Below are 141,589 nucleotides of genomic sequence, written 5' to 3'. Positions count from 1 at the left end.
ACTGAAGAGTGCATGTTAGTTAAGAACTGAATAAAAACAAAGGAAAGCTGCTGCTTCAGAGCCAGAAACAGGATCCAACACCATCAGCGGCAAATTAAGAAAGCCTTACAAATGCTGTTTGTATTACGATGTTTGGAGTATCGAGACAATGCAAGGAACACCGTGATTACAGAGATCTGGCCCTTACATTGTTCGACAGCTCCCTCCCCCGAAGCGCTCCGCTGGCGTTTGGGCGGTCGTCCCCCCGTGCCGCGCTCGGTGCCGCTGCCAGGCAGGAGCGTACCACGGGGAGAGCAAAGGGTACAGGATTTGTGCACGAAGGCTTGCCCGAGGTAGGGAGGAAGAGCAGGGCGGAAGGGCTCAGCAGTGGGGATTGGATGAAGGCAGACTGACGCAATGCAGCCTCGAAGTAAACGAAAGACGAGGACAGCAAGCTCGGCAGGAGCCAGCAGCGTGTCCTGCCAGGAGGAAAGGAGCACCCGGAGCCTCGTCAGCAGGAGCCGAGCCAGTGGCTGAGGGCGGTGATTATCCCTCTGCTCAGCACATGCCAGACCACGACCAGAGTACGGCGCGCTCCCCGAGCCCCCGCCGGCTCAGGGCAGAACTGCAAAGATGCAGCCAGCCTCTTCGGTGGGGCGAGGCAGGAGGATGGAGGCGACGGACAGAAATTAAGAAGGAGAGGTTCTGACCTGGTGCAAGGAGCAACTTACTCGCCAAGATGGCTGTGCAGCAGCAGGGCAGGCTGGCACAGTGGCTGTGAGCTCCTGTCCCTGGAGGTTTCCCAGAACCACCTGGATAAAACCCCCGTCTGCCCGGGCTGACTGCACGCCGACCCCGCTCTGAGCGGGAGGCTGGACTAGGGACCTCTGAGGGCCCTTCCAGCCTGAATTCCCCGATTTGAACTCGTTTCCAAACTTACCAGGGTCAAACTGGCTGATTTTTTAAGCTCTGACGTTCAGACGTTCATGCAGCAATTAAAACGATGGCCCAATGCTTCATCTAGATGCTGGAGGCAAACGGAACAGAAAGTTAGATTACTTTTTTGTTAGATGATGTCTTCCTTTCGATACGGAATAAAACTTTTTCAGTCAAAACCATTCACATTGTGTCAGCCTGCTGCTTCAAGGGGCGGGAGGGGATTCCACACAGGAAGACCCAAATAACACGCAGTTATCGTTAGTGCACGCTCATGTTTATGAACTTGCTCACGAGCAAGCGAAAGGTAGATGTTTGCTTGCCATGTGGTCTTGCTTTTATCTTCAGTTTTCCTTATAAATATGTTCCTGTTTAAAAGACATGTGCAAGGGAATAAATCTTTGGGCCTGTAGCCTCTTTGAGCATAGGCAGCCCCAGTATTTCACTTGTAACAGAGAATTTTAGTGGAAGCTTTTTGATAAAAAGTTGGCAGCCTATCAGAGGACCAATTTGACCATGAGGTGTGAACAAAGATGTCAGACCGAGTGTCTAAACTTTTTACCTTTCCCTTTAATTATATTCTTTTAAATGATTATGAATGAAATATAAACTAGAACATGATTGCCTTTGGTGTGTATGATATTTTCAAATACTGACTCAATTAAAGAAGTCATTAAATTTTGCTTTTAGCATAATCCAGAGATTTGACTGCTTAACGAGGCACAAGGCAGACTAGCAGGAGTTTAAAGTAGTAAGAATTAAGAATGACCTAAAGAATGATTAGCTTTTAGCACAAAATCTGTAGGGATAAGAAGCTTGGACTGCTGTTTAACCTATTTGATTTAACTAGGACAAAAATGCCTGCTATATTTTAAAGTTGCCTTCTCTTTCAGGTGAGTGGCAGGCAGTCTAATACAGCAAAAGACAGGTTGGATATGAGGAAGGGTAGAGTTAAAATAAATAAATAAAATATATTAAGAGTCGATTAAAGGAAGGTAAGGGATAGAACACAGATGTGAATATCCCTTCCTAATATATTTCACTCTTAGTTGGGTTTGTCTTGCTTCCTTTAACTTTTGGGCTTTGATGTTTCAGGGTAGAAAGCAGACGCCTACTTTACCGAAGCTTTTGTGTTTGAGGCAGCGCTGACGCTTTGTCTAACAAGTGCTCAGGCAGGTTATAAATCTGTAACATTGCACTTCACCTTTTGTATCTTGCTTAATGACCTTTTAAAAATAAATGCAGAATAGCTGAAGGAAACAGTATCAGCGACGGAAAAGCTGACACGTACGCAACCTGAGCTCTGATTTTTCAGATCGCTCCAGTCTGTTGAACAAGACTTCTTTTTCTTGGCTCTGTGGTTACAAAAAAAGAGGAAGAAGGGGGACAAAGGAGTGTTTTCTTAGTTGGGTTCTCTGTCTTATAATTCAGCTGTAAACTGCTTACTGGGAAAATGCTGCACAGAGTTACCAGCCTGTGGAAAGAGGCTACAGCCATCCAAATATGAAAACAGACTCTTTGCACTAGTATCTGCTATCTTGTTTTCAGAATTTGGTGGAAAGCTGCTGTTTTCAGGGGTCTTGCAAGAGCCATTGGATATGGCATTGTTTGTTTCTCCTGCATAAAAATGATAATTTCAGATTCTCACCAGGCTCTTTTTCTGTTTCCCACAGTACTAAATTTAATGTACATAGCCTTACAATACATTAACTTATTTTGGTGATGATTGTAAAAGGTATTTTGGATTCATGTGTACAATAGTAAAACACTAACATTATTTTCTTTTGTTTATTTATTTTGCTTAAAATAAAAGATTACTCCAAAGGAAGGTATTTGAGGAAGAATACTTGCACAGAGAGGCCAGATTTATTTTGGCTGGCTGTTCTGACCTATCAGCTAGAGAACAACCTGCACAATTTATAGAGACCTTCAGCCTGCTTACAGTTGCCTTTACCACAATTACTTTTAAAGCAGAATACCTGTCCCAGCTGAACTGACTCATGCTGACAATCCCTTGCAACCTGTACCAAATATTTTACTGCTTAGATCCCCCAAATAATTGGAATACCAAAAATACGGTGTGTTATGAGCAGGTCACTTGTACTATTTGCAGTTTTTCCACATCCACAGTTGTACGCCCTGGCTCAGAGGGAATAGATTCCAAGTGAACCGGTTTTCAAGTGTCCTCACAGCCTTTATTTCTGCCAGGGTCTTTAAATGGTTGGTGTTACCTACTCTCACAGTTTAACTGAAAGCCTTGCGTGTTTTTCCTCAAAGCCACAGCACTCCAATAAATGTTATAAGGTCGGTCTGAAAAACGTATTAGGTACTTTAACTCGTCACAGCACATGATGCAATTGCTAGCAGGGTGGCTGTAAAGCTCTGCTCTTTGCTGCGTAGGAGTTCATACCCTTCGTATGCTACGCGGCCCTGTTAACTTCTAGGTGCTGTGCTGTAACCTTATGTGGGACTTCATTTCTTTTGTTAAGGCCCTAATTGACTTTTTATTTCAGGATATTAGTATTTTTGTCTAGTCTTTACAGTTATCTGCTGGAGAGACCCTCATGTGGCAGGTTATTCCCTGGCTGTGTGCTTCAATCTACCAGCTTTGGACTTTTGGCCTTTGCATAGATGATCCTGCCAGGGTTACAGATTGACACCATAAATCACTTTGATCTAATTTGTAAAAAACTTCCTGCTTTAACAAATAGTGTTCCAGATAGATTTGGGTTAAACTGGTGTTGATGCCTTGAGCCCAAATGTCTGACTCTGGAAACATGCACTATGGAGAGCAGCTTTCTAGAAAAGTGGTGGCCTGGGGGGAGCAGTGTCATTCGGTGTGATTTACAAAGCTGTCTTTGAATTCCTTGGTGTTCTGCTAGTCTCTGGTAGAGGTGCTAGGAACCCGCCTGCAGAGTCCAGTAGGCATTACCACATACCGACAGAAAACTCAAACTCCCATCACGATCATAAGTCTCGCTAGCTGTGAGTGTTTGGATTCCATGCCTTCCGCCCCAATGAAGATTGAAACTTAAATATGAACTAAAATAATTTCTAATGGAAATTGTTACAGATCAGTTAAAAAAAAATTGCTATTATAGTAGTTTGTGTAGAGGACACAGATTGGCTTGCTATTTATCTTCAACCTGTTGAAGAAAAATTTGATTTGGGTCAATTTTTGCCCCACTTCTCCAACTCCTTGTCCCAGAACGACTTGCAGAGAGCCAATGAACTGATAATTGATGAAACGCATTACTATATCATGACACGACATGCAGGAGCAGCAGGCTGGGTTTGTGAAATGCTGCTAGCATTCCGATTTACAATTTACATCTAGTACATGCTATTATAAAAAGCTTATTTATTTATATGAGTCTTTCCGCTATAGGTGAAGGTAGCTACCTACTCCTAAAACCTAGCCTTTCCTTCTTGTGTAGGATGTAGCAGTATATTACAATATCCTCCCTGTATCTTGTATCCCCTATAACTTGTATCCTTCTACATTTTAGAAATGTGCTTGCTGTTTCCTTTCATTTCATGTGTTACTACTTCCACTGATGTGTGTATATGTATGTGTGTGTGTGAATGCCTATATATAGGCACATACAGAAGTCTGGAGTCTTACGATTGTCTTCTGTCCATTTAATCTTGGTTCCTATAACTCCTCTAATCTGTCAGGAAAAGCATAATTCTGAGAGTCAAGGGTTGTATTACATCACTGGATAGCTCATATGAAAGACTGGTAATGATTGGTTTGGGTTTGTGGGTTTTTTTAAGAAGAGGGAAAAAAGGAACAAGGGGTGGGAGGAGAGGAAACTACTGTCCTTCCAGTATTAGAAATAATGTTACTGATCCTACTGATCTTAGAAGTCATCAATGACGATCAAATTCCTCTTAATAAGAACAAATGGCGCTGTTGATCGAGAACGTGCTGCAAGGAGCTGCTTATAGAAATTATTCAATGCAAATTCTAATGCAAGAGTGTTAAGAGCATTGGTATATGAGCACTGCCTTTTCTTAAATTCCCTTTCAGGTAGGTTCGAAGACAAGGAAAACAAACATACAAAACCCCCGGACCAGGCGCAGAACAGCAGACCGCTGCTGGCCAGGCTTTTACAGAGCGTGCAGTGCAGAATGCGTGGTCCAGTGCTGTGTTGAAAATGATCTGTTTGCCATGGGGTATCCTGGGGTAATTGAATGCTCTATAATGAGGGCGCAGGATGTGTTAATCATTCCGTTTCAACCTTCTTGACAGGAACTTGGCAGTAAGTTACAGCGAAGCAGGCACTGATACTTGCAGGTTTTATTACCCCTGCCCATGCGACCAGCAGATTTTATTATTGTACTGTTCTTCCTGATTTCCTAAATAGAGAAGCAAGTTATACTATCGCTTCTATAGGCTCTGCTGGGGGCAACTATTGCAAAATAACTCTTGTAAAGCAAACTTTTACTTTCTCATGTGTTGGGCTTTTTTTACCCTTATCTCAGTCTTGTCTTTTTTTTTTTTTTAAGCCTCTATTTAGTCTGTTCAGCCAGAAGGTTGAAAACTCTAGGCAGCTCTATCTTCTGGAACAGTCAAGACTTACTTAGCCACATATGTCTTAGTCAAAGGGGGGGAAATAAGCTACTGGAAGAGTTAATGACATTTTATATAGCTTACTGTGCGTGTTCGATTTCTTCTGTAAATGAATTTTAACTGCAAAAGGTGCTTCTGTGTCTGCTACTGGTGCACAGCCCTTTTATACACTTCCTATGTGAGTTGCCTCGTGTTAGCAAAACAAGCCACTTGGTTTCACCAAACTGCTGTCTCTTTCTCAAGGCTGAATCTGTTACTGAGGTCATTCGGGACTTAATGAGAAATGGTCAGGCGTGATTTTTCTTTTTAATAAGCTTTATATGAGGCATTTGTAAATCATGAACTGTGGATTGCCTGTTGTCCTACCAACTCTTCTCTGTCACAATCTCAAAACATTCCTATGGTTGCAGTAGAAATTGCACTGACTTTTTAAATGTATTTCCATGTAATCAGAATGTTTGTGTTTTATGAGCCTTACTAGCTGTTTTTTAAAATAAATCAATCTTGGTCCATAACATGTGTATTCATATCTGTGGGATCATAAACCTGAACTTCCCATTTATGCTCTGGCGCTGCAATATTAACAATCAGGACAATAGAAACCCGTTTCAGGTTTTTTTATAGGAATGACACGGGAGTCCTTTATGCAGTGCTTGATAAGACACCATGTTCTCTGCCAATCAAACTGTTGTAAAACCACTGAAGTAGATGGAGCTTTAGCAATTTTTCTCTTACAACCTGCTTTGTAGACTGCATCTGAGCTCTCTATACACAGGGACACCCCTTGGACTGGCACTGTCCCAACACCCAGTTCCTAAAATGTTTGAGCTATGACAATGATTTGGAGCACTGAAATTCTCTGAGGGCATGGGAATTAATGGTGAATCCTTCCTTTTACTGATATGTGTTTGGAACAAAGTGCTGCACAGAAAGCAGAGTAGCCACCAGTGGCAGTGAATCTCAGCTGAAGGGGCTGGAGGAAGACTTCAGCCCCTCGGTGGTTGACTTTGTGTCTTTATTCTGCTCTTTTAAGCAGCAGCTTTCCTTTACCTGAGGGAGCTTACTGTTTTTTCCCCATGATTATTCATAGGTTCAGCAGCGACTGTTGGGTCCCAGGACATAAAAAATTATGTTTTACTGCATGTAAGAAAGCATTTTGTGTAATGCTGAGAGTTCAATGTGCAACAAACTCAAATGATTCTAGGTTTTCAAAGTTACAGCATTCTTGATAGAAAATGACTATGATTTATTTAGGGCTTAATCTCAACATCAGCACAATCAGCAAAATGTAAAACTTCTGCCTTCCTTACTCTCTCATAAATTCTTCATAACCACACATATCTGGAAACTAATCGATCAAGATCTTTCTTCTACGTGCTGGGAACGAGTAGTCTTAGTAATGTGGGAAGTGAATGGGTGTTGACATTATGAAGGTAATTTCAGTTGATGGAAACCAATATATTTTGTGAGGTTCTCTTCATATAATAAAAAGAAAGGGCATGGAAAAGTTTAGCTAGGAGATAGATATAAGGAGGAGATGATAGATTATAAGAAAACAAAAACCATAGCTATTAAAATAGTTATATTTGGATTTTTGTAAATCAAAACCATGTTTGAGTGCTAGATGTCTAAATCATTTCAGAAGGTATTAATAGGTAAGAGATAATAAAAAAAAAAATTATTACAATCTTATACCTTTTATATCTTTAAATGCAAATTGCGTTCAACTGCAAGAAACGAAATAACGTCCCAAAGGCATTTCAATTAATTGCTGTAGTTAATTACACTCGTAATTTTACTTGTGTGACTAATTATAATCAGGTTTTATGGGTGTAAATGGATTTATTTCTGATACTAAAAGCCCCAAACAGCGGGTTATTTTTAGGAAACATACTTAAACTTCATAATGACAACTGCATGTTCCCCTTCTCGGCAGCTGGCTTGAATAGCGGTGTCTGTGCTCAGAGTTTGGAGGCCATCAAGGAGACAAACCCAGCCTGGCTGAGAAGGCCACCGCGGCCCTGCTGATACTGCTCTGTTGTCATGCTCCCAAATTCTTTGATCACTTTTTATCCCGTGATGGGTACCGGAGTCTGCATCGGTGTTGGCCTCCTCCAGCGGGGCCTGGAAACGCGCTGGAAACGCCGGCCCGCCGCCCCGCAGCCGCCGGTGCGGCTCTCGGCAGCAGGCTCCTCGGCCAGCCCGCAGCCACGCTGCTCTGGGGGGTTTTTTATTCACGTTTGCTGCCACGTCTCTGCCACCCCAAGCCCCGGGGCTACAATACCTGAAACGTGGTGGGGAAGGCAGCGCCGGGCTCTTTCCTCCTCCGAGGTGGGTCCCTGGCAGAAGCCCGCAGCAAGGGGGTGGCTGGGCTTGTCGTGCTCCCTGAGCCTGACCGAAGGGACCCTCAGAAGATGGCGGCCAGCAGCGGGAGGGTCTATGGGTGCCCAGCCCCTAGCCTGCCATCCCTGCGCCGCCAAGAGGGTCTTTTTCTCTTTTCTCCCTTTTTTTTCTTATTTGTCGCCCCTTTTTTCCTTTCAGTTCACTTTTTAAGTGGCAGGGCTGCCCTGCCCGGCGTTTGAACCCAGCTCTGGTGACAGCCCGTGCTGTAGCGCCCCCGCCCGCCATGCCGCCATGGCCACCTCAGAGGGACCGCAGCCCCAGCCCGGCTGCGCTGCTGCTGCCCACGGCCTGTGAACGGCAAAGCGGTGAGTCAGTCCTGTCTGCAAAGATTACAAACCACGAAATAACACTGCGAAAAACAAGGGACACAAAGACTTGCCAGGCTGAGCACTGCCCTAGGGTGTGGGGTGCCTCAGACAGGCATCCTGGGTGCCATGGCTGCTTCCTTATGGGTGCACCTCCTCGTGTTGAAACAAATGCTTTCTTAAGCAGCAAGGGAGAGACGCATTGTATGAGTGAGGTGGGGTTTAGATGCTTCTTGTGGAAGAATCCCACAGGGTTGCGGTCAGCCATGTCATCTGCTCTGTCTGTGGGGAGCGGCCTGTCGGGCTGGGCAACGTGGCCAGAGGCTACCGGTCTCGGTTTCCTCGTGTATTTCGTCAATGCATCTCAGCTAGAGTTAATTTGCTAGTTAATTAATTTACTAGTAAATCCTACATTATCTTTTTATTTTTAACTTATATATGATTTTGTCCTATATGAAGCTTTTTCCACAGCTGCCTCTGGCTGCAGAGAGCTACCATGATATTTTTCCTCTGTCACTGAAACTTCTCTAAATCCCTAATTGTTTGCAATGCTTATTGGAAGAAAATAATCGTGTCAACTTTCAACTCTGTTGAAAAGAGCCTCATGTCTCCAAGCATAATAATTTTTGTGGTGGAGTGTTATCTCCTGTGCAAGGTACAGCGACAGGCAATGGGCCTCCCTGTCTCTGGATCAGAGGTGCTTGACGTTACACCTGGTACTAACATATTTATCAGGCTTCAAAACCAGCCTGGGAAGCTAGGTAGGCTTTCTGTATCCTTTTTTGACTACGAAATGGAGGATATTTTACGTGGATTTGCTATATGACATCTGTTTAACAGGAAGGCTGTTGTCTGTGCCAGCAAATGCTGTCTTCCCTGTGAAATGCACTTCTGGATGGGCAATGGAGGAAAGGAAAAAGCAAAAAGCTTTGTCCTTTTCTCCAAGCAATCATGGAAAAATAATTCTGTGAAGAAAAGTGCATTTTGAGCTCGTGTTTGTCAGCGGGAGAAGCTGACCATACAATGAAGCTGGCAAGTTTGTTGAAATTCTTTGTGCATAATGTAAATATATTTCTTGTGAGTAATGGCTGGGTTTCCTTGTCTCTTTCTGCTTCCTGAGAAAATGTTTTGCTGAAAACATATTGTATTAGGATTTTTTTTTTTGCGCCTGCCCCTCCTGTTGTTCCCCCGCCGATTGCCAGATGATTGTGATAGGAGTGAAGCTGGGCCTGTGTTCATATGGCAGATCTGCTCCTTCACCTCTCAGACCTCTGAAGACTAGCACTCAAATCCAAAACTGGAAGAGGAATGCTTTTTGGATGCATTATACAACACTATGTAATCTCAGTTTGGTATATTTTTAGAAATGGGGAGGACCTACCAAAGTCTGGTGAGTCCCTAGTCGCTATTCAACCTTATGCTGAATGGACTTTAACGAGACAGCCACTACAGGTCAACCCTAAACCAAAACGCAAGCTCCTTCTGAAGGATAGCATTCTCATAAGCAAAGCTACATCCAAACTTTGATAATCTTCCAGAACGTTTTGGTCTTTGCACTCTTGAACATGGTCAGTTCATAGGTCTGGTTTTCTGCACTCCAAATGCAAGCCTACCTCTGACTTCATTCAGACTGACAAAGCTGTTGCTTGTCTTTTTTTGTTTTAAACCTGAAACATGCATCTCTAGTGAATTTTAGTTGCCAGTGTTGTTTCATTTTCTATTGTACTCCAGTTTTTAGTCACAGAAGCTAAGCGGTCTTCAACTCTGGCTCCGACATATGTGAAATGTATTAGCAAAGTTCTGTGTTAACTTTTCTGTACGTGGGAAAATACTGTTCTTTCTGGGTCTTTCTAAATATCTCTGTTCCTTCCCCCGCCCTTTCCTGTATTATCACAGCGTGGCTATTAGTTCTTCAGGAGTTACTGTCATTTCCCAATGTCTTCGCAATATAAGAAGTTTCATGCCAAATGTAGTGTCGACAAAATTATTGAAAATCAGTGCCTGAAGCTACCTGTGGCACAGCAAATTACTTTTCCATAACTATCTTCACAAAAGAAAACCGAATGTCCCACTTCAAGCCTTCCTGTCTTTTACTGTTTTTTAAATTGAATAGCTGTAGATTTGTATTGATTTATGGCATTAATACTAGTCCTGTAATTGTCACATCCTGCACCAGAACAGAATGTGTCTGCCTGGTTGCAAAGAGGTGCCTCCAACAAAGAACAAATTGAACTAGATCATTGACACCGATGCAGAATGTAGCATTTCCCTGTTCCTCATTGGCATAAAATTCATGTTCACTCAGTAAAAATGGTCATACATGTCTATTCAGATCTTATTCATGCTGAAGTTTGTGCAGAACCGTACTTACAGAGGACTAATCATCTTCTCAGCAGATTTTTTGTTCCTTCCTCTTAGTTATGTTTTAATAGATTTCACAGTAAACAAGATCCTCCCACATCATAACTAGTTGCTGTAAATGCTCCTCTCTATCAACATGGTAAACTGAGGCACAACCTAGTGAAAAGTTGCCCCCATGAATCACTAGCAATAAATGACAGTAGACCCAGATTCTCTGTAGTTTCTTCCAATCGTCCTTTAGAGATTTGCCTAAGAAATGGGAATCACTTCATGCATTTAGCAAACAATCTGAATGGAGAGGGCTGGCTGGGGTTTTATACATATTCCCAGCAGATGCATGGAGCTTGTTTAACGCAAAAGGCGTTATTTTCGGTGGGTGCATCCTGAGCAGTATTCATGTTGCTAGTCTTTAAAATAGGAGCTCCCAGTCCTACGGGACTTTTGTATGTGGTTGTGCTGTTTACCATGAAAGAGCAATATAACATGAGTCTTTCAGAATACTTCCATTTATTACATCTTGTAAAACAGCCTGAAAACAAAACATCTTTCCTCTTAATTTCATGATGCATTGTGTACTTGCGGGATGTTGAAGGATGTTATGGAAATAGATAACACAGAGATGTTCAACAGATGGGTAAGTAGGCAACTGTTTATCCCGGTTAACTAGCCAGCCAAATGTTTGTACAGAGGTGAAGTTACACTGGGTAAATCCATGGTGCCCTTTCCTTCATTGTAAGAAATCTGCCTGTCCTCTACCTGAGGGGCTGGGTTTGTGCACCAGCTCTGCTGAGCAAGGCGCCGTGCTCAAAGCCATTTTGCTATGTGCAGGTAATAACTAGATGACCCATGTGAGGTGGAATCTCCAGAAACCTGCTGACATCAGAAACTTCCCAGTGTACTGCAAATTCCCCCCTGCCAAATGCAAACCCAACCCTAAATGTCGTGAAGAAAATAGGGAAAAAAAGTCACATTCCTTTTCTGAATGAATGTTGTGTGGATTCCCCTTCAGCAAGGACAGAAGAAATAAAAACTCAAGGCAATGAAAATATAGGTCTCTGTTCAACTTTAATCTTTCATTTATGTTTGCTTCTCAAAAGTTTTTCGGCTAGCTAAAAACACAGTTAAAGTCTTAATCATTCCTCTAGACTTAAAAAGGTGAATTTGCTTTCCCATGTGGTCTTTTTAAGCTGATACTATTGATTGTTAAATATGAAAATAATTTTCCTCCCTGCTTTTTCTCCTTTGGTGAGCTGTGGTTGGTCTCACCGCCATGATTTTCCTGAAAATGGCCATATAGCTGTAGCATAAAGTCATCTCTGCAAACATTGCCCTAAAGCAAAAAATACAAGTCTGCTAATATGAAATCCTATTTTGGTGTGGCCAAAATCTAAAATTCTAAAAGAAGCTGTAACATGTTATATGGCATTAGACAAAGAAAATGGTTATGTCTGTCTTCAGAGAGAGAACTGGAATAATATAAGGAAATCCCATTTCCCAATATATTGAGCTTTTCTCAATAATTGGGTAAGACCTGAAGAAATCAGTTCAAATCACAATCTTCTTGGAAAAACTATGACTCTCAACCATATATGAATATTGCAGGTATGTTATTATTAAAGGGAAAAAACCCAAAGGAAATGTTGACACTGAAATGTTCAAACTGACATTTAAAATTTCTAAAATGTGATGGAAAGAGCCATTTCTCAAGCTGTGCCATTTTCTTAGGCAAATGAAAACTGTAAAGGATCATCAAAGTCTCATGCTTCAAATGCAGCCCTCCAAAGAGAGGGAATTTCCACAGATGTGCAACTGGTATATGTGGTTGAGCTTCCCTTTTTCTTTCTAGCACATCATATTGGCCATGGGCATCCCAGAGAAGATGCTGTACTAGGCTGAATAAATAGGCTTAATAGAGAAATCTGAAATCCAGAACCAGTAGATTAGATGAAAGGAACCCAGTATCCTTATCTAAAAATTAACTTCAGATATTCTGAAGGAAGAAGGGGGGGAAATTGCGTTAGTACAGATGAAATTTGTCACATATTCTTCACTCTATAGGATGACCCAGATGTTGCTCAATTGTGTGTCAGCATTTTTTCTTCGCTCTGTGTTGTACCTTCATGTAGGACAATGTAGGGATGATAAGAATTACTCCTCATGTTACTGTCTCCTGATTTACAGTGTTGAATGTAAACATATGCCCAACAAACCCTTCATAGGCACTTAAGAACAGATTCCTCTTAACAGTCCTCCATATAGCTTGTCACGTGTCCTTCCAGTGTCCTGGTGAAACTACAGGCTTGCAGATAATCCATCATAATGTTTTCTTTAAGTGTTGTTTTTTTTTTTTAATTTGAATCTTCATAGCTTTATCCTACAGTTCCTTTGAATTCTTGTGATTTAGTGCAATGAGTTTCATTTTATATAAGAGCAGCAACAGAAGTCCTCGGTTAGTGTCTGGAGGAGAACAAGGTTAAATTCTGTATTGAGATATGATTCATGAGTTGGTATTTAGGGAGAATACTTGATACAAAGAACCAGGAACAGCAACAAAAAAACCCCTCCAAAAAGCCCAGAATCTTGAATGAGGTGAGAAGTGTTCATTGGAAAAGAGAACTCAGGAAGTACGTAAGCATCAGGACCAATATTAAAACCTTAGCAGTAGGCAGGAGGATGCTGGCACTGGACCAGTACACCTTTCGCTCGTTCAGAAACTGAACAGGCCGGAAATTTTCAACCATGTAAGTTGAGTTCTTCCCATCAAAGTGGACTGTTGAAAACTGAGAAATCTGCAGACATCAAAGAAAAAAATAGATTGTTAAATCCTTTTTCTGTGGAACACTGGAGATTGTGATACTGTAAATCTGCAGTACCTCATTCTGGTTTTGAACTGTATGGATACATTAAACCTTGCAGGAAACAATGTGATGGAGGCTACTGCCAGAGGTCACCAACAGATGACTTCTTTTAGCCTTGGAAATCATGGGGACTTCCTTTTTGTGTGAGCCAAACGCTTTGTCCAGCTCAAGAACCTTATTACACCAGTCCTCTTGACGCACACAGTCCTGTCCTTGTCCATCACGTCACATTGACACAAAGTAAGAGGACTAGGATTTCTTTCTTTGCTTCAAATTGCTAACTGCTTGCAGCACGACGCTGGCCCAGAGCAAGCAGACGCTGACTCTCGTGTACTGTGCTATGCTGACTCGCGCGTGGCTGAGACTGCCCTGTGACTGAAGTGATTATGAGTACACGGCAGGTGAGGAAGTAAAACACAGATACTGGCTCTCGGCCAGGCTGTGCTGGCTAGTAGTACTGTTGAGAGTCCACCCCAGGACATCTGAGTTTTTGAATCGTGTACTCGGTCAGCTGAACGTTCTGCATTTGAGAGGCAGTCATGATTCAGTCCCCTGTTCCTCTCTGCAGGACAAAAATGTGTTGCTTGAAGCTGATAGACTCAAAGTTTGATTTTGAAGTATTCTGTTCTGGTATCCTAATACTTATGACAACAGCAGAAAAGCAGCGAAATTTGGGGGTGAGCAGATGACTGCAGGGGAAGTGCTGCTGATGAAGCGCTGAGCTAGCTGTTTACCTGGGGGGTTTTTTGGCTTTCTTTTCACATCGTCATTTCCCCTTCCTTCCCCTTTCCTGCCATTTTTTGAGACATGATTTAACTGGATCAAAATACTGGCACTAGGGACGACGTTGAGGCTAATGCCAAGCAAGTGTGTCATAGGAACAAAGCAGTGGAGCAGCTAACAAGTCTGTGTTAAGTTGTGTGAGCGAGCAGGCAGCTGAAGGGGCAAAATAACCGTAAGCAGGCTATCCCTCTGTGGCTTACCTGAGAAATACTGAGTTCAACTGGCTTCTCAAATACTGTCCAGATGACACCCTCATGGCAGTCAGGAGTGGTGAGGGAGCCCTCGTACCGATAGTACCTTCCAAGCTCTTCCTCAGGTGGGAGTAGAGAACTCAGTGGCAAAGGTTCCATCTGTGCTGTTTGCCCTAGAATATTCCCATGTGGAAAAATTGCTCGTAACAAGCATGGCTGCAGGTGTTGCTCACATCTGTCTTCAAATGCAGCTGCTGCTCGTGGCTATGTAAAGCCTCGTCCCCACGCACGCTTCCCACGCCGCCCGGGGCAGCCGCACTGCGCTGTCTGTGAAATCCCTGACTGCCAGCTGCGGGACCCCACAGAGCACAAGTCATACACACCTCCTGTGTTAACACTCTGTGTGTTTTTCTTCTCACTCCGCTTCCTCCTGCAGAAGCAGGAATACTCATTCTTGTTCTGGGGAGTTTCACCACTGCAAATATGGAGAACTATATTTTCTCCCACCTGCGATGCTCTGAGTGCTTGACAAACTAATCTCTATCTTTTGGCTTTGACTTTCAAGTAACCATCTCTACTACACTTAGAACAGGATTGGACTACTAATTACCTGGTAGTATATGTGCTTGAAATAGGTATATGTTACGTTTTGACCAGCACAAATGTCTTACCTTTGTATTTAATATTCTGTAATTCATTTATTAGAGTTGCATAGTTTTTATTTTCTTCTTCAACCTGAAATGAAAATATTTTGATTCCAAATCATGCATTTCTCAACAGCTGGTTGCTTTAAATTAATTGCGAATTAAACAGAAAAGAATCACAAGGCTAAAAGATAACAGCAAGCAGAACGTAGAAAAGGGTAAAGGAACTAAGTGCTGGCACTGAATGCCTGCAGAAGTTAGGGAGGCTTAGGTTCAGACTATGTAACATTAACACAATCGGTCACTCAGCCAAGCTGCTGGTAGATTTGAGATGGGCAATTAAAAATTTGCCTACATACCTTTATAAAGAATGCTAACACAGCCACACCATCAGCATTTTTCTTCGCTTCTGTTATATCCGAAACATCTTCTCTTATGTGGACAATGTGAAGCTGTAACACAACAGTCAAGGACAATTACGTGTTCATTTTCCTCCACAGTTGGTTGTTATAAGTGCAGCCTGGCTGCCTCTCTGCACTTATGCCGCAGTGGGGCCAGAGCTGCCCAGCTCGCAGGCTGGGACAGACGGCTCGAGGCCCTTGACCTGAGGCCGGCACTATGCAAAAAGTGGACTATAATTTGAAACTTCATTCATCAAAACCAGTCTCGTTCTATACATCTCCCCATGCGTATCAGAAGGTGAAGCGCGCTGTGGACTGCTGCAGCCCTCAATTTTCAGCCTGTGCAGTGGAACAGGCAGATTTTTACATCATAGTTTGAAATGGGGGTGGTTTCCTTCCGCCAACCCATGTGTATCAGCACTGGCGACTTGTCTTGCCTTGAAGAGAATATTTTTTTTCAGTTGCCTAGGTCGATTCATGGTTGCAGTCCCAGAAATTAATATATAAGCTGAATAAGCAGTGTGAGAGTGTAATCAGACTGTATAGACTTTGAAACGTTTATCCTCCCAAAAGGCTATATAACTCCAGATTTGTCCTCTGTCCTGTGCCTTTGCTATGCAAAACTAGTGTGTTTTCCTGCGTGTTCTCGTTAGCGAGCAACGTGGACTCGGTACTTTATTTCCACTGTTGGGGTTTCATAGGAGAACTAGCCAATAGTTTATGTGCAACAGTATCTTAAAAAAGCCAGAGTTCTTGAGTAAAAGCTATCCACAAACAGTCTCACCTACCTCCATGGCTTGTTTTTCTCCATCTATGCTGTGCTCTGACCCAGGAAGGTATTGCTGCACACCTTGGACTCCCCAGTGCAAATGAAATTCTATCGCCTTGTATTTTCTTCCCAGACCTCCTCCTCCAATTTTAGGGAATGTGCTTAACGTTACTTTAACTGGGGAAAACAATAAGTTGTTTTAAAAAAAAAAACAAAACAGACCATACATTATATAGTATGTGAGAGTAGACAGATGCATGCTCTTGAGATTCAAATTTATCCTAAAGTTCTGGCCTGGTTTTCCATACCTAGTGTTCCAGAAGTTCAACTCTGCAGAAGCTGAACGCTTACAAAATGCTAGCTGAGATTAATTTGAGATGAAAGGGAGAAATATCATAGCCCACTTCCCAGTAATACGCCACAGCATTTGGGCATCCTTCTATGGCACAGCACTTGGAGCTTCTGTTCCCATCTCTACCTAGGACTTGCTCTGTGAACTTGAATGACTTGTGTAGAGCCTCACTTGCTGGAGGGCTGAGCTACCCATTACGTCAGTTGAATAAATAATAATAAATAAAATAAATTTTATTATACTTGTTTCCCTTTCTAAAATGGAGGAAAAAGACAGAGCACTACTTTGGATCGTTCTGGGGCGAGGGTTTTATAGACTTCTATGGCATCCATTAGTAGAGCTTTTGGAGTATCATTGCTTAATTGCATTTTGAAGAAAACTGGGTAGTAGACTGTCTTTCCTTCATTGCACTGAAGGGATTTGTAGGGATTTGTTCACTGCCTTTATAACCTCAGGAGTCAGAGCTACTTATACCTTTCAGAAGATCCTATATTCCTTCACTTTTTGTCTAGGAGAACACCGTTTACCTGATCACAGTTTATTTGGTTTTTAAGCATCATTTTTATCTCCTATTGTCTGCACTGTAACAGAGTTTAAATATATTCTGTTTTAATTTAGCGTTGCAACTTAAGCATAAGCATCTAAGCCATTATACCTATTTAATGTGATGCTTGATCTGCTGCTAACAGCAAAATAAAATTTTCTTAGGAGATATTTTGCTAGCTACAAATCACCATCACTTTGTGTGCTTGAGACATTTGGGATATATTTTTAAAATTTACTTATTAAGACCTTTACACTAAGCACAGTACTTTTCTTTCCATAGGAAAGATTGTTTTGACCTGGATTGAAGCCCCAGAGATTTCATTTCTGTTCTGAATTCCAAATGAACTGGAAGCTTGCATGAGTCATTTAGTTACTTTGCTTTTTTATCTGTAAATGGATGAGTAACATATCTTTGTTGGCTTTTTTTGTTTGGATTGTAGGACCTTTGAGACACTGACCTTTGCTATCTGCCCATCATCGAACATAATGATAGTGTAATCTCATGTAGAGCTTCTAATTGCAGCTGTAATTTAAGCAATAACAGTTCCTGCATTGTACTCACTATAGCACAGGAATTGGTTGCCCTCAGAAGGAAGAAATTTTAAAAGCCCAGATTTAAAACCTAATCCTTTTGCATGGCTGGGAAAGATGAGTGTTCTGACCAATCCTTATAAATATTAATTGTTGTGTAAAAAATATTTCTATGCACCATGACTGTAATATGGAGATTCTAGAATATCATTCTGTAATGGGAAAGGCATTAATCCATATATTAGTGAAAAGTCAAAACATGTCTTTTTTTTGTAGTCAGTCAAAATACTGACGATTTAAACTAGAGTCTCTGTCTGTGAAAATCAACCCAGCTGTCTACCTTCCTACCTTTCCATTTTAAGTTAGGAAAATATTTGCTACTTGCAAATTTCCATTTTAGGGATTTGGCAGTTAAAACAATCCATCCATAGGACCTTAAGAACACTTATAGATAATTTCCAAAAAAAGGACAACAGATTTTTAAAGTTAAGGCAATTTAGCATAGCGTTGTTGAAGCATCGTTGTTAGTATTGCTTTTAGTGAAGGAAAGTGGAGGAAGTGAAACAGTGCTAAATTGCTATTCACTGATTCACTCACTGTTTACTGAATTGCTGTTCACTGATTCAGTGTTCACTGAATCAGTAAGTAGCTGATCAACAAGCTCACATTAGATTACTTCCGCGTGCAGAGAAAACAGGTTGAAATCTGAGAAGATTTCAGCTCATTATTTAAAGAACTAGTAAGATACACACACTGTGAGCCACTGATCGAATGACTTTCCCAGATTATGTTCTTTGCCAGCAGAATTATTCTTTGTGCAGAAGCAAAGGTCAGAAAGGGCAAGCCCAGATATGAAGGGTATAGGAGCATTCAGCAGAAATTATATACCTCTGCCAAAACTGTTATCCTAAACCCTTATACTCACCCAGCTGCTAGTCCTAGAGGTTGTTGTTTGAATTCCAGGTTCCCTAGACATCTCGAACTCTGTTTCTGCACATACTCAGAACCAATTTCTGCTGAGATGCTCAAGGACCGTGTCCAGAATCCAAAAACTAGGTAACTCCCACAAGGTTCCCAGAAAGCCTTGGTTCAGAAAGTGTTCTCAAAGTTTCGCTTCTGAAATATTGTGGTGCTATCTTATTTTTGCTTCCTTGCTTTTAAGTAGCGGTAGTGATGCCTAACACCTTGCCCAGGACATGGAAGAAGTGAATGGATGGTTCCAAAAGAAGGCATAAATAAATCCCATAATAACATATTTGGCAGTACTTGCCTGTATGTCCGTTATTTTCTATGTTCCATTTTGAAGACCCCTTCACATCATATCCTTCAAAATTCAGTGGCTTAAGGCTCTTGTCATAAATTACGTTTTTGGTGACAATATTGACAGGTGACTGTTTGTTTCCTTTGCAGGTGGCGTCTGTTAGATACCATTGTCGAGGACCTATTTAAGGATGAAGAAAATAATTTATTTATGTAGACTGCAAATCCTTTATAAAGCCAGACCACCCAACAGTCAATATATTCTCACTTGGGAAATTGGAGACATCTTTGAAGGAAAGGTCTTTGGATGTTGGAATTTAATAAGGAACTTCCTTAGTATGTAATTTTCTGTAGTTTTAAAAATACTAATACGTTTCAAAAATGTTCTGCTAAGCTTAACAGGAAAATATGCACATGCAAATGGCTGCGAAAAGAAAGTGAACTACCGCTGAGGTTGGCTGAGCTATAGAAACTTGGAAACTATAACAAAAACAAAAAAAAGTGGTGCTGGGAGTGGAATGCCCCTTCCTGCACTGTCAGTCCCAGGGAGGGCTGGGCAGGACGCGGGGATGAGCGAGGGAGCAGGCAGCCTAGGTGGATGCTGCTGGTAAAACAAAATGTGCAGCTGTAGGTAGACATTAGGATTTTTCATAACTGTCCTTAAGAATTTAAATAGTTGACTATATCCAACTTGCTGGGGTGATTACCTCTGCAGCACATTTAGAATTTTTTTTATATTTGTAGCATTATCCTGGGTTGAAACAAAACGAATAGTAAGCACAAACACCGGTATCTTCAAAATGCCCTCCTTTAGGTATCCTGTTTAGCACTTACATTTACATATAACATGCTCGTGCAGCATTAAATGCTGAGTTGTGTGAATTTTTGCATTATTCTATCAGGAGGCCCTTTGCAAAACAGAAGAGTCCAAACACTAATGTGATTGGAAAAATAAATTATTTAGCAGTACCTTCACAGTGTGGCTGTTCATACTTCTGTGACTGATAGCACCAGTGGCCTCTAACTGAAAAAAAAAAAAATTAAAAATCATATATTCAAAATTAGATGAATGAAAAGCTGTACAAATTGTCCCCCCAAAAAACAGATGTGAAATGGATTTGCAACCTTTGATCCTCAGAGAGTGATAACTGGACACACAGTTTTGACAATTTCTTGGTTTTGTCTGCCCAATTTTATTAGAATAAGATGTTTCATGTCTTAAATATATAAACAACAATGGCTGGTAAGAGGTGAGTGCTCCAGCTCTAAAGAAATCTTGCATTGCTAAAGATTTCTTAGTAGTATGGAGTACACATCCAGCAAGTCTAGCAGGGTTTTAACACCAAATAATTTGGAACAGAGTATAGAAATCCTGCAGTAGGCAGCTCTGTCCTCTCTCTAGATCACCTCCTCGTCCTTAATGAATCAGTTTACACCTATTAATACTCCCTCCAAAAACTGTGCTACCAGGAAGATTAGATCTCTGGATGGGTTGCAGTTCTAAATAATTTGGTTTTGAAACCTTGGCTTCAGCAACTTGAGGCAAAAGTTCCACATCTGAATATATGTAGTGTTAAAATAAATTTCCTTTTATCAGTTCTGTACTTGTCATCCTTTCATATACTTGTGGATGACACTTATGCAAGATGACTTATCTCACTCCATTCCAGGAACTATTTTAAAGATTACTTGATGCAATAAGGAATTTTAAGAAATTAAGGCTCTCATTTCCCGAAAGACATGAAGAATCATTACTCTAACTCAGCTGTGATCCCACACAGATGGTTGCAAAATTTTGTAACAGAACATCTTAATCTTACTTTTTCATTGTCAGAAGAAAGATGAAATTCAGGGGAAGAGAGCTGATTTAGCTTGAGGATGTGTTGATCTAGTCAGGAAAGTAAGGACTATTTTGTTTATCGCAGCACGCTTCAATGGCTGTTTATGACAGTTATAAAGATTAAATGGACTTTAACAGGAATACGTCTCTTTGGCTATTTAACTTTAATAACAATTCAAAACCTCTTATAATCATGATTAATACTATAGAGTCTTGTTTGCTTATGATTAGTAAATGATAGACATTTTAATGAATGGCTAATCAATTTTTAGGGATTATTATGGAGGAGTCCTGTCATTAGATTGCTAATTACCATAATTTGTGATCTTTTGTAACATCTGCTGGAAGGCTTATAACTGCTTTTAACAGCTTTATCTTCATATCAGTAGCATAGCAATACCATTCATCTATTAAGTATTTCGAAGAAGTTCTAATTAGAACCTTGATATAAAATGTGGCTAGCTAACAACAGAGGGAGACTTGGATGAGCTTGTGGCAATTAATATAATCTTGAAAAAATGGTACTGTTTTAGTTCATCTCTCAAAAAAATTAAATTTATGCTGAAAAGCATAAATAATGTTGACTCTCTGTCTAGTTCAGCAAAATGTTTAGTAATATTGAGAAGAAAAGTAAACAACATTGCTACGTTTGTATTGTAAGAACTGTAGTGATTTCTACATTGCTGTTCCATTAATACTTTGTAATTACAAAAAACATGGGTTTTGACAAGGTTTTATTTTTTGACATACTTCTAAACATACACAAAACTTAGCTTTGGGACCTGCCATTTCTAAAATTGATTGTATTTTTTCAGGCCTGTCTACACAAGACAGTGGCCAGACCTCCAGCCTCGCTGAGCGATTTCTCATCTCCACTGGGAAACAGCAGAACCAGAAGTTCCAAGCACAGAATGTCACCAAGTGCCTTAATCGATATTTTAATCAATAAATGCCTAGCAAATACCAGGTAAGCCAATCTTCACAATGCTTGCTTATGTTTCATATGTGTTAGTGTTTGCATGGGTAAATGACTGCAGACATATTTTTGGCAACTGCGCTGGCCCAGCGATCAGTATATGCTTCAACAATCGCTGCACCAGCACTCTGTGATTGGGAGTGGTCTGTCTTTGCAAGTTATATGTGAAATTCAGGAGAAAAAATGTTGCATGTTTTTCTGGACACAAATATTTAAAGATGGTAGCATCTATGCAGTGTGGAAGACTAGCTACCTGCAAAGATTTGGTCTCAAACTCTTTGGGATGTGAGTTAAACCAGAGAGGAAATTTGTCAGGTGAGAAATCAAGGTCAGTTGAGGTATTCCGGTCTGTTTACCATAAATTGTTGGAACAAGGTCTACTGTTCTGGGTTTGTATAGTGCCTTACACAATGGGAGTGTGATCATGACTTAGACATCAAAGCATTACAGTAATGCAAATCAAATTTTACGGTCAATGTAATTCATTATTAGGAGTAAGTAAGTGCAGCAAGTTCATTATTCATTGGGTGCGAGGCTGTAGAGGTTTTAGACTGCGACTATAGAACAACAACAATCAGGGACAACCACAGGAAACACTGAGGGAAGGTAAATATCACCAAATTATAGTGTGAGTGGTCCTGATACAGTGTCTCTGTACCAGAGGAGTGAAATGGAAGTGGGCTATGGAGCCTTTCATTGCTGAGTCTGAGCCCAACCCTTCTCAAACAAAGCAACCACTGACTTTTTACCAGCTAATAGGTGTTCGGCAGGTTCTCTCAAATAAGCTTGTGGGTTTCAATCACGTCTTAGTAGATTGACACGTGAGCACACTAAAAGTCTTTCAGCCTGCACATCAGGATGATGGGAAGAAAAAGTTTAAAAAATTAAAACAAAAAAAAAATCCAGCCCTCAGGTGGCTACTGCTGCCTTACATCAGCATTCATGAGTATTCTCCCCTTCATCTGTCAAGTGTGAGGTACACCAGGTAATGGGCATCTAATTCTTACAAGCTTTCTGCAAAATTCCTAATGTGTACAAACTAACAAACAATTAGTGTTTTTCTGTCAAGTACTTATCACAGTTGTGGTTTAGAAAGTTGGACGGTATCGGTGAAGTAGAACAGGATATAAATTCAGCAGTTCCTAAGAAAAGTGTCCTTAAAGCTGTTAAACCTTAAACAATGAGATAATTAAACATTGCAGAATGCTTGAGCAAACAATGAATTAATGTTTACTGTGAATTAGATTTTTTTTTTGTTTGACAGTAATGTAACATTGGAGAACAGGATCTTTTGTATAGCTACTGCTCAGGAGGAACCAAACTGCTGTACCCTGTGTGAGTTACAAGGAAAATTTGCAATTGGATGTTATTTGAGTCAGGTGTGATTCCTCCACATTTACAATGGTCCTTTTCCCCCCTGGGCTTTACAGTTTTATTTCTGAAGCAAGAAGGGAAGATACTTGTCACATCCAGTCAGTTGTCTGTGGTCTTGGGCATGATTATGCCCTAAGGTATGTTGTCTAGTCTAGTTTTAATTGTCTGAGCGGCTCCTGCCGCTTCCCTTAGGAGACTTTTCCACAGTCTATTAGCCTTCACTGTCAGGAAATGTTTCCTGTTTAATAGCTTACATTTTCCACTTGCTTATCTGCATCCCATCACTCCTAGAAATATCACTGAACCACCCTAAACAATTCTTTTCCCTCCCTGGTGTTTACAGCATTCAAATAGTTCCTTCATAATCTGTAATTCCTGTTCTTGCTTCATCCATCTTTTGTCCCATCGCTTGACCACGTGCCCTTTACCTTTCCAGCATTTCCGCTTCAAAGTTTTTTGTCTCTCTGAAGCCCCTTTCTTACAGGCGCTCAGCCCATAGCAGATCCCATCCTTCAGTCTTCTCACCTGGTTGCTCTTTCGAGCAAACCTCAGCTCCTCCATTTTCTTTCTTGTTGTTTATTTATTGCCCAGAAAAATGCAGCAGAAAGTGGGGGTTTTGGTGTTTTGGGTTTTTTTGTTTGTTTTCGTAGTTGAGGTGCTGAAACTATTGCTGTGATATGAGCTGCCCTGGAGGGTTTCAGAGCTTTCTCCCATACCTTGCTGGTACACATGAGTTAAGCCATGAGCATGCACACTTTGCTCAGGATAGTATTAGGTACTAGCCAGGATTTCCAAAAGCTCCTTGCCTAACTGGCATTAAATAGAGACATTTGCATTTTTGTCACCATTGGAAGTAATATAATTCAAGTGTACATATACATTCAGTATAGATATACACATGGGCTTAGAATTGCTATATTATCAAGTATATCTGGCTCTTATATTGTATTATGGATTCTTGATTTAATGGCAATGCACCATACCATAGGTGACACCTTGACTTCACTGAGTTTTAATTTAGAGTAGGGCTGAACTGGGCTGAAGGCCTCCTCTTCCTTCACAAAGTTCAAGACAGTTAAATTTAGGGAGTCTCTCTTGGCAAATAAGCAGTCCTACTTATCTCTGTTTCTTCCTTGTCAAATTTACAACTGGTTTCCTGACCAAAGCTGTTTCTTGGCACCAGAATAGCTGGAAAACAATACAATTACATATTGTTTTCATTTTATTGTAAATGTTTTCAATTGTTTTAGCTATCAAGCCTAGCTTGGAAACTTGAGGCAAAAAATTCCTTCAGCTGAGAACTCCCTCTTCTGTCCACTTACGCAGCTGGATGGAGGACAGTGCTTCGGGCTGGAAGCCAGAATGTTAGCAGCTTGCCAGTGTCCTATTGTGTGATCTAGGAAAAGACCCTTAAGCTCTTTGGACCGTGGTCAGATTGCCTAAATTCCATGAAAAGTTCCTAAATCTACTTTGTCCTACTTGTTCCCTGCATAGTGCCCTACTTGGACCTGCTGAGCTGCTGCTTGGAACCCCGTATCTCCTCTGACTCAGTGCCATGAGACAGGTGGTGTTCAGGCTAGCTGAAAATTGCCCGTTTAGTTTGTCCATCTGCACAAAAGAGTTACTAAAACAATTTTTTTCCTTCTGGATAAAGTGGTTGGAAATCATTAATTTTGTATGTTGATGGTTAGCTATTTTTATTAACTCTATTTAATCTCTTGAAGTGTGAAGGACCTTTATGCCACTAACAGCCTGAAGTACTGAGACAGTAAGAATATCCTCTGTTACTTTTTAGTTAAAATCCCTTCTCTCTCTTTCACTGAGTCCTTTGTCCCTTTAGATCTCGTCACCCTCTTTCAGCTGTGTCCTCGCTGACGATTCAGTGTTTTCTGAGACACAAGGCTGATAGTTCTCCCACTGCACTGCTGCTTTTCAGAAAGCCCAGGCTGCCCTGAATGCCACAGTTCTCATTACTGCTTTATTGTCCACCGGTTTCAAAGCCATCCTAAAACCTGTTGCAACTGCTGGCTTTGCAGCAGAGTGAAGGCTGGCCTTTTCCATGAAAATGGCAAAAGCTAGTTTTGCATGGGGTATATTTTTAGCTTTGGTTTGTGTTGGGCTCACTCTATTTTTAGCTTGCTTTGTGAAACTTATTATCTCTAGTACAAAAGACAAAGCAACTTAAAAGCAAGTGGAATCTAAGTCTGTCTTTCTAATTAATGAGATTGCTTGAACACAAACTGAGCATATATACATAAGTCTATTTATACATTCTTAAGTATTACACATCCTCAGGAAGTCCTGATCAACTACTTTGACAGGCAAAACCCGTTCCAAATGTGTACTTCTAGATTTGTGTATTTCTAACCATGTAAACACAAGTGTTTGTGATCATTCGTCTCTCTTCTACTCACTTTTACCTGCACATTTTCTTTTTCTTAATGATGTACATCTGTATGTATCTACATTCCAAGATATTATGGGGGGTTAGTCTTGAAAACAAGCTTTATTGTAGTAGTGAAGCATTACAAGTAACCACACTGATTTGAGCACAGTGTTTATAATTTGCACATGTATACATAAATCACACGCTCAATGAGGTCTTTGTCTGTAACACATATAATCTAAAGGAAAAATCTGAAGAGATTGGAGGAGTCTAGTTATGCCCTATAAACACTTGCAAACTACTCCCTTTGTGTCAGAGAGTGAAGAAAATGTTCTTAGCTGTGACCTGTGATACTGTTGTAGCTTCTGTCATATACACGTGTCCCCATAAATTTGCCATATCAAAGAAGGAAACTGGCCTTTAACAAAAAATGAGTATCCAGGGCTAAGGTGATTTGCTTCTGTGGGTACTTTGTTTTGCTTTGTTTACAACAGAGGCAGCATCAAATAAAATTCAGAAATACCTTATTTAGTATTTTAAAAATTTAATTCCAACAAATTAATTTGTGGCTTTACTGTCCTTTTGTAATCTTTTGCACTGGGTTTATGACAACTGATCTTGTGGTTAGAAATGTGACTAAAAATCTAATAACAGGCCATCAGATAGATTCTGCAACATAACAAAGCATCTGCTGCAATGCCACAAACAGGGGAAAAAAGCCTGTTTGCATGGAGTCAGACACCTAGCTGAAGAAGAGGACCTTGCAGTGAGTCTTCAAGAGAGGTTTGTGCTGGTTATTTGGACAGTTAAGAGAAAGGTCTTTCACAGCAGCACCTGCCTCTGAAAATGCTTTTCTGCTTCCAGTCTTCAAAATCTAAATGTAAGAGGTAGGAGAAACTGTAACTCTAGTTTTCTTAAGTATCACAGCGCACAACTTGCAGCATGTAAGGAATATTCCAATTCTTATGCTGATATCTTTTGCTATAGGAGAAAAGAGAGTAATTCTCACGCTGAAGTAATGTCACTTGTCACCTGCATGTTGCTCCTATGTATGGATTCTACCATGCTCCTTTCCTTCCCCCAGAGCTGAAGTGAAGAGCAGCAGGAAAGCACCCTGGCTTGGATGCTGGAGAAGGACGAGGTGATGCAGCATGTTGCAGTTCTGCTTGAGGTCAGCTAAACAGTGAGTTAATACAAATTGATGACAATGCAGTGTACTCACGCTGGTCAGGCTGATCCTTAAATGGAGCATTAATAATGTGATTGGGTCCACTGTGTACATGGAAAATTGCCCACTCATTGCATGTCACCAGAAATAGGCTGCAAACTAGTGAACAGTGATTTTTGAACTTGGAACTGTGATGCCCTTGGATGCATCAGCCTAGTAAAAAATCTGTCTGTTCAAGAACCTGGATGCCTATCGAGGCATTGCATAGATGTATGCTGCCTTAGGTGCAGCGTAGATAAAACAAAGCAGGATTCATCTCATCTGTGATATCAGTCATTCATCACTACATACTACATGCAATCACTCTTCAGCGGTTCGCAAGTCATGCATGGGGATGAGGGGCAGTTGCTGGATTCATATGTGATGGAGACAGCAGAGGTGATCTTATAACGCTTACATGTGTAATTCTTTAAGAGAAAGTCAGGATCTGCAGATGAGTGCAGATTACAGCAAGATTTGTCTGAACAGTACATTTTGTGGAATAACCTCACACATAGACTAATGTGAAGAGAATCAAGGCATTCCTGGTCTGACACAAATTTATCCATTTGTGCAATGCAGATATATCTGAATGGCACACCTGGCAGGCTACAACAATGTAATAAAGTAAAACCATTTCAAAGTTTATTCCATATATGACTCTAATACTGTCTTGCAGCTGCCTTTTGGAAGTCTTCCAGTAATACACAATGTTGTTTCTTTGCCTGTTGGGCTTGGTTCTCTGCCGCCCAAAATGAAACAGGTTGTTAGAGCTAACTGAAGAGCTGCTCTCTGGCTCCACTGCTTCATCTGCTGCTCTTCCACAAGTGCTTTTCTGTCTTTTGCTGAATTTTAGTGTCAAAAAGAGAGTGAGAATGGAATTGTTACAATGCCTTACAACTTTGTGCCTCTATCAGAAACTGTGGAAGGAAGTAAGTGTACTCTGAGATTACAGAATTTGCATCCTTAGATTCCTGCTCAAGCAGTCTGTGTCCATTCTTCTCTCAGCCATAAAACCCCTCCAACTGTAAGCCAAATATGACAATGAATACAACAGTGGCTGAACTTACCTAAAGCTACACCTCTGTTCACCATAACGGCCCCTCTTACAGAATTCATTTGCTAAAATTTAATTGCAGGATGTATGTTTGATGGGAAAGTTCATTAGTAAAATTTTTTCTGAGTTTCAAAGATATTAAGTACTAAGCACTGTTACTGGTCTAGCAGATGATAGAGCCAGAAGATTCTCTGCTGCCTGAAGCCTGCTTGTGCAGTTTTTGTAGCTACATAGAGAGGGGGGAGCAGAGCAGGATCAGCGGGAATCTCTTGCTCTCAGTGCACACTCAGCAACCTGACAAATGTGAGCTATTGTTTTTTCTTGCATACAGCGGATCTGACAATGATGGTATACACTGATATGTATGGATGACAGTAGGCAGACCCAGATTAAGCCTTTAAATCTATCCTGGCAGCCTGAATGATTGCAAAGAAGAAAGAAGGAAGTCCTAAGCAATATATCCTGCATAAAGATCATAACTGGAGATCAAAAGTGTCTGCACTGAGAGAGTCGAGGTAACTACTTTGAGATAATGTCAGTGATAGCTTGTCGGTTATATTTAATTACATGTTGGATGAGGTGGGTGGAGAGAGGGAAATTCAGGCAATCCATACCTCCTTAAGCACCTATGGATTATTGCCTAAAGCGGCTATGGTTTACTGCCTTTTCCATGTGTTTTAGGTCTTATATTGCAGTTATTATTCTTCCTTCTTAAACAACTGAAAATGTAACTTTTCATCCCAGAGTGTATCTAAGTGCACCAGCATCCCAATTTTGCCAATCCTAAAATGGATTTGAAATACAGCTATAAGTATGTGTGCAGTCTATGCCATTGGGAAATGGAAGAAGTTACAGCATCTTTTTTTATGCTGCTTATAGAGCTATCAAGTATTCTTTGTATTTGAACGGCCCTGAGGAAACGTTAGACTGAGAATTAATGCTCACAATGTCAGTGCCAGCATGGTTATGTAAATTTTATGTTTTTGAAAGTTAAAAGTATGTAAGTAGAAATACAGAAAATTAGAGGAATCATGCATCAATCTTTTGGAGCACTAGAGCATGGACTGTGGGAGAATGTCTTCTCATGGCTGAGTCCTGGTCTGTGACAAAAAGGTTAAAACATGCTGGGGTTCATTCCATTCCTCTTTAAATTATTTTTCAGTAACACATGGATCTTGCTGTTACCCCACTACAAAGCTTCTAGATAGACATATATTCTGGTCCTTTACTGCTGTTGTTCTCCGGATGGCACCAGACTGAAATTACTGTTAATAAAACCTCTCTCTCAAAGGGCTTGGAATTTTCCTGTTGGAACATTGCAGACATTTTGACTCTGTTCTGCCTGTCTAATAGCAATACCAGAGGGTCACTGATCTCTCAAAGGAATCAAGCAGCCATTTGAGGTGCATTAGTGCAACTATTAATGGAATATGCTAACTGAGATCCATATGTCAGTGGGTGCAAGGCTGGACAGAGATTCAAGGTAGCTGGTTTCTCTTCCTGGTGCTGGTTGATCTGCAGGTGGCTGCACCAATGTGCCTCGGTTTCCCTTTTGTAGAATGGAGATAATGAATCTTGCTTCTTTATAAAGCCCTGTAAGGACTATTAGTAATCATTTTAAAACATAGGTGCTATGATATTAAGACAGGTCAAGGCTGAAAGCAATTTGAAAGATTAGCCATCAGTCATATTGACTATTTAAGTGTGGTGAATTATGAGGCTGCCCAGATTAGAAAAGCAGTCCTGGTGGAGGTATGTTAAATGAGTTGATAAGTGAATATCACTCAAGCTAGTTCTGAAAAGTGGACAGATGATAGAAATTAAATCTTTATTTTTAAAAAAAGATACCTTCCAAATATAACAAAAAATAATTTAGGCTGATTCTCAAACATTTGGGTTTCTTGAAATGTTTAGCCTTTAATTTAGCATAATGTATCTTGTGAAGCTTCTACCTCAGGAAGAGGTTTGGAAAAGAAGGTAGGGGGGAGAGCAGGTTACTTGTGCATTAATGACTGTGTAGTTTGCCTCTACACTCAGGGAAGAAAGTGGAAATAATCACGGTTGGGAAAAGAAGCAACAAAAAATATTATATGCATTTCCTACCTTACTTCTGTCTGCTAAAGCACTAATCTAATAAAGCCCATAAGGGTTTTCTTAATAGTCTGGAGTACTGCTTTCAGCGCTGGGGCCCCCAGCATAAGAAGGACATGGACCTGTTGGAGTGAGTCCAGAGGAGGCCACGAAGACGGTCAGAGGGCTGGAGCGCCTCTGCTATGAAGAAAGGCTGAGAGCTGGGGTTGTTCAGCGGGGAGAAGGCCCCGGGGAGACCTTATTGCAGCCTGCCAGTACCTGAGCCTACAGGAAAGCTGGAGAGGGACCTTTTACAAGGGCCTGTAGTGACAGGACGTGGGGTAATGGCTTTAAACTGAAAGAGGGTAGACTGAGATTAGATATAAGAAAGAAATTCCTCACTGTGAGGGTGATGAGGCACTGGCACAGGTTGCCCAGAGAAGTTGTGGGTGCCCCATCCCTGGCAGTGTTCAAGGCCGGGTTGGATGGGGCTTTGAGCAACCTGGTCTAGTGGAAGGTGTCCCTGCCTATGGCAGAGGGGTGGAACTAGGTGATCTTTAAGGTCCCTTCCAACCCAAACCATTCTATGATTCTATGATCCTGTAATAAATCCCTTCATAGAGGAGTAAATTTAGCAAAGTGTTAATCAGTCAGTAATCAATTTCAAGCAAACATTAGCTGTAGACTTTGGAAGAGCAAAGGTTCTTTGTATTTCTGATTACATGTACCACATGTGAGAAGCCTCCAGAGATGGAATACCTGCAAAATACAAACTAAAGAAAAGGGAAGGTATTTGAACTGTCAGGTAAGAATCTGGAAGAGGCAAGCTACTGAATCACAGATCTGGAGAATTAATTAAGAACAGAGAAATAAAATGTGTGAAACACCCCCATTTCCCCAGTGGTCAGGCTGTGCTCCTTAAGGCACCTTCTGAGCACCTCAGACCTCTGTTACTTTAAATCTGGCAGCTGCATCTGGATCTGCTTTAAAACTGTGTCCCTTTAATAGGCTTTTGGTGCAATGCTTCCCTCTGATATCTCTGATAATATTGTATCTCTTTTTTCCCTTAATGCAGTCTGGTCTATTTTAGTGAAAACAGTAGACCCTTCATTACTATCAAGAATTGCAGTGTTTCTCTCTAATTTTGAGGCTGTGTGGTGATATTTACATAGGAAAGGTGATTTATTTGACGTTGTAGCATTGCTGATCTAATAGAAACATAAAAATGCCCTCTGCATTTTTCAATACTAATTATAGATTGCTATTTAATCTAGTCATCGTAAGTGCATAGTGTACTTACGTACCTAGTGCACAGAGTGCAAAAATAGATGGATCTGCTGGGCTAATGCAGCAAAGACATATTGTTCTTTCTTTCTCAGTAGGCAACCATAAGAATTTCATCTTATGTCATAAACAGCAAAGCAATATGAGTAGAAAGCTAAAACAAGCTATTTGAAGTATTAAGAAGTTTACAGATAAAGAAATTATGTTTTGATTTTTCAAACCTCATTGATTTTTCTTGGAGGATGAAGGGAACTAGAATCTCTAAAGATGAAAAAAAAAACCCAAACAACAAACCACTCATTCATTCATGAGAAAAGTCTATACCTGATGTTTTACCACAAGTAATAAAAGGCAGAGAAATAAATAAAACGTTCAACATTCTCATGTAGAAGAATTAGAGAGTCTGTACTGTATGTACTGATACTCAGAATCAAATCAGAAATAAAAGTAACCTTGGTACATGGGGTTAGAAAGAGCAGGCAAGGACTTACCTACTGCCTCTGTCTTGAGAATGTGCAGAGAGAACAGAACAAGGAACAGCAATTCCATTATCTATTTTAAATAGGCTCAGTGTTGAAACCAGAATTGATTAGACTTCTTAGTATGTGATCATATTTCTGCTCTCAGTTTTATACTGGAGTAAATAGTCCTGGACAGACCTGAAAGCCATAGCCAGGAAGGTGAACTCCTCCCCTTTGTGATTTCTCCCTGATTTGATTTTTACTCCTGATTTGCCTAAATTTATTCATTTCTCCAAAATGAATGGCAAAAGGAATAAGGCTTTCTAGCACTAAGCAAGTAACCTGTAACAAATAACTGATACTTTGCAACCTATGCATGCTTAGTAACCTATTACTAAAATGCTACATTTTCATTTACTGGTAGCTTTTTTTTCTCTCAGCCCACATGGCATTCGATTAACTGTGCATGTGTGCGTTAAGGTTAGTGTTTTGTTTCAAAAATCCCAATGAAACAAACAATTCCCAACTTCCTCACACCCCCCCCCCCCCCCCCCCCCCATCCCTACCCTGCAAGCCTCCAGCTACTCAGGATTGGAATAGATTTGTGAGACTGGAAAATGGGACTTTTCTGTGTGGTAACAGGAAATGTTTATTAGGTGGCATACCAGCACCTTACTTATATATGCTTTTGCACTTAGTGAACTAACTGAGAGCAGTTTGGTTGGTTGGTTGGGTTTTTTGTCCTTTTTTTTTTTTAATAGTAATTTTTCTTAACTTTCTTGCTTCTGGTACTATAGTATAATGTGTGCAAATTTTTCTTCTGTCCCCTTTGCTTTCCTATCTGAATGCTTTAATTTTCATGTGTCTGATTCAGTGTCAATTCAGGCTTTATATTCAACAAACAAAGGTGTGCACATAAATCACTACTACTTTTTTTGCTCTATAGTCTCTATTATAGACACATATTCATAGTTACATTTGTGTTGAATTTTGATACAGCTGCGCAACCCACATGCTGGGCTGGGTGCGAGAAGAAGAGCAGGATGCCTGACCCAGTGCTCCTGCGGGAAGAGGTGGACAGAGTGAAGTGGCATTATACTGGCTGCACTGAGCAAGCCTAGTCATCCTACAAGGGAAGAATTAAAAAAAGGAGCCAAGAAAGCGCTGCTTGCCTTTACCAACAGCTGGAGGCTCCCAGGTGAAGAGTGTGGCCATTCTGCTGTTAGTAGTAGGGTCGCACAGGATCAGGACCTGTAACAACAATGGGAACTCTGACAGCTGACTTATGAGCAGGTCTTTTATTCATAAAAAGGATGGCTATAAATAACATTCCAACAATGAAGATTTGCTGGGTAGTGTTTTTCCACCCTGGATTAGGTAGATTAAAGCATGAACAGATGATGATTTGCCTAGCACATGGTGCTAAGATAAATAGTTACTGCAGTGACAAGAACAATAAGAGAATTTGTTGCATTTTTTAACTTCCTACTTGGGCAGTCTCGGTGGAGCTATGTAAGCAAGGTGCATGCTGAGCACGTAGAGAGAAACAGGGGTGTGAACGTGGCGGTGTCAGGCAGCGTCAGCCTTCAAGGGCATCTACAAGACATTTTACTCTTGGGCTTTTCTCTCTTTCTTTCCTGGGGATGGACTTCAGTGGGAGAGCTGAAGCAAAGCTCTTTTTTTGCTCTATTTGTGTTTAGTTCTCTGAAAGCTAAGAGCCTTCTTGAAACCCTCTGTTTAGGACTGAAAAATCTGAGAGACAGAAATGTTGATCTTGAAATTTAGGATTCTTGGTTTGGGGTTTTATTTCCTTTTTTTTTTTTTTTTTTTTTTGCTTTTGTAAACCTTCAGCCTGTCAGTATTAAAGTGGTAACAAATTGCACTGCAGTCATGTTAACTAAGTCTTTATTTGTGCAAGAAAGTGAAGGCAGACTGAGGGAAAGATATTCCCTTTTCTTGTAAAGTCTGTAATCTAAATAAGCCGGGCAGACATCGTGTGATCTTCAGGTTTTTTTCTAAAGAAACTTACCTGGCAGGTGCTTGGCTGTCAGTTCTCGATGGCTTCTTTGTACCTACAGATATTTTTGAAAAGAATTGCACTGTAGGTGGGTTTTACATAAAGAACTTTGGACATTGAACCCAAATACATATGAGGATCTTGGTCAGAGAAACTAAGAGACAAAGTTATGCAGGGAGTCTATTGCAGATCACTGAACTCAAGGCTGTTTTTTTCTGGCATAACGACTGCAATTGTGTCCATAGTTACAGGATAGGTAAGAGCAGGAGGGAATAACAAAACCAGTGAAAACTGCACTTATTTTGTGGCCTCGAGAGCCACAGCAGCAAAGATCTTGGAGATGTTCCCCCCAGCCTGGTTTATGAAATGCATGAGATCTGACATTAGCCTGCTGCTACCAAAAGGCCTTCACAGGAAGTTCAGAGCGGCTGACGTGATGGCTAATGAAGCTTGCATGTGTCTGAGCCAAATGATCCTACCATATGCTGAAGGGAGGAAGTCCAGAGCTGCTCCTAGCCTTCCAGCTGAACGGCAGCAGTCCCTCCATGTCCCAGCAGTGCAGGCAGGGGGGGATGAGAGCAGGCTGGGTTTGACTCCGTGGCACAAATGCATAAGAGTCCCAGTCAAAGTCAAGGTGGTGGCACAGCTCTCTGTGCTGGGAAGCTGAGCTGTTGCTCTTGGAAGGGAGATCTAAGGCTCATGAGGGTGAGACTGACTTGAGTCCAAGTCCTATTCATGGGTGACCTGACCTGGGAGGAATTGTCCCTGCAGTGGGAGAGGGAAGCACTTCCAGGAGGCTTAAAACACAAGATGAGTTTCATGGTTAGTGGCTGGGTAATTGGGAAACATACCCTTCGGAGTGACAGAACACGCTAAAAAGTGCTCTTCATTTACTTGTATGTGGTAACTTTCTTCACTAGAGTTCCCTGACCATGAACAGGAAATCTGGAATTTCGTGAGCCGTAGCTGTTGGTGAATCAGAAACATTAAGTCTTCATCTTTCACGTGAAAGTGTGGTTTGGCTGTGATTCTCTCTGAGTCTGCTCTATTGGGAGCCTTGTTCTAATACAAGGTCGTTTCCAGTGGGACAGTAAGAAGTGTTTTGCAATGGCTTTTTATTTGGCCTTCTGCTTAGCTCCGGTGCATTAAATATTTACTATCTATTTGAGGCTGTACCTGAGGATTAGACCCTATATTACGTGATGTCATCATTAGTAAAGCTGAACTTCCCTCCTTTTCCCAGTATTTATGTAAAGCACTATTCTTTATGTGGATGAGTAGTCTTCATTTGGTGAGTGATGAAACACCAGCAGTGTGCAACTCAGCTTTTCCTAGAATTATGAAGATGTGTTCTGAAGGATGTGTGCCTCTAAGCTGTACATTTAGGTCTGTGTGTTCACAGCCTGTCTAGTTGCTCTGCCCGTTTTTGAAGCACACACATTTCTGACTATCGCTTTCTTGTAACAAGAGTGCTCACTGTGCCTCTGTAGTTGTTTAGTTCAAAAGGAAGATGCCCTTTACATGGACCATTTCGTGTCTAAAGGGATAAGATGCATTCTGGCTCCTTCACATATAAATTATCAGTGTACCATACAACCTTGGTTTCAGGTATTTATCAATGTTTGTCTCCCTTTAGACAGCATAATACAAGTTCCTCAAAGGTGAAGATAACAGTTCTGGCATCTCAGAGAAATATTTGAGCTCTGCATAGAGGGGGAGAGGGCCTGGTTTGTGGGGATGATCTTGCAACGAGCTGTCCTTGCCATTACTTTGTGGCTTGTACCTAATGTAATGCTAAACAGCACTCAAAGTCATGCAAGCCTGATGATTGTCCTTGCTTTATGTTCCTGGTGAGGGCCATGAAAGCATAGCTGGGACATCTGGTAACTCAAAACCTGTGAGGTAAAAATTCCTCAAAGAGAGCGGGTGGAGGAGGAGCAGAGAGATTTGTTTTGAAAACATCTCAGAAAAATCTTGGAAGGAGATCATACATCCCATTTGTGTCTTCCTCTCCAAAGAGGAAGACTTTAATCTGCATAAATTAAAACATAAATTGGATAAATAGGCTCCTTATTTACTTTTCACTCCCTTACTTACTTATTACTCCCTCTCCTGAATGTTCCTTATTTGCAGGCCTCATGATGCTCATTGAAAGACTGAACAGATGAATATTCTATCTATCTCAAGGCTTTGCTGAAGGTCATGACAAGCAAGGATTAATCTTCCTCAATACTTAACCAACCTGCATGTCACTTGCCATTTTTTGGCTCAGGTTGTGTGTTGGCCGCAGCTTTGTAAAGTGTATAGTCAGGGTGCAGGGGCAGCTGAGGAGAAAGTTGTGCTGTTGCATTTCCCAACAAACAAGGTCTGGTGTTTCAAGAATGGGACTAGGAATTGGATGTGAGTTCAGGGAGAAAGCAACAGGAAAGCAAGCAGAACGGTAAATATCCCCTATCCTTTTCAGTGCCTTGTTTTTCTCGTGTGTAGCGTGTATGTACATGACTTTGAAAGGAACACCAAATGATCTGTAGCTTGATTGTGCTGTGGAGTTCTCCTTTTTATTACATGGATGCAGATTTTTCTCCTGTAGTTTCAGGCATAACTCAAGTTCCTTGGTGCATTATCAGCATAAAGGACATAGAGAATTGCTGTTGCATCACACTAAGGTAAAAGTGTATGTTGTCCAAGGGTTACTGCACAGAACCAAGACTCGCAGCTCCTGGACTTCATTTCCTGTTTTGAAATCAACTTTGGCATGTCACAGCTGGGGCCTGTTATTCTGGGAGCTGCTGAGCATTTGTGATTCCTGTTGAGGTCTGAGAGCTGCAGGTTACGGCCGTTTCTGAAACTGCAAGCTCAGTTGTGTGAAGTTAGATTTTCCACAACAGCCACTTGAAATGAATGGTCATTAAAAATTCAGCCTGAAGCTTCCCATGTCTCATTCTCAATCTCTTCAACATGTTCAGTAATTATTGTCTTCTCCACAGGCATAATTATTGGATAATTATTATTGAACTTTGAGATTCTATATAAAATAATGCCATTTCTTCCACATGACAAATACCAAAGTAATAGCGATTTGGACATTCAGATGAAGAAATATAAAAGCAATTATAGAACTAAAAAGTGTTGTGGAAGATGAAATCTAGATAAATATCAATCAAAGGCTTGCCAACAGCAAGCTACAGCCAGTATTTAAAGTGTTAGCCCGAGATATAGGAGATTAGATTCAGTTCCCTTCGTACTGGACTTCTGCATGATCTTAAGCAAATAATGTGATTGTTCTTTTCCCATCTGTAAAATGTAGATAACACTCTTTCCTCACAGGTGTGTTGTGAGCATAAATACAAGAAAGATTACAAAGTTCCCAGAATATGGGAGTATAAGAATACCCTTGAATCAAGATTGTTATATGTACAGGTTTGGCTAGGTAGTAGCCCTCTGTCTCACACAGTGTTTTCAATTCAAACTACTTTTCATCTGGTTTTCAGAGCTCAAATTTTATTACAGAGGGTTGGAACATACAAATCTGGGGTTTTCTGTGGATTGAAGCCCACTAAAAAAGCAGTTTCTATAACAATATTGTCTCCTTTGATCTAGCAACTTTATGCTAATTTTTATGCAATTATATTAGGGACAGAAGATTACAAAGCTTTTGTGAAGAGCTATTTATACTACTTGATATTTTTAATTACATTCTGATCTCATGTCGTTTAGTGTTTCATGCTTGAACACAAAATTTTCAAATTTCAGAAATTTCAAGTAGCTTTTTCAGGAATATCTAGGGCACTTTGGAGCCCAAGTTCATGGATATACTTTTCTTAGTAAGTAGGATACTTTTGAAGCTGTTACACTTCGTGGATAGCCTGCCGTTCACCACAGCCCTCACCCCCTCAGTTCACAGAGCCACAGAAAACACAGTCAGAAGAGATCAGGAGTGCATGTGGCTTGGTCTGGTGTCCTCTGCCATTCCTGACCGATGTTCAGGTGGGCTGTACGTTACCTGCTGACATACTCACTGTTGTTAAAAGGACTTGCTGACTTGCGGTGCTGGCACTGACAAAGTGACAGAAACAGTAGAGTCCTTGTTCAGCAGCAACCTTGCACCAAAGGTGTGGTTGTCCCGTCTGTCCCAAGTTCATTATAGGATGCACAAAGAGTGGTTTATCTGTGGTTTTATCATTCGATGTCCCATATTTTATAGGATATTAATAAATCAGCAGACTTGATTGATCAGTTCTCAGCCCTTATTTCTATATAATCATTCTTTGCACTGCCTTGTGACCATCTGAAATACCTATTACTTATTTGCATGAAGTATTTCTAGCATGTAATAAGTGTGTACTACTAATTGCACACTAACCTGAATATATTTTCATGTACTTCAACTTTAATAGAAAAAAATTAGAACTAGAAATAGAAAAGAAATAGAAAAAAGCTATAGAATTTCCTTTTTTAAGCCCAAAGTTTTAACACAAATTTTTTATGTTGTAAACTCTGGCAGAACTATTATATTGTTCACAGATTTACAGTTTGAGAGTGGGAATTGCTGTTATAATGATCAGATGTCAGCACTGAGCTGCTTTGCAATATCATGGTATAAAATTGTTACTAATGCAAATTAATCCTTTGTTAGGATAACAGTAAAAAAAATGAACTCTGAATAACTTTGTAAGTAACATGGATTTATCTGAATCATTTTGCTAAAGGAAACTGCTCAGCTGCGGAGAGATACCAGATACCAGCCAGAGCATGCTGGAGATTTCTCCTTGTATGTTGGCATTTTGAATAAAACATGGGGCGACACTGAGGCGACCCACACTCGGCGTTAGCAAATAAAAGGAGTCACTTCTGCGTGGGAAAAATATCCACCGTGCTGCTCATAAGGTACTGCTCACCTAAACCACTCTACTGTTCAAGCGCCCCATATTCCCCACTATAAACCGCCTTGTTTGTTCCAGCAGTGCCCTCTGCTGCCTGACAGCGTGAATCTGTGTCCAAACAGCATTTTCCCTTCAAGCCTTTTTTTTTATTATTTTAAAATTTAAATTTTTCCCCTCAAACTCATTTTAAACCTATTTCTCAAAAATCATTTCCCTTTAAAAAGACACAAAAAGAAAAGATAGAATGATATTACGTTGGTTTATTAATGTACAAGTTATAAATTCACTTTAAAAAAGCAAACACAAAATATCCTGTAACAAAGGTATGAGTATAGATGTCTGTCATTTTCTGGCTGCATTCTCATCCAAGAGTTAAGGTGGAAAAAAATGACATTTTCAGAGCTGCTTAGGCATCTTAAGTCTCCAGCACAATTAATCTACTGAAGGGTTAAGCCATTCTCCTTCATTTCCTTGTTTGAAAATAAAATTAATTCAATAACTCTTTAAATACTCAGTGCTGAGATAATTCTGAGGGCCCAAGCACATGAGCATCTGTGGAGACAAAGACTCTTACTTTATAGGATCCCCTTTCAAGTGTTGCAGTTCATCATACGGTTTTGCTGACAAGTTTGGGGTTTGTTCTGTAGATATGACCTAACTCTGCTTAGAAAAACAGCCACTGTTGACCACATCAATCTGTAATTGTAATCAAGAGACAGTGAACAACTTGGTTCTGCTGTCTCCTGCTGAAGCTTGAGCACTTTAGAAGTTTTCTGATGTGGCTGGAGTTGATCTGAGATTAGGACTTGCATCCTCACCGAACTGAGGTCCAGGTTAGTGACACAACAGTGATGTTCTTCTTTGAGTTCCACTGGTCACATACTCCCCGCCTCCAAAACAAAAAAATGACTGCTCTCCATTTTCTGACTCTCTAATCCTTTATTTATCTAATCTATTTTTGAGTTAAAGCTGAATTCACATTCATTCCATTTTAGAACATCCTCAAAAACTTTTAAACTACTGATGCAATCATTTATCTTCACAAGAACTGGCCAGGGTTTGCTCGTGAGAAAGGTTGCTTTAAGCAGATCATCTGTATAGTAGCAAATATGTTTTCCACCTTTGGCTATCCTAGCAACCTAAAGGTAATTGGCTATGCCCTGAGTTGGCAACCCAAATATTTAAAAACACGAGTGGTTAAAGTTTAATCCACTGTCATGATGATGATGTGGCAATAGAAGCTGTGTCAGGATTCATTCCTTGCCTGGAGCTCAAGGTGGCAATACTCATGTAGTATGGTCCCTTATGGAATACGGGATGTGTAACGCAGACCTTGTTAACGGTTGAAAGTAGGATTTTCCACCATGAATGGATACCCAAACTGCTCTGCTAACCACACAAAAATTTGGAGTCATTATTTAGTACTTGCACTGGGCATCCCTCAACTGACCATTAACATAGCATCTGTGATCTTCAACTGCACAGTCATCTTCACCAGAATGGCGACAAAGGATCTGCACAAGCCTATCTCTATACTCTTCTGCAATTTGGCTTTTTCTGATCTCTTCACCAGCTTTTCTGGTTTTTGGATTTCAATGTTGTTCATCACCAATCCTGACATTACAATCTTTGGATCCAAGGATATGCTTGCACCTTATGCCTTATATACCATGTCTATTTTATCCACCATCTATAACTTGGTAAGCATTGGAATTGAACGCTATCTGGCTGTGGCTAAAAGCATGAGGACAAGATTCAGGGTTGCTAGAAACCATTCCATAGCTGCAGTTTTCATTAACTGGGTCCTTGCTTTCTTTTTGGGCTGCTTGCCATTGATAGGGTGGAACTGCTTGCATATGGAAAAAAATCTCTCTATCCTCTACAGTCCGTTTTGCGTTGACTACCTCATCTTCATTGCCATTCCCAATGTTGTGGTGGCTTTTATTATACCTCTGTTCACTTACCTTAGAATCATTATCATCTTGCGGAAAAGAAAGCTGAGAATGAAAGCGTGTGGACAAGCTAGTGGTACCTACAAATCAGCTGAAATCCAGGTTGCCAGAACTAGTATTTTTATTTGGCTCCTGGCATTGGTCTCCTACGCACCTTTTTTTGCAGGAGTCATATTCGATGCAACTAACCATCAGTGCCCCACTGATCTCTACCCAGGCATCTACATCTTTCGAAACTGCACGGCTATGCTGATAACCATGAACTGTTTGGGAAACCCCATAATATATACCCTGAAAGCCAAAACCCTGGGGGCTAAACTCAAGGCTCTGAAATGCCTTTCTGCCGACCGTGTCCGAGCCTGCACCATTGAGAACACCTAGCCGGGACTGCCCTTGGTCCAGGACTGCTGCCTTGCCTGACCTAGTCCATGGAATCAGAGAGAGATCTGAATTGAAGCCGGCCTCCTGCCCGCTCCCCGCGCCCGCGGCGCTTCAGCACCCGGCGAGGGGACAGCTCCGGGGCGCGGAAACCGGCGCGGGGCGCGGAAACCGGCGCGGGGCGCGGAAACCGGCGCGGGGCGCGGGAGCCAGGGCGGGCAGCCGCGGAAGGGGGGCTGGAGCTTTGCGGCTTCTCTCACCAGCTTCCGTAGTCTTCAGTAGCGAGTGACCGGGGCGCAGTGCTGCGGTGGCTTGCGGCGGCTCTTCGCGACGCGCCCGGGGGTGCGGGCCTGGGTCGGCTCGCCTCTGAGCGAGACCTCTTTGAGCCAGAAATGACCCCATTAGCCGTGTTTGCTCTGCTTTGGAGATATTGGCTTCTGTTGCGCTTGCTTTGCTGCTGGGGTTCACATCCTTTTTTGCGTTATTCATATGGGTTTGAAGACAGTTAAACTCTAGAGAATTTTCAGTAGCCTGGGGGGAAATGTAATTTTACTGTCTCATTTACAGTCAGTCAAATGGCGTCTTTCAATGTGTGATGAATCTCTTTATTAATGGGGGCACTCAGCACTGTTTTACTGGTGTAATCTTAACTGCAGTGTGTAGCTGAATTATGTGGGTTTTTGTGAGACATTTGTGACTACACTTTTCATATTTCTGCTTATAAGCAGAGGCACACTCCAGTCCGTGGCTTTTGCCATTTGCACTACTTTAGGAGAAAACCTCACTTGAATTCTTCAGTATCAGAATTGCAGTGAAGTTTCCTGTACAAAACAAAACAAAATAAAATAAAAATGTCAAGACCAAGTATTTTATAAAAGAAAAGGCCTTACCTCCTCCGTCTCAAAAAAGGGATTTTGCTACCGAACAGTTAATCTCCCAGATCCCAGTAGAAATTAATGCTTATTCTTACTAATCAGGGGATATTGTCTAGAAGAATCTTAATGCTTACATTTCTTCTCTCTTGCACAGTTACAAATCTAGAAGCCTTGAGCAAATAGATCCTGGTGACGTGAGCTTGTCTGTATGGTTTTAAAGTATGCTCAAATACTGCTCAGTGGTATTACATCAGTGCGGTGATCCATAATGTGATAATGTACTCGCATTCATGAAACACACACGCACATGCAGAGTCCAGCCAAAACCAACCCTTCCAGTACAGGTTGGAGTTTTCAGGGATTTATTTCCAGTTTGTTTGCTTGGTTGTCACTGTTTCAGCATTTCAAAAGGTTTGAAGGAAAGGAAGACCAAAATCCCATTAATCTGTTCCTGGGCGGGTATGAGAAAAGAGCATGTATAAGAAATGGGTTCACCCACTAATGTAGCAAATGGGCAAGTGCCATTACATTAACAAATCCCATACTTAGTGCTTTGTGTTTATTGCCACAAAACTCCTTTTCTGTGCTATTTTGCATTGAAGAACTCCGGGAGAATTTCTTTTGTCTGAATTGAAATTCAGACATTTAGGGAAATGGATGGTACTAAATGATACATAATTAAAATGAATTATTTAAATGGATAATGTAGCTCAGGCAAGATAAATCTGGCTCCATTTGTTTTCTTCCGAACACTGCTGTTCTCTGAGTGTTTTCCGTTAACTCCGCCACCATCAGCCTCGAGAAGTGTTCGGCTAGAAACTGAACGTCTGTCTCCTACGGAATGTATGTCAACCTAAACTTAACAACAGGAGATTCAACCAAAACTTACCCCAGGGCAGGTGGTAAAGATCCGCCTGGGGGTGGTGTTATTATGTGATATTTATCATATGATATGATTTTGATGCACCTCCATACTGGCAGCGGCAAGGGGATATGTAACGACCGGACTATTTAATGCATCACTGTCTACCGCAGTGATTGTCATCTCAAAAACAAAGTAACAGCTGGAATCCAGCCAGAACCCCTGGATGCATATTATATATATATTTTTTTTTTATAGATATATAGATCTATAAAATAACCCTTGGCCCTGGGGGCAGGCAGGGCTGCGCCCGCTCTGCCGGCGCTCGACTAGCGAGCCTGGGTGGAGGCGCTCGGCGCTCCGCTGGCCGGAACCGGGGCGGTGGCGGGCGCCATGCGGGCACCGCGGCCGTGCGGCGTCTGCGGGGCGGCCGGCGCCGCGAAGTACCGCTGCCCGCGCTGCGCCGCCGCCTAGTGAGCGCCGGGCCGGGCCGGGGGCAGGGGGCAGCGGGCGGCGGGCACGGGGCTTGGGGCGGCCGGCGGGGACCGGGGGCGGCAGCGGCGGGGGGCGGTGCGGCCTGACCCGCCCGGGGAGGCGAGCGGCGGCCGCTCGGTCAGGGATGAGAGGAGCGGCGGCCGCTCGGTGAGGGGCCTCCTCACGCCTTTAGCGGCGCCTCTAACGGCGGCTCTCGCCCCACAGCTGCTCCGTGTCGTGCTGCAGGACCCACAAGGGTGAGTGACCGGCGGAACGGGGACGGGAGGCGGCCGGGCGGGCCGCGCCGCTGCTAACGCCGTCTCCTCCCGCAGAGCGATGCACGCCGGAGCGGGAGCCGTCGGTAGCCGGACAGGCCTTCCCCGGCGGGCAGAACGGCCCCGGGCAGCACGCAGGTAAGTGGGATGGGCGCGCTGTGAGGGCGCGGGCTGCCCGGCCCCCTACAGCTCTGCTGTCCTCGCCCACAGCCAGCGCCTGGTCGGTGGAGGACATCCTGACAGAAGATGACGAGCAGGACCGCATCCCGCTGCAGAAACTCAAGCTTTTAGGTAATCTTGAGAGGTCCGAAGTCGGCTGGGTGTGCAGGTGGTGGCAGGCCTTCAAGGGAGGTCTTTGTCACGGAGCACTGCTCTTTCTCCCAGTTGTGCACCTCATTGCAAGGCCTTAAAGATTTAAATGCCAGACACCTGGCCTCTCCTCATGTCTCTTTGAAAGTTTATTTGCAAAATAAGGGTGGTCTCAAGCACATTTGAAACTGTTTGAGATTAGTACCGTTTATCTTTTTTTTTTTTCCCCCCCAAAGGGGAATCGGAAGAACTGAGAGGCTTGCTTCTGAATCCACATCTCAGGCAGCTACTGCTGACAGTTGACCAAGCAGAAGATAAAAGCTCCCTCATGAAAAAGTACATGCAGGAGCCATTATTTGTCGAGTTTGCAGACTGCTGTTTGAGAATTGTTGAACCTCCAGAGAAGGAGAACATTCTTCCCGAGTGAGCTACTTTGCGAACCTTTTTCTTTTCTTGAGATTTTCTTCTCTCCGGCAGAAGAGATTTGACGCCACCCCGTGCTACTGTGGTGCACCATTCTGTGTGTTTCCTCAGGGCTGGGTCACACTTCGCTCATGGATGTTAGTGCTCTAATTTTCAATTTATAGTTGATAAACAGTGATATAGTAGTGTTGGACAGATTTCTAGATACTAGGAATTAAACTTCATGTTCTGTGAACTTGCTTTCTGTTGGTACAGAAATACTGTCAGCTATGGGAAATGTTGCTTCCCACTGACAACAGTAAATATATTTGCATTTATTATAATCCACAAACTGATCTGAAATGTTTTTGTTAACTAAACTTTGTTGCAGATGGTCAGACACCTTTACAAGGTATTTAATAGTTTATTTAAAAGTGGCATACACAGAAGAGCTGAACGTTTTCAAGACTCATATGAGCAATGAAGAGACGGTATAGAGTGCCTCTGACGAGAACCTTGGCAGAGGTAATGCCATCGACTAGGGAGCGCTAGAAATGCATGGCAGTTGTGAGAGTACCTGTATTTTGGTCATACAGGTAAAAAGCAAGAGTCCAGCCTTGCTTTTCCCTGAGACATCTGCCTTTAGTGTTACAGTTGACTGCTGCTCACTTCCTCGGTCACAGCCAGAAGTGTTGTGTTACTGAACGCTTGTGGTCAGTCAAAATAGTACCTCGCAACGAGAATCCAGCATGCATCAGAAATGTTTGCCTTATTTGTGCTCTCATTACCAGCCTCTTGCTTCTCCCAGGTAGTGCCAGAAGTGTTCAGTTCAAGTATATATTGCTTAAAGCACTTGATCTATTTTAATTATGTTGAGTGTTCTCATAGTACTGATATTTCCTCTAATATGTGCATGTGTGAGAGAGGAGGAATGCCCCCGCATGTGTTCTAAATTAAGTATATTATATTATACGTACGATGCATTGATATAGAAAGCTCTGAGGTAGCAGCAGATATGGACATTGAGTAATTTGAAAGCAGCAGCTTGCAGACAGTCCTTCCCTGAAGGAAAAAGTACAGTATATGCAAATGGCCAGAACCTATGTTGGAAGGAGTTTTTTCCTGTCCAACAGAATCTGATTAAAACCAGTGACAGAATAGGCATCCGTATGGGGGCTGACGTTTGCGTAATGCAGGGGAGACTTCTTGCAGTGGAACTTGATAGAGCCCTACAAGAAAAAGAGGTGGAGAGGTCAGTTGATGTTTTTGCCAGACTTTGAGCTAAATTTGCTATTCAAACTAAGTAGTGCTTTAGCATATAAGGAACTAGTGAATATGAATAAGGATAGAAGACGACCTCTAAAGGAGTCCTAGTATACATGGATTTAAGAGAAATGATTACTACAAAGAGTACCAATACTGTAATTTGACCTGAAATTAGCTTAAACTCTGAAGATCTGAGTATTTAGTCAGTACTGAACTTGTTCCTGCTTCTTCCTACTTGTAGTAACTGACCAAGCACAGGCTGCATTCTTGCACATGTAATTTTATGCAAGCTCAAAAATTTATGAACAAAAAACCCAAGCACAGGCACAAGGTGATCTGTAACCAGAGTGCAATTTCGGAGAGAAGCCAGTTTGGCTTGTGCCTTGTTTGTAGCAGATGGTACCTAAGACTATTCTGCATGCGTGTAGCAGACAAAGTACTTGAGGGTTGCTCCCTGCTCTCTGCCCTGAAAATCCTCTATGCGAGTTAGTCTGTGTAGTTGTCTGCACAGTGAAGTTAATACAGCATTACTTAGATATTACTAATACACCCATTGGCTTTTCCCCAAGTGGATGCTTTTTCATGTGTTTACCTGTTGCATGACTTGGATCCCCTAAGAAGAAAAAATACATAGTCTGTAATAGCAGATCCCATGCTAGAATCCTCTGCTCTGCATTTCTGAAGCAGATCAGTTTGTTCCTATGCCAGAAGGAAAGGCTTAACTCAGCCCTTGACTCTGATGTCAATAGGTCAAGCTAGACTCATCCTTGCATATCTAAGCCAGTGGAAAAAGGAAGACTGTAGCTTGAGAGAAGGCTTCATAGTTGCTCTGTTCAGGTTCCTGAACTCACGGCAGCTTAATTGTGCTGCTGACTCAAATGCGTGAGGTTTGTTACCTGTGGGAGAGCTCTAATGGAAGTGATGCCACAGCCAAAGAAACAGCTTTCCACCTTGTAGCAGTCGCTCTCCTGAAGTACTTTGAGGCATGCCAGCAGGGACAGGTCTCTCCGAAGTCCCATTACAGTGACAGGGGCAGCAGCCAGGACAAGGCCAAGAGGCCAGAATTGAATTACTGCATGCAGAGGCCAAGTTGTTTCCAAAGGTGGTTTGGCTGAGATCACTGTAGCTCCAGGAACTGAGAACGATGCCTCTTTTTCATCCTCATCCAATTCTGCTGCTGCTAACGCAGCCATTTTTGCCTGATGAAGAGATGCAGAACAATATTCTTGAATGAGCTTCTCGAACATCTTGAACAAAATTCAAAACTGCAAAACTAAGAGTCTAAGAAAGAGGGCATCTTAAAGGATAGGACGCCCACTGGGACATTCTCCCATTTTAGGAAGGTAAGGAACAACTTCCTTCTGCAGTCTCTATGCTGCCACCCTGTAGAAGCAGCTGTACAAGACTGGCATCCCTCTTCTATTCTTCAGCTTGAGAAGAGTTTTCTGGAGAATTGACAGCATTGGTTTTTTACAGTTACTTGACAGAGGTAGATTCTTTCTCAAACACTAAAAAGCCTCAGTCACTCAGTTTCAGTGCTTTCCTGTACCAATGTACTTACTTTCCATTTCCTCCAGCCACGCTTAATAACATCAGCAGCCCTGCGCATCCTTTGGAAGCGATTCTTGGCTAACCAGGAACGAATAGCTGAAGATTTAATTAAAAGAAATCTGAGCACAAAGAATCTCAGAAGCTTTTGCACAAATGTTAAGAGAGATGGCACTTAAGCTTTCTCCATGTTCAATTAACATAACCACTCCTGCCACTTTAAACATCCAGTGTAACTGGAAATGTTACTTGATATATTATGTTCAGCCACACCCTTATCAAATTACCTGCTTGGATGACAGTTGCAGACCATCTCTCCTTTGCTAGTTTCTTCTGTTTAAATCTTCTCCAGCAACACTGAATGCAAAATGCTTTCTCGTTTAACACCTCTGCTCTTCTAGCTTCAAGTTGCTCCAGCTGCATTGGGGAGACAAGCCTGCAGTTGATACTCAGGGACGGAGTTGCATTCACAACTCTTCCCTCTTCTACAGCCTCTTGGTGTTTGTCAGAAAACCACACGCACTTTTCGGTGTCCTAAGACTGCTGGATTAAGTCTTAGAAGTGAGAGCACTTAATTAGTGCTCATTAGATAACGTGTCAAATGAAAATGTAAGTATCTGAGGTGGAAAAAGCGGGCACTCCCAAAGTCACAGCAGCAGCTGGCTTACAACTAGCTGCACTGAAGGGGGTTCTTTTATGGCTGCATCCTCCAGTATGAAAGCTGTGCAAAAGTGCCTTCGTCTCCGTCATCTCCTTCACAAAGAAGCTGCTTAGGCCTGCCAGAGTAGCCAAGGCTGTCAGCTGAAGCTAAGGAAAGCTGTCATCTTTACTGGAACTGGGAGGACACCAACAAAGCTAGACGCAAGTGCAGCTCCTTGTCCGTTAGCAACAAGGACACCATTAAACTAAGTGCTTCTGATAGCTGGGTTCTGACGGATGTTTGATTTAATTTAATAATTTGAAGGAAAATGCCAGATTCTGGTCACACTGGCATTAGCAGGAGTATTGCCTAAACAATGATAATCTTTGCCAGAATCCCCATTATGCAAGTATGTTCCAGAACAGTTAGCCAAGGAAATGTCACTCTTACCACAAAATTAGCCATAAATACTTTGCTTTTGCCACAGTACACCAAAGTGTTTTCTGCTCTGTTCCCTGTTTGCTCAGCAGTAGTTTGTCCCGTAACAACATTCTGAAGGATCTCGAAAACAACAGAACGTGATGATTTGTCATCATCCACCACTGGAATCTCGCCTGCAAATGAAGCATTGAAGAGAAGGTATCACAAACCTTGGAAATCAGGATGAAGTAATTGTACTTATACTGAGACTTCTTGGCCATTTAGGGGGAGATGGTGGGAGGGAAGGAGGTGATGGCTGAGACATCACTACATCTAGCTGTGCTTAAGGGAAAAAAGCGACAGCACTGATTTCACCACGTGCCAGCAACTAGAAAACCAGCATGGTGTGTTTTAACTGGGATGTAGTTTGGATGCTGTCCCATCACCTCTATTACATCTTATCCGTAGGTAACAAATGTTGTTTTGCGTTAATCTAGACTATGAAACAGGCATACGGAGGGCTCAGCTGTTCTCGCACCGTTTAAAGCATCCTACGTGGAAACATTAGGAAGCAACAGCAATGCAATTAAGAATAGATTTGAGCAGCTCAGTCCTAAGAAAATCTGATGAAATGCTCAAAACTCAAAGCTGTTGGGAACAAAGAGCAAAAGCAAGGAACTAAGACTCATAGCCTTAATGTACAGAAAGATGCAGGAATAGAAGACAAATTCTACACAATTCTATAGCTTTCACAGGGTGTTGGAAGCAGCTACAGGGACATGGACTGAGCAGGAGTTTATTGCAGCAATAAAAGGTTATTAAAACCATTTCTGGCACACAGTACACAATTTTTTACATTAGGAGACAAACACGTTAACCAGATTAATGTATTTGGAAATAGAGGTAGACTTAATTCAGACCTGTCCTTGAAAGAGATTGTGGTGTTCAAGGCAATGCTGCATGAGTTTCTGCATGCCTAATGCCGGAACTTGATGGGTCTTTGTATCTTTCCATCCTGGATACTGTTTGCTTTTCTGCTATAAATATTTTTAAGGAGATGAGAGCATTTTAAGGTACTGAAAACAAATATAAGCAATTCTTGCTTAAAGGAAGATATCTGGTGACTATGATGGTGTTCATGGGGCTGGGCTGATAAGGGAACCAAAAGCTTACCCCCGTGTTTAGGAAATAGTTTTGCTTTGTTTGCAGCTTATTACCTGCTAAAGATAAAAAGGACCTATCACAATGAGGCATTTCAGCTAATGGGTTTATAATTGAGGGAGAAAGATACATTGTGTAAGTAATTTTCCAGCCTGTACTTGGTTGCTTCATTCCATTTCCGCAAGTGAATAGATTTCTGGCCATTTCACTTATGTGCAATAGGCTGGTACTTACTGGTCCTGCTTCCCACATCTACTGGTTACTGAACAGACCCATTGGGTGAAGATGGGATTAATCTGGGAGAGAAAAGGGGGTTGCAGCAACTTCCAGTATTAAATGTAACCACCTGATGGGCTCCTTCATTCAGGGGTTCACACCAAAAATGTTACCTTGTAGACTGGATTGTGTTTTAAAGTCCATCCTCGCTCTTGCTTAGAAAAAAAAAAAAAAATCGCATACAGAAGTTTGCAAAAGGTAGAAGAAGCAGCAGAATCCAGGTAAGCTAGAAGGTCAGTGTGTTCGGCAAGAAAACAAGGTGGAGAAAAAAAAAAGAGGAAGGAGAAGGAGTATAAGCAAAAAGGTAAGTGTTTTCAAGTCTACTCAAGAACCAACTCTAAGTCAAATTATATCACAGGGGAACCCCAAACACTGTTGTAACTGTAATTGTTCTACTCAAGAGGAACATAGAAAAACAGCAATAAGATGAAAGATTTGCAGACTTTTTAAGAGCCTGCTGTAAGCGTTAGGCAAATTAGAAAATCAAGTTGGTGATACATGAGAAAAATATTTCGAGACTAGTGGTGTCCCTAGTACTGAATATAGTAATTGCATCTGATCTATGTGATATCAGATTGGTGCAGTAATGATTTTCCTTTATAGCAGAGGGATTATCTAAAAAAATGTACCTTTTTTCTCGGCAGTATGATAGTTGTTTTTATCACGCACTCTGTTTTTATTGGACCCAGATGATTTTCTCAGTATTTCATAGCGCTCAGTGAAACTTTCAAAAGGGATCCTGATTGATAGACAAACGTACAGTTAATTCTAGGCGAGTACCAGTTACTATATGGTAAATAACCTATCCTCTGCGGGGGAAAAGTTGCAGAATGGCTTCAGAGATCCAGTGCATAGAATGCAAACAGACTGATGCCTACGTAGTCACCAACATGCAAGGAAGTATAGACTTTCTGAAGGAATTCAGGAGACTGCCTATTGCCCGATAACAGACAGCGACTTTTGCCTGCAACTAAGACTGGGCAGGAATTGTGCTTGTTTATGAGAACAATGAGCTTCACCCCATCAATACTGAGCTGCCAAAAATGTGACTAGCTCAGGCCTTGTTCTCTCCATCTTCTAAAGGTGGTCACCCAGCAAGGTGACTGGTTGTGATGAGATGCTTGACTTCGAGCTGACCAGACTTGCATGAATCCCATTTATAATTTAATTTTAATTGCTGAAGATGTTACTGTGAAGCCACATTAAATTAGAAATGTTCGGTCCATGGTAGTCCACATCAGAACATTTCTTCCACAGCTTCTCAGGCTGGAAACGCACAGTGAGCTCTCAGACCAGGGGTGTGTTATAGACACATCTGGACTTTGCTAGTATTTGGTATATTTTTAAGAATCCCATTGTCTTGAGTGCAAGTTGCTCTAGCACTGCTTATTGTGCTGTTACTGCACTTCTGGACTTGCTGAACGAGCAGAGTTTCATTACCCAAAACACAGAATGGCAGTCCAGATTTGTGACAGGTATTTTTGTCTCCAAAATTTGAAAGACAGGTGCTCAAATAAGCTTTAGAATAAGCAGTGAGCAGAACTCTTCAGAGAGCTTTGAAAGAATCAGTAAAGCTTTGTGGCCTGAAACAGACTGCAAAATACTTGCATTTCCTGCTTCCAAATAACTAATATGCCACTAATTGCTATAGAAACAGATTATGTAAGATGTTGCTCAGGAAATTCAGGCTTACCTAATCGGGAAGCCTGCTGCACTGATGGTGATGGCTTCCACTATTCCACACGCCTGAAGCTGGCTGAGAACCTGAGGCATAAATTGAGATGGTTTAGGCAACCACTAGGTTATTCTTTGTGGAAGCTGTGCGTGCTCAGCCCGTGCGGCGCGCAGCTCAGCTCGGCAACCATGCCAGAGCTTGCCTGGTGTACGCCGCCACGTTGGCAGCTGGGGAATGAATGGAGAGGGTGGAGAAGGGGGATTACGTAGCCACTGAGCTAGTGCTTTGAGTAACACCCAGAGTAGGGCCAAGGCAGTGCTAACAAGAGAGGGACAGTCCTCTTCTGCCCTCTCTTGTGGTACCCACACACCCTGCACTGACCGAATGCAGCAGAACACGGAAACCCAGTGTTGGTATTTTAATATTACTTGCACGCAATCAGCAAATTCTAAGTGTTTAAAATTAATATAGTGCTACTCCAGCTGCGTGTTTCTACATCAGAGGAGGTTCTCTAGTTACAGCTTTAGCATCTGCTGCTGTGCTCCCAAAGACATGCTTGTTGGTTGATCTCATCTAACTTGTCCTAGACTAGACTGCATGAGCAAGCAAAGTTCTGTTGTGGGCATTTGCCATGAAAGATACCCGTGTGACCAGGACTGCTGAGCAGTTGGATCACCTTTACCTGTTTTGAGGGCCGGGATGGTAGCACCCCAAATAACCCAGGAGTACTCTGGTAAGAGAACTTTTCATACAGCAACAAGTAAGCTGTATCTGGAAGAGCTGCTGTGCTTACTAGCTCCATTCTAGACAAGCATCATCAGTGATTCTTAAAGAACATTTATCTTGGAAGCTCCAGAAAAAGCTATTTCAAAAAAAGCTATTTCAAAACATGCTGTGAAAAGAGCTTTGCAAGGGACTTGAGATCGTAAGAGGCTCAATGCAAAGCTCTTCACAACGTCTCTAGGAAGCTTCTCATTGACTCAGTGAGGAAAGGCTTTTGAAAAGTTACCTCTTCTCTTTTAAAAGTCATTGCCTTGCAGTCAGCGTTAGGCTTGATGCATCGGATGTAATGCGGTGTGGTGCTATTCAAAATCTGCATGAGATGTTCAAGTGAACTCTGTAGAAAACAAATAGAGGTTTAATTAGGGACTCCTCATCCACAGGTAGTTTACCTAATCAGTGGTCTTCTATAAAACCAATGAAAGTGTTTTTTGCAAGGATGGCTTTACAGACTCAGAATTAGTGCAGCTCTCCTATAAGGACAGCTTGAGCCAAAAATCCACTCTATGGATGCTTTTGTAAAATTGTTGGCGGTAAATTCAGAAAGTTTCCAAAATTATAGCCAGGCCATCAGTTGAAGCCAACCCCTCATGAGGAACAGGTAGGAAGAATCCTCACAAAGGCAGATGCCCAACTATTGAAGGAAAAGGTAAAAATTGGACTGAGTTAAAATGCGGACAATCTCAGGAGTCTGAAGCTATTTCCGTTTTACAGCTGTTTCATTTTAGTAACATTTACTGATCTCAGTCCAACTATACGGTTTTCTCATCTAGTTATGAGGATAGCAGTAGAAAGCAGAAACTTGAATAGGATGTACCTTGAACTTTGACACCACTGTAACAACAGCTGCTCTATTCTGCGTTTTGATGTTATTTTCGTTCCTTTCTGTCACAGGAAATAATTTTTGAAGCAAAGGGTCCTTAGAATTCTGCAAAACATGGACTAGCTCTGGCGGAATGGGGTCCTGCAAACACAAACAGGACTCATTAGTATTTGGACTTTGGCAGAATCCTGCCATCTTTGAAAATGAGTAAAAATTCCACGTATATAGATGGAATAGTATTTCTGATGCCAACTTTGACTTAACCACAGCAGTAGTTTCAATCTGACTACATACATTCATAGTCAGTTCAGGAACAGAAAACAATGTTTGGCTGAACATTTTCCAAATCTAGTCAAATGTATGACTGCTCCTAACATTGTTCTCATTACACAACTTGAGTGAGCTAGAAGTCTCAGGACTAGGTTATTCCCCATAGGATAGTCTGCAGCAGATATCAGAAAGTCTATTAGAAAGTCTTCCTTTTAATTAAGAGATGGTATTTCATTCCATCACCTAATACCACTTGCCATAATTGCTGGTGGTGTCAGAACTGACAAGGGATCCTCATGTCTGCAGGCTATTTTGCTTATTCTCTGACGGCACAACAAGGACAAAAGTTGAATTTCCTGGTGCTTTCAGAACTTTCAGTAGTCTAATCTGTGCTGTTGCTTCTCATAAACTTACCTGAATTTTGGGGGGAAATGAAGTGCTAGATTTATGGTTATATAAATGCCCTGATGCCATTAACACTGCTGCATTGTCTCAGGAATGGAAGAAGCCCTAGTGTGGCGATACATGGTCCACTTAATCCTCAGCGGAAAGGCCTGCTAACAAAACGCTTGCTTGTGCCAGTGATGGTTCACGAAAAATTGGACCAAGAAAATTACCCAATTTTACATGGCCTGAAGGATTTATTTGGAGCAAGGTATGTATATCCAGTAAACATCACTGAATTTACATGTTAGTGGTGCTTTGATTTAAGTCACTTTTGGTCTGTAAGACTTTTTGTTTTGTTTTAAATGGCTCTTTCTGAAAACACCTACCTTATTTTTCTCCACCATTGCTGCCAGCTGATAGCAGACTTTGCCAGCATAATGTGAAATAATAAAGTTAGGCTTCTTACTAAACTTGTTTCGACTTAAACATTGATTATTCGACAAGGCTTTCTCAATCCGAGTTTGAAACAGGTCAGTGTTAGAGGATCTATTCAGGCGGCACTCCTGCACAACAAGACAAAATTGCAGCATCTCTTATTTGTCATACAGTACTGTCTTTAAAAGCTAAGACACTTTAAATTAAAATCATAGCTATTTTACTTTTAGAGTTGCTTTGAGTATACAGGCCCTGAAATATTGGGGGGGCATGGGGAGAAATGTAATTGAGGCTTCATATTTGAATCAGAACATACTGGATCAGAGGCAAAAAGATAACTCAGAATAGGAAGAAGTAGTGTCAGGATTGTTCTGAAAAATAAGCTCTGCAGAAATTTTATAGCTGACAAGTTTCCTACTAATTTAGCATTCAGGTTTTCTTCAGTGGCATGGGACGACAGTGGGCAACTAGGCCAAAAGCATTAGGGGTCTGGAGCCACACTTACCTCATTCAGCAAAGAAAAAATGCTGAGAGGATTGCCCTCTATCAGATCAAGGCAGTTCTGGTTATCCTGGTAGTTTATGAAAGACCACTGTAGGCCTTCAGCTGCATATTCTTCCTGAAGTAAGAGAGAAACGGGTTATTCTGCAGCAGAGGGCACTAGAGCTCAAATAACTGTATGTCTTTTTGCAGTTTGCAGTTACTGTTTAACAAGTTAATCCCAGGCTCAGCCTGCTCATCCAATTCTCAGCTCATGTTCAAGGTCAATCTTGAGGAAAAAAAAAAAGGGAAAAACAAATGAGGATATTCTACCCCAGGTAGCTTTTGAGTATGTAGCAGCAGATCCTGCTGGAACAATTTAAGTATTTGGGAACTTCACAGATTTATCAGAGAGCTGCAAAGCTGCTTTACAGAGTAAACAGAGGCTACACTCACACTAAGCCTCTCCTGGCTGTCCTGAGTTTTGCCCTGAAGGGCAAGGAACACACAGAACTCCTTCCTTAGACTGGGACATAGCCCTAGACCAACCATGGTATGCCAGACTTTACTAACCGGGCTCTGTTAAAACAAAGCCTGATCCAAAATAAAGTGGAGAAAGATATGGGTTGAAATAATTTGTACAATATTTATGCTGAATTACAGAACAAACTGTCAGGAGTGTTTAACAAGCACAAGCTCTGGCCAGTTATTTTAAAAGTCTCCTGCCAAAAGCTTGCTCAGCACAGCCACTAATGGCGTTAAGTGGTTTGGGACGTAGCCAGATCAAGAGAGGTAAAAGGGCAGGCAGTAATTGGGAGGGGTACTATAAACAGAGATCATGAATCAGTTTCAAGGAAAGCAATTGTGTGCTTGAACTTGGTTTCCATCTTCACTGACCATTAACCCCTGGCATACTGAAGAGGGCAGGCAGGGGGAAAAAAAAAAAAGGCTGGGCATACAAAAGCACAAATTATGGTCAAAGAGATACTAATCTCCAGAATAAATTGATAAAACTATGCTGTGAGGAAGAAGGTTGGTGCCATAAAGAAAATAATTCCCCAGATTCCAGTTAATGCAAAGAGCATTGTGGTAATGTCTGTGTCACGTGGAGGAATTCAACGAGGATTTCAATGCATCTGTTAGAGTAGCAGTCCTGGCAGGGACTCTGTAGCTTTCAGAGCACTCGGATGAGAACTGGAATTAGCAGTGTGTGACCAGTTAGGCAAGTGACTGCAATGTATTTCTCATGGTGCAAATACCTTCTCTGCTGTGAAACACCGCAACTCGTGTACCTCCGCATTCAAAAATAAAAGCTGATGCACAGTGTGTTACTGTCTTTAAAGGTACTCGCATGACAACTGGGTTTATGAAGCTGTTCTCCGGCAGAAGACCTCCACCAGGTACCACATGCTATTGATATTGAGGTTACAAGGTTCTGTCGGGTGCTCTGCCTTCACACTAAATTCAAGTCTAGAAGCTCCCCACCCATACAGGCACTTCCATGAAGAAAATTAACATGGTTATAAGCAGCAGCTTCCAAGAGAATCTCCATTTAGGCTATACTTACCTCAAGAGATGCCCACTTAGTTTTAAGTGTTCAGCTCTCTGAGGGAAAGCAAACAGTTTAACAGGCCACAGAGCCAATGGAGCTGTGTAACAGGGAACAGATTTCTAGTACCCAAGAGAGCTGTCTCATTCCACCAACTGCCCCACGCTCTCCTCTTTAAAAAAAGCAATTGTTACTCACATCCCACTGATCTCTGTGGCATTATTTACTTGACTGAAGGTTGCAATCTGACTAAATGCACAGAAATACCATTAAAAAGACAAAAGATGCTGTTTAAAATTAGGTATTTAACATTTGATTTTAGTGGAATATTACCTGTTGTGCCTTCAGATAGTGTGCTACGAAGTGCTGCTGCAGTTTCTCATTGGCATAGTTAATACAAAGCTGTTCCAAGCTGTTTTCAGGGAAGGCTTCAAAACCATAAACATCCAACAAACCTAGAAGGAATACAGGAAGACAGTACACTTTGGTCTAGGAGTAGCTTGAAGGACTCACGGTTACGCAGTTAAAGCGGGGTTGAATAACCATACCTATGAAGCTGGTCCACACCGATGGATCTGCATAGATGCTTTCATTTATGACCAAAACGAGCCATTCAAACAATCTGCAGACAGTGGTAACTGGATTAGTTGGAAAATGCTTGCTTACAACAATCACAGTAGTGGTTTTTTACTGCTGTTTTTACCAATATTGCATGGAAGAAACAAAAAATTATGACATGCTGCCTGCTGACAGAAAACAGCAGCTCTGTGAAGACCTCTCTTAGGTACCGCAGCTCTGTCAGTATCTGCAGCTGAGTGTGTCGAGAGCGGAAGGGAGGGTTAACAGGGGAAAGGTGGGTTACACTGTTATTGAGCCCAAGCAGAAAGCCAGGGCAAGTAAATCTCTCTGGCCTCCCTTTTCCCTCACAAAAGCTATATGGATTAGCATAGCAGCCTGGCCTACGTGTCCTTACTTAGCGTAGATCGCTTTGGCGAGGCAGTCCCTCCTTGTCTCACATTCAGCTCCGGAGCATGGCTTTTTGAAGACTTGTTGTTGTTTTCCAGCAGTTATTGTTCGAATTCTCAATGATTCCAGTAGTTCCTCGACAGGTATCTTCAGCAAATCTCCAGCCGTCTTCACAAAATCTTGTTCAGGAAAAAAACACATTGCAAGATTATCTGGAGTGTCAGATGAATGCAGCCCTTTTAAAGTTATGGAAGGGCTAGAGATGACATGGAAAAATGACACTTCCATGAACACACCAACTTAAATGTGGATTTTGGATCTTTTTACCTAAATTTGGGAGAAAGTTTTGCAAGACCAGCCTCTTAATTTGGATGTACAGTACCCCTAGAATTGCAGGTACTCTATTTCATATGAAACAACAATATCAAAAAAGTCTGAAGTTCACCAGACTGAAGTAGCATTTTAGAGAGTACTCTCTAGGCATGTCTTTGTTACTTCTTCACCTTTTTTGAGCAGAGACCTCTAAGTCCAGAGAGAGAAGATCAAAAAGCCATGACCAGAAAAAAACATACATTTTTGGGATAGTAAGGAAATGTAATCATTAGAAGAATGAGTATTTGCTAACGAAGCATTTAAGATCTTGCTAACCTGAGCTGTATGCAAAGCTATTTGAGTATTAAGTAGTGTGGTTCAGTTCTGAAGGAAAACTAGATCCACAAACCTCCTAACAACATGCAGAACAACCTATGTTCTATGCTGCAATTTAACAGATTTGCTGTTACTAAGTGGAGTTTCAGTTTTTATCATGAAAACTTCAAAACTTTAATTTTAAAAGCCCTGCTCTCCACTGTGGGTCAGATTTCTGGAAGTCTTGTATTGTCAGCATGAGATTACAATCAAGAGTAACAGTTCTGCCAATAATCCTTCTGAAATGACTGTCTAATGTTGCAGTTGCCTTGACCTGTAACAGAAGGATATTACCTCTCAGAGCAGGGGCGCGTTAGGCTTTTGTTTGTTCAGTACTTTGAAACCGTGAAATACTGAACAAAAACATGCTTAAATTTTGGTCTGCCCATGACCCTGATGTCTCCTATCAAGCAGAAGATCATAGTAATCCTTTCCATTAGGCATCTGCACTAAGATAACAAGACTCTCTGGAACACGACATGCTTGTTGCCTCACCTGTGGCTTTGTCTTCTAGGTCACAAAGCTGAGATTCATCCACTGGATTAGAGAATTGAACGTTCCCAAGATGGAGAAGGCCTGACAATACCTAAAATAAAATCAATCACTGAGTTTTCTAAAACAGAGCTCCCCTGCAAGGCAGTGTCTTCAGCCTTCCCTTAGCCACACGAACAGGACAAGACAAAACATTTCTGCACAAAAAAAAAAGCAAGTAGAGTCTAAGCATCCTAATTAATTCCTAATGCTGCAATTACTGAAGGAAAACTACAGTTCACAGGTGCAGGCTTATAGTTAAGAACTAGTATTTGGTTATGCAACATAATGTGTAGCTGCAGTCCCTCCAGTCAGGAGTACCAAACAACCCATGCTCTGTACATTGATACAGATTTACTTCTCCAGAAATACCACACTAAAAAGACATTCTAAACATCAGGAGCAGCCTCATGGTGACCATGCGTTGTACCTGACCTTGAAAATATTGTTCTGCGTGGAGTGGTCAATGCCCAAGTGAAACATTGCATCTCTGGTCACCTCGAAGCAGTCCTCTGAAAAGCCAAACAGGTGCTATTTAAAAGAAAGCCATGCACACAAACACGGGCAAGCAGAATGCTCTACACCACAACCAATTTAGTTGGAATTGTCAAAGGAGATCAAGGAAGCTGGATGCTCTTTTGGTAAATCCCAGAGTAGAAGCTGGAGAACCAAGTCACTGACTTAATACTGACTCTGTGGGGCTCTGAAGTTAGGCAGCAGGTTGCTGAAGCACATCCAGAGACGAGACAGTTTCTAAACATAGCCACAGAGAGATGCAAATTTGCTAGGCCAGAAACCGCTCTTTTAAGCCAGGTGAAAACTCTTAATAGTGCAAATTGAAACTTAAAAAGAATCACATTAAAGCATGTGGCTTTGCAAATTCTCTGCTGTTGGCTGATGAACCTGGGTCATGGGATTTAATAGGACAGACACATTTTTGCCTGCCTGCCTTTAAGGTTCCAGCTGTTACTAATGGACAGCCTGTGAAACTAATCTTTACCATCTAAGTTTCTTTCAGAATTTGGCAGCCAGCGGTAGTCAGCCCCTTCTGGAAGGTTCCATTCCAGCCTCTCCTCTGCAGTGGCACCTTTTGTGATCTGGAGACAGAAAATCAGGTAATGACTGAATTCTGCCTTTGGTAATTACATCTCTCAGACAATAAAGAATAATGCACTGGGAGCATGATTTAATTTGGAAGCACAGCAGACAGGAAAACTGTTAAATATCAGAAATTGCAACTGTGCTAAATCTGGTCATTTCCCCACTGTTTGTCAGAAATATCTAGCAAAATTAATGGAACACAAACCTGATAAAAAATATGGAAGTTTCTTTCATTGGGGGCCTGATAGGCAACTCTGGTCTTCTCCAAAAGGAAAGTCTGAATGGAAGCACTACTCAGATGGTGGAATCTAGAGGGGAAAAAAGCACAGAGATTTCAACAAAACTTCCTCACCAAATCAGACGGGTCTTGTGTTGTCACAATACTGACTGACTAGGAATGCTTTGCAGTTCACCTTCGGTTTTGTGCAAGTTTATTGTAAAATTTTATTCAGAGTTCTTAAATGCATCTCTGTTTTTCCATTGCTCTCTTTTAGAGATCAGGATGAGTGCTTGTGGGGGGAAGAAGAAAAAAAAAAAAAAAAGGTGAACTGCCAGAAAACCAAAATATGTTCTAAAGACACATAAAATACTCTGTGACAGATTTTAGAAATAGGTTTGTAAAGATTTAAAGGAAGAAGACAATAGATAAGGTTTTTACACCGCAATTATTACCTGTCTAACTGAAGCTGGATATATTTTCCAAAACGGCTACTGTTGTTATTCCGCAGGGTACATGCATTTCCTGTGAAATTGCCAGGGGCAGATACAGCATTATCAGAGTGGTTCTACTCTTCCATGTAGGACATACAGATATTAAGGGTGATTTGTAGATAGCTCCAGTATTGAAGAGCTTGTCTTTTAAGGAGAGGACCAAGAGCTAGCTTAGACTTGTGTATTAACAAAGAAAATTCCCACAGTGGCCACTACTTCTTTTTGCCATTAAAAAAGCCTCATTTACCAAATGCTTCCATGACAGGGTTGGAATCCAACACTCTCTTCTCTATCCTTTCCACAGTTTCATTGCCTTTTGGAGAGATAACTGAAGCAGCAACAGAAGCATAGAATTTCATAAGGCAGCGAGATGTCCAGGTCTGCAAGGGAGAGGCTTGACAATAGGCCTTTGTTTTTACCATGTTATTAGTTATGTCAGTGAAACAGCGCTAGCTTCTGAAAACACAGTATTGCAGCTGGCGATGATGCTAAAGAGATTAATTGGATCAGGTTTATAGCTCTAGTTCAGTGGCAACTTTTTGTGCATGTGCTTATGTGTAACAAACACATTTAAATGCTGTTGGAGTCGGAGTGCTTTGCTGAATGGCAGTCTTATTAAGATGTGACCATCTGGAAGCTCAGCTAGAATTAACAGCTAGTATCTTAAGATGAACTGAATATAAATGGACTTTGAGTCACTAACAGTCAGCAAATTATTTTGTTCTCAAGCTTAAAAATATCCTCAATATCTTGCTGAATAGAGATGGACCATTACAGAAGGGCCTAGGATAGGATCTGAACTCTCCCGCTTCTTCTAAGTCTCTACGTAGGATTTGCCGAGACCCACACTAGCTCCCTAACAGACTAGGCTGAGGCATAACTCAGGTGCAAGTCCTGTTGAATGATTCAAACCTAGCCCTGCCAGAAATTACAGATGTTGCCTAAAGAGCAGCTATATTTAGTAGAGCCTATCTGAGTGCAGCAATCACTTAATGCTTTATGCACATTTCAAGAGAGTCATGCTAGAGCAGACTGGCTACGTGCTCTGTCAGAATTTTTTTTTTCTTCGTCTTTGTTTCTTCATTGAAATTCTATGCACTACAAATCACTAGCAAACCTCAAAATTTAAAAGCAACATCAGAAAAAGGTCTCCTTACCTTCCCAGCACCACTTTCTCCACTAACAATTATAGACTGGTTTACAGGGTCTATCTGGCTTTGGACATTTCTGTAGGTTTGTTCAGCCACTGCAAAGATGTGAGGTTTTAAATCCTGGCAGTAAAAAAGAACATTTAAGAGTACAGTAATTACAAAGTTCAACAGCAATGGGCAGCAAAGGTCTTCTCACATTTCTCTGAAAGCAGTACTGCTCTTTTAACAGAACTCGTATGTCACTAGAAACGGGTTTTATCCTTTAGGATGATTTTGCTTATATAGATTTTTAAGAACTTGACATCTGGGTTCTGCAGAAGGACAGTTATTTCAAATATAAGGATTACCTGAGGACGAAGTGCAACATGGTACTCTCTCATAAGCTCAGGTGAATAGAGGCAGGAGATAGGCTGAAATGGATTTAAAGCCACCAGGCTGCAGCCAGCATTTGTATAAAACAGGTTTACTTTATATCTTGCTTGAAGACATTTCAGAACTGAAAGACACACCTTCTGTTAGAATCTTTTGAAAAGCGTATTTGAGTCTTCCTGTTCCTGTTTGTAACAAAAATCTTCAGATACGTTACCTATTAGTTTACTAGAGAATGAAGTGATCAAGAGAGTGATACAGGTCTTACATACATAACAACGTCTTCACAAGTTGCCCTTATTTTTAAAGATCTTAAGGGATCTGCCAATTATTCTGCTCAGTAAATCTTGTGCTTTTATGAGGTTTCACATACTCAGTCCTAGAAAGCAAATCTGTTCACTCGCAGAACAGAGAGAGGAAGGAATTCCCCATCTGCCCTAGGAACAGGCGTTGGCTTCTCTTAACAGGATCATCTTTAAAAGTCAGGTGAGGAATTTACTCTTCAAAACCAATTTCATGGATGTATTTGGAATTTAAGTTAGAGCCTAATTTTCCAATACATTCATATAATACCAAACTGCAATCACAACGTCATGCAGGAGTCCTTCAACAGCATTACCTCTCAACCACACCCTGGCTACCTGAACCAACAACACAAATGTGAGCTCTGCACACAGAGCTTGGTAAGAGATCAGCCTGGCTAAACCTACAATAAAAGTATTTTTAAAAAAATTCAACCAAGCCAAGTATGACTTGCTAAGACTTTGAATAGGCTTCAGTAGGCTTTGAATCTTTAACTATGGCGTTCACGATAGTATTAATGCAATGAGAACAGTAACTACCATATATTAGTAGCCACCAGGGAAAGTGACTCCTCGGGAGATACTCCCCTGGTTGGCTGCCTACCTGTTGTAGTTGTCACCGGATTAACTTTTGTGAGGTCATCAAAAAGATGCAGTTTCTCTTCATCACTGAGGAATGCTCTAACTTCTTCTTCAAATGATTCATTGAGGTCATTCTGGATGATTGAATCTTCTTTTTGGCCCTTTTCCTGGAGAGGATGTCAGATCAGCACCAAAGGCTGAATATAGCTGGACTTTCACCTCATCCTTTACAACTTAGAGCTCTTCTACTGCTTCCATGTAACAGAAGTTCAGTCTCGGCAGGAGTTATAACTTAGTATGTTTGAGCTATTCGTCCTCCCGGTTGCCCTCCCCCAGCATCAGTGGTTCCCACAGGGTGCTCTGTTTTGAGAAAGGTACTATCTAGCATATGAGAGATGGCAGGTTGACAACACTGTCTGTAAACTGAATTCACTGCTGATAATTTGCTGTAAGCAGAGGCACTCGGAAAGAATGTGTCCTTAGACTCACCCTACCTGGCACTTGCAATTTTGCAGGTCGTTCAGCAGAGATACACTTACACAGTGTTCTTAACTGGTGTATTTCTAAGCCTAAGAATGTCATGCATTCAATGCAAACACTGCCTTGGGCAGTGGGGAGCAGGAAGGACTGGCTGCAGAGGCTAAGGGAGAGACAAAAGCTACCATGGTCCAACACAAATGCAGTTTTCCTAGCAGAGACTTTCATTTTTAGAGCAGAGATTGAGGGCCCCAAGAGAGAAGTTGCAGAATGTGCATATCACGGCCAGCGGAAAGAAATGGTAGTGTTATAAGAACTGGCCTGCATTAGGTGAAAATTTGTCCCCTTTGAGTCACTTAGAGTATTTAAATCTTAGCCTCTGGGCTCCCATGTCCTTGACAGTATTAGTTGGAAGGACACATTTGTTGTACAAACATAATGGAAAACTTAGCCAGAAGGGCAGTTTCGATCCTCTCTGTCATTTCCAGGAGGAAGGAGAGAGAAGCTATAAGGGAAAATGAAGAAGGGAAAAGATGAGAGTCCTGATTTCTGCTTTCTGGATACTCCTTTTCTATTCTCCTTGACAGAAACTCCTTTGAAGTAATCCTGCTCATTTGTATTTGGCAGCATACATCTGCAATTCTTTACAAGTTAACCAAGTCTATGAACAGTACCACCTTGTTTACACAGAAAAAGTGCTAAATTCAGTTAGCAGCATTCCCACTGTGTGAGCTAAGCTTATTAATACAGGGGGAAATATACTGCAAACCCCCACTAACACATTCCTAAAAAAAATAAAGCTACAATAATGTACTCATTTAGGAGCATTATTATCTTCTGCAGACAGCATAAGTAGTTCATTTCCCGTAACACAAAATTTACACAGCAAGGGAAAAAAAAAATCTTAGGAACACAGTTAAGCATTGCCATCAAAGTGATTTCTGTTATTCTCTGGATGAACATTAAGACGCCTGCTGCTTTCACAGACAACAGGCACGCACAATTATGAAATACTCCATGGGCAAGATGAGTTTCTGCAAATCACCCATTCCTCCTGTGCCCTCCCATGTGTTCGCTGTGTAATATGCTGGCACCAGCCAAGTTCTTAAGGCTGCTCTGCAGCTGATATTGCAAGACCTGAGAAAGGGCCTAGCTTTGCTCGCTGCACCCCCCTGCTCAACACCGCTTCAACTGAGAAGAGACGCTGGTCCCTTAGCCAAAGGAAAAACAGTATTTGAAAATACAATCGCTTCTGATACCTATACTGCATAGCTCATATGCCCATTAATTTTACTGAAAAAATACCCTTAATATGTGCTTGCTACATGCATTAGCACCTGCCCCGTTAAAGCCAATGGCATAAGAAAAATCACTAGCTGGTGTTAGTAACACAGCTCAAAACCACACAGTTAATAGGTCCAGTCAATTAATGAAGTAGGGGTGAACATACATTAGTAGTTACCCAATCTTGACTGCATGGAAAGAAGCCAAAAATTCTTTCCCAGCAGTAAAGTTTAATTAGCACACACAATTCCTGGTTTTCTTTTTACCTGCTTTGTCATCTTGTCCAGCCCTATGGATGGGAACGCCAGAGAGGGCCTTTACTCTAGGGTATCTCATTCAAATCAGACTGAAGAACACTTAAATAGATTAAAAAAAAAAAAGAGACATTTAGAAAAAAGTAACTCTGGACATGTCACTCTCCAGAGGGTTCTACAAGCAGAGCCCAAGGGCTTCAGACAGAAGTACCAATCCCAGTGGCACCCAAGTAATGCTGGAGCTAGAAAGCCTCCCCGCACTATCAGAGTAATAGTCATCCACTCTGTTTGCCCCTGCAAATAAAGGTTATTTGGAGGGAATAATAGATCTTTCCTTACTGCAGGAATAAAATGCTTTGTTTTTCTGGAATCAATAAAGCAAGGTTTCTTGGCAAGAAATTGCAACTTTGCTTCTGTTAAATTCCTCCTGTTAGGACAAATAGTAAAGATATGCAGCGCCAGAGAAGCTAGTGCTTTTGGAAGAGGGGTGACTCCGAGCAGAAACAAGACACGCTTTCTTGCTGCCCTCGTCCTGTGTCCTCTAAAAATCAGCGGGAGCCAATCCAAGGTGAGTGAGGCTCATCCTCTGGGGTTCTGTGATAAAACACCGAGATTCCAGTCACAGAGCCAGGAAGAATTGTGTCCTCTTCCAGCAGCTGAAACTGCCGTTACTTATTCTATTCCATTCCATTCCATTCTTACCTGGCACGAACACACCACTCGGCGACGGCTCCGCTGCGCGCCGCAGCGCGAAGTCCCCGCCCGCCGCTCAGGGGTTTCCGCTCCCCGTGCCAGGCAGCCCAGCGCCCCGAAGGGCACAGCCCGTGTCCGCTCCCTGCGGAGGCGGCCGGGCCAGAACCCGACGTTCGCCCGGGCCCCAAGGTCGCTCCCAGCGGGCCTGTCGTGCCCCGCAGGGCCTGGCCCCCGGGCCGCTACAAGCCCGCGCGTTCTGGGGCCAGGGCCCGGGGCCTCGCCCCGTAGAGCCCGGCGGGGCTTAAAGGCGGGCAGGCTCGGGGCCGCGGCGATGGCCGGCGGCGGGCAGGGGCAGGGCAGGGCAGGGCGCACTCACCGTAGGCAGGGAGCGGGCAGCGCGGCGCGGCCGCCGGAGGAGGCGGAGCCGGGGCGGTGGCCGCCGGGGGTGGCGAATCGGGCGCTGCGGAAGAGCAGGCTGCGCCCCGCTGGCGAAAGTGCGGGCGGCGAGTGCGGGCGGCGTTTACCTGCGGGCGGCGGGAGGCGCTGAGGACCGGCCCGGGGCACGGCGGCGGCTGCGCCCGGGGCTCCGCTGAAGGTACTGCGGCCTGCCGAACGGAGCCGGGAGCGCCATGCGACGGGGAGCGGGCCTGGGACGGTGAAGGCAAGAGGTTCATGTACCGGGGTTCTCCGGGGCTTGTTCTTTGGCCTCTGCATGCCGGTCCGCCCCCTCGCGACAGCCATTTCCCTCCCGCTGCTGCAGCGCTGCGTCCCGCCGCGGGCTCCGCTCCCGCCGCCGGTAAGCTGTCCTGCCTCCGCGTGCGGAAATGGCCGTGCAGGCCGGGCGAGCCAGCGTGGTCAGCTAGCCACCTCTTCGTGCTAGCCACGCCGCGGGGTAGGCACACAGAACAGCAATCCTGACTTGCCAGTTAATGCCTTTTCCATTGACCACGTTCTCTTGGAACAGGCCGCACAAGGCAGAGGGGTCTGGCAGGGCAGGACCACTGCGGGCCGGGGCTTTTGTAAGAAGGCTCTTCTCTTGCAAGTGGGGATTTTAGCTGCTGGTTTTACTGTGTGCTCTCGGCTGACCAGGCAACCGAACTTCATTAGGGTCACGTTTTTACACATCCGTTTCATTTATGCGATAGAGAATATGACTAAGTATGTTCTACGGAGAGTATCTGATATTTAGAGGTCTTCAGGAAAAATCATGTTAAGAGAGCAAGATTCATAATGCTGGAACTCAGTCAGGCCTTGCGAGTCCTGTGCCTTTGCTCCGTCTCCCAGGAGTGTCCGCAGCACCGGGGCTGTTCTTCTGTATTCTTTAAATGGAAGAGTAACTGAAAAACATATGATTTTTGAAATCAATGTATGTTTTAATGAACCGATTCATAAGATTAGTTATTGATTAAGTTCGAAGAGCCCTGTTTTACAAAACTAACTCAAGGTCACACTTGTGTTTTCAGAAGAAGAAAGAATGTCACAAAAACATCTGAAAGAAGCCTTTATCAGCAACTTAAATGGAACTAGTTTGCTGGAAATTTCACTAGGTTTGTCTCTAGCTCCACTCTGCCTGCTTTGCAGAGGACTCCTCTTGATTTTATATTACCTGCACTATGGGAAACCTTTAAGTTCAAGGAAGTACAGCCTGCTGCTAGACTTCCTTGTGCTAGTATCTCCTCTCCTCTTCTCCTGTACAGTCTTGTCTCCAATCATGTTTTTCATGCCAACTATCACTGCAGCCCTCTGTGCTGGAATATTTTCTAAAATATACAGCCAAAGAAAACATGGGACCGGAGTGCCTTTTAGGCAAATTGTAAACGACTTCCAGAAGACGTATTTGGATCCAGAATACATTCCAGCAATAACAGTGTTTCGCGTCTATGTCAACATGTGGACATCAATCAGCATTTTAGCAGTGGATTTCCCGCAGTATCCAAGGCGGTACGCCAAAGCCGAGACCTATGGAACAGGAGTTATGGATTTGGGGGTTGGAGCTTTTATTTTTGGTAATGCTCTCGTCTGTCCTGAAGTTAGACAAAAGTCTTACGGGACACAACCAAAATTTTCCAATCTGGCCAGGCAGTTCTTCTCCGTTTGGCCGTTGATTTTTCTTGGTGTTGGACGACTGCTTAGTGTTAAAACTATAGAGTATCATGAACATACTTCAGAGTATGGAGTGCACTGGAACTTTTTCTTTACCTTAGCGTTTGTGAGGCTTGCAGCATCTCTACTGTTAGCCATATTTCCAAAAAATAAATCTTGGATTGTTGCTATAAATCTCGCTGTACTTTATGAGCTTATTCTCAACACTACCTCTCTGAAGACGTTTATCTTGCATGGGAGCAATGGCAGAGATACTAGGGTTGGCTTTTTAAATGCCAACAGGGAAGGACTTCTCTCTCTTTTTGGATATCTTGCCATATATATGGCGAGCGTCCAAGTGGGACTCTGCCTGCTGAAGTGCAGAAACTCAGTCAAAGGCTGGACGGAAGCAGTGTGTTTCTTACTGCTGACAGTTCTTGTGCTCTTCCTATTTCTTAATGTGTTGCAAGCATATGCGGACCCTGTGTCCCGCCGGATGGCTAATCTCTCCTACTGCATATGGGTGGTGGCTCACTGTCTGGCGTTCTTTATCTGTTTTGTAGCGACTGATCTCATGTTGGTGTTCACAAAGCTTCTTGTGAAGGGGTCCAGCGTGCCCTGTTGTTGGAACATTGTAAAGCCCCCTAATACCAGTAAAAAGCATGAAACGGAGGCCGCGCCTGTGGGAAGGGAAGGCAACCTGTCACACATTTGCCTGATTACTGCTATTAATAAAAATCAATTACTGTTTTTCTTGCTAGCAAATGTTATGACTGGTACTGTGAATATACTGATAGATACAATCCACTGCAAGACTGCATTTACATTATGTATACTACACTTGTATATGTTTTTTAACTGTTTAATTATGTATATATTGCATGCCAAAAATATAGTATTAAAGTTCTGGTGATTCCACTCTGTCTTAAGTGGACTAGTTGAACTTTTGTTTGCTGTAGTTGAATGATAGTATTTTAGTGAATGATAGTATTGTTATGTAGATGCAATAACTTACAACGTAGTATAGCTTTTTAGTATTGATTATTTTTTAATGGTTTGTTTCATGAAATTATACAGTCAGTGCTGTTACCTATTGGAGCTGTTACACGTTTTCCTGAAAACTTACGTTTTGAGATTGTTTGCTGAATACTCCTGCTGCTCCTATAAACGCTCATGGTATTTAGTTAGTGAACTGTGTTCGTACCCGACTGCTGGAAGAATTAGATAACAATGTATAGAGTAGAAGCCAGATGAAAAGTAAGAAAATGAGTAATTACATAGAGAGAGACTCAGTTGTGTCAAGATTTACCTAATTAAGGCCCTTGCATAAATAATAGATAAGAATAATTCTTTATATAAAATGGATTGAATAAGGGGGTACTTAAAAATGTTTTGGCCCCAGTCCTGGAAAGACTTATACATATGCTTGACTTTGATGGGAATAATTGTATGTGGAATGTTAATCATATACTGAAATCTAAATTAGCCTTTGAATTAAAGCTAAATTTTATTTTCATCCTTACTGATGAATATAAATGAAGATCCTAGATAAAGTGTGATGTTCTGAAGGATAAAACTCAACTGCAGCTGAATTCATAAAGCAGTTGTTGGAATCTGTGGTGCAGATAATGAGCAGTGCAGCCTTTTATAAGAAAATACAAAGATCCAAAACTAATTCACCCCCAGCCTGCATACCAACATGTTGTGACAGCTCATCTTTAGGACAGCTGTAAAATACGGTCTCCAGCTCTACTTTAAAAGTACTCAGGGCCCACCTACTTGTCTATAAAATTATTTTAAACAGCAGCTCATTTAGTACTGTATTTTGACAGCTGAGATGTCTTCAAGTGGGAACATTCTGTATTAATTTTTATTAGCAAACAGCATGGAAATGGAAAGAAGCTTGACATGGTGGGTCAGGGTACCAGCAGAGTATTGACAAGAGATGTGCTTAGATTCTCTCTCAGAGTCTTCCTGTAAGCCCAGAGCAGAATACCTTTTTTTGTTCACTTTCCTAACTGTGGCAGTTCTTCCTGACCTCATTAAGTTGTTGAGAAGAGAAACACATTTAAAGATTGTGAGGAATTCAGTAATGTCAATAATAAATACTTAAGAAGTAGAATACAAATGGCAGTCGATGATAGATGTCTAATGTCATTGGAGTTACAGCAGTGCACATGGGCCGTATTTCAAATTTTTCCTTGTCTATCAAATGCAATGAATCATTAAACCTATGGAGATTAAGCCTCTAAATCAGATTCCTTAAGGCAGACATGCTGTGGAATGTCTTTAAATTTATGAGGTTCTCTTAGCTGTTGGCCAATGGAAAGGTGAAGTCTGAGGATTATAGGCTGTGGCTGTGCTGATTTCATGGCTGTTTACTTCCCAGTTCTAGCTATATAGTCTTCAGAATTAAAGAAAAACAGCCTGTATTATCCTGGGGACAAATGCAATTAATTGGCAACAATGTCTTATAAGCAGTTGTCACTGTTTATAGCAGAGTTTTCTGTTAATTGGTGTATGTATTAATTTTAAAACATTTTCTAGCCTTGCCTAGGGAAGAAAGGCCTCCATCATGAACTGAATGGCACTACTCATGCAAAATTACTCATGGATATTAATTTTTTAAATATTTGAAGCACAAGATCTGCAATGAGTTCTGCCTGTGAGCACAAGTCTATCAATGTGATTCAGAATTAAGGCATTAACTGGGTGTGACAAAGCGGAGTTGAGTCTGGACAAGCAGCAAACTATCTAGATGCCAACTCCATTTCGTGAAGTAAAAATTGCGTGGGAGGCCTGCTGTGCCTGTGCAGAGCACTGTTAGCTCCGCACTGGCAGCGGGCTGGCGGGCACCAATTCCAGCAGTGGAGCTGTGGTGTGCAACAACAGCGCTTGCAAACAGAGGGGACTGTGGTGCACAAGTAACAACGAGAGTGAGAACAACCTGCTTCTCTCGACAATGGCGCAACACCCCATTGTGAGGCCATGTCCCGCTTTTAAAGCCGAGTAAAGTTGTTCACCACTGAATTAATGAGAGACAATTAATTCTCATTGCTTATTGTCGATAACAAATGCGGCAAGTTCTGCCCTGAAGCAACCAGCATAGTTATTAATGCTGAATGTTTAGACTATGAATAGCTACATATAATTAACCATGCTTCTGAAAGAACCAAGAAATGCAAGCAAGCGTTCTTTGATCGCGGAGGCTGTACGAGCAAGCGGCACTGTAATGAGTTTGAAAAGATGCGAGAGAAGTTAACACTATGACACTGCTGCAGACACTTTCTCCACACACACCTCAAAAGCTGTTAGTTCAGTGGTTGGTAGGAACACAAACACCACATATCATTTCACTTTGGGGTGTGTTTAGACGAGTAAGCTTGTACAGATCAAAGATATATTTTAAAAAAATCAGAAACTTATTTAGCCATTACACTAGTAAGACTAAAATGGTTCAACTATAGCATGCCACTGACTTCAAGAGGACTGGGAAAACATAAATTGTTTTGTCTTTGCTGCCATAATTCCACCAGATGACCTTTTTTGTAGGGCTGCATGATAGAAACAATATGGTGGGAGAGCAGAGCTGATTACATTTATCCTTAACCTTGTTATTTGTTAAAGATTAGTAGCGTCTTATCAAATTTAATTATTTTTAGGGATCAACTCACTGGCATGCCTTCCTTTCGAACCCAGTAGTGTCTCTTTTGAAGTCAAATGTTACAATAAAGATTTCAGGCAGTATCCTATTTCAAAGCCATTATGGCCTAAAGAACATGTATTTCTTCCAGGCAAAAAAGGAACATGCAGATTAATGGCACGAAGGGGCTGTCTGTCTTTTCACTGTTTTGTAGATAACAAGCAACTTGCATGTTCTCACAGCTTTTAAAAAACAACCTCTTCTGTGGATAAAAATTACATGAAATGTAACGGTGCTTTTCATACATGGTTTATGCACCTTTAGAATACAAACTGTGGGATAGTGCTGTTTTGTCGATGTGATCCAAACACGCTCTGAAAGCGGAGGGGCAGAGGTGACACAGGAGCCCACAAGCTGAATGGACCCTGCAAACACAACATAGGCTTATCGCAGTTTGGTGTGCTCACGTTACTGTAATGTGAGAAACTATCCCTCCTTACAACATGTCATCTTTTTTGCTGAAGAGGAAAATCAAGAAAATACATGAACCGCAAACTGTGCAGCAATGCGGCTCTGCACAATGTTTCTGTTAGAGGTAGAGATGTTGCATGAGGAGTTCCAGTAATTTAACTCCTCCACTAAAGATGGTTTTTATGCCAGAAACAAGAAAAAAAAAATCCTGCTCCCTATTGCTTCCCCTGCATTTTCTTGTGAGGACTTTAGTAAATAACAAGAATGAACAGATCAACCGTTTATTTATAGTTCAAGAAAGGCTATGGGTTTTTTTTGGCTGCCTAAATTAAGCAGCCACAGGATTTCTAGTTGGTTGCACTAGGGTGCTGAAGAAGCCAACAGCCTTAAGTCAGAGCCCATAAGTCTGATGCCTTACCTGGCACGAAATCGGCGCAGGGAAATCTGAGGCTGCACTTCGATGCCTGGGCTGCCTGTGAAGCGCAGGCGTTTGATGCGTTTTTGTTAGCTTACGCTCCCCGTCGGCCTGCACTCGGCTGCACAGCAAAACCTGTGCCGAGGCCATTTCCACACAGGGGCCCCGATACGCTCTGGCCCTTTCCCACTCCAGACAGCGACGGGTTTTCATCCCGCCAACACTTTGGGATTTAACCTCACCCGCTCCCCTTCACCCATCCCCTCAGTCCCACCAGCTGCACCTCACGGGGGCCGCCCGCAACCCGCTGGGCGGCCAGTTCCTTATACCCCACCATGGACGTGGCGCCCTTCCAGGGCGAGGGCCCGGGCGCAGGCTCCCCGTGTCCTGCCGGTCCCTCAGTGCCGCGCCCCGGGGCGGGAAGGTGACGGCAGCGGTCGCCTCACGGCGGGGAAGGGCCCGAGGAGCCCCCGGGGCCAGGCCTCTAACGCGCCCCCGCCCTCGGGGCCGCGGCGGGCGCCTCCCTACCTCAGCCTCCCACCCGGCCACCACGGCCGCGGCCCCCGGGGCTCGAGGTCGAACGCGCCGCTCCGACCGTTTGTGACAGGGGGCACGCGGGGGCGGGAGGTAACGGGCGAGCGGGCGCCGCCGGCGGCCAGGCCCGGGGGCGGCGAGGCGGGGCCGCGGCCCGGCGGGGAGCGGCAGGGCTGCGGTCTCTCGCGAGAGGAGGGCGGGGCGGCCCGGGGCCGGGGCCGCCGCCTGTGGGGAGGGCCTGGGGAGGGGGAGAGGAAGGAGGCGGCTCTGTGGCGGAGCCCGGGGTGTCCGCCCGCCTGTCAGAGCGCCCGGGCCGCCGACTCACGGAGGAGCCGGTAAAGGCCCGAGGGGGGCGAGGCGGGACGCAGGGCAGGGCAGCGGCCCCAGCGGGGCTGAGGTGAGGCGGGAGGGGAGAGAGGCCGGGAGCCGGCCCGCCGGCTGCCTCCCTTCGGGGCTGCCTCCCCGCGATCACCGCCCCGGGCGGGCAGCCGCGCCGGCTGGAGGCCGGGCGAGGACCCGGAGGAGAGGGGTGGGTCTGCCCGCCGCGTCGCCCGGGCTGCAGCCAGCCCCCTCCCCCCCCCCGCTCGCCCTCTTACCCGGCCCGCTGGGGAAAGGCGGCCGCGCCGGTCCCGGGCTGGTGGTGGGGAGTGGGAGGGCGGCGGGCCGCCTCCCCGCGGCTGCGGGTCGCCCCGGGCGGGTCGAGGCGGCCTCTCGCCCCACCGCTGCTCCTCTCCCTCCCCAGCCGCCGCGGGGCGGGACGGGGGCGGCGGAGAGCCGCACACCCCGCTCTGGGCTGGGCGTGTCCCCGCCGGCCTGGCTGGGCCGGGGGCGGGGGGGAGGGAGCGGCCCGCAGCGCGGAGAGCTCCATCACTCGCCGGCCTCCGGCCTTGTTCCCCCGGCAGTGCCCGGCGGAGGGCCGGCTGCGCTCCTCCCCGCCGTCCCCTCCCTTTCTTCCATGTTATGTCGCATTTCCCAGCCTGCCCACCTCTCCCTTGGCCGGCCCGTGGTCTTCCCGAGTCCCTTCCAAGGCTGGAGCGGCGGGCAGGCTGCGGGCTGGGCGGCGGGGCCAGCGCTCGGCGTGGTGAATCAGGCGACGGGGTAAAGCAGGCTTGTTCCCGGGCTGGTGAAAGTGTGCCGGGGAAGCGCGGCGGGTATTTACCTCCCCGGGGTTTGGCTGCTCGCAGGCTGGAGCTGGGAGGAAGCAGCGACGGCAGCAGAGATGGCGCGGCTGGTTGCAGTCTGCCGAGACGGGGAGGAGGAATTCCCTTTCGAGAAGAGGCAGATTCCCCTCTACATCGATGACACCCTTACGGTGAGTGCCTGCGCCCCGCCGAGCACCCCGAGTCCCGGCATGTCCCGCTCGCACCGTGTGCGGGCGGTGTGTTGCAATTCCCCGGCGAGGCCTTTTCCCCAGACAGGCCTCCTAGGCTCCTCCTTTGCTCCTGCAGCGTTCATCTTCGGGACTTTGCAACACTTCGGGGTTAGCAGCGCTTAGTGTGGCAACTTTTTTATCTGATTCCCTGCTCCAAAAACATGCAAACCGCACACTAAGAAAGTTATTGCTGTGTCGGGGCCTGCTCATAACTTGTTTTCAAGTGACAAGCGTGCCTCAGTGCCCAAGCCCAAATGTGGAGCAAAGCCATTTTTCAGTTAATAAGGAAGGGAGCCGTATTAACGTTAAAACCCAGGTTTACAACTAGGTAACTACTATACCCTTAAATAGGCAAGAAAGGGCTACAGGTGTTTTTGAAAGCTTTGGCTTAAAGTAGGGCCTATCAGGTCTGTAATAATGTGCCACCATGTCTACAGCAACAAACCTGAGAGAGATTCAATTTCACTGTATTATTCTGGATTGAAAAACATGGAGTTTTTGCCATTTCCAGAAGATGCAGTGGAAAAATGAACTAAATGCACCTTGGAGGCTCTCTAGTCTCTCTTTTCCTCACATGTCTAGAGGAAGGCTCAGAAATTGCATCAGAGCTGAACACAGAGCAAATGGAAAAAAAATTCTCTAACTAGGTGGTTGTTGTTTAATTCTTAAGGTGCAAAAATATTGGGTTGGAAATAAAATTGGACTTAGTGTAATTGAGTATGTCAATTATTCGTATTTGATTTCTGTTGCTGTTAGTGGTGTGACAGTAACTGCTGCTACTTTAAATGGTGTAAAATGTATGTGCTTCAAATTCCTAATTTTATGCTTTAATATGGGAGAATACCTGACTTGCATCAGCCAACTTGATCAACATCATAATGTAATTTCTTCCATCTTCCAGAACAAAACAGTTGAGTATCTTCAGACAGTGTCTAAACCCTCCATCCCACTGTTAAAGATTATCTGTCTCAATCCCATCTGGTTTTGCTACGTTTGAAGAAAGGGTCTTTGCTGTGTTTTAGTTTTGATCGTTATAAATTATGATGTATTATTAATTTACCAAGTATCATCACTGTTTTTTGGTTTTACATAGTCTGTCAACTCTGGTTAACTGTGCTTACGCGAGGCAAAGTTTCCCTTTAAGCTGTCCAAAGCAATATCTAGCTCTCCTAGAGTGGTTGATTACCTGGAAAACCCAGTACTGTGTAGGAATTGTGTAAGTTTTGGGTTTTCTGATGTCTTGGCCACACCTTCAAAGTTATTTTGCCCCTCCATTCCACACGTAGTTTCAGATCTTAGATTTCTTGCTCTCCCCCCCCTCCCCCCGCAACTCCCTAGTAAGAATTACTCATTAGGTTGTGTCAAGTAGAAGACTTACCATGCTCTTGTTACCTTTGTTGCGTTTAATAGGTTGATAGAGAGGGAGTGAAAATTCAGCTATATCAGGCATCAGGTAGATGACTTCAACTGACCTAAAATTTCATTTGTGGTTTAGTTCCAGAGCTTAACTCCAGGCCCAAACTTTGTGCAATTGCACTGTGTTGCTATTATCCTTCTACATTTTACACCAGAGGCAAGCCATACTCATGATTGAAGAAGTTCCTATAGCTGTAAACCAGTTTTGTATCCATCTGGATGCAAGGCATTTATGCAAGTGCAAGTCATCCTCACCATGAAGAAATCTTATCTCAGGTCCATTTTTTTTTTTCTCCATTCTGTTACTGTTATTACAAAGTACTCCCAATTTCTAGGTGGTTTCTGGAAGCTTTTATTAAATAATCTGCAGAAGCAAGTGAATGAACTCTTAGCTTCCTTGTCTCTGAGTCTTCTATAATTTATTTTTTTAAATTCTTAATGAGAGCTATTGCAAGGGATGCAGTTGTGTTTGAAACGTAACTTTACATCTGCAGCATTATCTTTAAAATGTAGCGGTGTTTATTGCTAGTAACTGGCTTGTGTTGACCTCTCTTAAAACTCAAATTTTAAAAATAATGGGACTACTTCTTTTATGTTAGTCAGCTGGAAGACTTAATCTATGCCTTAAGTCTAGAAATAGTAAATCAGTGATTGCAAATTAGTGAATGAATGGCCTATAAAGCTCTTAAGCTTGTACCATTGCTTTGTAGTAGCATAGAAAGCTGTTCAGGTGCAATGTGATACAGTTCCTCAAAATGAATTATTCACTATCACACTTTTCTGTTTCTTATGGCTCAACTAGAAATTAAAGAAAGTTTAAATATTTAACCCTTTTCATTTCTTAAGCAGCTTTTATGGTTTCTAGAAGGCATTCCATTTGATGTGGTATTATAGGATTTTTTTCTTCCAGTTCAGGGTGTGATGGTGGTTGATGTTTAACCACTTAATAAAATCTCATCAGACACATGAATTAATTTAGTCTTTGATAATTTCACTCTGTTGTACAAAACACCTAAGGCTGTTGGCTGATAGTAGGACATGAAGGTGAGGGGGGAAAAATATGCAGATTTATCTTTTCTCTCTGTTATTAGCAGATAGCGCTTTTACTTTTGCATGTAGCTCGTTCCCCATAGAACCAGCAAATCAGCAATGTAGGAAACCTGTAATTCTGCAGCAAAAACTTGTGCTGCTGCTTAGTGTGTGTGGGTCAGGGACAAGGGAGACTGGAAAAGAATTCCATGAGAGGTCAGAATTAGCACTGACTGTGCCACTGTTCTGCACAAAGATAAGGCAGCTGTGCTAATGTTCCAATTCTAGCACATGTGAGATCAAAATATTGCCTTGCTTTCTGACCTTAGAGAATAGATGTTTATTTTGGAGCGACGTTGAGTGCCTGTAAAAGTAAATGTATGAGTTCTCCAGAGGTAGTGTCAGCAATTACAAAGACAGTGGGGAATTCTGTCTTTACTAGACAGTTGAGGGAAGGTGGGGGGAGGAAGAAGGATGAATCGGACAATTCCATTTGGTGGTGATTGGTATTAGTGTTATTAACCAAAGCTGTTATTTTGTCTTTCAAATTTTAAAGTGAACATTCAGTATTCATACTGATAAATTTTGTGTTTCTCAGTTTGGACAAAGATCATCAATTAAACCAGTCTTTACTTGTTTTTCTAGTTGGTTTTATTTTTCTCCGTGGTTGTAAAGTTGGATTTTTGACTGAAAATTATTTTACCGATTCCCCCCCGCTCCCCCCCCTCCCCAAGAAATTGCCCTCTTTGTTGCTCAGTAATTGGAAAAGAAATATTATTAATTACTTATGAGTAATCACATTGTTCTGTAGGCTTAACATTTTACTTTGTGCTTCTTGAGTGTTGCAGCTGCAATTGAACGAAACAAAATATACCTTGGAGTACCTTCTTGGGTTAATACGGTTTTAAATTAGCCTTTGAAGGAGTCGACTCAGTCATTAAACTGTTGTGACTGTTTCTTCATAGCTTTATAAATTGAGTTAGGCTGTTAGATCAATTTGGATCTCTGTGTGTTGAAGTACAATTTTTTTTTTTTTAAACTGAAGCAGGGTCTCAAGTCATGTAGACAGTGTAATAGAAATACTGATGTTCCCTTTAGCAACTTTTGCTTTCTTTATAACAGCTATTTAGGAGCTGCATTTAGAACATTATATTAGTGAAACATTTAGTTACTTTGCTGAAACATTCACTAACTTAAACTGTTACTTTTTTCCTTTCCCAAGTTTCTGATGGTTATGTGAAAAGGATGAGCATTTAACATAATTTCTGTCTGATGTCCCTCAAGAAAGTAAAATAAACTAATGCTCCGTGTTTGACTTTTTTCTGAAAGATCTTTTTTTGTTGGGGTTTTTTCCCTCTCTTTTATAGATGGTGATGGAGTTTCCTGATAACGTGCTAAACCTTGATGGACACCAGAATAATGGTGCACAGTTAAAACAGTTCATTCAGGTAAATACATCCTTTTGTTTTTTAAAAAGGCCATATATCAGATCTTGCTTTCCTTACATTTGTGCTTTCAATTCTCTAGGAGGTTGTCACTCCTGGAATGACTTAAGAAATGTCAGTACCTATATGCAATTACGTATTGGTACCAAAGTACACCAGGTGCATTCTTTTTCTATATTTCACAGCATTTATACACTGTTGTCTTGTCAGGAGGCAATTGCTGCATATCTAATTAGAATTGAAAACTTGAAGCATGAAAATGCATCTTCTGGTCACTGCCAATTTACATTTAATGGAAACTACAGTTTCTAAATACACTTTGATTTTTTTCTAAATACTTTTGAACCGCTTTTTCAAGTGGAAGTGTGCATTGCTTAAGATTGAGTTCTTATGATTAGTACCATACCAAGATAGAATTAATTTGCTAGTTTATAGATTATATACAGTTGCATAGTGGGAGGTGGTTTTGTGGTGCCCCTGAAGCTTTAATTATACTTATCTGCTAACACACTGGCAAATAACAGTAGCACTGTAACACCTGTAGCAAATTAAGAAAATGTGCCACTTGATGTCCAAAGGTACAGGCCAGTTTGCTGATAGGCAGCTTGCATTTCCTCGCTTGTGGTTTGACAGCATTGGTTCAGACATGTGCTGCATATAAAGCAGAGCTGTGTTGTGAAAATAGCTCATTCCTGCTGTTGCTGTAACTAGTACTATTAATTACAAGAAAGAGGATTATTGCAGAGTGATATCACTTGCCAGATTATTTAATGTGCCTGCCTTTAAGAGCACAAACCTTAAATGTTGTCTGATAATAGCTTTACTTTTCATAACATGCATTACATAAAATCAGCTGAAAACATTTTCTCTTTTCAATTGGTATATTTACACGTTCCATGTGATTGATTAGTTTCACTATGTTTTGTGGTCTTTTCTTTCTCTCCCCAGAAGTTGTGACAAGTCATTTCTACAGTAGGAGTGTTTAAGTGGTGTGATACAACAATAATACAGAAAATACTATCGTGGCAAAATAATCCCTGTATAGATACAGCTATGCTTACAAAGCTGTACGTTGTATAACCAGGGAAAAATTACAATTCATACACTGACAGGACTGCTTTTACGGATTAGGTTGGAAAGAGCCAGTAGTGCTGATAATCTAAGTGTAGATGTGTTGATTGATGTGTGAGGAAGGGACTCGCTCTTCTGTTTAGATGTAATTGTGGCAGTTCAGTATTGATGAAGTCCAATCTGGTAATTTAGCAGTTAGATGAAGAAATAGAAGGGTATGTGCTTTTTGTGTGTATGTGTGCCTGGATGTGTTTGACAGAGGAACCAGGAAAAGCTCCTAAAATTGTTTATTGATGTAAGAAGTATTAGAAGGTGTTCTCTTTAATGTTCTATCATTAGCACACATTGAATCTTTGCTACTGAAGTAAAATGTTTCACCCTGAATAGTGATGTGTGCTTTTTTTTTTTAATTTCAGGTATTATAATTGTAATGTAAAATGGCATTTAGCCTTCCAGGAAAAATATTACTAAATTGTCTTGGTCTGAACAGTACAAGTTTGTTGTAAGTGAGATTTTCATATATGCCAGTGAGGGTCCAGGAATTTCCTTTCTTATGTGCCACAGATAAAATGAGTGTGCATAGAGAACGAAAACTTGCAGAGTTGTATGTGAGACCTTTTACAAAAACATCTGTGCTGAGGTGGAGAAAAAAGGGCTTCCTGATAAGGACAGGGAGGCATGCCATTTGTTTGGAAGAAACATTTGCTGATTTGAGTGGTAGGAGGAGGGAACAAGAGGAGGAAAAATATTTGCTTCCTTCCAGAGGAAGAAGACTGTAAGACTTGAAGCAGAATTGCTCCTATGATATTAGCAAGTGTGGTTTTGTTCATACAGGAAGTATTTTAGCTGATCTACAGTAAGACAGTGACCTGAAACTCCGAGCGCTGCATACAGTTTCCACAGGTGTATTTTGATAAGGAAATGCTGTTGAAGGTTGAAGAAAATTTGAACAGTTTAAGATGAGTGTTTGGTTTTTTTAATTATTTAATTTCTTGTTCTTTTTTTAGAGACATAGCATGCTTAAACAGCAGGATCTAAATATTGCCATGATGGTGACATCGCGTGAAGTTTTGAGTGCGCTTTCTCAGCTGGTCCCATGTGTTGGCTGTCGTCGTAGCGTGGAACGTCTGTTTTCTCAGCTTGTTGAGTCTGGAAATCCAGCACTTGAGCCCCTAACAGTAGGGCCAAAGGGGGTTCTTTCTGTAACTCGAAGCTGTATGACTGATGCAAAGAAGCTTTATACACTGTTTTATGTGCATGGGTAAGCGTCTTAGAACTGCTTGGATTATTCTTATGTGGGGAAAAGGAAAGCTAGCTTCTGTGCATTTGACTTGGCAGCTTTCCTGGTGATACTAAATTGTCACAAGTTTGAATCTTAGGGTGCATACTTGTCCTTTACGGACATATTAAACTAGTTATTGCCTAAACTGGTGGAAAAACAAACCCAAAAGACCTAATCTTTCACATCATCAGTTGCAATGCCGTGATTGCAATTGAAAGATACCAATATCAAAATGTTTAGTCATTAATCAGATGTAGGCACTGTGGGGTTTTCCTGATCTCTGGAAGAAGAGTGTTTCTTTGCCCCATTGCTTTTTTATTTTATTTTTTACAAACAAAAATCAACAGCCTCACCACCCCCACTAAAAAAACCTTTCTACTCTTGAGTAGAAAGGTAACACTGAGAAACCTTCTGGGTTTGGCTAGCACAATAAATAGCCTTAGTCTCAGTGCCATTTGTTTCTCAGCTGTCAGTGGACCAAACAGTGACTGCTCACCACAATGTGCATTTGCCTTCCAGTTGGCTTCAGCTCATTCTACTTCTTGCTCCAGTTAGCAGGCCAGTGAGAAGTAGGAAAGGTTAGTGCAGAGCTGGGGGTATTGAGATTTGGAGGGTGAGGCAGTGCAGCTTGATAAAGTGGTTGTAGTGGTTCCCTACACTTTTGAAATAGGTGTCATTGTTCAATGTCTGTTACTTACGAAGTTATGCAATAGCTTTTTGGATGTGGGTTATCTTTGTCTTGCTTGCCAGGATTTGTCTGGAAAATCTATACTGTGTTTTCCTTGCGTACTGCCCGATTGTATGTCATAAGTAAAAATGGGGGACAGGAAGAAAGTTTTAGATGTAATGTTCATTAGCAGTCTTGTTTCTGATACACAAGCTGAATCAATCTCTTCAAAATTTCTCTGGATAACCATGTTCTCAGAATAATACTAAGTTACTTTTTTTTTTTCCCCATAGGTCCAAACTGAATGATATGATTGATGCAATTCCCAAAAGTAAGAAGAACAAGCGATGTCAGCTACACTCCCTGGACACACACAAACCAAAACCTTTGGGGTAAGTTTGTGTTTAACATGCACAATGCAATCTAAAATATTTTAAGGAACCAAACTATTGATACTAATTTATTTTTAAGCATTGGGATAAATTCTTATGCTGTTATCTGTTTGCCAGAGTAGTAATCTCCAAGCTATTTGGATTATAGTAGACCCAAATAGTTGTATGAGAAAGTTAGAGGCACCCAGGAGTTTTGGGCAGCGTGTGTTGAGGGACTTGAGCCTTTCTCAACAGGCTTTCATAAGAAGGTAGTTAGCCCTTTTTTGTGCAGTAAGAGTGATGGTCTTATCAGTAGTATAATACTTACCCACTGCCCCTGCTCACGCTTTATTGACTGGACAAAATTAGTGCTAATAAGGTCTTCTGTAAGATCTGTAGTCCTTCCTCAGTGTGAAAGTTGTCCCTGTGCCCTTTGTCAGAGCTCCCTAAGGCAACTGGTGATGCTTTCATGTAACGTTTAAGGCCACTCTATGAAATCAGCTGTTTCCCAAAACTTGCTTGTTAGTTCTACGTTCCACCTGTTCCATTTTTGCCTCTTGGCTTTTGGGTCTTTTACTTGGTGGGGGGGTGTTTTGTGTGGTGTGTTTTTTTTTGTTTTGTTTTTTTTTTTTAAATGAAAGTATCCATGTTTAATTTCAAAACCAGTTGCCAAAACCCAACTTGGTCATTACAAACCGATGCTGTCTGATGTGCTTTTTATATCTCATCTGACATAACTTGGAATATAGTCTGCTCAGGCATGGATGGGTTCTGCATTGTGCTATAAACAATTCTCTAGAAAGACAAACTGGTTTTTGTGCTCTACACCAAAATGATTGATCAGCAGTTTTTCTCACATTGAGGTGAAAGGGTACATGCTAAACAAATGTACATCATTTCGCTTGGGATTATTAAAAATGCCTTGCACAACTGTTAATAAAGGGCTTTATTGTGGTTGAGCTGCAGAGTTAAAACTAAAAATCTGTAAAATGTGTTTTCTCAAAATATGACAGAATGTTTTGAATACACCAGTGAAAAAGATGCCTCTGTGTCTTGAAGTTGAAATGGTTTGTTCTAGCTGGTTAACCAGAAAAACACTGCCTGGAAATCTGTTGTAGATTCGGGGGGGATTCTTGTTTGTAGGGTGTTTTGGTTTTGTTTTTTTAGTGTGATGACCAATAAACTAGACTACTATGCTTAGTTGTAGTGTCCAGGACCTTTTTTAGTCATGTTAAGCATATGACCTGTGCAAGTTTGATCATGGTTTCCAGTTACAGTACATGTATTTTTCTATGCAGACTTGTGTCTCTGGGTTTAGATAAATCCCCTGAGATGCTAGGCATGTGGAATCTGACACTTGATTTTTACTTGTGCTGCTTGAGGTTAGTGGTAGCTAATCATTATCTCCCACTATATTTTGGTTGCAGGCCTTTCATATAATTAGTTTAAAGCTTATGTTACACAAACAAAAGATCATAGGGGTTGGTTTATTTTTTTAAATAAAGCAAATTCAAAGCATTGTGAATGTGTTAATTTTTTTGCTTTGTTTTTAATAAGGTTAACTTTTTCTGTGTAAGAACATATATCATAGAACCTGCACTTACCATTTTGGCAAGGCAGCGCAATTCTGAAACTGAATGGAGAGGAAAATGCTGCCTTTATTTCCTCAATTCATATTGGAATAAATCCCCTTATTTTGAGTGCTGGCAGGTTAATAGGGAATGTGTGGAAGAGCAGTATTTTAATATACTGCAAGTAAAGTTTTCAACTTTATCTGATAACATGGCATGTGGACAATCAGTGTAGTTTGCTGAAGAAACATGGCTTGTACTCTGCTTGCTCAGTCAATACCTCTTTGTTATGCTACAGAAGTGATCAGGGTGTATCAGTACTGATATTTCTCTAAATAAATCTGCTGCCTTGAGTGGAAGCAAATATGCTAACAGCCTAGGCATGGAGGTGTCATAGAATTGTCTTGTAGAACAAATTTTATTTCTCAACTTCAAGCTTCTGCTTGACTTCATTACAAGAAACTTCTTCAGATGAGTTGCATCTGCTAGGCATTTTATACACACCCAAAAGACTTTGAATTGTAATGGTGTGTTTAATTATACAAGTTACATAACTAGCTAATACCACTCAAGAGTTACTTGATGTCCTCAGTTTCAGTGTGCCTGGTTTATGGCTACTCGGTTCCATTCAGGGCGAAGGAGCGTTTTAACGTCTCATAAAGGCAAGCCATATGATCTGGCAAACTAGATAATAGCATACATAAGTACACTTGAGGAGCTAATTATTAAATAGGAGAGCTTCTTCCCCGGTTTTCCTGCTCTGTTGTATCCACACATGAGCTTAAACAGAAATGACCGTTCTGATAAAATGTCAAGTGTAGACAAGCCTGTAAGTAAACATGGCTTGCTATTTAAAGTTTGTTCTTTGCTCTATAAGTGTACTCCTAGCATATCCAAATGTGTGTTGTAAAGGTTTGGAGTTATTTTAACAAATTTTGGAAATTTAATGTAGGTTGGTTTTGGGTTTTTTTTTATGGTGGTAGATGTGTGAAAGTTTGGGGGGGGGTTGTTTTGCTTTTTTTTTCCTTTGGGTTTTTGTTTTGCTGCTTTTTTTTATTAAGTTGTCATATGAAATTTAATCTGCCAGAAGTATTTAAACTTGTATATGTTTATACTTCAGGTAATATTCTGAAAAATTACTACTGGCTTTCAGCTGTAACTTTAAAAAGTCATTGTGAATCTAGGTTCATAAACATGGACAGCAAAATTTGTATCTCATGTCTGACCCTAACTTTACTGGAAGTTAAGGCTTAACCTATAAAGGATTCAAAGTAACTTAAGGAACATGGTAGCATTTTCATAGCATTTGTTTAGGAAAAATAACTAGTTCATAATATATATGGTATAGGTTTAAAAAAAATGTTTTTTAATACTATGTGACAGTGAAGGGAGCAGTAGCACACTCAGTACAGAGAAATTAAGTGCAGATAAGAAAAATAGTGAAGACAGCAGGAAGGAGGAGAGCAAGTGTAGCATCACTTTCCACTATGGACCATTCCAGGGAGCAGTCAGGTAAACTAACGATACTTTATTTTGCTTCTTTTCTAAACCTCTAACAGGATAATGTACAGTCTTTTGTTTCTTATGATTTGTTTTCACAGGGGTTGTTGGATGGATGTGTGGGAGCTCATGTCCCAGGAATGCAGGGATGAAGTAGTTTTAATTGACTCTAGTTGTCTTTTAGAAACATTAGAAACCTATCTACGAAAACACAGGTATGTTAAAAGAATAAACATGCTGCATTTTTTGGTGAATCAAAATGTATGTAGAGTTCACACAATGTTTAAAAGTGTAGAGGATTCTACTGATACCCTTCTAAAACTTAAGATCTAAGCTTTGTGGTGATGGAGAACCTTGCCAGATTGTATTGTAACAGTTGATGAGACTAAGGTAGTGAATAGTGTTTTGCCAGTTATTCCAGGTTATGGTAGGGGAAATGTAGAGCCCTCAGATGAAGTCACAGCTACTTGCTTTAATTTTGTTTGTTAGGATTAAACTACGATTTGCAATTTCATGTGTTAAAACTGTGTATATTCTTTCACTCTTTCACAAGTAGCCAAATCTCTTTGGGACTATGCCGCCTTCTAGGCTTTCGGGAAGGTGTGTGCAATTTCAAAATAACGTCAACTGCACTAATAGAAGCAGATTTTAGGCTTGGTGTTGCTTGTAAATCACTGTTTTAAAACAGTTGTTTATGACTTAGTAGCACTAGTGCTATTAGGTCTCTTTTGCAGGGAATAAATAGGCCACTAAATTATTGTTGCATGTGTATGGTAGCTACTGTGCTGATGAAAAAGTTTTAATTTCCAGCAGTTTCAAGGTTCTGACATAAACGGTGGGGGCACAGATGGGTGTGGGGGTGGTGGTGGTGTGGAAATAACACTTTGGAAACAAAATAATTTTAATCTCCTGTGACGTTAAACATGGTGTTGGCAGCGTTCCTGATGCTAACCTGCAATAATATTGCTGTTTTCTTTCCTTTCACCGCAGAAACTAGCCAGTTATCGTAGTTCTATCAAACATCAAAATATGTTTGACTTAGTGTTCTCAAGTGACTGGACAAACTAGGAAAGGGAAAAACACCATCCAGAGATGGCATGAAGAGCCAGCTTTTCAAGCTGAAAGCTGAAATGTGAGCAGCTTGTCTGACTTGCATTTTTAGAATAATAGAGCAAGAGGTTTTGTAGCTTCTTGAAGATTACTTCCTCTTATAAAACAGAATGAGCTTAATTTGGCTGTATTTTAATTATAACAGACTTCATAACTATTATGAGAAGAGTATAGTTATCTGAGTTATCGCAGGTTTAAATTGAATACATTGTGTTATAAATAAACCTTGTTTGGCTATCTGTGCAGTAATAGAATAATTCAAAATATGTTTAAAGGTGCTTGTAGTGGAAACATCACTCTTATGCAGCAGGCAACAGAGGAAACTTTTTTTTCTTACTGCTTATCACTCACTTGAGTATACTTGAAATAAAGTAACTTTGGTGTGTGTTACTTGAGAGGAATTTTGTCTTGGCTTGTAGTAATGATTCAGGTTATTCAGTATTAGATTTCTAATCTTTGAACAAACATGGAATTGCATATCCATATAGGAATTTCTTCATGTTAACAATTAGCCTGATTTATGCCTTGGAGCATGAAAGTTGATATCCAGACTTGTAATATATGATAGGTAGTATACTACACATAGTAAACTTATGTGGCTTAGAGCCAAAGCCTTACTATTTTACCTTTTGAAGTAACATAAACCTTATGTGCCCTAGTTTAAATATAGCATGCACTATTACATACCACAGTATGTTATAACTTAGACTAAGCGGGTCTAATGTTCTGCTTGAATGAGAATTCATTTCTGTTATGTTCTGTTCTAACACAGGTTTTGCACTGACTGCAAAAATAAAGTACTTCGGGCATACAATATTCTTATTGGTGAGCTAGACTGCAGCAAAGAAAAGGGCTACTGCGCTGCACTTTATGAGGGTTTGCGTTGCTGTCCACATGAACGTCACATACACGTATGCTGTGAAACAGATTTCATCGCACACCTCTTGGGTCGAGCTGAACCAGAGTTCGCAGGAGGGTATGAGTATGTAATTTGCTAGAGTGGGCTATCTAGCGCTTTGCTTCTTTATTTTATTATTGAACGTATTTTGCAAAAGTGATTTTTGCCTCCTTGCTGCATAAGAAACTTCTGAACGTAAATGTTCATATTGAAGTAGACTTTGAAGGGAGTGCTTCAAAGTAGCGAAGATTTTATGTTTGCTTCTGACTTTAAAGTGCATTTCACTCTGAAGGCAAGACTGAAAGAAATTACCAAATGTCTTCTAGTTCGTTTGTGCACTCACTGGGGCCGCCTGCTTTGAGGTGTTCAAAATATGCGAAATAGAAAGAGAACCTTGGTTGACAGTTTTACCAAATGCCAAGTGTTCAATTTAGTTTTGTCGCCATTTGTGTATTATAGTAATTTCTGAACCTGGTTTAGCATCTTAAAATCTTCCAATGAATAATACCATTCGGAGTCCAATAATCTTTAGAACTCAATCTTAACTGTTTGATTAGGGGGTGCATATGCTTTTATAATAACTTATCCTTATATAGATACAGATTAATACTGAAATATTTTTACTTTGTATGGTAAGTACTGTATAAACTTATATGTGGTTTTATTCAGCTTCAGTTAACCAACGCATAAAAGTCTAGGAAGCTGAAATATTTGCTATATGAACTAAATACAAATTATAGGAAACAAAAGAATGGCTGCATCTCTTTGGCATTAAAAATCTGCTGATCCCTCCTGGTAGGAGCAAGCAGAGACTGATGGGGCAACACCTTCAGAAGTCACAGGTTGGAAGGCACAGTGCAGCTTAACAGTGCCGTGCACAGATTAACATGTCAGGAACGTAGTGGTGGTTTTGACCTGGTCCTTTCTATTTTGCATCTGCATGCAGCACAGCAGAACTCGATCGAAAAAGCTGTTCATGCAAACATATCTTCAGTTGTACATAAAGAAAATACGTCATTGAACTGCTTTGATCTCTTGGTAGACTTCCAGCTACTTTAACCATACTATACTTTGGTTCAACTCTTCCTTTAGACGAAGAGAAAGGCATGCTAAGACAATAGACATAGCCCAAGAAGAAGTTTTGACCTGCCTGGGTATTCATCTTTATGAAAGATTACACCGAATCTGGCAAAAGTTGCGGGCTGAGGAACAAACGTGGCAGATGCTTTTTTACCTAGGTGTTGATGCTTTACGCAAAAGCTTTGAGGTAAAAATCAAATTTTATCTAACTTGTATTTGAATTGCAATAGTAACTGTGTGCACTTTCACTAAAATTATTTTTCTGCTTTCTACTAACTTTGGGCTGGAAGGAGCTTCAAGGGTGTTGCGTTCAATCCCTTGTTCACTGCAGGCAACAGTTGTGTAATAGCAATGCATAGCACAACTGAGTTGCATTCTGATATCAAGTCTGCTGGAACATAAAAGATTCAGGCTTGCTTTTACTTTCCAAGCTGCACGTTACAGTACGCTGGATCTTCTGTGTTTTTAATTCACAGTGAAGGTATTTCTACCTGATAGCATTTAAAGTAGCTCTGGCTACAACAGTTTTATTTGTCTTATTAGTAAAAATGGAGGATGTGCTTTTGAATTACAAACACAACTGCTAACTCTTGCATTCAGTGTGTTCCAAATGCACTCTCTAATCCTGTGGGAGCTTGAACTTCAGACAGAACTCCATGCAGTTCCTTTAATGTATGCCAATAGTATACTTCCCCTTCGGCACGCCATAGGTCTTTTTTGTTTTGTTTATCTTCCATTTATAATGACTGTTCTCTCTAAAAACTTCTAAAACGTCAGAGGAAGAAGAACCACAAAATCAATTTGGGAAAGATCACAGTGGAACCCTAATCTAATTAGTTCTTGAGAGTTTCTTTTCAAGTAATTTTTTTAAAGGCTTATAATGCTATGGAAGTGGTGTTGGGCTGGGTGCACTGTGGCATTTTTGTCAGGTTTTGTCTTGATTTTTTTTAATCTAGTAAAGTATGGTGTTGAAAATTCATTTACATTGTAAAACTCAGGTAATTATGCTGGTATGCAAGGTTGGCTATGAATTTGAAGCATGGAACTGTTCTATCTTTATATGGAGTCCTTTTCTAAGGTGAGTGGGAAAGATGATGTCTCCTTTTGGCTTAAGGATTTCCCAGAGTGATCTGGGAGAAGAGACAAACAAACAAACAAAAGCCACAAGACCCAAAACCCGTGAATTTATTTTTACCTCTGTAGCAGCATTGATCCAGAATAGCTTACTAGTTTAACTGTATTCTTGTAACTTTGTATGTAGCAGTGCCATTATGGTATTTGTTCTAAATTTAATATTAAGGAACATATTTAGATACTTGCTATATTCTGAGATATGTCTAATACTTCAGAATTGGACTGCCTAGAAAATCAAGTAGATTTTTCACTGGTTACCCTAGCCAAAAAGCTGCAGGAATTCTGTAGCAGGAGTTCTAAAGTGTTTTTCTGCGCTGCTGTGTTAGATAATCAGAGTATCTACCATGTAAACCCAGATCCAAAAACATGTTCAAGTCTGCAGCTTTTTACTGAAAATTGTGAATTTTGGCTGTAAGTTAAACGCAGCGCTCCCCCCATGCATACATCTTCTCCAGCACTCTAAATATAGTGACTAAATCTGGGTGAGCATTTGTATTCTATAGTCAATAGTTGTGTTGCTGTGACTTTATTATAAAAAGTACTTACCAGCTATTTTCCTCCTCTTTTTTTAATGAATGTAAACGCTTGAGTTGTGTTAACATCTATAAATAGATCTAACCTCTTATAAACAGATGGCTGTGGAAAAAGTGCAGGGTATTAGTCGACTGGAACAGCTCTGTGAAGAATTTTCAGAAGAAGAAAGAGTGAGAGAGCTTAAACAAGAGAAGAAACGCCAAAAACGGAAGAACAGACGGAAAAATAAGTGTGTGTGTGAGATCCCAACTCCTTTGCAGGCAACAGAAGAGAAGGAAATAAACCAAGCAAAGGTAAATATTGATAGCTGTGGCTTTCTGCTGGTGTTAAATAACTAGATTTCTAATTTGGTGCTTCATTCGTCAGCTCACTGTTCCGTGTTAGAGTTCTTGAGAGGTTTTTACCATATTTCAGTTTTGGGAACTAGTTTTTGACTGCTAGTGGAATTTAATAGTTTTCAGAATAGTACAGTCTTTTTGTAAAGTGGTTGCGTGGAACTCCTTAGCTTTTGGGTGTTTGGTGGAGTTTTTTGTTTTGTGGTGTTTTTTGTTTTGTTTTTTAAAATCCTAAATCTAGGGGTCAGGTTATGCTCGAATATTTTTTAACTATTGTTTCTTAAAGGTCACTTAGAATATAGGAATTCAAATGCTAGTTGTAGACAGTTACCATTAAATTTTTGGGGAGGAGAAAGCTTTAATTGACTAAGTAAGTGTAATTATTATTCTAGATCTCTTGACTGAACTTAATGGGCTAACTGTAGGTCATAGTATTGTGGGAAAAGTTTGGAGGTTTGTTTTGGGTTGTTGTGAGTTTTTTTTTTTTTTTAATTGTACTTCTGAAGAATTATAAGCAATGCTGTAGCTACTGTTAGTCAGTGTCAGCTGCTTTTTCTTGTGGAAAGAGTATCCTTTGTAAAGATGCTGGCTGAGCTACTATCAGTACTTGCAAGTATTTTTTTGGTTTTGTTTTAAGGAAAATTCAAACTTCACGGAAAGTAGTTGCAAAGCCTGTGGTAGCACCGAAGAACCTAACAATTGTGTAGAAGTAATTGTTACTAATGAAAGCACTTCTTGCACCTGTCCTAGCAGTGGTACCCTATTAGGTTCACCTAAAATCAAGAAAGGTATGTTAAGTGTCATTATTTTTCATTTTTAAAAGCAAGTACCATTTGTGGGATAAACAGCGCTCGGCTATTTTTAAAAATAACCTTCTAAAAAAACCCAAACTTCCTTGCTAGAGGCATAACTAAAGAATATGCAACAGCTACAGTGACCGTAACTTTTCACTTTGTCTCAGGTTTATCTCCACATTGTAATGGTAGTGACTGTGGCTATTCATCTAGCATGGAGGGCAGCGAAACAGGATCTCGAGAGGGATCAGATGTGGCCTGCACTGAAGGCATTTGCAACCATGATGAAAATGGTAGGTTTGGTAAGAACTTAATATTGGTTTAGCATCCACAAAACTTAAGCATCTGAGAAGAAAATTCCCTATCTTTTGCAGGAGATGATTCATGTGTCCATCGCTGTGATGACAAAGAGGAGGATGGAGATAGCTGTGTGGAATGTTGGGCTAACTCGGAAGAGAATAACACAAAAGGCAAAAACAAAAAGAAGAAAAAGAAAAGTAAAACTTTGAAGTGTGAGAATGAACATGTAAGGAACATAGCTATTCCAGACTGCTTATTTAAATGCATGCATTTTAAAGTAGTTACAAAAGCATTTCAGGTTTCAATTGTGACTAATCCTGTAAATGGGGTAACAAGGATCTTCTGCTACCTCTCCATCCAAGCGTTGACATCGAGGTCCTTCCTAGAATAGGTTGTGGCAGAAGGAATCTCTTCTCTCCTGTGTTCCTAAACATGTGCACTTTTGCGCACTCTCAGTGAATTAACGTGCCATTCCCCCCTCCTCCCCAGGCACACACATTTGAAAAAAAATATATATTCTTGCTCTCTTTTTGAACTTTTTCCTTTCCTCTTTCCCTCTGCTTCCATCTGAAACGTGAATGTTTCAGGTTTAACGCTGCTAGTAGTTCATTACAGGCTATTTTCAATTTTAGATTCAGAAACTTGGAAGCTGTATGGCAGATCCAGGTAACAGAGAGACCTCAGGAAATATCATGCACACAGAGTTTCATCGCGACAAGACCAAAGACACACATGCTGAAAGCTGCTGTAGCTCAGAAAAAAGTGGGCAGCAGTTGCCTTGGTTTGAGCATATGAAAAATGTGTCACAGTTTGCAGAACCTACAGAAATGTCACTTGTTCCTGATACTGGAAAAGGTGCCAAGAGCTTAGTGGAACTCCTTGTAAGTAACCCCTTACTTTGAATTTTAGGTTGTAGCGTACTGCTTTAAATCCTCGGGATTGAGGATTGGGGTTTAGAGCTCAAATCCCACAGAACAACTGTTACGAGAGAGAATGTAACTGAACCCGAGATTCATAGCTTACTCTCCCAGTGTTTAGTTTGTTTGCTTTTGCATGTTCTCTGTAAAGTATATAACTCGGATGCTTTGCAGAGGAGGAGAAATTGCTTGTCACTGGAATGCAAGTGACAGAAGTTGTATTATGAGAATTCATTATCAAGGATCGTATTATTCCATAAAATGAAGCATGCATTATTGCTGCCTTCATGCCTCAAATATTACTTCCCACTACAGGCTTCTCCTTGGACAACTTTCTTCTCTTTCCCTTTCCTTCTTCTCCTTCCCCTTGCTTTACATCCTTTTTGTTTCTTTTTTTCTTTTTTTTTTTTTTTAATCTCTGATAAAAGCCATCCTCTTTCAGGGGAAATGTGCTAAGACTCTGAAGCTTATTCCAGTAGATTTTGTGACTGTATAGGCTGCCTCTTACCCAAAAAATAGCAGACCGTTGCGTGTGAGTCGGGTGTCTGGATTAGCCAGCTAAGCCTTGTGGTGTCATGATGTGAAGGCTGTGTCTTTAGGGCAACTGTAGACAACGTGAACAGTTGCCAGTCAGGTGTACTGCACGGGAAGGGCAGTGCTTGAGTTCTTAAATGCCTGTTTTTGTTTGTAGGATGAGTCTGAATGCACTTCTGATGAGGAAATCTTTATCTCACAAGATGAAATACAGTCCTTTATGGCAAACAACAAGTCTTTTTACAGCAATAGAGAACAATACCGACAGCATCTGAAGGAGAAATTTAATAAATACTGCCGCTTAAATGATCACAAGGGGCCCATTTGTAATGGTTGGTTGACAACGGCTGGAGCGAACTAAATACAATAAAATAGCTCTGTCTTTCACTGAAATTCTCAAGATGACTACTGCGCCTTCTCTTTCAAAAACTTAATTTAGTGACTTACAGCAAAATTTTATCTTAAATTAATGTGATTCTTTTTTTTCCTTGATTTTTTGGGGGAGGCTGGTGGAGGTGATTTCATTAATTTTGTTCTTTCTTCAGGCTTGTATCTTTAGTTGAGTAGCTGTGCAAGCCTCTCATAATTTAAGCCATCTCTTTTCATTAAATGTTTCTCTTACTGTGAGACTTACAAAAAGCAAACTAGTGGCAAAGTAATGTTGTACCTATAATTCTGTACAGAATGACAATGAGCTGAATATAAGATTTTACAAAGTAGACATCCATTTGCAAAATGTTTTGGATGTAATATGTTAAAGCGCAATGTGCAAAATTTAAATAAAGAATATTTATTAATATGCATAGTAAAAGTTGGTGTACGCGTTTCTACTTTAAACGCTCCTTCCCAGCAGTCTGAATTCTTGCTGTTCAGATGGACAGCTGTCGTTCCAGTCCGCGTAGCTTCACGGAGGTAGGTGTTAAGGTGAATAAACTTGCCAGGGAGAAGTCCAGATCCTTCAGTGGTGCTCATGAAAACCAGCCCACAGGGCTGTGTGATTCTCCACTGGCGTGTGGCTTAAAGATCTTCAAGTTAATTGCCAAACAACCTGGCTCCCTGGTAGCCCGGTTGTGTCGATATGGCTCTGCACCCAACCTGGCTGGCACTACTCGGCGTCAGGTGGCTGCTCCGCTTCCAAGATTTTGGATAATGTATCGGCGCTATGCGGGGCTGTCCGGGGTGTGTCTGAACAGCGTTGTGCTGTGTGGACGTGCTGTATAAATCCTGACATTGCTGCTGTGCCTTAGGTTGGCGTGTTCAGTTTGGTGGTGGTACCGAATTTGTTGTGAGCATGCAGCCTGTACCATTTTTGGGGCTTAATTTTTTCACCAAGACAATGATGCCAGTGAGGTAGGAGGCTGCTGCGCTCATTTTCCTTCTCACCTAACAACAGATGAAGCTTCTGCATGAGCCCATCAGAATGTAATCAGACAAAAAGCAGGTTTTCAACACACCTTGATGTTTTCATAACGGAGTAATGAGCTCTGAGGACAGAACAGGAGTGCTTTTGCATAAACATCCTTTCAACCATATCTTGTTCTCACAAACATGGTACCTGACAAGTGGTGAAGGTATGGGATGTGGGAGACTAAGAAAAAAGCAGTTTAAAACCTGGTACTAAGTCGACGAGATGGGCGGTGGTGGTACGGTTCTGCACGGTAAGCATCCGAATTCAGCTGCCCTGAGATGATTTCTGCGGCCCTTGTTCCTGGAAGCTGTTCTATATTGGTGTGTATCTAGAGGTGGAAGCTGTGTGTTGTACAAGGGCAATTCAAATAAATGTAGGAATTAAAAATGATGCATACAAATGGAAATCAAGAGATAAATGTCATCATCATAAAAAAGCCCCAAATAACTTTCATATTCAAAGGACACCAGGCTCTGTTAATGCACACCCCAACTTCGTTATTTTCACAGAATCATTAAGGTTGGAAAAGACCTTTAAGATCATCAAGTCCAACCATTAACCCAACACCACCATGCCCACTAAACCATGTCCTGAGGTGCCACGTCCACATGTTTTTTGAGCACTTCCAGTGATGGTGACTCCACCACCTCCCTGGGCAGCCTGTGCCAATGCTTGACCACCCTCTCGGTGAAGAAATTGTTCCTAATCTCCAGTCTAAACCTCCCCTGGCGCAACTTGAGGCCATTTCTTCTCGTCCTGTCGCTGGTTACTTGGGAGAAGAGACCAACTGGTTTTTTATAGCTGTTTATAAAATCAGCTGTAAAAAATAGGTTCCCGAGTGAGCTTTAGCTTCATAATTTTTTCCAAGTTAACTGGTAATACTAATAAACAGTCCCTTGGGATATTAGTTAAGATGCATTTACATATTTTTTAACTCCGTTACAAAACACAGAAAAAGACTATGATGATATGAATGCTTTTTTTTACATGATAATGCCTAGATTTTGGTAGCAGCTGCCACTGGAAGAAGAGAATTCTGGTTTTGGGGGCAGTGGAAGCGGAATTACAGACTATCATTCCTAATTTCCTCATCTTCTTTACTGTGGTCCCTTAGTTTTTCTGATTAAGGGAGACAGACGGGTTTGTTTTCTTGGCTTTGCTTCATGCTTCAGACACGTTCCAAAGAGGCAGCGTGCCTGGCGATGCTTCGTTTGCCCAGGGTTCTCACGAAGACCCTGAGAGTCAATTCACTGAGAGTAAGAGACAACAGGTACGGACCTTTTTTCCTAGTCCGGATTTTACCTGTGAAATTCGGCTTCATGAAAACGAACCTTCGGCTTCCTCTGAAGCCGCAGCGGCTCTTGCGTTTGCTCTGGCAAAAGGCTGATTTTGCAAAAGGAAGAAGCTTCCATCTTTGACATGAGGAAGGGGAGCGCTTACCGTGGTGGTTTCTTTAATAACTTACTCCGTTTGTCAGCTGCAGGGGAAAATGCGATTAATTCGAAGAGGTGCGCTGCTGGCTGCGCGTTGCTTGTGCGTGCGCAAGGCGCTGGTTCGGGATGGTGATTGTCCTTGGTAATTGCTGAAACCATCACTTCTACGTGGAGTGTTTGTCATTTTGTGCTTTATCAGGAGCTGAAATGACTGGGGAAAAATAAAAATTAATTTCGATCACTTTGTTTTAAACGCCGTGTTACCGCAGACCGCGCGCGGGATTTGGTGCTCGGGGTCGCAGCTGGGAGGAATGCAGCGCGTACCGGACCCGATTCGGCGCGTGGCTGGCCGGGCTGTGACCTGGTCCTTGCCGCTTGCAGAATGAGTGTCTACAATCCTCCCTGTAGGTTTTCTCATGGCCGAGGGCCCCTTTTCACCACAGCAGCTCCCGCGGGCCCCGCACCTACTCGCACCAGCCCCCCAGGAGAATCTCCTGCGCCCCTTGCCCGGCCGGGTGCGATACACCAGTGCTACTTCAGTTTTCTACAAAACCCGAAGAACCTGAATACCTGTGTAGTTTATTCTTTACTTTTTGTTTTTTAATTTTTCAGTGACAGGCTGCACGATCGTCTCGGGGGGGTGATGCTTAGGAATCGGAACTTTTAATAAAGTTCTCCCTTGTTTTGCGTCCGCTGAAAGTGGGGTTAGAGCCGCCCAGCGATGCACTGCTGGTGGGAAAGGGAAGGGGGAGGAAACACCTTCCAGCGCGGCTCCCCCCGCGCGTCCTCGCCGCAAGCCCTTGCCCCCGGTCTGGGTTCAGAGGGCAGCTGGACGCACACGTGGAACCCATCGCGCTCGAAGCTGCAGAGGCTCCGGCTGAGGAGGTCCCCGGGCGGCCCGTGGCTGCAGCGCGTCGCCTTTGCCTCGCTGGGTTTGTGCTCATTTCCTGAACTTCTGCTACTCGTTACTACCAAAGGCGCTTCTGCTGTGGAGGGAATTTGGTCTGTCCCGCTGTTTATCTGCTTTGCAGCTCTCACTAAAGCCCTGGGAGCTCGGGGTGTCAGGGCTGCGCGCCCCACTGCAAGAAGAGTCGCACCCGGGAGAAAAATCCCCAAAAGATGTTTTCCATAGAAAGTCTAACTCCCCATTTCTAACCAACCTGTTCCTTGTGGAGGGTGAGAGTGGCCCATCTGTCTCATTCGAGAGGTGTCCGGGATTTTGCTGTGAGGCTTTCAAAAGACTGCAGCTGGATCCAAGCACCAAAGACCTATTTTTATTTTTCTCCTCCTTGTGTCGTTTGTATACAGCTAGTCTACACTGTCCGAACCTGAGTCCTGGCCCATTTTTAAGTTCCTTGTGCTCTCTGTCTCTAGAGGGGAGCCCGAGTATCGCTTTTTCAGCAACAACGTGCTCACATCTCCGGTACGATCAGGCAGGGAGCTCTGCGCAACCACCGCCCGCCCCGCTCGCGCGTGCTGCTGGCTCCGTCTCCCCCAGCGCTTTGAACACCCGGGGGGTTTGGATGCCCAAAATCTTAGGTTTGATGGAAAGATAATTTTGGCAAGAACCACAAGTGCTTGTCCTCCTTCAGGTCTGCGCAGTCATTGCCCGCGGTGTGGGACTGACTCGTCTTTATTCACACGCGTACGTTTACAGCTCCCGGTTTGCCCACAGCAAGTAGAGAAGCTCTTGCCGGGGCTCGCTGCCCCGTTTCTAACGGAGATCTCTGCTGCTGCAGAGTTTAAACAGAATTATCAAATCCCAACCCTTTCTTCTTTCATAAATTAAATATCTGTACTTTTGTCTCTTCCCTTTCAATCAATTTGTGTCTTCAAAAGTTCCTCCCTGCTCCGTGGGAGGGAGCGTGACAGTCCCTTCACAAAGCTGCGAGCTCTTTCCTCTGATCTCACCAGCCACCATTTCTCCCTCCCAAGCCCACTGCTTGCCTGCCTCGCTGTTTGGTTGCTGGGCCACTGCGCTCGGGCTCCGGGTGCCCGTCCCGGCACCCACAGCTCCTTCCCAGGGCTGTGGGGTTTTGGGACGCAGACGGGTGCTAGTTGGGTGCAAGCATCTCCTCTGCAGTGGGACCCTCTGGCAGCACCCACTCTGTGACTGTGGATGAGCAGCGAAACAGAGTTAAGATTCCTTCAGAATTCTTGTTTTCAGGACCTGTGTCGCATTTTTGGCTGCTTTTTGGCTTCTGTACAAAATACTAAAGCGTTCTGCTCCTCGCCGTGGGTATGAGTGAATGGGTGACTCATTGCAATACAGCTCACGTACTTATTATATGGTTGAAGAGAATAGGAGTTAATGCAGCTATTTGATGCTAATAAACTATTTTTGATTTAAAAAAGCCCATCTCTGTCTGTCACCCAGCTGCCATAAGGTATTTTACCTTTAAAACGAAAAAGTCATTTAACAGCATTTCATCTTTCTGATTTTCATCGGGGACATTTTGGGGAAGGAAAAACCCCAAACCAACAGTGCAAGCCGGTCGTGACCCACCCCGTTTCCCAGCCCGCGGGCTGAGCTCTCACAAACTCGGTGCATGTAAGGCGGCGGGGGGGCGTGGCATGGCTCGTAGTGGGCGTGGCCGTGGTCGGCGGCGCGGGGGCGTGGTCGGCGGTGCGGGGGCGTGGTCGGCGGCGCGGGGGCGTGGTCGGCGGCGCGGGCGGGCGGTGCATTGTGCGCGGCGGCGGGGCCGGGCCGCGACCATGGAGCGCTGGACCGGGCGCGTCGCGCTGGTCACCGGCGCCTCCGTGGGCATCGGCGCGGCCGTGGCGCGGGCGCTGGTGCAGCACGGCATGAAGGTGGTGGGGTGCGCTCGCAGCGTCGACAAGATCGAGGTACCGGGGCGGGGGCCGGGCGGGCACCTTTCGGCCGTAGCCGCGGCGCGGACAGCCCCACGGCGGGGAGCGCCCCACGGGTGGGCCTTCGGCCGCGCCGCTGCCGCCTCCCCACGAGGCCTCGCCGGGGCGGGAGTGCTCCCGGCTGCGGCCGGGCCGGGGGGCCGGGCCCGCGGGCTGCGTGAGGCGGCGGGGGGGGCGCGCCGGGCCGGGCCGCCGTGGGACGGTGCCGGGTGCCGGAGCGTCGCCGGCGCCCTCCGCGTTCCCGTCCCCGCTGCCAGGCCGGCGGTCCCCGGCGGCGGCGGCGCGGGCTGGGCGCGTCCGCGGACCCTCGTCGGGCTTCCCCCAGCCCGGAGGGCAGGGCCGCTCGGGTGGAAGCTGCCCGAGGAGCAGGTTCGGGTTCGGGTGGTTTTGAGCCGCCTCTTACCGAGGGTAAAGGCAGCCGCCGCCCGCCGGCGCCCGCAGCGGGTTCCGGTGTCGAGCCCCGCTCGGCGTGGGACGTGCCCGGGAGCTGCTGCGGGAACGGGGTCCCGGCCCCGGGCTCTCAGGCGCTGCGAGCCGCTGCGCCCGGCCGCCCGGGCAGGAACCTCACGGCCTTGGCTTAAAAGTAAAGATGCTTAAAAGAAACGGTTTCCGTGGGATCCTTTTTTGTAGCTGGATGCCTTCGCAGGCTCTACCTCGCCGTGGCACGAGCTAAAGCACGTTGACTTTTTCAGACGTTTCCTCCGTGGGAGGGGAAAAAAGTTCTACTCAGCTTAAATATTGTCATCTCGGTTGGTTGGTGCCTGCCGAGCCAGAGAAGATCCGCACCGACATCCAGCGTTTGCATTTCCTTGGCAAAGGTGACAAGGACTTGCTTTGCACAGTTGACTACGCCAAGAATAAATTGTCCAAAAAATCATGGAAAACGAGGCTTGACATTGCTGGTGTTGCTGAGAAGTGGGGTTAAATAAAGAAACAAAAACTTCTTCCGTTCTTCATCACGAGTCGGAAAGGCACCACTTGCAGGGAGGAGAAGATACACCGATGTAACACTTAGCTGTCCTTTGGGGCTTGCTTCTAATTTTGGACTTCCCGACGTCTTGATACTGTGGTCTACAGGGAAAGCCGAGCTCTCCGAAGGCTTTCCCATGTGCAGCTGGTGGTGTTTAAGGTACTTTCATTCCCTGGCTTCATGAGGCTGTTGTAGCCTCACGGTGTCTGGGGAAGGATGTCGTTGCTTCCTGTTCTCCGAAGAGGAAAGCAGCCCCATTTCCAATATTGCCCTTTCTTTTGATTTTTCTTGTGAAATCTTCTGATTTTCTTTACTAAAGAAAATCAATGAAGTTTACATTTTCCTTCAGTGTTACAGAGGAGTTTCCTTCCTTTCTGAAGCCTGAAAGTCTTTCTTTCTGAAACTTTTCTGGCAAAAAATATAGTATAGATTTAGGAAAGAGCCTTTTAAAGGCTTTGCCTTTTTATTTGAATCTGCACAAAATGCAGTCACATTTTATACAGGTGATTTATCTGGGTTGTACAGTGGGCACACGTACTGAGCAATGCTGACTATTTGGCATCTTCCAAGTCTCTTGTTACTGTCTTGCTTCAAAAACTTGTGTTTAGCACCACAGCTAATGTTTGTCCCTGCTTCGTTCTTTTTCCGGTCCTCTCTAAGGACCGAATTGTGTTTGCAGCGCACAGTCATTTTTTTTTGGTAGGTGTCTAGACTCTGTTTTGCTCCATTGCTGTTCTGGTTTTACTTCTTGCAAAGAATGTTTCCTTAAAGAGGAAGAAAATCGCAGAGATGCTGCTCGCTCGGGGAAGGGAAGGTGGTGGAGTACGAGGTGTGCAGGGTCGCTCTGCAAACAGGTCCATTGCCTCGGATGGGCTGCTAGGGATGCTTGTGTCAGCACAGATGAGCTTCCTACCGACTCTCGCCACGCCTTCCGAGCAGAGTTGTTTACAATAACTAAGCTTTTCCTCCAGGAGCTTCACCTTGTGTTTTTTTCTTAAGGAAAAAAAAAAAAAGAGGAGGAATATATTCAGGCATCAGACTATTGAGCTAATGCTGGGACTTGGGACTTTGGACGGGGCTGTAAGAAGCCATCTCGAGGAGCGGGAGTTGGCATTGCGTGCGGGGGATGACCGTGCTGTGGAGGCCACGGCGGGCGATGCAGCCAGACCCCGAGTTGGGAGCTGCCAGCGGCGCTCCTGCCCGCTGGAGCGCCTTCGGATGCTCCGGGCAGTAGGAAGGGAACAGGAGGGTCTGTGCTCTCGGCGCCCTGCAAGCATGTTGTTACCTTGATTAGTTATTGTATAACCAGATCTATCCACAAAATACACTCCTCCGTTATCTCTGGCTGCTGCTTTTCCAAGTCATTGTTGGTCGGGAGCTGGAGGATGGCATCCTCGCGATTCGGAGGATGCGCTAATTCGGGGAGAGTGGCTCACATGTAAGGGGCAGGACGGGGGAAGCTGCACTGATGTTCAGGACTGGGGCACGGTGATGGAGGAACGAGAGGAGAGAAGCATGAAGGAGCTGAGGGCTTGGTGTTGCCTGATGTGAATAAAGGAGAGGTTAGAGCATCGTGGCCATAGTTGCTGCAGGACAAATCTTGTTGCTGTATTAAAATTGAATAATTTGCTAAATACCACTGTGGGTGATGGTGTACAGAGGAGTGAACCCAAAAAATAAATGAAGGGAGCTTGAAGTGGAAAGAGTGCGAACAGTGTAGTTTAAAACCAGGAATACAGTACTTGCTTTGTAGCACAAAAGCATATGTTTTCATTAATGCTATGCACTAGTCATCCATTTTAAGGTAAAGTGGCTGGAACCACTCTGTATGGTGGTTTTATAACCTGCTGTAAACTGGTGACTGAAAGAGTGTTGTCTTGTGGAGAATTTAACTCGGGCAATAAATGCTATGTCAAGATTTCTTGATCTCTTGGAAAATCAGATAAAGGCTTGAGGCAAGATAATGGAAGAATTGCGAAGTTGTGGTTTTGGTATTAAACTCGTGTCATGACTCCAGCACTCTTTATTTGACTTCTGAAATAAAAATGTTAATGGCTTACAAAACCTACAAAAGTATCTTCCCCCCCTCCGCCCCCGGCTCTGTAGAAAAGCCACGCGCTCGACTTGCCTTGAGTTAGTGCTCTGGCTGACTTCAGTGCTATCGTTTCAAAACTGGATTTGATTTTCCTTTTGTCGCGTATGTGTATGTGCAGGCACGGCAAGCGCCGGCTCCGGCGGCTGGGTTTCCCCTCTGTAACTGTACCAGCTGCGACCCTTTAAAATACAGTATTGACCCTCCTGCAGTCCGTGCTCACGAGCAGCCTCGTGTGTCCCACTCTTGTGAGTGGACACTCTGTGTCTGGGTTGTCCAACAGTAACTTTTTTACTATAGTTAGACCCTTAGACCCCGAGGAATAAAATATAATTAAAATGGCTTTATTTCACTTTTGTGTGCCAGGAGATAATTTGGGTTGAAAGCTTGTTTTAGATGGGAAGCCTAGAGATACTAACAGCTGTCACAGACTTTGGCGCGTGCTCTGAGTGTTTTCTGCTCTTCAGATACGCTCACTCCTGGCTTGGAACATGTGTAGGTAAGTGCTGTAATGAATTAGCCAAGAGTTTTTAGCAGCCTGTAAGACCAGGCTTTGGTGGAAGCTGCTCCCTGGTAGCTGATCACCTTCTCAGGGACCCTCTCGCTGATCACTTGGGTCTCTAGCTGTCAGAAGACTCGCTGTGATTTGAGGGTTTGCGAGAGCTCAGCCGGCACACGCAGCGTGCTCAGCGGCAGTCACTCCGTCCCGCAGACAAAAGGCAGAGCATCACTTTCCATGGCTTCGCCACAAGGCTCTTCAACTTCCTTCCCCCTGACGTTTTCCAGAAATAGGTATTGAATGTCTGACTTCTTGCAGCAGCACAAAAAAAGGGAGCTTCCCCATGCACGGGACAAAACGTTTCCTCCTGTCTGGCAAAACACTCTCTCGTGTCTTTTATTAAGCGTGATGCAATAAGTTTTATTTTGCAGTGTTCTTCCCTTGGGATGGGGCAAGCCTTGGGAGGGTTTGTGGTAAACGCAGGCTCTGGCTCGGAGGCATGGTAAAGGCATCGAGGTACTCCGGCGCTTTTCTTGGTATGAGACGTGGAGCTCTTTCCAAAAAGTTTGCAGTTGAGGCTTGGGTGTTACACGCTCCTTTTTTTTTTTCAATAATAAAATTTAATTTCATGTATTTTTGTATTTATTTTTAAATTTGTAGAGAATGGCAAAAGCGCTGGCAGGAGTTCTCCCTCCAGCCCCAGTGTCAGAGCACTGGATCCGTGCACACGTTGTGGCTGCGTGGCCGGGCCGTCGCCGATGGGAGACGCTCCGGCTGGGGCAGTCCCACCTGCTTCAGGTCAGGCAGCACCTGATGCCGCTGCTCTCAATTTTGCTAGAAATCTTCCAGCAGCTCATTCATTCCTTTGATACCTCGCTGCAGGGTGGCCAGGGGCATCTGTCACTTATTTTGTGATTGATTTATTTATTAATTTTTTTTTTTTCCCCCATGCTTTCCAAGTGTTGTTAATTCATCACTCGGAGAAGGCTCCTCCAGAGAGGTGCGGGCAGTCAGCCTCAGCCAGCTCCCGCGGTCCTTCGCGTCGCTGCTGGAAGTCGCCGAGCTGGTGGGCTGGCAGCCTTGGAGTGCACAGAGCCACACGGCATGGCGCGCCGGCTGGCTCGTCTTGTACAGCTTGCCCTGGGATCCCGGCCTGCACCGGGAAAGCCTTGGGACTGCTGGAGGCCAAATAACAAAGGGTTCGGCTGCTCCCGGGAGACCGGCGAGCTTCCCCTGAAGCAGCGGTACCTGGATGCTCCGCCGGAGGGGCGGGATGGCAAGGAGAGGGGGGTACCCGCTGTGCTGCAAGGGCAGTGAGGCTGCGTCGGCGAACGAGGGGAGATCGGGGCCCTTGGGTGACGGCCTGCTTCAAGGCGTTGGAGAGGTTTAATCATGGATGTCGTATTCTAAAACAAAATTTTTTTTTTTCCCCTCTTTGTTGGGGTACAGAGAGCGAGCTGTGCAGGAAGCAATAAATGTGGTTTAAAATACAAGGTTTAACCAATTAATTCTAATGCATTTGTGACAGTTATTGATCAAAGGTAACATTTATAACCAGGGACTGCGTTGTCAAGGTTAGCTCTTGCTCAAGGAATAGTCTTTGATAAGCTGAGCTATTGATTGCAGATTCGAGCGGTCCAACCTCTGAAGAGGTTAGTGCTCTCTTCATCAAGCAGTGCTGTGGTGGTGTGGGAGGAGGAGGAAGTAGCCAAGCCTCTGGCTAGCTGAGCGTCCCAAGTAGCCAAGCCTCTGGCTAGCTGAGCGTCCCAAGTAGCCAAGCCTCTGGCTAGCTGAGCGTCCCAAGTAGCCATTTGCGGGCTGGCTGATCACTTCCACCCGCTGCTGCCCAGGCCGTAAGGTACAAGGGAGGCTCTCCACCCCTTCGGTGCTCCAAGGCGGTTAATTAACGGCTAAATTGTTTCGTAATACCTGAATGTGGACTATAGTTATACTGTGTGCAAATCGCATTGATGCCTTGGAAGTCAACTGGTTAAAAATTGTGGCCCCTCCCCGTGGATGTCTGTCCGTGGGGTCGAGCTGTGGGTGACCCTGCAGTGCCGGGTCTCCACGGTGGGGTCATCCCTCTGCCCTGTGGCCGGGGACGGGTTTCGCGGGGCATTGCCAAAAACACAGGTTTGCTTCTGTGCCCGTGCTGTCTTGATCTTGTGCCGTGCAGCAACGGGCTCGTGGCTGGACACGGGAGGCAAGAATTCTGGTGCCCCGCTCCCGTCCGGGCAGCCTGGCTGAGGCTGCCTGCGGGCGCTGTGGCTCCCGTCCTCCCTGTGCCGAAGGTGGATGAGCCGCTGTCCCCAAGTGCTCGTCATGAACCTCATCGCTCCCCATCTCCCCTTCCCCTGGACCCCTTGCTGTGTGGCATTCAGGCTGCAGAGCTGCTGGGCTGCGCCGTAGCGTGATGAATTATTTTTTATTATTTTTTAAGGCAGGAGGAGCAGCTGCAGGCAGAATAACCCCAAGGTACGGTCTCCATGTAGATGAATGACCTCCAGCATCTCCTTGGCCTCTGGAAGGGCTTGTTTTGTGTTTGGCGAAGGCCTTGCCTCGGGGATGGTGGGTACTCAAGGCCTCCGAGGTGCTTTTATTGCCCCTTGTCCCTGACCAGATCCTTTCCTGATTAAATACCAAAGAGATCCCATAATTGCTGTCTTGAGTAGTGGGAACAAATGCTTCGCTGTCTGGATCGTTTTCCTCAGCCTTGTAGCTCAGGAGGCATGTGGGGGAAGGGTTGCTTTTAAATCAGGTTGGATTCATCCTCCTTTTCCCAAAACGTGCTTTAAAAACATCTTATTGCAGCAGCCTCCCTTACCTGCTTCTCTTCTGTCCCCTTTGGCTTTGCAATAGAGCAGTGATACCAGGGTATGCTGTGCTTGCAGCCCTAAAAATAAGTAATAACCTTTCCTGGGGTTTTGGAGACATGGTGGGGTGCTTGTTCTGCCTCTGCCTTGCTGCGTGACGAGGCAGATCAGGTCGCTGTCCCCTGCCTCAGTTTCCCATGTAAAACCTGGCAGATGCTGCCCTGCGGAGGCGGGAGGGCTGTACGGGAGCAGCGATCGGACGGGGAGGGGTTTTTCTGGTCTCTGTTTTGGGTTTACGGGGCAGGGAGGTCCGGACACTGCCAGCACAGTGTTGGGGAGTAAATACGGCGGTGGTTTTCCTGGGGCTTCTTAATAGGTAAAGCTCCACAGAAAGTAGTGGCCGTGCTACGGTCAAGCTTTAGCCCTGGCTGCTGCCGGCATCCGTGTGGGAAGGGCCAGCGGTCATGTCCGGGCTGACGATACTGTCATTTTGCCTCGGTCGGTCCTGGGTGGGTTCGCTCTTGTGGTCTTGCTCCTTCAGCCAGACTTTTCTCCCTGCTAGGCTCGTGCAGATCAGCTGCAGCTCTGCTCAGCTTAACTGGGGATTAGCATCGGCGTGGATGCGAGTGGCGCTGAGCCCGCCGCGTCCGGTGGCGTTGGCACAGATGTTTAGTCGTGGCACCTACAGCCGCGAAGGAAGTGGTAATCCTTGCTGCCGCTGCCGCCTGCTCCGACCACAGCTGGGGCGTGCGGGAGCCTTCGCCACACTTGTCAGTGGGGCGTAAATCTGGGGCATCTTCAAATTCAGGACCTGTCATCTGAATTTTGGTACCGGAGAGCACTGGAAGCTGGTGGGGAAAGGCCCGCTCCTCTCCAAGCGTGCGTTACTCTGTCTTTTCAGAAGAGGATTTGTTGAGGACGACATGGTGGAAAAGGACCCGGGGGTGCTGGTCAACAGCCGGCTGAACATGAGCCGGCCATGTGCCCAGGTGGCCAAGAAGGCCAACAGCGTCCTGGCCTGTATCAGCAGTGGTGTGACCAACAGGAGCAGGGCAGGGATCGTGCTCCTGTACTTGGTGAGGCTGCACCTCGAATCCTGTCTTCAGTGTCGGGCCCCTCACTACAAGAAGGATGTTGAGGTGCTGGAGCGCGTCCAGAGAAGGGCAACAGAGCTGGTGAGGGGTCTGGAGCACAAGTCTGATGGGGAGCGGCTGAGGGAACTGGGGGTGTTCAGTCTGGAGAAGAGGAGGCTGAGGGGAGCCCTCATCGCTCTCTACAACTGCCTGAAAGGGGGTTGTGGTGAGGTGGGTGTTGGTCTCTTCTCCCCAGTAACCAGCGACAGAACGAGAGGAAATGGCCCCAAGTTGTGCCAGAGGAGGTTTAGACTGGGTATTAGGAACAATTTCTTCACCAAGAGGGTGGTCAAGCATTGGAACAGGCTGCCCAGGGAGGTGGTGGAGTCACCATCTCTGGAAGTGTTCAAAAAACGTGTGGACGTGACACCTCAGGACATGGTTTAGTGGGCATGGTGGTGTTGGGTTAATGGTTGGACTTGATGATCTTAAAGGTCTTTTCCAACCTTAATGGTTCTGTGGGTGCAGGACAGGAGCTGGTGAGACAGATGTGCGGGGACCGCGGCTCGCTGCCCTCGCAGCAGGAATGCTTGCTGCCGTGTGGATGGTGCTGGCGGAGAGCAGGAGAACACCCGGCCCTGTGAGCTTTGGAGAAAGCCAGGGCTGCACTGCGGCGTGCTGAGAGGAGGAAAGACCGATCTCGTGGTCTGCCGGCGCGGACCTGCTGTTCGGGTACAGCGCTCTCGGTGGCAGCGGCGGGTGCTTTGCAGACAGCTGCACCGATGGGCGCGTTGCGTCGCAGCGAGGCATAGGGCTCGGCCAAGCTCTGGCAGCCCACCGGCTGCGAGCAGTGCTCAGGTTTTCCTGGGCCCCTGAGCAAGGAGCTCACTGGTGGGTTGTCATCTGCTGGTGCTTTGTTGTGCAGGTGGGACGCTGGGGCTGGGAAGGGGGAAAGCCCCGGGTGAGTGGTGATGGAGCTGGGAACGGGTTCTGTCTGTCCCCAGGAGTGCTCCTGAGTCTTACCCACAAGGTACGGTGATGCACTGAGTTACAACATACATTAGTCAGGGTGGGCACGTGCTGATGGTTTCCATGGACCTCTGCTCACACCCTAGATCTTCAGGGTATCGCTAGGCATCTCAGATCTTCACTGCTGCAAGATTAGGAGGAGTTTCATTTAATTAAAATAAGTTTGTTTGGTTTTTTTTCAACTCCCCGAGCATAGTGGAGGTGTGCTCGCCTGCGGTGGAGATGACACAGAAGGCACGTGCCGTGATCTGAGGGTGTCAGGCTGACGCTGAGGCTCAGCTCTGCCCTGCGAGTGGTGTGTTTGCAGGTTGCCTTGGAAATCTGCGCTTCAACGGGCGACGATCCAGCCTGGGACACGTGGACCGTCGGGTGTGCTGTGTGCAGGCACTTGGGTGTCTTGGATCTATGTGGTCTTTGAACCCTGCTTGCGAAGGCAGCCAAGGGCTGCTGGAGGACCGTGGGTGGCTGCAGTACGGCAGCTTCGGTCTTAATAAGAGTACTGGGGTTCTCTGAGGAGGGAAAGCACCTACGTGCCTGGCTGCGTGGGAACCTGCTTTATGCATGTGGGAGCTGACGAGCAGGCAGGCACCTATGATGCTGTTTTAGGATAGTCATACCTCAGAATAAGCAAGAGATATTGCTCTAATGAGCTGTCATCGTAGGAGCAGCGTGTTTCCTCCTCCCCCATGCCAGCCTGTAGCAACGTGATCTGAGCAAGCAGTAAAAAAAAAAAACCCACCAGAAGTGCCTTCAGCCTTGATGTAAGGAGCAATTGAATGCCTTAAGGTAGCAGGGACGTTCAGGGCAGCGTGAGTGAGGCGGTTTGGCTTGTGTGTTATGACACTGGAAATTTAAAATTGAGCTAGGAAAAAAAAAAACCCGTAACTTGGATGTTTAACTCCTGAAAAAGTGCCGGGAGCAGAGAGGGCTCGGAAAAAAGCAGCGTGAGTCTGGAGCAGTCTGGGAGGACAATTACCAGTACTGGGAAGACATGACTGCTCAGGCAGACCCGTGTTCAGCGGGCAGGCTGGCTTCAGTGCCTGGGATGAAACCAGCGGAGTGGATCCCTTGGGTCACGCTGCACCCACGGGCAGGAGCTGCCGCTTGGGCCCTGCGGGGTCTGCGGGCTGGGTTTGCTGGGCAGAGGGCAGGTACCGTGTTGATGTTTGGTGTCCAGAGCCTGGGTAGCATCCAGGAGATGTCCTGGACAGCTGATGCTGGGGGTATGCTGTCATTTTGTGCTGTCTCGGGTGGTTATTGTAAATTGTGGCCGCACCACGGGTGTGAGGAGCCCGGCAGGAGCGAGGGCTGCCTCGCCGAGCTGTGCTGTCCCGTGCTGTGTAGCCCTGATGATGACCGCGGTCACAACTACCCAGCTGGGACTGTTACACCTTAGATGCCTCTTCATGGTCTGCTTCTCACTGCTGGAAGCTGATAAACAGCAAATAGGTCCAAGATGTTCCCTGGGGTTTTATTCCTGTCTCTTCCACAAAATGAGATCTGATTTTTTTGGGGGTTATTTATTATGAGAGTGCTGATTTTGTGTGCCACCTGTGAATCTTCGCAAGGACTGTAAAGTTAGTACATTTAGGGTGATGCAGGCTGAAAAAAAATACATACAGGGATTTAAATTTTGTCTAAGTTTTGATCGCTTTTTTTTTCCTTTGCCCTTGCTAAGAGGTGGTGGGTTTCTGGAGCAGTGTGAAAAATTCAGTCTCCCTGATCAGGCAGCCTGTACTTGAGATGCACTTCAAGTAAATGGTCTGAAACTGGTGCTGGTCCTTCTTCGTCTGTACTAGGTTTTGGTATTGGTGCCCCCAGCTGAGTACTGCACACTTGCTTCTCCATTTAAACCTTATTTTCTGAGCTCTCCCGTCCTCATGATTCTGCCTTCTGTCCTGGAACAGGCACGGATCTGAGCTGAGGAGTGGCCATTGGCGAACAGTCGGTGAAAAACATCAATTTAAAGCTCACAAGAGGGAAGGAAAATCACTTTACTGTTTTATTCATTTGAAAACTCCTTTTAGACTCCCATGGAGGCCCTGTCTGGACACCTGGAACCAGGCAAAAAGGAACTAGAAGAAATGTGAAGTAATACTCATCCTTGGGTCATACGCGGGCAAAAAGCCCCAGGTACCCAGCAGCTCTAGGAGGGGGCTCAGTGTGATCATCTCCATTTTACAGATGGGGAAACAGCTCTGAATCTTGGCCATGGTCACAGAGCACACTGTGGAAATAATCCCCAGTCGAGTGCTTTATTCACTAAATATCTCTTCCTCTATTATGCTGTTGCACTGGTATTAAATCTTAATTAGAAGAAGCTTCAAAAGTGGCAATCAGTAAAGTGAAAGGATTTGTAAGCCCCCGGTTTTCTTTCACAACTATGATGCTGTTCGTTAGGATTTTTCTCCTTCATTTCCTTTAGATAGCAAAAATAATTGGGTGACTTCAGTTTCTTTCCAGTTGGTTTCTTGGTACAGCTATGTATTTAAGCATAGGCTAAATCAGTAGGATGCAAGTACCGGTGATGAATGCCAGGTTAGATTAAAAATTACTTAATGGTTTCTCTGGCTTTAATCTCTCTGAACTAAATGTGTCTGAAGTTAATAGGATGGTTTGCCAAATAAAGCCCTACGTGACTCTCTTCTTTTTTTCCTCCCCTTAAGAGTCTCTTTAAATGTTTATATCAATTAGTTTTGCAAAACCATTTTACCAAGACTGAATCTAAATGCACGGCACTGTGCCCTTTCCAAGTGTCGTATGCATAAAGAGCATTAACCCCCTCTTGGGAGAGCTGTCGTATTCTTAACGTATGGAAAACCTGGCATAAATGTGAGGCATCCTTTTAGACCTTTAAAAACAGGTAACTAAATAGTATATAGTAACCAGCATAACCAGCAGATTCTTCTTTGTCTTACGTTCACGTAGGTAGGTGCGACGTTGTTTTTTTTTTTTTTTTCATTTGCTCATTCATTCACCCGACACCGCTGGAAGCTGAGGTAAATCACTCTGATGTGCCTCTTGCTTGGACACCAATTTTTCCATTGACATCACAGCCCAGGCATCTAGTACGTACTGCTGTATTGGCTCGTTGCGTCACACGAGTAGTTGAGATGCCCTTTGTGGAAAGCTGGTCTTTCACGGGTGTTGCAGAATCTGCCGGGTACTGTGTTCATGCTGGGTAGTGTGTCAGAATTACAGGGGCGAGGGCTCGCATCCATGGCAGTGCATGGCTCTAGGTTAAACATTTTAACACATAGGGCATCTATTTCTGTTGCACTATCCCAGTTTGCACCAGTAGCTATAGCACTTGGCAGTCTGTTTCCAAGCATCCAGTGATAACGGTGTGGTACAGAGATGCTTAGGTCTTGTTTCAAATCTTCATCTCCAGCTGCTGGAGGTGCACTGGCCCTTGTCTGTATTGGTGTTACGTTATGTGGTCACGCTCAAGTTGCTTATGAAATCTGGAAAAACAGCTTTTCTCTTTTTTTCTGCCCCCCCCTCCTTGTGCGTGTGGTGTGTTTAAAGTGGAATGAGCATTAACTGAGCGACTTAACAGATGCTCTGAAAAAATACTGCAAGCTCCCTAATTCAGAGAGTTGCTTTACATAAGTCTTCTCTTGCAAACTTGCCCGCAGTTGATGTTTCTTTGAAGAGCCTGTGATGACTCTTATCTATAGATGGTTGAAGCGCGTTCAGCTCCGCCTGGATGTCAGTGGTGTTCGGCGCTTCATTTTCAAAGAGAATTTGTTAACACAAGTGTAGCCGGAGAGATGAAAGGATCCATGTTGAGCCTCATTTGAGGTGGCGAGACACCAGACGGGAAAAGAAGGATCTTGCGAGGTGTTTGATTTCTCTGGTCAGTTGTGGCAGAGAGGCCTTTCTCTGAGTGAGAAAGAGCTTTCTCCTGGTGGATCTAAGACATAAGCTAAGGAGATTGACTGGGAAAACAGGATGGGCAGCTCCACCACGGCAGCCACTGCTGTCCAGGGCACCCCTTGCTTCATCTGCTCCTTCATCTGGGTTGCTGCTCTGCAGCCTGTGGGGTTTAGACCCTGTCTGCCTCTGTTGAGGAACTGTACTGAACAGTGAAGGGTTTCACCGAATAGTGCGAAGTGACAGCTGAATGTGGAAACAGAGATATTAAACACGGCATTTCCCTCTGGGCTGTAGATGAGCTTGTCTGTCCTTTCCTGTCCATGCTGATGGCCCTTCCTCCTTCCAGCCAGCTCTCCTGGCACAAGGTCTCTTTTGGGAGCTTCATCCCAATCCTTCGTGCTTGTATTTCTCACCTTTTAAAATCATTGGCATTGTTGATTCGAGTTCAGCAGGGCTGAGTTCGGCTGGACCGGTTGCTGCCATGAGCTGTAAGCTTTCGCGCCCACAGTTCTGGGGATGCTCCATGGTGCTCAGCCTCAGGACGCGATGGGTGCCCTGCTTTTCCTTTCTTGTGCCAGTATGCTACCTTTGAAAGACAGCACTCCGCTTCACCTGTGACGGGCGCTGACGCCAGCAGTGGAGATTGGAGGTACCACTAGAAAGATAACCCAGCTTTCGATCAAGCAAACTAAACGTGGCTGGGCAATTGCAGGAGGTGCCAGGACACCAGTCAGCTTCCAAAAGCGAATTAAGACCATACTCCTGGCCATGACCTGGTGAACTAGGAAGGAAAAAGTGCCAGACATGAGCCGTGGTACTTTACAAGCAAATACTGAATGGGTTGGATCCCTTAGTGGAATGCTCAAGTTTGGGTAATGGGATGGAGGGAGCTCTGTCACCTTGGTGCCAGGTTAGGAAGAACGTGGCTGAGGGCCCCTTGCCCATTTTTCCCTCCTGTATCTGCAGGAACAAGGCGCCATCCCTGGAGTGGTTTAGCACCTTCCAGCAGCCCTTCATGCTGCTTTTAATTTTCTAAATGCTGCTCTTGCAGTTTTTTCCCCCAACTGTTTTCGCAAGTGTGTACTCTGATCTTTAAAAAGTGTATATTTTTCTACTATTATCAGCAAATAATCAAACAGATTGCATGTATAGCAAAGTGAAACCAGCCCCGGGAGGCTACAGAGAGGTACAATTCAGTCCCAGGGGCACCTTTGTTCTCCGTCGGGCAGAAATATTGTCTAGCTCAGCCCAAGCAGAGCTCTCCAGAGTGCGCGATGCTGTTGGGATGTATCGATCTCCACGCTGAACTCAGCATGTCTGTCCCCTTCTCGCTTGGTGCTGTGAGAGCAATAATAATAATTCTTGTGTTACTGCAATGCCTTCACTGAAGTGGTATGCAGAAAGGAGAGCGGCTTTTGGACCAGACCTTTAGATCTGGGCTGCTTTCGGCTTGTGGTCTATGAAAGCTGTGGATTGCTGTGAAAGGCAAGTCAGAAAAGCTTAAATTCACTGTTCAGGGACTTTGCGGACTTCTGCAGGTATTGAGAAAGGTTGAAAATCATTTACTGAACAGAGCCACTTGCCCCAGAGTAATTAAAATGAATGTGCTTGGGGCGCAGAGTGCGGTTTGGAGGTCCTGGCTTGTCTGTCTCTCTCCCAGTGAGGATGCTCTGTGTAAAACTTGGCAAAGAGAAAGTTGGTCACCCGAAAAGCCACTGATGAAGAGCACGCTTCATGATTTGGAGTTGGGAGCCAATTCACATCTTCAGGTGGATTTTTTTCCCCGTTTTTGGACTTTGTGACATCTGAGTTGCCAGCCGCCTTTGTTACCCTGAGGCGTGCGGCCGTGCTGTGTTGTGCTGGCCGGGGGAGCAGAGAGCTGATTCTAACAAAACTTCAGGGATCAGAACCTGCAGGTTTCCTGGGTGTGCTAGCATCTGATCTGCAGGATGGCACACGTTGGAGGCCAGCTGGATGGGAGCTGGGCTCGTGCTTTGGTTTGGCATTTGCCAGGTCCTGTGGTGTTTGTGAACTGATGCAGCCCCACGAGCTCTCATGCCAGCCTGCGCCGGGGCAGCAGATGCTGTGCTGTCTCCTATTTTTTTCCTTCTCTTTCCACTTTCCCTTATGCTCCTTTTTTTTTTTTCTTTTTTGTCTAGTGTTTATTTCAGAATTTGGACATCAGGCTGGCTGACAAACTCTGCGAATGCCACCAGTGCTGGGTGTTTTGTGGGGCAAGTGTGGCCCTGCGGCAGCTACGGAAAAACCAGCTCTGCTAAGTGAAAGGGACAGGGAACGCCGGGGCTTGCTGGCTTCCCCCGGGAATAGGACACCTTCGATGCTCTGGTTTGTCACCGCTTTCATTAGAGCGAGTCGTGTCTGAGGCCAGCGCGGCTCCCCAGGCTCCTCCCCGTGTCAGTACAGATGGTGGGGCTGGTTTCAGCATCTGCCTTCTCCAAAATGTGGGAATTTCTCCATGTGTCTTCCTGGAGGGCCAGGAGGGGCTGGGACAGTCTGGGAGGTGATGCTGTACCTCACAGCAAGCAAAAAAAGTCAGCATCCCTCCAGTGCGGCTTCCCGGAGGTGTTTTGGTTGGTCCCAGGGACGTTCAGCAGCCGCCTTCACGTGTGATCACCGTCCCGTCGTCCTTGTCCTCTGCTTCCAGCCAGGGCACTCCTGTGCGGGGCCTCGCTCCTCCTTTTATAAATGGCTGTGGGTTGCAGTCCTTGGTGTGCAGGGAGGAGCTGGGAGGAGTGGGAGAGCTGCCTCTGGAGAGCAGCTTTACTGCACCCTCCAAAATGTCGTGTTGGTGAAACCGCTGCGGGCGATGGCATTCGAGTGACTTGGTGGAACGCTTGTAGCCGGAGTCCATCTCCCCGCAGGAACCAGACGTCACGTGGCGCTCGCCTGGCGCTGGAAGCTGTCACTGTCGCTAATACGATGCATCAGAGACGAGATGCTGCTCCTCATTAGCGTCAGGGGGTAAAGGGCATCCTCCAGAGGGTTTGGTGCGGTGGCCGCCGTATCATTAACACAGGCGGCCAGCAGCCGCTCGTGGCCTTTCATTTGCTTTAGATCATCCAGTCTTCTAAAAGATCTGAGTGCTTGGAATAATTGTTGGTAAGGGCTGACGAGGAAGCGTCAGGCGTGCGATTGCCGCGTCCTTTATCTGCGCGGCAGTGTGGCGGACTTGTAGCCTGGTGCCGCAGTAGTATTTATTTGTATTTGGCCAGCGCCTGCCCACCTCGACCTGTATTGCCTGGGGTGATGGATGAGCACAAAGTGTGTCCTCAAGCTTAATAACTTAAAGGCTGAAGGGCTCAGACTCTCATGTATATCGATATTTCTTTTTTCTTAATTAGCATTTACGATGATTCTTCCCTAGCGCCTGCTCTTAAGACGGGTTTGCTGGGAAACTGCTGTGTTTTGTTAGCCCTGGGGTGTGTCGTAAAACAAATGGCTGGATAAGCTGCTCCACAAGGAGAGGAGCCTGATGGCTGTTTTCTTCCTTCCTTTCTCTTCCCTAGAAATTGGCAGCTGAATGCCAGAGTGCCGGCTATCCGGGGACCCTTATCCCGTACAAGTGCGATCTCTCCAACGAAGAGGAGATCCTGTCGATGTTCTCTGCCATTAAGACCCTTCATCAAGGAGTTGACGTCTGCATCAACAACGCGGGGCTGGCTCGCCCGGAGCCCCTGCTCTCAGGGAAGACGGAAGGCTGGCGGACAATGATAGACGTGAGTAGCGCCACTGGAAGAGCGGGAATTGTGCTAGATTTTTATGTCTTCTGGACACCAGCACCATTGTCCCCATCTACTTAAGAGCTGAGGACCTGCTTCCCATCAGGCTCTGACGTGGCCCGGGTTTGCTGACTGGGAAGTGGAAAGACATCATGCACTGCTGAGCCACATGCCAGCACCTTGGAGTATGAAAATGCTCAGTACTGTAGAAGCATTTTTCCCTTTAGCTCAATGGCTTTCTAAAGGATGATGAGCCTCACTTTTTTTTCTTCAATAAAATAGGAAATTGAATGCCAAGCACTGTTTTTTGTGGCTAATCCTGTTAGTTGTAGTAGTAGGTTGTAAAATGGGCAGATTCTTTCTGGCTTAAAAAGCTGTAATGCTTTTTGTCTTTATAGCTCAATTTTCTGCCTGTAATCTGGTTAGAGCTGGATGTGAACGAGACAATTTCATATGCCGAACTGGGATTTTGTGCAAATGGTCCATGCCATTTATTAGCAGCGCTTCTCCCTGGGTGTTGCTGTCCTCAGGTGCTGCTATGCATCTTTTTGGGACTTCTCCATCTTTTGTTGCTATGCGATGGCCCTTGTCTGCACACAGTAGCCACAGCTGCGGGACCCCAGGCCAGTTTGTGTGCCCTTGCAACGGCCCTTTTGTACTGGCCTTCCTGCCGCTCTGGCCGGTGAGGTGCTGAAACAGGAGCTTTTCATGAAGGTGATTTTCCGCTCCTGTACTACTTTTGTGCGTGAAAGTGTCATCCCCATAGGAGCAAGAGTCGAACTCATGGCTTTGAGTAAACCTTGCAGCACCTCCAGCAGCTGTGAGAGCTTGTCCTAGTGAAGGAAAAGACCTGTCTATTTGAAAAGCTGCTTGAAGCCCTAGGCTTGAGGCTACTACATCTGACAGTGGAGTGAGCCGGGATCTGTCAGCTCCTGCAGCAGCTGGTGGCTGTTCATCCAGCAGCAGATTCAGGGGCTGTGTAAAGCAAAACAGAGGCACATCGAGGCCTCAGACTCCTGCTGCCAGGGCAAGAGCTGCCATATCCTGGCTAATTAAGTTCTTGTTAAGATTTTGGCCGGTCTGCTGGCCGCTGTGACTGCAGCCAAAGCAAGCTCAGCTCCGCTTTGTCTGCCCAGCCAGGCTTTTGTGGGTTGCCCAGCCTGGGTCACTGCACAGCCGCATCTCCCTCTCCCCGGTTGCCATGGAGTCTTTAAAGAAAATTAAGTGAAGTGTAGCTGAGGCTGAGCTGGTGTAAAGCAGGGCACTTCCCAGCATTGTCGCGCTGCAAGCCTGGCCCTGCGGGTCGTCTGCGCCTTGTAAACTCCTTGTTCTGGTTGCTGTCGTTCCGTCTTGTGTGGGTGCCTCCGTGGATGCTGTGTGTCCCTCACGCTCGTTTCTCTTTGTTCTTCTGACCTTTTATTCTTTGTAAGGTGGGCAGGCTGGGGGACACACGTGGCTTTTGCCGGCTGAAGCCTCTTCCCTTCTCTGTGCTTTCTTCCCTGGCTGCTCAGGTTGGAGTGCTCCCTTTGTGTCACCTTTGACTACTTTTAGGGAGCAAGATTTTGGGATGGGGATTGTCCTGTATGAGACACTCCCATGTTGGTATTTACAGTGGCTTGACATGGGGTTTGGGAGCCTGTGGGATCCCCCTCCTTGCGGGTGCTGCTGTGTGCACCCTTGGGAGCTGCTTCGGGGTGATGGATGCGGTGGGAGGAGAGGCAGGGTGGTGGCTCCACAAGGGCAGCGTTAGGAAACAAGGCTGGGGGAATATTTTATTCCCAGAGGTGATCGTACGGCTATGTCTGCTCTCATTTGCTTGGCAAAAATGCTGTTGTAGCACTGGGAACAGACTGAGACATGCAAGCTTTCTTCATGTACTGGCAGATTTTTTTCTGCTCAACAGCTTCCCAGCAGCTGGTGGGTTTGCTCTTGGCTTGTGTGTAATTGTCTGAATAACACTTGCAACTTTAATGTGAAGGTGAAACCCTGGGACCCTCCAGAGCCAAATGCTTCACCCACCTCAGCCCAGGCAACCTGGCAAGCCTGGGTTTTACTTTTTAGCCTGTTGGTCAGCAGCAGAAGTAGCTCGGGGTTTTTCCTTTTGCTGTGTGTCCCCAGTTTTGTGGCTGTGACCTCCCTGCTTGGAAATCTTGCTCTCCAAGCGTGCCGTGGCTGTGCAGGCGCCGGTGTGGCGGTGGGGTTTGGGGAGGGATCTGCAGCGACAGCTCTCCCCGCTCTGGCACACCAGCCCCAGGGAAACACTCACCGGGCCCGTTTCTCCTACACGCTCTGAAGCTCTCGGAGGGTCAGGATGGGGAAAGGTTGCCAGCACCTTTCACGGGCCACTGGGCTTTGCAGAGGCTGAGCGGGAGCAGGAAGGATTCTTCCAGAGGTCCCTTGGAGAACAGCATTACTGAGCAGCACAGTTTGAGCAATGTTGTCGGAGAGTTTCAGAGTACTTCTGGGGCAAGACAGGAGAAGTTTCTAAACAGATATCAATCTATCGATTTAGGAGGCATTAGGGCCTTATATTGAAGCTTTTTTTTTTTTTTTGGTAAATCGATTTTTGTTTCCATGCATTTTTTATGAGCTTTGAGGCTCTGTCTCCTTCCAGGCTCCTCTCTCAGTATGCCTATTCCATAAAATTTCTTGCTTTACATCTAACAGTCAAGATCACGTTATCATTTACTTATTCCTCCTCTTTTTTTTAATGTTCCAGTTTTTCATCGTCTGGTGTTCGTTCCCAAGGGGGAGCTGCATCTCCCTGGGCTGCAGGAGTCTCATGTTGGGAATCGCCTCTCCGTTGCTTTACAGCAGCGCAGAGCCCAGCGCTGCCAGCCAGCAAATTCGGTGTGTGCCAGGGAGGGAGGGAGCGTGTTACCACAGGTTTTGGTTCACCGCTTCCCCCCATTTCTCTCTACTTGTTTGTGAGGTTGTGCTTGACGTGAGGCTGGAGCAAAGTCCTCCAGCCGTCCCTGATCCACGCGGGAGTAGCTGGGGCTGGGTGCTGTGTACACACTGACTCCAGGCGCTGGGATTTGAACAGCTCCTTCACGTTTTACCTACTGACCTTTACAGCCAGGAATTCAACCTGAACTTTCCATTTGTACTGTTCAGGGCACAAAGGACTGCAGCACACATCCTCTCGCTCCTCTAGACACTAAATGGGTTTGATTCTTCCTGGTATTATTCATTGACCAGCAAGGCTATGTTGTTCTTGCTTTTGTGTGTCATCTGTGCAGAGATACGTTTTTTGTAACCTGTATTTTTATATGTACCTAGGAGCTGGAATACTCATTTTGATGCCTTAGAAAAGGCTGGTTATGGGACGTGAAATGCTCAGCGCTTCCAGGGACAGGATCTTTTACGTCCTCCCAACCTGGCAATTGGAAGTCATTAATTACTAGAAAATGCACCTTCATTGTTCCTATTGCATTAGTACACACGCGCGGCAGCCACAGACCTGCTGCCTTGTGCAACATGCTGTGCAAAGGCAGAGTGCAGATGTGTTGGCCATCTTTGCTAAGGGACCTTTGAACCTTTTGTTCTTAAAATAGGAACAAGTCTGAAAAAAACGTCTTGCATGGCTGTTTGTGACAATGGCTTTTAGATCATTTCTCGAAGTGATGCAGCCCTAAGGCTTGCTCATTTTCCAGGCCTGTATTTAGGTTCCTGAGTGCCTGTTCCACATTTTGAAATGGGATTTCACCCAAAAATCCTGTGGGTGCTGTTGGGGAAAGGCAGCAAGGCAATCCCAGCTCAGCTGCCTTCCAGACAGTTGTTTTGTTGTGCCAGGGTGTCTTGTTGTATGGGCTCTGGACTTTCCCATGTGGCTGTTGATTAGTATCTTGCTTTGCCAGGAGTTGTCAAAACGTTGTAACTCTACCCACGCAAGGAAGCATTGCTCAGCGTGAGTCACAGCGCTGGAGCCAGGTCTCAGGCTTTAGGCTGATGTTACCCTCTAGTGGCCTACGGAGATGGAGTGGAGCTGGGGAGCAGCTGCACCAAAGACATGGTGCCTGGTGGGTTCAGGGCGTCCTGGGGCAAAGAAGGAAAGCAGGGATGTTGTTTGTCACGAAGGCTTTTTATACTAACAGTTGCCCAGATCCGTACCTGAAGGGACTGGCTCCTCCCTTGGTTAGTATATCACACTGGAGCGGGTTACTCCCGCTTTCCTTCACCTTCTTACTGTGAAATCCAAAAGCCTTCAGACGCCCTGCCTGCTCTGGGCTTCAGTCCAGTGCTGAGGCGGTTGTACAGTGCCACTTCTGCTGACATGTCTGCTAACTTTCTTCCTTGCACAGCCAAGGTAAGTCTTCAATCTGGTGCTAGGGAATTTATCGCTGTAGTTCCAGGTATGATGACTGAAATATCCAGTAGTGACTGTGTGCTCAACCAAAGCGCACTTGGATGAGGATGATGACTCTACTTGTTGTGTTGCCTGGGTACTCCAAGATCAGATAAACATGCTATTTATCCATCACCAAGACAAAAACTTGTAAGCATGACCTCTAGTAATGAATAGAAATAACAACCGAGACAGAAGCAGTGACCAGAAGATCCTTCAGCCGACCCCACTCATCCTTTGTGTGCTGCTCAGTAATTACATCTCTCAAATCCATCCCTTTCTGCCTCTTACTTACTGGTCTCTAAGCTAACATTCCTCTCTTGCATGTCCTTTTGTGCTAGCAACTCCTAGTTAGCCTGCCCCATTCTTGTTTCACGGCGATGATTGCCAGCCCTCTTGCATATCCTTTGCTCACTGCTGCTCCTCCCATTTATAGTTGCACCTGACTTCTGATTCATCAGAAATTTAGTTCTTCCTGGATATTTAGTTCACAGCAGTGTTTTTAGACTTGTCTGGCCTGCTGATTTAGTTAGCAAAAAGTGACATGCCATTAGGTAGGACCTGTCAGTGTGTCCTGCCTTGAAAAGGTTACATCCTTTCTAGAGGGCTTCAGCAGACACTTTCTACCTTTCAGCTCCTTTTCCAAATCTAAACCACTACAAACTTGAGCAATTAGCACTGCTGCAGAGATGGCTTGCTCATCAGTCTTGCACATACCTCTGGGTGCTTTGTATTCCAGCTCGGGGAATTTCCATATCTCCATCTTCCTGGAAACTCTGACTCTGTGTGTTATGGTCAGCCAAAACTCAAGGCACCTGCACATTGATGGTGGCACATTGCAGCGGTGATACGACTGCGTTTAACCGAGCCACAGTGTGGTGGGCAGTGCTGGTCCAAAGAGCAAGAGCCTGGAAAGCTCTGCATCTTGTGCTAAAGGACTGGATAAATTGCCGTGTTCGTTCTTCCTTGGCTTATCCAGTTAGGACTGAAGAAGAGGTCAGTGGACAGTGTGACAGACTGGTGGCTTTCATATCTACAGGGTTACTTGCCCACTCTGGCCCTCCCCATGGCACGATGTGATCTTTGGCTTCATTTGTGCATGGGAAGCTCTTGGCTGGCTGTGTGGTTTGCAGTGCCTCTGAGCGCCTGGTTCTCTGACAGGCAATATATGGGGATTTCCTCATTAACTAGCTGACCTAATTACCTGCTGTTAGTGTCCTATCGGCTGCCCAAACTCCAGTGTGCTCAGTGCTGTGCAAAATAAACAACTTTGTCTCCCAGACAGAGTGCTGACCGTGGGGAAGTGGGTTTGTTCTCCCTTGCCTTGCACTCTTGTCTGTAAAACCATTAAGTCCATTTATTTCTGGCAGAGGTCGAGGCTGTCTCGCAAAACTGGGTGTCTGTGCCTCCCCTGCCCAAAGCCCTTGTTACTGCAGCCCCGAGCTCGGTCGCGCTGCGATGTGGGGCGTGCGGTGTGATGCGGTGTGCCAGGGTGCATTTCCTTCGGTTGGTGTTTGCAGGAATTGCCGTGGGTTGGGGACTGTAACCCGAATCCGTGGCTTCGGAAAGGTGGGGGGCAAGTCAAAGGGTGCCAGGCATGGCTGCTGATCTTAGTTTCTTCTTCTTTTCTCTTCCCTCAGGTCAATGTGATGGCTGTGAGCATCTGCACCCGAGAGGCCTACCAGTCCATGAAAGAGAGGAGCATCGATGATGGGCATATTATTAACATTAACAGGTATGCAAGGGGGGAATGTGGGATCAGCCACGTGTGCTTCCTCCTCCCTGCCCCACAGAGAGGATTTGAGTGGTGGAGCTTTAACCTTGGAGTGGGCTGATGGTGCCCCAGGAGGGTTTTGTGGTGGTTCAAACTGCTTTTTTTCTTTTTTAACCTCTGCTGGTCTAAATGCAAGAAGGACCAAACCAGGGAGAAAAGGATAATGCCAACCACTTGTGATGGTGCAAGGCTGAAGGTTGAAACTTCTTGACCAGCTCCAGAAAACAGCTGTGTCGAGAGGAGCCTCTGGTGGTATGCACTTCCCGCAGGAGAGGGGAATTCCTCACGTAGCCACCATGTCAGCGTCTCTTTTTGTGTTCATGATGGTGGTTTGAATATCCTGTTGGTTCCTTCTCGGGACTCTGCTTGCCTCCTCACCTCTCAGCACTTTCCTTTCTGCTCTCTCCTCAGCATGAACGGCCACAGCGTCGTGCCACAGTCGGTGGTGCATTTTTACAGTGCCACCAAGTACGCAGTTACAGCCCTCACGGAGGGGCTGAGGCAAGAACTCAGAGAAGCAAAGACTCATATACGAGCTACAGTGAGTACTGTGGGCTCTCCTCCTCTCTCCTGCTGTTGTGGGTGGTAGACAGCTGGAAGGCTTTGTGGGGCAGAGGACTTCCCTTTGGAAAACAGGCAAGGAAATACAAAAATAGCACTCAGCACACTGGGAGCATTCAAGTCCGGTGGCCGACTGTCCCTGGCCACCTCTCTTTCCCAGGCAGAGAGAGACTGGGGGGCAGAAGGCACAGCAGCAATGAGGTGTGTCAGGGAATAAACCTTCTGGGTGCAGAAAGTGGGCAGCCGCTTGTCCGGGAGCGAGGGGAGCTCTTGACAGCAGAGGGAGGCAATCAGCTGGGCCGTTTGCTCTCATGCAGAGCTTGCATCTCGGAAGTGATGTGTCCAGAAGTTAATTCGTATCGCAAGCTTTTCCAGCATTTTCTCTGCTTCTCTGTCCCTTTGGGGCATGAAGAGGGAAGTACCCATCAGCGGTTCCCCAGAGGTACCTGCTACAACAGTCATTAAGGAAAAGCCTGCTCCCTTAAACTATTCCCCTAGAAAAAGGGTGGGGAAGGAGAACCATAGAAAGGGGGCTGTTTTGGGGTTTTTTTTGTTTTTTTCAGTGCTAAAATGTTTTCTCTCTTTTTAAAATTCTTTTACTGAAGGGGAATTACAAATCCTATTAGGATGTGCTCTGTTTTTTTCCAGTGTATATCTCCAGGACTGGTGGAAACGGGATTTGCTTTTAAACTTCATGATAATGACCCTGAGAGAGCTGCTGCAACCTATGAGAGCATTCGGGTAGGACATGGAGAAATAGAAACAGAGGAAAGTGGCTCAGATTATAGTTTAACAGTCTCTCTCCTGGCTAACAGCACAAGGGCCTAGTTCTGCAGAGTGCCCAGTGCTTTCCAGGATGTAATCAGCATCCTCAAAGTCTCAGCACTCAGACCTCACATTTTGCACTGATATTTATGCGCTGTGTAGATTTTTATTCAGGTTCAGTTTCCAACTTCCTGCATTTTTCCTTTTATTTTGATGTTCCTCTAAATAAATATCAGTCAGCTTTGACATTTGACAGGCTATGACTTCTTTATTGCAGAAAAGATATAATAAGCAAACATGCCAGCACACGAAGAACTGTGAGAGCGTGTTGTCTTGCAGGTGGCCAGCACAGGATTTCTTGTGCTTCTCTGGTAATTTTTGATAAGGATGGCAATGCCTGACCTGGCAGAATTACTGTGTCAGTAGTAAGATTATTCACAGTAAATGGAGAATTATCAGCACCAGACATGTCCTTTGTTAAATTTGTAATGGATTATTTTTTTCCTGATTGCTTGCATCTTTTTGACATGCCCCAGTGACACTGTCAAAACTCATTATTAATGGTTAGGAAAGAAGTGATCTTGTGGTTGACTTCCTGAGGTGCCCTTTGACTAAGAATCTCTTTCCTGTCTTTCCAGTGTCTCAAAGCTGAAGATATGGCTAATGCTGTCATATATGTCCTCAGTGCCCCACCTCATGTACAGGTAGGCTGTGGTTGGGTTGGAGGACTCTACGGTGGGTGGCTGAAGGCGGAGGGGGTCACTGCTGCCCTGATGTTTGTTTGCTAATCAGTGTTGGAGCCGCTGTATCAGCTGCGTGCTTAGCGGGGCCTGGGCTGGGGATTAGCAGTGATCATGTTTGTTTACGCTGCCCTTACGGCAGCTACAGGATTGCGCTGCTGGGGCTGCTGACAGCCCTGCGGATCCGGCAAAGGCTGCTCTGGCCCCAGAGAAGGACCGCGCAAGGCAGGGGGAATGGGAGGGATATGGGCACATTCGTCCCTTTTGGATGGTGACATCTGAGATTTGCTGATAATCTTGCAGGTGGGTCAGGTTCTGCCAGTTGCCAAATAACATGTTGGGCCTGATCTTGCCAAGTGCTGTGCACCTCCCCAAGGGTGGTGTGAGATGCCTGTGCTGCCAGAGGGACTTCCCTCCTGTGAAACAAGAAATAAGTGGCCAGTCTTGAGCTGGAGCCAGGAGGAGGCACGAGCAGTGTTAAAGTTTAGTATATGCAACATAAAAGTTCCTGTTGCAAAAGCAAACTTTGATCATGAGAGGTTTAGCAGCCCCTCATGTGAACTCTGCTCCTTTGGAGCAAGATGTGGCTGTCTTGCCATGGGATCACTAGTGATACTGGTCGCCTTGGCTTAAGAGGATAAAAAGTCCTGCCTGTGACTGATGAAGCTTGACCCTTCACAAACAGCACCAAACTAAAGACTTGGAACCATGAGTGTTTATAATCAGTGTCCTCTTGCATTCTTTTCTGCACGTTTGTGCTTTTATTCCTTCCGCTAAAGGCGGAACCGTCGCATTCACCTTCATTTCAGTTAAGCAGGTTCATTTCTAGTCACAGGAACTTTCTTCACATTCAGCTTGCCACTGTAATGGTGCAGCTTGGAAGTGCCCAGGGTAGGATTTAAAATGGACTTCAGTGCTCCAGTAAAATCCCATGTTGGTCTCTTCTAGATTGGAGATATACAGATGAGGCCCACGGAGCAGATATCATAGCAAATGAAGAGGACTGTGAGCAGCACCATGTATCCACTCCACTTCGAACCCTCTGGCAATTTAGGGTATCGTTGGCTGGCTAGCAACGTTTTAGTCAAGTACCAAGGATCGTGTTTGAAGAATTCTTTTTCTCTCCCTCTCTCTGAGCTGGTGCTGGTGCTGAGCCAGTTTAAAAAGAAATAGTAGTGGGTCTCTTTCTCCCCCACTCCTTTCTGAAACTGCTTAAGAGTAAAATGTATTTGAAAATAATGCAGGGAAGTGGTTTGTGGAAGATTGTTGTCTCCAGACTGGTTTGTTCTTCCTTTTGCTTTCTTTTCAAGGTTTGTTTGATCTTATTTGCTGATGCTGTGTATGGACATAGGTGAAGAGGCACAAGATGTTTGCCAGCTTCCGTGTGCTTAGGGTTTGAGATTTTCAGTGGATGTCGTACATGAATCCATCTAAATTTTGGGTTTATTTTCATCAGGTTGATTATTGATGGTAATGATGCATGTGATATTTTCTACTTCTTTTCTACTCCACTGCCCTAAACCCGGTGTACGATCTCACTCACCTCCGCAGACCCTCCTTTCCCATTCACATCAATCATGCCTGCCAAGTTTGAGGAAGTATAAATGTGCGTGCTTGCTATTTCTCTTTCTTTCTAGGTAGGTAGGTAAATAGTTGAAGGAAAAGTACCTGTACTTCTGCAGGTTAGAATGATCATCTAAGTGGCGTAGTTACAGTAAGAGTGAGTTGTTTGGTATTTTTAATAAAAACTAAATGTGTGCTGTCTTGTGATCACCTCTATCCTTGGTATCATATCCCAGCACCCTTGATGTTTTTGTATGTGATATTTGCATGCATTGACACTTTTCTGGAAATATTGATCGGTCTTAGAAAGATGTATGGTGCTGTTTAAATGCTGGTGCTGATGAGTTGGAAATGTTGAAAGTTTGTTTATATGCAGAGGTACAAACTCGGAGAGAGAGAGAGAGTGAAATGAACCATGCTGAAGCTGTCCAAAATGAAAAGATATTAGTAGGGGCACTTGCCTGCGAAGCAGCAGGTAAAAGGTCTGGTTCAGATCTTGTACTAGTTCTCCGCTGGTGCAGCCCCATTGTTTTGCTCTGGGTTTATTCTAAGTTGAGGGAGAAGAGGATCAACCTGAAAGCTGATGCATGCAGATCTGCAGACCACTTGAGTTGTCTTAAGACTCGTGCAGTGTGGCAGAAACCTGTCTGTGTGGAGTCCAACTTGCTGCAGAGCTATGGAGCTGTTAACGTATATGTTGCTTTAAGATTGCAGACTCACTCCTGCCGTGCTCTGGACTTTCTGTAGTGTTTCAGAAGGCGAACTGTTGTTTTAGGTGGAGCAGGTATAGTCAGTTGATCGAAGCGGAGGATTGGGAGCCAGAGAAACTTGGGTTGGATTGTTTTGCTTGTACCAGTATAGCTCTGTGGGAGTTCATGTGTTACACCACCATAAGGGACACCAGAATTGGGCCACTACATCATGAGTTGCAACTCCCTATAAAGCCTTGGGCAAGTCACTTTACCTCTCTGCCTCAGTTTCCCCATCTGTAAAATGGGGATAATAATACTTACCTACCTCACAGGGGTGTTGTGAGGACTCACAAACTTTTGTAAAGCACTTTGAATATGAGAAGCGCTGTGTAAGTGCTGAGTGTTGATAAGAAGTATTATTATTAATTAAATCTTGTGATACATAGAATTCCTTGTGCCAAAGGTGAGCAACTGTAGAAGGATACAAGGAGAAAACTGATAAAACGTTCCTTCGTAATGGCAAAACAAAGGCAATTTGCTCCCCCCCTTTTTTTTTCTTTATAAATACATGCTCATTGTGTGTTCTGTCCGTTCCTCATCTGTCACCAGTTGCTACTGGCAAGTACACATAGCCCCATCTCTGGATTTGGCCTTTTAATTTATTGTGAGTGAAATTCATGCCCCATGTTGCAAGTCTCGCACCCCTGTAATGCACTGCCCTCCTCCACCTTGCCGGGGCGGTAGCTTTGTGTGGGTTCTTTGCACGGAGCTGGGTTTCACCCACGGCACTGGGTTAGATCATGTCCTGCAAGGAGAGGCCCGTCCAGGTCTGCACGCAGCCAGCAATCCTCACTGCAGCGGAGAGCCTGCACCTGCTGGAAAAGCTCTTCGGTCTCTGTGCCACTGTGACGATCCTAGTTGGAGGCATTTGGCTAAGGAAGGTTCAAGCGCTACTATGCTTTTTTTATAACACCCCGGTGATGTTCAGCTAGACTTGATAAGGGTTTCTTTTGCAGGAGCTTGTTGAAATTCAGCAGATGCACTGTGCAGTGTGTGCCATCTTTTTAAGAGAAGATGGTTGAACTAGGAGTTGGAGGCCAAAAAAAAAGTTGAGAAACTAGGAACTTCTGAGCAGAAAAAAAATGAGCAGGTATGTGGGTAGCTCTGGTGAAACATCTGAATTGGTGGCTGCAACTGTGTCCAAAGTTAAGCAGATGTTGAAATGCGTGGCCGAGGAAGGACCTAACTTATCTTTCTGCTCTGTAAAAGGAGGCTTTGGAGAGAATTGCTTAAGATATAAAGCCTTGAAAAAGGGCCAGTCTGGGTAGCTGCTCCCTGCAAATGCAACCTGGCTGACCTGCAGCCCTGGAAGTTTCGTGGTTTTTTTTTAACCCAAGAACATTTGTAACATTTGCAAATCTATAAAATAACCTTGAAATGATATCCAGTATATTTTTTCCATTTCAGATGTGTTTTTAGGGGATAATTCCTGCTGCCCGTTAACTTCCCACGTGAAGCGTGGCCTGTGGAGGTGTTTGGCGCGGGTTGTTTGGCCGCTCTGCCTCGTGTAACCTGGTGGCACCTTGAGCCATCTTCCTGGGATGAGATGGGATTGGCAGCACGACTCTGAGGCATTTCAAAACCCCAAACAGGGGGTGAACTGTGTAATTTATCAGTAGGTTTCTAATTGTGAACTGTAAAATAAAGAATAAAAAGAGAGACACACTGTGGTTCTTTTGCTGTGTATATTGTAGTTTTTGTGTTAAAACATAGTAACCTTTTTTTACTGTGCACAGCTAAACCTTTCTTTTGTGAAGAGCTCAAACAGAAACGTGGTTTTGGTTCTTCATGAGAAAAAATGTTATTGCTTTCTAGAGCAGAATAGCATCCAGTTGTCTTGTGGATAACCTGTGGAGTCTGGACTCGCCTGTCCTTGTTCAAATGAAGCTGCACTCCACAGGGGTTCGCTGAAATCCCCAGGTAGGCTGCTGAGCACCGCTGGGTTTGACTAAACTATGCAAGGGATGAGCCTCTGTTGCTACTTGGACTTGGATGTTGAACTTTCTCAGGCTCTCCTGCTTGCTTCCAAGGCAAGACAGATTATTGTCGTCATTAACTGAAGGCATTTTTGTTCCCTGGTCCCCTTTCAGTTTGTCCAAGCACAGAGGCATGTTCCTGAGCTCAGATTTGCTGTCATTGAAATACGATTTTTTTGCAAATAAGTGATGAATAGCTGAATTGGCTGCCATTGCTGGATTTGAGGCAGATATTTTCGATACTATGTAAATAGGTGGTAGAGAGCATCTGTAGAATTAAAGCAATGTTTTTTTTCCTATTCTTGTGCCTTTTTTTGTTGTATTTAGTATATCTCGTCAGTTATGTTAACATGTTTGCTGGAGGTACAGCAGTTTTATCTGGCAGATTATGAGATCTCAGGGGACTAGTCTCAGCTTTCATTTTTTGGGGGGGAGGAACCACAAGCACAGTTGGCTCTGCTAAGCAGCAGGAAAAACATGGTTTTACTTGAGATCTCTGAACATGTAAAAACAATTTCATTATATTTTTGGGGCCTGATGTAACTTGTCAATGCTTCAGACTAACAGTTTGGAGAAGGACTTGAAAGACTTTTGGTTCCCTGTGCAAAATCCTTTTAAATTAATACTGTTGTGGTTTGTCTGCCACGGCCCACGCAGGCGTGTTTGCCTGAGGGATAAACCTGTGGAAGCCCTAAACCTATTGCTGTGAATGACCTTGTTCCCTGTTTGCCTGCCCCTTGTCTACACGTTTATGAAATACATGGATATATAAAATATCACATAATTAGAAGAGCAGCATTTTGGTGTGCAGTTACATGTTCGGAGCGAGTCGGGCCCCATGGTAGCACCTGGGGCTTGCCCCATGCCCTCGGAGCCCTTTCTGCCCGCAGTTAGAGAAGCATGCTGCACTTACCGTTGCGGGGCGGTAAATAGGCCAGGACAGCGCCCTCGGAGCGGGCCCGTCCAGCCGATTAAATGCTGTTTGGACAGTTTCCATTGTCCGTGGGCTTTTACAGCCTGCCTGAGCACACACGGCCTTTGGGAACGGGGTCAGAGAGAAATCCCCACTCCCTGGGGTAACTGCAGTTCACTCATTTTAATATTAATATTAAAAAAAAAAAAAAAAGAAAATCTGGGCTAGGCCAGGGCCAGGACTTTCCAAAGCAGCGGTGCTTTTGTTGCTGGAGCGGGGTGGTGATGGTGGTTTGGGCTGGGGTTGTGGGATGCAGCCCCTCGCGCCAGTCGTTGTGAGATGCCCTAAGGGAGCGGCTAAAAGCTGCGTTCTGGTTAATTAAGGCCGTGTCAGCGGAGGCCAGGGGCTCGGCTCCCCTCTGCCTCTGCAGCCCTCGCCAACGGCGTGACCGGGACAAAGCCGCCCTTCTCCCTCGCGGCTGCGGGGGCCCCTTGCAGGCTCGGGCCGGGGGCAGGGGCCCGGGGCCTGCGGGCCGCCGCTCCACCCTGCGGCCACCCTTATCAGGGGCGGGAGCGAGGCGGGGCCCGGCCCTGCCGCGCCCCCGCCCACCGGCAGGCGGCGCTGCCGGGCGGGGCGGGGCGCGCCCCGTCTCGCTGGTGCGGCCGCGCGCCCGCCCGGAAGTGGCGGGGCGCATGCGGGCGGAAGGAGCGGGGCGGTGGCGGGGCCCACGCGTGTCCGCGGCGCACGCTGCGACCGGCAGTCTCTCCTGCTGCGCCGGGGAGCCCCTCCAGCCCTCCCGGAGGGCGCCCCACACGTGTCCGTGCCCCTGCCGCGCTCCTGTTTCGCGGCCGGGCTGTCTCTGGAGCTGAGCTCGGTATTTTCCCCCCACCCAGGACCCCGCGGCCGTCCCCCGTGCTCGTGGGGTGGTGCGGGGCTGCCTCCTGTCAGCTCAGCCGCCGGTGCCTGCGCTGCCTTTCTCCCGCGTGGAAGGCCTTTGGGGCACCAATGGAGCAGGCACTCAGGTCCAGCATCTGGAGGGCCGTGGGGCTGTCACCCGCTAACTGCGGCCGCTGGTGGTGGGGGGTGAGATATCGCTCCACCCGGGAGCAGCGGCCCCTGCCCTTCGCACCACCAGCTGCCGGCGGGGATGAGGAAGGGCCACCCCGAGGTGGGGATGGTGGTGGTCGGCTTCCCTCACCAGCCCTCCCGGAGGTGTCTCCAGCGGCGGCTTACTCCCGTACCTCCCGTGAGGGCCGGGCCCTGCAGAGCCAGCCGCGACCGTGGCACAAGTCGTACGAGAGAGAGGCCAGGCAGGCTGTGCCAGCCAGCAGGGAGTCGTGGTACTCACGAGAGGGTGACTTCTCAAAGGCAAGGAAGAGGCTGGAACGAAAGCCTCTGGCCATCGAGAGGACTAAAGGCTCAGAGATCTTATTTGGGATCGCACCGTGTTCCCTGGCCCTCTCTCAGTCGAGAAGGGACCTGTTCAGGTTGTTTCTCAAGCAGAGCAGCGGCTCTCGGCGGCTTGTTACGAGTGAGTTTGTCCTTCAGGCCACGGCCCGAGGCGTCCCTGTGCACCACATCACAAGGAGAGAGCTGGATGCTCTTTGCAGAGGCCAGGTCCACCAGGGAGTTTGTTTGGAGGCCACTCCTCTCTGTTTCAAGAATTTGGAGGAAGATGAAAAGCCTGATTTGGGAGATGAAAAGAGTCCAAACCGACAGCTGATTTGGTTGGTGTTGGAGGAGATCCAGGATCCCATGAACCTGGGAGCACTGCTGCGCTCTGCATACTTCTTGGGGGTGGACAGAGTGGTGACAAGCCGGAGGAACAGGTACGGGGTTGGTTATCTGCTCCTTCAGCTTTTCTCTCTTTTCCTGATGGCTCCCAAAGAGGTTTCCAGCCTGCATTATTCGACATTTTCTTTAGAGGGCTTTCTAGGACTGAGCTTGAGAGCTGAATTTGGCTAGTTGCTGCTTTGCGTTGCACCCTGCAGAGACATAGTATTCCAGGCTGGTAAGGAACCTCCCTGAGTATTTTTTGTTTTAAGCCATTTTGCGTTTCATTTGTCCATCTGAGCCCTCCTATTCTCTGTAGGAAAATATATCCGTATAGCCAGCGAGATCTTTAGTGGACTAGTTGGAATTGGGTTGCAGAGCCAAGAGGAGGAAATAGAGAAACAAAAATTCGCCTGGATTTCCTTTTTTGCTCTCATATGACACTTCTTTCTTTTTTTTTTTCCTTGCAGCTGCCCCTTGACTCCAACGGTGAGTAAAGCTAGCTCTGGAGCTATGGAAGTCTTTGATGTCTACAGCACAGATGATCTGCGGAGCTTTTTGAAGGTACAACGATTCATATTTTTTTCCCTTTCCTTTCAAGAAGCCTCAAATACTGCATTTGCTGAACAGGGAGGAGGTACAGGAAAAGGACTCAGTTGTTCACAGTGTCCTGTGCTCCTGCTCTGCACTCCTGTTTGCTGCCAGTGGTCTGTGCTGTCAGACCACATCTGACAGGCATGCGCCCCCAGTCCCGTTCCATCGAGTGGGGTAACAGGTCTGAGTTGTGGGTCTTTTTCTGGAAGATGGCAATAGCAGGATAACGCTGTGTCTGTCTCCTGTGCTCCGGCTGCGAGCTCGGTAAGATGGGGTCTGTCTCCCTTTCTCTCCGTGGGGAGCAGAGCTAGCGCTGCGGGTCTTGCCCAGCGTGTGGTGGAGGCAGCATCCTGGGGCCCAGGCACATGATGGCAGCATTGGGCAGCCTTTGGAGCAGGGGACAGAGGAGAAACCAGGGCTGGTGTGCGCTGCTGGGAATCTTTTTACATTGTACCTCTGCAGTGAGGTGAGATAGGGCCCTTTGCAGAATGTGCTGCAAAAGGAGGGGGAATGCACATGGAAAAACATGATTTAAACTGAAAGAAACCCAGGGATGTTGCTTTGAACTGGCAGAGTGCATCCAATCCCCTGTGCTAGCACTGTGTGTCTGCCCTCACTCCTCGTGGAGGTGCCCTGGCTGGGCTGGGGACCACCTGAATACTGTGTGCATGCAGAGCAGGGAGCTGCAGGCTCTCATCTGCCCTCCCCCGTTTGTGTGGGATCCCCCAGACCTGGGGGGGCAGTGGGGTTGGAGGTTCAGCACAGGGTGGGAGGGCAGAGGCTGCACACCCTCAGGGGAACGGAAGCACCCGGTTTGCACCCCCAGGGTCGCTGCTTGCCTGTGTCCCTTTGAGGACGAGCTCATCGTAGTCTGGTGTGACCACGAGGAGGCCAAGCAGAGGTCAGCCAGGACTCTTCCTGCTTGGTGCTAGAAAACCCCTGTCCAGCTGTACAGTAAGTCAGTGGCAGCTGGAGCTGTGTATGATGGTAAAATGAAAGATATATAAAATACATTGACATTTAATAGAAACAGCTGGAAGAATCACTTTGTTACTGTAAAGCTTGAGTTATTAACATTTTGAGCCATTGCAGCAGTTCATTTAATTGGACTCAGATTCGCTGGCCTAACCCTTGGCATTGCCTGGCTGGTGTAAATTTGATATAACGTAATGTAAAAAGTGCCAATTTCACAGGAAATGAAGCTGGCAAGAAGCAGCAGCTCTTTTATTGTTAAAATGGATTTCTAAGAGAAATAATTATGGCTCTTCTTACTCGGGTGTGGGAGGGCAGACTGGTTCTCTGGTTATGTGAGGCACTGAGTGTTGAGTGTCCTGCCTTTGGTATGAGATGATTTTTGGCGTCTGAGTTTGAAAATGTGCACTCGTGTTTGAAAACGTTACTGTGGGCTTCTGATGGCTGAGCCTGCACTTGAGAACTTCCCCTGCATTGCTCTGTGGATTAGCCTTATGCTAATTTGTTTAACACTACTCTTTTTGTATGCTTTCCTTGGCAAAAACCTTCCTAGAACTGTAGTATCGGAAAAAAAAAAAAAGCTTTTCAGTTGCTGTTTGTTTGCTTGCTGAACTGGAATAAAATCCAGAAGGAAAATTACTTTTTTTTTTTTAATTCTCTCACCCTCCTCCTCAAATAAAGGTTTGTGTGCTGGTACTGGGAGGACTTTGGTGGTAAAAATTCAACGGATGCCAGAAAACCTAGAAAAGCCTGGTAGCTTAACTGAAAACATTTTTTTAAAAGCGTGTTTGCATACATGACATTTTTCTTTTTAAGCTTGAAAAGTTGGCAATTTTTTAACATTGTTTCCTTTCCCGTTCTAGGCTAAAACTGCAGAAGGCTGGGAAGTCGTGGGAACAGTCAGTAAGCCTGAGGAGGTGGAAAATGTTCCTGTCATCAGTTGTTTGGAATTTCAGTGGAATAAACCCGTTATTATAGTAATAGGTATTTCAATTTATAGAGCTTTGGGCGGGGTGGAAGTGCATGTGTGATGCAATGATCAGGGCGATGTTTCTCTCCAAAGCTAGTTGCAGGTCTGTTGCATTACACATGCTTTGGTCTGGAAAAGAAAAGCTAAGCAACAAGCACTAGAATGATCTGTCTGCAGATGAAATAGGGACTCAAAAGAAGAGGGGGAACCGAGAAGCCTCTTAGTAGGAACTGCAAGAACAAACCAGTTTGCGTAGATGAACAGGGAGTTTAGTAGCTGCAGAGGGTCTAGACAGCAATTTTCAGTGGCAGGACAGGTCTGGGTCAGTGTAGCCACAGCGTGTTGTTTTGCATCGTCTTCTGTGGTGCTTGTGATCCTGTCCTAGAGCCCTGAACCTGGAATTTCTGTGTTGGTGTACCACAAACCTGAGAGACCCAGGAGGTACGTGTTTGCTCTTGCTGCGCTGAGGCTGTAACGGTGAGCTGTGCCATGTCTTTGCTCTTGTCATGATTCTGCTTAAAAAAACAGCCGTATACCTCTGTGCCCAGGTCTGGAAAGAGGCATGAGGAGCTGTTGCTGGGCATGGTCTGAACACAAAAGCTGGGCTTTGTGGCACAGAGACCACCACGGAGACCAGTCAGTGGCTGCTTTTGTACACCTAGGAGAAGGCAGGAGCTGTTGGCTGCTGCAGCACCGACAGGAGGAGCAGGTGTAACCTTCCTCCCTGCCAGACCTCTGCGCTGTTTGAGCAACGGGTGCCACTTTCCTGAGCACCTAAACTGGGTGATTCCTACAGGCCCCTCTGCTTCTGCCCACTCTTTGTGTAAAGGATACTTGCAAAGGATGCTCTCTTTTGTAGGCAGAGTTTGGGTTTGTGCAGACTCCCAGAAGGTGAAGAGAAGGGGAGTAACGGCCTTGTGGCATCTAGAGAGAGAAATTCACCTAGGAGTGGTGCTTTAGGCACCCTTGTGCGGCCATGCTGTAGCCCCTCACTTTGTGTTACCCGGCTGGTTTGAGCTTTTACACTTGGAAGTAGTGCCATGCTGGTGATGAGCCGTCAAGGGGCTGTAATCCTGCCCCGTGCTGCAGTTTTCCTGGCTCAGAAGACATTCCTTTAATTAAAAAAATGTTTATTGAACTCCTAGAAATACTGACAAGACAACGCCGCAAATCTGGCGTCTCTACAAGATGTGTGGAGCTATATTATAAAGGGAGTAGGGAGGCTGGCAGTGCTGCTGGTGGACCACAAAGAAACGCATCCCAGAAACGACAACACCAGGAGAAAGGAAGGGGGTGAAAGTGGCAGTGGTGTCGTTACCTTGAATTATGAGAGATTTCTCCAGGAAAAAGTCCAAATATCCTTTTGTCAAGGGAGATTGGAGGCTGATTGGTAGATGCATGAGGAGAGCTCCCGGACCTTGCAGCAGTAATGATTTCAACTCTCTGCTGAGCACTAACTCTTTGCTGAAAAGAAAATTGAACATTACAGTAGTCTGATGCTGAGGTTGTTTGAAGAAATGTCCTAGATCTGAATATGTAGCATACCTGCAGCTGCAGAGAGCAGCAGAGATAATTTAGCATGGTAGTGAGCTTCCTAGCATCGCACAGATTGTCTTGTAAGTTAAGCATTTGCAGACTTGAATTCACTCTCTGGCATCCTCGCTGGCTTGGCAGAGAGTGATTTGGACAGTCCAGCTTAATGTTGTCTGCACGGGAGTCATTGCCGAAGGTGACAGGCAGGCTGGCTGCCCTGACTGGGAGCCTTGTGCGAACAGGAACAGATTGGGAGCACTTAGATGTCTGAGCAAGAAGAGTTTCTGGGTAATTTGTTCTTTTGTATTCCGTCTTTAATTTGGGGTTTAAGAATGTTCGTGGAATTAGTGTTTTTACTGAGATGCTCATTTTGCATATTTCTCTGAACTGCCAGCACGGCTGCTTCTGCCTGGATTTGAACTTCCTTCACTGGAAACTGCAGTTGTTACAGAGGTGTTAGTAGTAAATGGGGCAGGAAACCCATTTTATCATTTCAGCCAAGCTCTAACCCTGGTCTTTGAGGCCTGTCAGTGAGGGAAAAAGGTAAGAGATGGAAGTCAAAGCTCTGAAGTGGGAAGTGTTTTGTTCACCAGTATAAACTAGGATTTAATCTGATGCAGTCAATACTCCCTCCCTTGTGTCACACTTTGTGCAAGGCTCTTTTGCCCTGAATTTATGGTTCCTAATTATTTTAAGCAGCCAGAGCCATAAAAAGCTTTGTGAAAGCTAGAAACAAAATTGCTGCCTTTATTAGGAATCGTAAGACCCTTATCAGAGAGAGGAGAGGATTGCTCCAGGAGCTGTGATACCTCTGGCAGTAGCTGCTGTCCCAGTTGGAGAGTCCCACGAGAGTGTGGTTTGAGAGGCTGAGGAGAGAAATATGGCTGTAAGTTGTAAAACTTTTCTGTGTTGAATCAGAAAAAAGTAGGATAATTTTTTTTTTTTTTTTTTTTTCCTTGAAGCATCCCTAGAGAGCCACGGTCTAGTGATGAAGAGGCAGACTGGGCTGTGGGAGGCCTGGCTCTGATTCCTCGTGTTGCCCAGGCTTCCCATGTGACCTTGGATACCTCACCCAGGTCTTGCTGCACGTCTGGCTTAAAGAAAGATGGAAGAAAATAATGGTTAGGGTGGGATTTTGGTTTTCTGAAGGTTCAGTTACCCCAGCCAAAGGATGCTTTTGCCAGTGTGGCTTATTTCATGTGGGAAGATGATGCAAGATGCGTTACCCAAAGCATTCTTTTGCTTGCACAAAATGCATCTTGCCAATTAGATCAGGCCAGCAAAACGTGAGACGGGGCCTCAGCTTCCAGCCTATGAAATGGGAATAAAGCATTCTCCTACCCTCTGCGGTCGGAGGGGTGTCGCACAGATCAGTACATAGGGATGGGGCACAGGACCTGCTGGGGAGGTGCTGTAAGTAGGCACCAGGGGAAGAGTTTTGTGGTAGCTCAGCTGAGCTCGTTTGCCTTACAGAGGAGTGAGTCTCCAGTGGCACAGACAGTGTCCAAAGCATCCATGCTTTGAAGTTAAAACTTCAGGTCTAAATTTAAGTGAGCTTGAGCGAGTCCTTGGTGACAGCACTGGTCACGCAGGCAGAGGCACAGAGCCCTTGGCAGGCAACGTGTGCCCCGGCAGTGCTGCCCCAGGACAAGTCTGGGGTTCAGCTGGGTTGGGGTATGGCTGTTGAAGGGCAATATTTGGCTTCCAGCATGCTGAGCCTGTTTTGTCAGGGGGTGAGCACATCTTTGAAATGAGCTGGCTATTCTTGCAGCCGTGTAGCTGTCTGTATGGCTCTAAATAATGAATGTGGAAGGATTCTTTGGGGAGCCGAGCGGGCTGGGAGGTCTGTGGTCTTCTGCATTTTCACTTGTCTGCACGCAGGATTGTTTAAAGCCTCTCCCTTTCCATTTCCCTTTGTGACAGTGTGAGTCAAACAACTACTAATGACCTGGGATAGATTTCAACTCTGTTTCACCAGTGTATCAGCCCAAACATATCAGGGCTGTTGGATGGTTTAACAACTAATCAATTGAAGCCTCTGGTTAAACTGTCTGCATTCACAAGTTGCACCCAGCTGGTGGTACTGTGTGCTGAAAAGGCTGAACACGTCACTATCAATAGGGATGTGGGATTTGTGGGACCAGATCGAGCCTGTGGCTTTGTCTACCTCGTCCCTCTGGCAGCAGCCCGCTGGCACGGTGGCTGCTTGCGCAGGGGATCTTTGCACCCAGGCTACAGGACTCTGCGCTTTACGCTGTGCTTGCAGGCGTGTTGCACAGGTATTCCTCAAAAACACTTCAGCTACTGGAGAACAGATCTGGGGAGGCTGGAGTGGGCCGGGAAGGGAAGGCAGGTAAGGTGCCTGTCTCACTTCTGTCAGTTCTTGGCTGTGGCTGCATGGGAGCTGGTGAGCTTAGGGGCAAGGATGTAGTTGTGATGCAGCATTAGCAAGAACTGTACTCCGGAGGGGGCGGAATAGGGACATGGCAGTGGCTGTGAGCTGACCTGGGCAATGTCTGTCTTCTGCAGGTAGTGAGGGTGACGGACTTTCCCTAGAGACCCAGCTCTTGTGCCATCAGATGCTGGCCATACCCCCTGGCAGAGCGCTTCACCCTGGAATCGAGTCGCTGAATGTCTCTGTTGCTACTGGTAAGAACAGTTCTGAGCACAAAGGCGTCATAGTCCAAATTTCTGTATTTAAAAATCAAACATTCAGGCACGTGGAACAATTTTCTTGTGGTTTAAAAAAGATCTTTTTTATTTATTCACTTTTATTTTCCTACAGGTATTCTCCTTCACTCCATCTGCAGCCAAAAGCTGAGGCACGGTGATTGAAATATTTTTTTATTTGGTGGGGGAAGCCGCTCGGCGTTTCATGGCTGTGCTCTGTTGGTGTGGATATGGAAGTGCTCTTTCCAGGGTCTTCACCATCACTGGAAGTTACAGGGAGAACCTCATTGACCTGAGCTGCATCTTGGCTGATGCACAGTACCTGGCTTAACGCTGAAGTCAGGCACCTGCAGGTACTAGGTAACACCTCCCACCGGCACCTCGCAGGAGCGGCTGTAAGGAAGGGAGACACAGCTAGGTTTTAAAAGCAGACAGCCAAATCCTTCAGTTCTTGCAGTAAAATACCTGCTGACGGCTGCGAGCTTGTTGCACGGGGGACTTTGTACACTGTTCATGCTGTAGGGGAGAGTGAGTGTTTGGCTGGTGCTGCTGCTGAGAGCAGCCGTGCCCTGTCCCCTCCCTGTGCCCCGTGCCTGAGCCCACCGCCCCCATAGCAGCCGAAAGCGTGCTGGTGAGAACCAGGTGTGATTTGGGACTACTGGGTAGGAATTTCTTCATGACGAGGCGGTTTCTCTGTTACATATTGCTGCTTGAATGTCTGAAAACACCGTGTTCTATTTGGTTGTAAACCAGGTCTGCAGCCCTGCCGAAGGATGGACATGAGCTGTTGGAAAACAGCTGTAGTGGGGAGAAACACAGCCCATTGAAATAAAGCCTCTGGAAAGATTGGTTGTAGACTCGAATCAATCCTTTTCGTGTCATATATAAATCCAGAGTGTAATTAGTGGAACAGAGCATTTCCTTCAGGTGGGAAGGGGAATCAGGAGCTTGTTCTCTTCTTCCAGGGAAGTGTCCTTTCCATGGTGGGCCTGATCCTACGGGATGCTGAGCTGCCCCAGCACCACCATCCCCACTGATGGCATGGAGGGGGGATGCGGGTGGCTTCATTTGCAAATATCCTGGTTGAAAACCAGGCTGGCTAAATTATTGAGAACCAAATGAATGTTATCACTTAGCACCTTAATTATTTTATTTAGCTACTGTGGCCCTTTGCATAGGATTCCTCATTAACACTTAATTTACAGTGCCCTTTAGGGATAATTTCAAACAATTCAGCTTAGTCTTCCCCATCCCCCCTTCCAAATGAACAAGTAAATCACTCTGAGTGACTAATTAGGACTTTCCTTTGAGCTAAATGAAGTCTGTAAACCCGTCTGTGGATGTGGAGGTTTTTCAGATGCGTCCCTGGCCGGTGGGTGCTGCAGCGGTGGGTGGCAGTGGGGCTGGGGACGCCCCAGGTGCCCGGGCTGGGGGACGGGGCATGGGGCTCTGCCAGGTGGAGCTCCGGGGACTTTGCCCAGCCTGCGAGGGAAGGGCAGGTGCGGTGGCCGGCGCTGGGCTCTCGTGCAGCCGATTGCCCAGTTGGGGTCTTATCTCCCTCCCCTGCTCGGAGACATCTGTGCGGTGGCCACAGAGGTGTCTCGGGGTCGCGGCTGCCCCCACGCCATGCTGGGGGTCCTCGAGGAGCCCCACAGGAAGGTTTGTGCCCTCCTGGCTTGCGGTTGGCATCCTGCACAGCTTTGCCTTGAAAGCTTTTGCTTTTCAGAGGTGCCGAGCACTCACTTCTGTGTCTGCGGCCGTGATGGAGAGGGTGCTGACACAGTGGCACGTATCCTGAGCTGTGTCTGCCCTTTTGCCCTCTCCGGTGGAAAAGGAGAAAACCCAAATCACCCCCAAACGATGGCTGTTCTGCGAGCAGGGCTTTGGTGCTCAGGCCTGAAGGTGAGCTGGTCACTGAATAACAGTGAACTGGTGCCTTGCTGGGGCGACAGCTCTCGGGCGGGTGTGTCGCGCTTGCATTTTGTGAGCTGAATGTGTCTTTTATTTTAATGCTGAGATAAAAAGGCCGGGGGCCAGGGAGGCTGCGGGCCGGGCCCCCGCTGGCTCTGCTCCCACAGCCGTGGGTGCCCCAGCAGAGGGTGCCCGTGGCTCAGATTTGCTCGTTTTTCAGAGGAAGGATTCAGCGCTTGGGGCTAACGGAATACTTCCTTTCGAGCAGCAGGGATGAGGATAAAGCCATTTCTTTATTCTTCACCTGTAGGTAAGTATATATATATTTCCGATTTTATAGGAACTCCAATTTCTCTGTTCTTCATTTATTTGAGTAGTACTTTAATAAGATGAGGCACTTCACCGAGTTTGCGTGTGTTTGGGAAAGCCGGGCGCTTTCAGGCTGTGCCTAGCCGTGCCAGCTCACCCCTCTAATGAGGAGGAAGGTGAGTAACGATGGAGCGGCTATGTACTTCTGGAAGGCTCCCAAAAAGCTTTGAAACCTCAGTGCCCGCAGCGGCTCTGCTGACGGGGTAAGTGAGGTAGATCAAAGTTCCTGCAGTCGCTTGTCCCTCAGTCCAGCAGCCATCGCGATTCCCCTGCGAATTTCTCCATACAGCCGCCGTATCCACGGAGCACCTTGGTGTGACACTGGAGTATCGGAGAAGGCTTGTTGGGAGTTGCACGAGGCTTGAATTTTAAGAGGCAGGAACTTGCGTGCCTAACTGCGGCTGCAGCTCAGACTTTTTTGCTTGAGAGCTGCAACACAGGCTTTTGCAAGTGCAGTAAATCCCACTCCGGATGGCTCTGCTGTTTGTATGTAGCCCATTTTCCTCCGTGGTAAATTTTGGCCCTGCTTTGTTTCACTGGGATCCCCCTCTGCCGTCACCCAGCCGGCTTTTGGATATATCCGCCGTGGCCGATGCTTTCTCCTTCAGCCCCAGCTCCACCCTGCTCTGGACTGAGACCCGGGAGAGCACGGGGACCTCTGCACACTCACACCTCTGGAGATGGAGCTTTGTGCTGTGCGATTTGCCCCTGATCTAATAAATGCGATCCATTAATTGGATCATTGCCTGCTTCTCCAGTTAATTTCCTGGGTATTTTTAAATGTTAAAATGTAGTTTTTATAGTCTTTCATTATTTTTAGCCTTAAGCTTGACTATAATCGTCCCTGTAATGTAACTGTAAAAAAACTCCCAGCTTTATATCATAAAGGAGGACATTAATTGTCTTTTTTTGTGTACATCAGCAAGATCAAAACATGCTTCCTGATTACTTCTGTTTGTACATACAGTCTCTTTGATATTTAGATATGAATAAAGTGTGTGTGTGTAATTTGAAAGTCAATTCTTCCCTCCCTGCTGCTTGCCATGGATTCCTTTCAGAAGCTTATTTACCAAATTGATTTTAAAATTCAGTAATTGCCCTTCCAAAATGATTTCTCAATAATCAAAGTGTCTCTAAGCACAGTGGCAAAATATTTGTCCTCTTCGGCTCAGAAGATGCGCTCCGCACCTTGGCCTCTGTATCGCGGACGAGGGCGAACACAAATCTTTTTTTTCCCCAAAAGTCTACTACAGGGAGAGTTGGCCATGAGAAAAGCTCAGCTCGTGCCCCAGATCTTGGCTTTGTGCACAGATTATCAACACAACCGAAAAAATCCCATTCCAGCAAATCCATCGCTGGGTCGCGATGTGGTTTGCCAAGGCTGGAAGGGCTTTGGGACGGAGAATACCTTTGTCTTCGGGAAGCTCGAGGTGGTACCACGGCTGAAGGGAGCAGCGTGGGATGCTGCTGGGCTGGGGCAGGAGTGGCCGGGGCACCTTCCTCGCTGGCGGTGGGGAATCCTCCGCCGAGCCGCAGCCCTCATCCGAGTCTGTAAATGTAATCAACCTTGAGGTCTTGTTACTTCCACAGGTGCAATTAACATTACCATCTGCTAATCCGTGATTAACGATGTTTACAAATATGCTACAACATGTTAAAATGTGCCAGCACTTTTTTTTCCTTTCCCCCTGCTTTTCCCCCCCCTTCCCTGTTCCAGCGTGGGAGCTGTGCCACCAGCAGTGGCACGGGAGGGCTTTCCCGGTGGAGGGCTCCCTGTACCCCACTGTTAATTCACAGACATTTTGTTTTTATTATTTAAAAGTGCTGTTAAACTCCAAACCAGCTGTAGGAATGGCAGGTTCAAATCAGAAGGTCAGTGCTGCTAAATGAGATTTAATTGCACGGGGGTTGAGGTACAAACGGATGCATCTGAATAATAAAACTTTGTGGGGAGCGACATATGGCGCAGTTTAAAGTAAATTTTTATTGATCATCCCACAACTGATGTGTTAATGGGATGGCAGTCTTTGCTTTGGGTTTGATATTGATGTGGAGTTTTAATAATGTCACACAGGAATATTGTGGAGGGGTTTATAATATAAAAAAAAAAAGTGCTTTCTATTAACTGCCTTTTTCTTCTCAATGCAGAGAGGAATACATTACGTCGCTACTCTATGTCCTCCAGATCTAGGTTATATATAATTGCTCGGTAATGGTAGAACCATGTAGAAGCCATGGTATTTGCCAGTAAACCCTCCTAAGTTACCATGAAATTGAAGTGTGATATTTATTCTCTACAAAACTTGCTCCCCAAATATCGCGTCCGATCAGGTTTGGTCACCGCGGAGGCGTTCCCGCGGTGGCTGTGCCGTGCGTAACTGCTGCACGGCTCCCATTTCCCACCGGTACTGTCCCGGGGGCTGGGGCTTTTCTGAATGGGGAGGTTAAGGGGTTATTTTGCATCAAGGGAAGATGCTTTAGCCTCCCTTGAGGTTTACTGAAGGTGTTTCGAGGCCCAACTCAAAATGATGGAGGTTTTGGAGGTAGCTGAAGAAGTTCTCATAGTGATCTCAACGGGACCAGGAATATAATTACGTTCACAATGTTTTTTTGAAGCCTCTGGAGGTAAAATATGGGGCAGTACCTTGGAGGTACATCCTGGGGTCACCTGCGTTTTAGCCTCTTGTTAAGCAGGATGTCCAAAACCATTCCCATCGTGGCAGTTTCCATGATTTAACCATGACCCTGGTTTGGAGACCTTCAGCCCCTCCGGAGCCTCCGCTCGTGGCTCTTTCCCTGACGGAGGCGTTTGCCCCCTCCTGAGAACGGGCTGGGTGGGTTCAGGGCTGACCCCTTACCGCCCGCCGCACGGCTTTAAATATGGGCAGCAGTAATTGCCTTGCTTACAATCAATAGTTTTACAGACTTTAAAAATGTAGCAATGTGCTGCGAATTGATGCAGAGTTACACCTGCCAATTCTTTTTTCGCCGGCCTGTTTTAGAAGCTGCAAACTCAGCAGCGTTTCCCCTGCGCTCGCGAAGCGGCAGCGCGGCGCTTTTTGCTGGAGGTCCGAACGTGGCATCCCGCGCGTGCCCCGGCTCCCGTTTCACGGCCGCTGGCACTGAGGGAAGCTGTGCTGGCTGCAGTGGGGTATAAATGTCCTTTCCTAACATTTTTTAAAGCTGCCGTCGAAAGGTTTGTAAGGCGGATAAAGAGGCCACACGACCCTGCGGGTTCAGGGTCCCGGCGAGGAGTTACCGAAACGCCCCAGCACCGACGTGCCCGCGGGAAAGCGGGCGGAGGGACGCGGCCAGCACTGCCGAGGGCTCAGGGGGCCTCGGGTCAAAGCCTCCCTGCCTATATTAATCATTAGCACTATTCCAACGTTTAATTAATTATGGGAGCAACTGCTGCCCGCTCCCCCGGCAGGAGGCAGTGAGTAGTAAAGCGATGGTTTCCCTCCGCTCCTCTTTCCCTCGCGATCGTTTGTGCCCCTTTGCACGCCCTGGCCGCAGACGTGCCCTTTCCGTCGCGCGTCCGAGCCTCCCCCGGGCCGGGGTGCTGCACGCCCACCCCCGTGTGCAGACCTGCCTGGCCGCAGGGGCGCGGACCCAGCCCCGCAGCACCCCTCGCCGCCACCTCGCCCTCACGTCCCCTTCTCCTGCGTGGGGCCGGGGCAGGGCGCAGCTGGAGCTGGGGGCGGCGGCCGGGGGTCCCGGGGCGCGAACAAGCAGCGGATGGTGGGGCGACGCTGCAGGCGATGCGGGGTGCAGGTTGCCCACCCGTGCTGCAGCCGAGCGGCCTCGTGCAGCTTCACCGAGGCACGGGCCGGTACCACACGGTACACAGACGTGGCGCAGGGTTACGGCGAGGGGAGTCGCCCCGTTTCCGTCTGGGATGGGTCCTGGCACCCGAGCTCCGTCCCCTCAGCAGCGCCATCGGGTGGCTTCGCAACCCCGGACCGAGCCGCTTGCCTGGCCCCGTCCCTGCCTGCCGGGGATGGAGCAAGTCGGTGCCGTAAAACCGTCCCGAGGCGAGGCCGGGGGAACCCCCCGCGCCCCGGCGGCGCCGCGGGGGCATCGGCGAGCGGGAGAAGAGGTAAAAGCGGGGAGGGGGGGCCTGGCCCGGCAGGATGGAGGAGGTGGTGGTGCCCGGCAGCGCCTTGGCGGCTTTGCCGGCCCTCGTCAGCACCTTCCGGCCGAGCGGAGCTTATTCAAACTACCTCGCGAGTCTTTCGCCGAGATTGCGTCTGTGCCTAATATGCATTTTTATATAAACAAAGGTACTAAATGGCCTT

The 141,589-nt window shown here is 44.9% G+C and overlaps 8 protein-coding genes across 8 annotated transcripts; 6 read left to right on the top strand and 2 right to left on the bottom strand.

Moving 5' to 3' along the window:
• Positions 1–13,160: 13,160 nt before the first annotated feature.
• On the bottom strand, positions 13,161–31,638 carry CA4 (carbonic anhydrase 4; the record flags this gene model as incomplete). Its single annotated transcript, XM_082008384.1, has 8 exons — positions 13,161–13,349; positions 14,402–14,565; positions 15,064–15,127; positions 15,396–15,488; positions 16,226–16,383; positions 18,906–19,076; positions 19,866–19,919; positions 31,581–31,638. The coding sequence occupies 8 exons, from the start codon at positions 31,636–31,638 to the stop codon at positions 13,161–13,163; spliced, it is 951 nt and encodes a 316-aa protein (XP_081864510.1).
• Positions 31,639–39,623: 7,985 nt separating this feature from the next.
• Positions 39,624–40,783, top strand: LOC309411940 (lysophosphatidic acid receptor 1-like; the record flags this gene model as incomplete). Its single annotated transcript, XM_082008715.1, has 2 exons — positions 39,624–39,740; positions 39,804–40,783. The coding sequence occupies exon 2, from the start codon at positions 39,815–39,817 to the stop codon at positions 40,781–40,783; it is 969 nt and encodes a 322-aa protein (XP_081864841.1). The 5' UTR covers positions 39,624–39,740; positions 39,804–39,814.
• A 2,023-nt stretch (positions 40,784–42,806) lies between these two features.
• ZNHIT3 (zinc finger HIT-type containing 3) lies at positions 42,807–44,041 on the top strand. Its single transcript, XM_082008371.1, has 5 exons — positions 42,807–42,990; positions 43,217–43,248; positions 43,324–43,404; positions 43,477–43,557; positions 43,812–44,041. The coding sequence occupies exons 1-5, from the start codon at positions 42,911–42,913 to the stop codon at positions 44,000–44,002; spliced, it is 465 nt and encodes a 154-aa protein (XP_081864497.1). The 5' UTR covers positions 42,807–42,910; the 3' UTR covers positions 44,003–44,041.
• An 884-nt stretch (positions 44,042–44,925) lies between these two features.
• On the bottom strand, positions 44,926–65,509 carry MYO19 (myosin XIX; the record flags this gene model as incomplete). The annotated part of the gene is given in 26 exon segments (XM_082008714.1): positions 44,926–45,101; positions 45,104–45,206; positions 46,140–46,442; positions 46,805–46,890; positions 47,079–47,208; positions 47,882–48,045; positions 49,918–50,027; positions 50,982–51,052; positions 51,973–52,080; positions 52,561–52,707; positions 53,610–53,786; positions 54,164–54,277; positions 56,021–56,142; positions 56,236–56,309; positions 56,661–56,832; positions 57,836–57,926; positions 58,307–58,383; positions 58,872–58,968; positions 59,178–59,280; positions 59,645–59,714; positions 59,931–60,063; positions 60,841–60,954; positions 61,182–61,330; positions 62,110–62,254; positions 64,442–64,529; positions 65,172–65,509. Coding segments are annotated over 26 exon segments (3,462 nt in total).
• A 760-nt stretch (positions 65,510–66,269) lies between these two features.
• On the top strand, positions 66,270–67,790 carry PIGW (phosphatidylinositol glycan anchor biosynthesis class W; the record flags this gene model as incomplete). The annotated part of the gene is made up of 1 exon (XM_082008463.1): positions 66,270–67,790. The coding sequence occupies one exon, from the start codon at positions 66,270–66,272 to the stop codon at positions 67,788–67,790; it is 1,521 nt and encodes a 506-aa protein (XP_081864589.1).
• Positions 67,791–73,159: 5,369 nt separating this feature from the next.
• On the top strand, positions 73,160–92,043 carry GGNBP2 (gametogenetin binding protein 2; the record flags this gene model as incomplete). Its single annotated transcript, XM_082008383.1, has 13 exons — positions 73,160–73,252; positions 77,125–77,205; positions 79,281–79,534; positions 80,516–80,614; positions 83,766–83,879; positions 85,547–85,750; positions 86,765–86,939; positions 88,519–88,713; positions 89,393–89,543; positions 89,717–89,842; positions 89,924–90,075; positions 90,482–90,730; positions 91,458–92,043. 13 exons carry the CDS (start codon positions 73,160–73,162, stop codon positions 91,659–91,661), a joined length of 2,097 nt encoding a protein of 698 aa, XP_081864509.1. The 3' UTR covers positions 91,662–92,043.
• Positions 92,044–96,856: 4,813 nt separating this feature from the next.
• On the top strand, positions 96,857–122,285 carry DHRS11 (dehydrogenase/reductase 11; the record flags this gene model as incomplete). The annotated part of the gene is made up of 7 exons (XM_082008566.1): positions 96,857–96,988; positions 112,895–113,104; positions 119,096–119,190; positions 119,641–119,770; positions 120,439–120,531; positions 121,194–121,259; positions 122,244–122,285. The coding sequence occupies 7 exons, from the start codon at positions 96,857–96,859 to the stop codon at positions 122,283–122,285; spliced, it is 768 nt and encodes a 255-aa protein (XP_081864692.1).
• Positions 122,286–127,504: 5,219 nt separating this feature from the next.
• MRM1 (mitochondrial rRNA methyltransferase 1) lies at positions 127,505–135,176 on the top strand (the record flags this gene model as incomplete). The annotated part of the gene is made up of 5 exons (XM_082008520.1): positions 127,505–128,328; positions 128,743–128,836; positions 130,702–130,822; positions 134,871–134,990; positions 135,127–135,176. The coding sequence occupies 5 exons, from the start codon at positions 127,505–127,507 to the stop codon at positions 135,174–135,176; spliced, it is 1,209 nt and encodes a 402-aa protein (XP_081864646.1).
• Positions 135,177–141,589: the final 6,413 nt, after the last annotated feature.

The sequence above is a fragment of the Phaethon aethereus genome (assembly GCF_964289735.1).
Source record: "Phaethon aethereus genome assembly, chromosome: 19".
NCBI lineage: Eukaryota > Metazoa > Chordata > Aves > Phaethontiformes > Phaethontidae > Phaethon > Phaethon aethereus.
Note: the sequence above shows the minus strand (reverse complement) of the source record. Positions and strands in the feature narration are given on the sequence as shown.

Coding starts and splice junctions, on each gene's coding strand:
- ZNHIT3 (XM_082008371.1), top strand. CDS start 42,911: ATGCGGGCACCGCGGCCGTGCGGCGTCTGCGGGGCGGCCGGCGCCGCG. Junction 43,249..43,323: donor GTGCTGCAGGACCCACAAGG/GTGAGTGACCGG, acceptor CTCCTCCCGCAG/AGCGATGCACGCCGGAGCGG. Junction 43,558..43,811: donor GCAGAAACTCAAGCTTTTAG/GTAATCTTGAGA, acceptor TCCCCCCCAAAG/GGGAATCGGAAGAACTGAGA.